The sequence below is a fragment of the Colletotrichum truncatum genome (genome assembly GCF_014235925.2).
Source record: "Colletotrichum truncatum strain CMES1059 chromosome Unknown Contig_0002, whole genome shotgun sequence".
In the NCBI taxonomy this organism is placed as follows: domain Eukaryota; kingdom Fungi; phylum Ascomycota; class Sordariomycetes; order Glomerellales; family Glomerellaceae; genus Colletotrichum; species Colletotrichum truncatum.
Genome location: NW_027222399.1, coordinates 2,065,166 through 2,197,831, shown reverse-complemented (window position 1 = coordinate 2,197,831; position 132,666 = coordinate 2,065,166). Strand labels below are relative to the sequence as shown.

Here is a 132,666-nt window from a genome sequence, read left to right as displayed (position 1 = left end):
TTTCCATCCAGTCCCTAACAACCTCACTAATGATGCAGCAGCTCACAGATCACAGGATCATCCCATGTTGGATGGACCTTTATTTGAGTTCAAACACCCCTCCTTCATCTTGCCTACCACCATGCTGCCCCCCCATCTCCCACCCAGCTCCGCATTGCTTTTCTCTCTCTCCCATGCATGCCCAGATCTCGCATTCACCCGACGATCAGCAGGCATCCTCTCAACCATTCCCTGGCGTTTTTCGTCCTTTCGAAAGTTCAGCCATTTGTCTAGATTGAGATAGAGAGGGAAGGCGGGGGGCGGAATCTGGCGCAGATGAAGGTGTGGGGTAGGCGAAGAACCGGACGCACATACAGTGAATCTCAAGTCTCGAGTCCCGCTTGGTGGACTCCATGACAAGTTGGTAGACGCCGAAATCTGACGAGAGCGCCCACTTTGTTTGTTTATTTCCTCATTACGGAGCACATGTTACTATACTGGACTGATGCCTAGCCGCTAAGGGTAGCGGAAAGGAAGATGAAGAAGAAAAGAGCACACCTATTGGGGACCTCCCTCGAGCTTGGCAGTGTTGCTTTTCCTTTTCCAGTCTTTCTTCTAATTGCTTCTGCAGGAAGACGCAGGTCCATAAGGAACTCGTTTATTACTCATCTCCCTGGTAGTGGGGGCTGAGATCAGATTTCGTGGCCGTTGCGAGAGCACCCCTCTTGGCGCGCTCCCTCTTGGTTGGACGACCTTGTCTGCCTTCCACCGGTTCTTTTCCATCATTCTTTCGGTCCCCGCCTCCCAGACTCGTGTCGTTCGCAAGGCAGTTTTTTCAATCTCCCTTATTTGTGGGGAGAATACTCCATACTCAAAACGCCCCATCATCTGCCATTCTCCATCTTTGATCTCACCCCCGTCGCGTCAGATGTGCTCACCCCACCCTTCTCTCAGTCTCTCTTTCTCTCGTTCTCGGTATACTTTTCTCCTTGTGACGCCCTCTCCTTCTCCTCTCCTTCTCCGCCTCATCCCTTCGTCCTTAGTGGAAAAAGATCGCTGTCAACTTGTCCTTCATTGAGGGTGGGGTTACAGTCGAAAGGGCCAGTGGGCACGGCAAAGGTGAGCCGGCGCGACGGGAGGCAAACATTGTTTCGCCTTTGGAGGTTAAACCTCCGATGGGCTTGCTTATCCTCTCCCGCCGCCGCGCGACAAGGGCAGGGTTCATGGGCCATCATGGGAGGTGATGAGCAAGACATTCACAGACAGGTATTTTGAAAGCGCTGAGCCACCAGCTGGGCGAGCGACGCGATGGAGCTCCCGGTTCTCTGACCGGTTGGTTATGCGTGTATGCTAAAAATCCCGCAAGTTGATTTACTGGACTGGATGCGGCAACCATGTTGTGTGGTCTTAACCTAGTCGGCCGGAACGGGGACACTACAATACACTTTTAGATACAACCACTGGGATCATTACTGTATCTGGCTCTGGATGGAACGAAGAGACCTCGTCTCGCCGGGGAACGTCCGCTTAACCAGCGTGAAGCGGAGCGACATAACCTTGTCGTCGTCGTCTCAGTAAGCCGTTAGTGCAATGGTGATTTTTGTGTCGGATCTCGTTCTGGCTATGCCGTGTCGTATGGATTCGGCCTCTTCAGATGACATCTTGGGCTAGGATGAGAGCGATGAAAAAACATGGCAGAAAGCGACTGGCCAATTAAGGATCTGGCTCCGAATAGAGATGTGCGGAGCACCTCCCAATTTGGTCGTTTGGTCTAGACTTCGTTGGTGAGCCAGCTCGCAAGAAAATGACCAACTAGTGTTGAGTTTGTCATGGCAGATGAGATGAAACTATGGAAAGGAATACCGTGGGCTTTTGCAAATTGGGTACCACCAAGTTGCCGTCCAGCCCGCATCTGCCAGGAACACTTGCATATCGTCTCCTTGCTGGTGCATCCCCCCCACTTCACGACGAATGTGATCATCAACGAACTGGAAGATCAGGCCTGGACCCGACCTGTGGACACTCATCTGGCTCCCCTGGCTGCCCGCAAGAGAAGCCGGTGGGAACAGGGACTTGCCATGGCGTGCGGGACCATCTCCTCCTCCGAGGATCCGAAGCGTGGCAAGGTGGTATCCATTAACCCTCCTTTATCGTCAACACAAGCCTTTGGGGACGTTATCAAGACGCAGAACGAAGACAATACGGTGTATTCAATGCCTCAAAATGGAATTGCAGAGGAAGGCGGAAGCCATGACCCCAGGCTGACCAAAGCAATACCGCCGACTCCCTAGTCTGCATTGTCAAACTGAATAAATCGGGAGATGAGACGAGGTGGGCAGGATGAAAGGTCGATATGAACAGCCGAATTGGCTTTCCCCACCTAATAAACTTGTGACAAAAGTTGACCTGCTCAATGCCGCAATCAGTCGAGCCCTCACCTCCATGGCTGCCCATATCGAAACTTCTACCCCATGAGCACAGCAGACGATGAGGGGACCCTGGTCTTGTTGTACATTGGTCCATTTCAAAGAGCGGAGTAGTGATCTCTCGTTATTTCCATTGACCCAAAATTCATAGCCATCCGAGGTCGATCTGGGCGTGAGTTGCGAAAGCTTCCCTTGAGAGAATTGGGCTTCACGGCAGCCATGGCTATGGCGGGGACCACAGAAGTGAGACTACGGTGAGATAGATAGATGGGCAGGCTCAAGTGATTGAAGGGCGTCACTGCCGACCACGTCAGCCTCACGAATGATTACTCCTCGTAGCGGTCAGAGGCGGGTCACTGTGGCGTTCCTGTGGAAATCATAATGGCGCGAGGATGTAACAGCCGAAGCAGGCTTCAACGGTCTGGCTTGTGGCTTGTAAAAGCTCTCGCTGTTTCTGTCAAATCAAGGCCTAACTTCAACCTGCGGCTCGCAAGCTACTGTGCAAGTGCACATGGACGGGAATAAGCATCATCAGTCCCTCTGGCTGCAGCCCTCTCCCCCAATGGAGCTCACAAGTGTGCCTCCCAGTCCGGACGATGTCTGGATGGAAATTAATTCTCGTAGCTGATGTTTATCGAAGCTAGCTTTCATCCATTATCGAGACATTCACGACTGTAACGCTGTCCATTTGCAGATCGCTTCGGTCTCCATGGCGTTTAAGACATGTGGTGTACCTCTGCTTAAGGTCCAAGACGTAGGCGGAGTGAAACATGGCGTATCGGGCTTTGAAAGCTGCGCAGGCAGGCAAAGCGCTCACGGGAATATTGATTCGAATAGCTTCGAAAAGGCTGTTGGCGTTTTATGGGCGTCACTTGACCCCATACTATGACAATCATCCCAGCTCATCCATCATGATTTGCTGACACTCAGGGGCTTTCCCCTCACCCCCGACGCAGATCTTTCGGGCAAAGCTTCGCGGAGGATCGGCGTAGCCAAAGCGTGTTCGGTACATGCCAGCAACCAACAAGTGCTCACCACACATGGCCTAGACCACATGCAAAACACATGTTTGCCACGTCTAGTTGGAGTCCTCTTGACGATCATGTCTCAGAAAAGAAATCCGTCAATGGTTTTAGGAACGCTGGCAGGGCTGCTACCTGGTCCTTTACCACTATGGCGCTTTCGATGATGGCGGGAATTTTCTTTCTGAGGAAGGTCGTCGAGCCAAAACTGTCTGCAACCGCTCTCACTGTATGCTATTTGTAGCACTTGTCATGTTGGGCGTATTTCGGTAGCCTGCTCCTAGGAAAAGAAAGAGGAAAAAACAAATAGAAGAGAAAAAGAAAAGTAGCCACCCAGCACCGCCGCTGGCGTATCTCGTTGAAGCTGGTATGCTTGGTGACTCCAAGAGAAGGCCTAAAGGAGCGAACAGCAACGAGCCAGCGTCACGATGGCGGTTCAAATAGCAACGTCGAACCCTGCTGGGAGGGGTAGCTTTGACCACATTGAAAGCTTTTCTGCCAAAGAGTTCTGAAGTGGTATTTTCAACCCCTATAAGATTAGAAGGTGTAGATGGGAGATTCTGTCAGTCAGTAGGCAATATTTCAATGGTATTATCAGCTATCAAACCATGCTCGCGCTTTCTAACCCCCCGCTCTGCCGCTCCGCGGTTTATGTCTTTAGTGGCTCGTACGACGATGACAGATGACCCAATTTGATTTCGCTCTGGCTGTTGGGATGAGCAAGCACATTGAGCACTTATGAGCGTGCCAACAACAGGCTCCAAAAACAGGTGTATAACGGGTGCAAAATCCAAGCATATCGCTTGTGAGCCTCGTCAATTTTGCGGGCAGGCTGAGCAGGTGCGTGAGCTGACTATGACACTGACTCAACCGTGAAAATGGGGTGAGATCGAGCTTCTTAGGCTTAGTTTTGTAGGTAAGCAGAATCGAAAGACAAGAATTGGAACGACGCGCAGGCTTGAGTGTGCAACTAGCAAACACTTTGGCTAAGCCATTCCTTTTGGGCCGCGGGAACCGTGGTGCCGTTCTTGGCAAATGCAGAAGATGAATCCGATGAAGATGGCGTGTTCGGGTCCACACTAGGGTCAGAAAAGACTGGATGGCTCCAGCCTGGAGGTTCGCAGCTTGGGCCACAAACGTGTATCTTGTCTTCTTATTCGATCTCCCCTGTCCCAAAATTACGTCGTTTTACTGAGCTCCAAATTCATGACGGAAGCTTGTTCTGCACGACTAGCCGCTCCGGGCATCAAGATGGAGTGGCCTGTGAGCAAAAAGCACTAGGTTGCCCTGTCGGTGGTGGGAAATTGCAGTTCTGATTGAGCGGCTTGGAGGATTTATGCACGCTGTCGAAGAGGCTCCTACGTCCGTAAAGCAATTAACGCTTGATTTTTACGGTACCGGTACCGGATAGTAAACGGGTTATTTGTCTGCCTGTGCTGTGCCCTATGGATATCTCGATAACAACCGGATTGAATGCATCGGGGATACTTGCTCGGTAAGGGCAGATTTACAGGCCTCAATCATGGAAGAAGTGGACTTGAGCAATGGAAGGGAAATAGAACGTCAGCAGGGAAACCTGGCCCCTTACCAATGTTCTACGAGAGACGCTAAGCCCAAGAGAACACATTTGCTGGATCAACGTGGAGTGTCATTACGAATAGCGTAGGGACGCTGCGCGAGACAAGGTAAGGCAAAGAGCTAGCTCAGGTAAGTCGAAGTTGGATTGCGTTGGATGAGTTTAATGAGCTTCGACATTGTCGATGCAAGCCCCCCAGGAAAATGGGATTGCGCGTGCCGTCAAAGATGATAACGTGATACCGAATGCCAGCATAATTTGGTACGGTGAGAGACTCCAGGTTGCGGTACCTTAACACGGCTTGCGGCATATGAGAAGGGAAAGTACTGCGACGACAACCTCAGTCTAGGTGCTCCGGAGGGGTGAAGTGGAAGGTGGTGTGGGGCAGGCTGTCCCTGTTTCCTCGTCACTCTGTTTCAGATTTCCAGCTGAAGCAGGGCCATGCCTGCCCTGACCGCCATAGCCAGTGCTTCCAAAGTGCTGTTCTTGGCTGCTCATTCCAGCCGGGTGGGTGGACAGGGGTGGGTCTTCCAGGATCCGTCGTGGGTTTGAAGAAGCAGCAAGGCCCCTCCTTAACCTTGCACTGTGTTGTGGCCCCATCACTTATCTGTAATGAGTATAGCGCAATTTGATGACGGGAGCGTAACTGCCACAACTGCTCAGAGGGGAAGGAGCCCTCCTTGCCCATTGGCCAATAATAAATGGAGACGATCTGAGATCGTCCGGGCGCCATCGAATTGCTAGAGATTTGCTGGGTCAAGTCCCCCTCTGCAGCGTACCAACCCACCTACCTACCTTACATAGTAGGCCGAATCCGACGATTTCAGCCTATATCGCCGCCCATTATCTCTTGTGGTACCTGAAATCAACGGCTTCCCGTTCTCACTGCTCTTGCGAGCGTTTCCTGTCACCTACTCATATGTAGCAACCTGGTCGGCATAACTTGCTTACTGTGCGGCGTGCTCCAGCCTGTAATTAGAGCACGCCTCCTTCTCAGCCGCTTGGCGGTTGGTGAGCGCAAGCACTTGCTTACCTTGCGCTAACGGCCACAATTTCGCACGACAAAACACCTGAATAGTGATGGCTTGTTTTGCCAGGTGTCGTTGCAATTTGGAGGTCACGTAACAGCTAGCTCAGAACACACGTGTTTGTCCGACATCGCCTAAATCAACAACATGCATCTACCTGTAGTCAAGCGCGATCCTCAGGACGGCAAACAGATTGGGTGTCTTTTGCTGTCCATTAGTTTGGGGGCTCTGGAAGGCAGCCTGATTTACGGTCACCAAGGACACCTGACAAGGTTTAGCTAGGCACGCGGAATGACGACAATACTACTCTCGACCATCACGGCGGCAATCGCTTGGAATTATCTCCAACTTCGTCGTCAGGCGTAACAAAGTCGCCTCTCTGCGACCGATATTCCTCGTCACATCTCATTTTTTACCGCCATTTTAGAAAACCATGATGTACTTTAGATAGCCACATCCGCATGTTCGCGACACCAGGCCACCAACCAACGCCTAATACCAGTTGACCCTATGAAAGACTCGGCCTGGAATAGCTTGTTGCGTCCAGGGTCAGCGCTCTATGCTTATGTCGCATTTTAGACCCATGTGAACGAGAATTTCAGTTCATTACCTTGCCGTCTAACCGAGCGCTTTCCATATAATTAAATGATGCCATAGTCTGCGGGTAGCCTTGGATACGAACCTCTTGACCTAATCTGCGCACAGTCGAGTCGGTGAACCGCGCTTTCAAAATAGTGGCACTCATCAATCTGTTCTCGGTGTCTTCGAGAACCTTCCCTCTTCCGGTCCGTGGCGTTCTTAACGAGGATCTACCACACCGTACTTTATCCAACACACAGACACTGGAGCTGGCGAGCCTGTTTGCACATTTCCAGCGGTCGTTTTTCTCGGTATTGAGCCTGTAATCAGAAATGCCTGCCTGCCGCTTGAAGACAGCATAATGGGCTAGCGCTTGCCTGGGTTGCCTGCCACAAACGACGAGGACCAGATGAGTGGCACTGCGACGCAGATATGCACTCAAGCACACAGGTACGCAACAGCCCAAGTCAGTGTTGTTAAACGAGTGGAGTTGTCCTGGCCCCGTTTTGTTCCAGAGCGCGCCCTACCAGATCCGTGAAGGTTGAAATTCAGCCCCATTCTAACCTCCATTGAACATTCTGTGAAGTCGGACCCTGTCTTGCAAGGCCAGTTACCAGCCGCCCATGCTCGCAGGCAAACTCGCAGGCCAGAAACAAAATAGCCACAAGGCTACAATGTCCAAATCCGGGCCTCGCCTGTGTTTTAATTCAAATTCGCAGCATCAGTCACTGTGTTGGAATGGCGAGTAGTTCAGATGCTTCCTGCTTAATGGGAAAGGCAAAGATCGACCTGGAACAAAGTCAATCCAATCTAGGCAAGAGATATTTTTCTACCCACCCTGTTACAATATGTTTCAAAGGGGGTCTGACATTAGAAGAATTTTGGTCCTCTTCCACTCATCCTCTAATTTGAAGTCGGCTCGGATCTCAGACAAGCGTATCGGACTCAGCTCACTTTCAACATGCTATGACTGCCGCATTCAACACATGTGAGAAGAAAGCCGTTCTGTGCATATGCACTTGCACATGCCTGCAGGAGTGCAACAGGAGCTGCAAAGACCGCCTTGGGTCTCCAAAACCTACCATATGAGCTGCCCAATGGTCGGCGCAAATGTCAGATTCAACCGCTACGGCAGTGGTCCTTGAACTGTCTCGATAAGCGTGTGGCGACATTCCTCCTTCTACTAAGCCCACGTTGATGACAAAATACGACACGATACTTGTGGTTTCTGGCATGAGTCGCTGGGTTATCTTGGAGCCGGCATAATGCCTTTCCCAGTGTTTCTTTGAAATGGGTTGAGGCTCAAGTGAAGAACACATTATGGTATTTTTTGACCGGCATATTTACTTGATGCGGGTTCCTGCAAAGAATGTCACTCCTGTTCTGAATCAGGAGCGTCTAAAGATCGTTTTTTACTCGTCCCGATGTTTAAGGGAAGCTACATATAAAGGTGCCAGCCAACGCTGGCAGATCTAGATAGAGAACAACATGTGGTTAAAAAAAAAAAAAATACTAATGTATTGAGTAATCCCTAATTTCCCAGCAACGAAGAAAAACAATAAGCCATCGAGGTACGGATGCATTTACTGGTACGTGTGGTTGCCTACCCTTGTTTGGAGGCAGGACTATGCCCTCCTACTCACTGGCAGATTTGGAAATCATGGGTCGGGATGTACGTACCAATGTCACGTACTCACGTATCTCCCGAGCATCCAGAATCCTTCGGACGCACACGCCGCCCCTACCAAGGCAAGCTAGGGTAGGATTGCAAGGACTGTGGGCTCAGATACGTATTTCGGGCCCCCTCTTCTCTTTCGTCTGTTTCCTTCTCTGTAAAACTGTTCCGTCACTCCTCAACCACAGCCGACAGTCTAGCCCAGCCCACCAGCTAAAGAACACCCCTCCAGCTGTTTCTCATTCACACACCCCTCTCCAGCCCGTTGCACCATCCATTGTGGCTGGCCCCGTTTGGCAAGTTGCTGTCACTTGCTTCAATCGAATCCACTTCGACTCGGTAAAATCAATGTGCTTCAAAGCCGCCCTCACTGGGGTTTGCTACAACCCTCAGCTAGAGTTATTAGGTGCAGCACCTCGCTGCTTTCTTTTTCTTCCCCTCATATATTCTATGACACCTTCCTCGCACCGTCACAATTACGGCCCACGCCGAGGTTCGTGGGAAGAGGGAGAGGAGGGGAGTACATCGTAAAGTTCCACAACACCCCTCATCCATGAATAGGAACATGCTCCATCTCACGGCATGGTAAAACTGCACGGTTTGAGCTACCAATGCATAGCACCGAGCAGTACATTGCGAGTTGGTCGCTCAGTGTTTCCTTCACAGTGCCATACCTGATGACTGGTGGACTATCTTGGTCGATGTGCTCTTGCCCCCAAGATCGGGTACACACACTCGCACCATGGACCCTAGCGACCGTTGGTTGAGGTCTGTGTGCAGGAGACCAAAAGAATTTAGGGCTATTGGCTACTCATAGATGGTTTTGAGCTTACATATCTCCGGCTCTGCACGGTGAAAGCAACTGCCGTATTTGGGCCAAAGTTCCTGAGACAAGACGAGGCGAGATGGGGAAAGCCCGAGAAGCGGCCTACATCCAGGGAGGTTGGGTTTCTTCGCTTCGCCTTGGTTCACTAACAAGGCTGTTCGCATTCAAGTCGTCCCAACTCTCAGGCGCAGATCCAGCTACAATAGCAACTGCTGGTAGAAGCTGTTGATAGAGGCATGTGCGAACATGCGAGGGCTCTTGACTGTGAAGCGATCCCGAGTGGCACCCAACCCTTGATGATGCAGCAAAAATCCCCGCCCAACCATATTATGATGGTGAACAGATTCGGGTTGACTCACCAGTCGTTCAACCAGTCATGCACGTCTTACACTCCGAGACCGATGAGCGGTCAAAGTAGACATACAACGCTTTTCTTCTGTTTCCGGTCCAGCCATTTCCCTTTCCTCCTTTGTAAAGGGGGTACAGGTAGCGACAAGCAAGGTACGGATAGCGGACATGCTATTTTCCAGCATTTGGATTTAGCATGGGAACACTGAACATGTCATCTCAGCTCTTTTGTATCGACTTTTGGCCCCTGTATATTTCTTCTTCTCTTCCGAAACTACTCTCTTCTTGCCTATCCTCGTGGTGCTGTCGACTTGCTGTCAGGATCGACCCTGCATTCCTAGGCGAACTCTACCTGCAGACTTCTGAATCTGTACGCTTCATTGATCCAAGGCGCCAGGCCATCCCTGTTGGATCCAAATGTTGACCTACCATACACCATCGATACAGGATATTGCACGCGCACATACATGCCGCATAGCAGTTTCTCAACGACACCCCCTCAACAAGCAGATACCCACCTCGGTGGTCTTGGGCGGCTAAGCTGTCTCCTCTCACGGCCTACAGAAACTCTTAGCGGACTGTGATTCTGTAGTGATCAGGCAATGATGCTGCAAGCCAAGAGAGGAGTTACGGGAAATAATGGACGGATTAGAGATGAGGACGGACTGCAAAGTCTAGCTGAGGTGCGTTGTTTGGGACGTGCCAGGCGACACGGTTACAGCATCATGGATCACGGTTCTAGTAGGATTCCTTATGACCGTTAAGAGATATCGGGAGTAAGATCCAATCCGTCTACCAACCCAGGGTTCCCTAACCATACTTTGGACAGCTTGCCAGCTCACCCTCCTGGCTTTCTCCGGCGTTGTGTTGCTCTGTTCTTTCTGGTGAGCGCTGTATGTATTGTGTCAATAAGCGTGGCTTGCGGCTTGCGGCTTGCCACAATGGTCTCTTCTTGCGGCATCTCCGTTGTCGGCTTGGCGTTCTGAGGATTGGACATGGATGGATCTCAGCCCTCCACTCAGATTCATTGGATTCCCTCCCGCGCAGCTCGTGTCAAGGATCTCCGTATGCATTGTTCTTGCGATCTCCGCATCATGTACGGATAGACGGTGGTTAGGGCAAGACGGACGACGTAGTTGTGAGCCCGGTTGTGGTACAAAGGGAACAGCAACATGATTAGGTGTGGATTTTATAAGATGGATTGCTGCTGCTGCTGCTGCTGCTGCCCTTGGACCATATTTGAGGTTCATTTTTATTTTTCGTTCTATTCAACTCCCCAAAGTCAGTTGTATTGGTGTATAACGAACCGTTCATTCCCTGCCTCGTTGCATTTAGCCCCCAATCTGATTTCTTCCCCCAGTGACGATTGTGTGTCCGCCTTCTCTTTCCCGTCCTGGCCGAAAAAATAAAAGAGGAGCCGGCGTCCCGATAGCGATTAGCGGCCTTCGCCACAGTTACCACATTCACCCTTCCTTTCCGTGGGTATCGGGGAGGCGTCTTGTGGGTGTTCTGCACGCCCAGGTCATGCAAACACGCACCCCCTGTGCTCATCCCCCTCCAAGTGTCATCTCTTCTGATACGCGCTGGTTGTAAATGAAATAAACCAGGCTCAGGCTCACTGTCATTCTCCACTACGGGCAACGCACCTCGACCATCCTGCACCAACCTTTTTGCCTGGACCCTACCGTAAACGACTGTGCCATTGTTATTTCTCTCTCCTCCTAGCCCTTTTTATCTTTTATTCATTGGGGCTTTCCTCGGGTCTTCTACCCGCTGTGCATATCGGTTGGACGAGGTTTCGTCAAGGAGCTTGACATTGGGTGGTTCGTCTCGTTTCCCGTGTCTCCATCCAACACCCGCACCCCTCCCCTTCCTGTCCCATTGATGCCGGGGTTCCTTGGGAAAGGGAAATAACGAGAGAAATAAGTAGAGGGAAGGGAATAGGAAAAAATAAAAACATCACGCCGTGCCTCCCACACCCACATGCACACGCACGCGCACGCGCGCGCACACACACACACACACACATCTGTTCACTGTGCACATATAGCACACACCCCCCGTCGATCCTCTTCCCGCTCCTAGGTTACGGGTCCCAGAAAGAAGAGAAGCCGTGTCAACCCATCCCAAATTTCCTTCGCTGACCCTCCGCTCCTCCTCCTCCTAACAGGCCCCCTAACACCAAGATCACATTTCCGTATACCTACAGAGACACCTCTCTCCGTACCTGGACCAGTGCCCAATCGTCAAGGCCCCAGAAACGTCTGAGAAGCCAAGGAGAGTCTAGAGTGAGGCCCCAGATATCCAGTGCCAGCCGGGTCTGGCCCTGTCCATCCTGGACCTTAGCCCCATCTCCATCGGCCTTCCTTTACCAACCTAGGAAGTCTTGTACTGGTGGTCTACCCGTTCATTCAACTCATTCTCGCTGTCCCTGACGGCATAGGCATTTCACCTACCTGCGTCGACGGCACTAAATTCAAAGTCTCCATGGCTAAATGAGGTTGGGCCCCGTTCGTGGAGAGGTTTCATCACCGTACACCCCGCCCGTCTCTATCACCACTACTTTGCCTTACTTCGTACCTCCCACTTTACCTTACTTGCCTCTTTCTTCCCTAGCTTCGCTCGTCGCCTTCCTTGCCTTACGGATACAGCGCCAGCCTAGGCCAGCCCAGCCCAGATACGTATCTCTCTCTTCTATCCACTTCAGAGAGATGTACCTTCCCTGCACCAGGTAGCTAAGGTAAGCAAGCCGGGCTACGGTTGCCAAGGTACACTCACACCTCAGAGTACCGTTCCATTCCTTAGTTCCCAACCTGGGCCGCCCTCTCCAGCTTGCACCTGTAAAAGGTTATTTCCACCACTTGCACCCCCATATCTCGATTTGTCTTTCTTACTTACCTCACCTCACCTCAACTTACTTTACCTCCTTCTACCTTCAACTCCTCTCTTCCTTCCTCCCATCTGTCTGGCCAGCCAGCATCTTTTGTTTACTTCTCGACCTTCATTACCTCTCCCCTTTGTCATCTTTTTTTTTTTTTTCCCTTCTCCCTTTCCCTTCAGTGGCAAAACACAAACACACACAACACGCCTATCTTCCTTTTCCATCGACATCGGCCTCCCATGCTGCCGGCTTTTGCTCTACTCTAACTCATAGTCATCTGGAGCACTTGAGTATACATGACCATGCTCACAGTCAAGCAGCCAACACACTACGGCTACAAGTCCGTCCATGACCTACCAACTCCGCCTTCAACATCCCGACCTTCGCCTCCTCTGTCTTACCAAGACCATCCTTCTCATAAGCTGCTGCCGTCCATCCCCCGCAGTCACAGTCCACCTGGTCAGCCCATGTCCGCGCATCACCGTGGCCTGCCCCCGCCGGCAGCTATGACTCTACCGCCTCAGCCATCTCATCCAACCCAGGCTCCTCCTCCACCTCCTCCCGCGCCTCAGCCCATCAGTCAGCCGCCTTCCGCCCACAGCCATGTTATGGGTCAGCTGCCGGGCCCCCCACCTCAGTGGCAGGGCGCCGAAGATTCCATGAGAAGTTGGTTGGCCGCAAAGACTGAGGAAGAGCGCAGAAGGCAGGAGGAAGAGAAGACGAGGCAGGAATCTCTGCGCCTCGAGCAACGACGAATAGAGGCTGACATGTTGAGAACATCATTGACCGGCGGAATCCCGCCCCCAATCGTGCCGCTTGTCTTTGCCGGTATGGGCGGTGGTGTCTTGCCTCCAGCAGCTTTGGAATGGGCGCAGCAGTTCCTCAACCCTCACGGTCAAGGTCAACACCCGCAGTTGCTTTCTTCCCAGGGCCCTCTGTCTCCTGATCATCGTCGTGATTCTCAGTCGCATTCTTACGGGCAGTATCCCGGCATTCCCTCGACACCGAGCTCGGCCCCTGGCCCTCATGGCTTTACAGGATACCCATCTTCTCCGGGAACACGGGGTAGGGCAACAACTTTGTCTTCGACAGGCTCAGTATCTCGGCCACTCGGATCATCGAACCTGCCTAGCTTGAATACGAATGTACCCCAGTCTGCTGCACAAGGCGCCTCAACTTTGCAGAGCCACCAATCCCATTCGACTGCGCAGTCTGCATCTACACAGCAGGAGGCTCAACCTAGCCCGTCCATTTACTTCCATCATTGGCATCCGCCAACGTCCCAAGCCGGAGGTGGCTCCACCCAGCCTGCGACCCCCTCCGGTGCGTCCAGCAAGACCAAAAGAAAGCGAGAGTCGCTTTAGGCTAACCTTGGCTGGTGTGGCCTTTAGGGGAGTCTCCTAGGAACAAGCGCAAGGCTACCGGCCCGCAGCTAGCCGCTCCACCCCCTAGTCAGCAACGACTGAGGTCGCCTCCCTTTCATAGTGGATCAACCCTCGGAAATCCTCCACCGGGACGACGAGGGCATTCGCGACAACGAAGCGATCTTTCATCATACCGGCCGGCGGGTCGAGGTCGGGGAGAGAGTTTTGGGACGCCTCGAGGCGTGTCTCCGCAAATCAGCAGCTCCGGTACTGGGCCGGATCATGGTTGTGGCGATGCGACATCTAGCCAACAACAAGCGGCAAGAAGTGTTGGCGGACATTCCGTCTCATCCTTGCTCTCTGAAGAACCATGAAGACCTACACCATGTGGTTCGACTTGCTAGAGATCTATCAAGAGCACGGTGAGCATAACACAGCTTCGAGGCATGGACGCGTGGAGCCGCAGGATCAGGAGCCACACGACAAGGCAACACACTGATTGAGATCTGGTCTGGTCCAATTTTACGACTTGTTTCAGCCATACCATCACGGCGAAATTTCGCGAAACGAGATGCATGAGTACGACAATTTCTTCCGAATTTTCGCTTCTACGGGATCAATTCCGCCTTTCTTTTTTCTTCTTTTTTTTTCCCCCCTTCTTGCCGCGAAACTCTTCCTTCCTGAACCTAAGAACGGGGACAGAGGAGGGCGAGCATTGACGCTTTGAACTCGGTTCGACACTTCGATTTTTTAGAGACTTGGATTTCTCTCAATTCTTTCAACGCCATTCCAGGGGATCTGGAACTGGGGGTGCGCACTTTACCTTCTTCATTTTCTTCTTCATAAGGCATGCACGGGTCACGGCAACTTTATTTCGATTCTTTCCAGCGGGCGGCATGGTCACAAACGACGGGCCCTTAGTTTCTTTTTATCGGGAACTTTTCTTCGCTTCACTTCTTTCTGCACCTGGTGTATTGATGTGTATTGTCAACACGGCATTATGTCGGGGTGTACCTATAGCAGTCGGTGATGGTGAATCATCAACGGCCGATCAAAAAGGACCTGCAGCTGAGGCTTATCAGGGGCTTGGTGAGGCCGTTGAAGCTCAGGTTGGAGTTTTACTTCATGGATCTTTTTATGCTTCTTTTCTACTACTTCTGGTTTTGGGAACTTTGATTGAATTCTTCACTCTTCTTGGTTCTTTCCATTTAGGGCCTGATATATTTTTTTGGGGGCAATCTTACATGTATCATGATACCCTGCAGAAAAAAACAAGACAAGACGCATTTTGCAGATGGACAGACGTGTTTCAACCCCTTGACGATTGATACCTTATCTCGCTTGTTTGATTATCGCCCTATGAGGGGTATTCGTGAGCGGACGGGCTAGGAACTTGAGTAATTAGCGACGTGGAATTACCCCTCCTCCACCCCCCCAAAAAATCCTGGCCAGAAGCGGGAGACTAAGTCCCTCACTCGTGGGCTTGACGAGACTTCTGGTCCTTGGCCGATCTGGGCTAGACAGCGCGGGCAGACCATGAAGATGCCGTATAGCGAGCTGAATTAAGCTCAGCGGTGAAATTAGCATCTCCAGTCTCAGCCTCGGTGATGGCGCGGTGGTAAGGATGCAGTGGAACCGGCTGACTGTCCGTTCCTCCCGCGCCGCCGTCCGTCCGCACGTTGCTCGCCCGTTGCCCGGCGTCCGGACGTTGATGTCCCTGGGTGCGGTAATAAACATCTGCACTACACATTTAGCCAGATGCGGCCGACATTGAGACGTGAATGGGAGGGTGCGGGCCGGTTTGAGGACAGTGCGTTTTGTGTGAGAGGGTGCCGTCGCACTGGGCGCTTAGCCCACCTTCTAGGATAGCTCTGAAAGGGGGGTGACGCGACATTGGGTTGACAAACAGGCCAGGAACGTCGGATAGCGCACGCGGAAAGAGGCAGGAAGCATAAGCAATGTGACTTTTTGCTGATTCAGTCCGAAACGATGGCAGATTCCCTCCTCTGCAACGGCCAGCCGTCGACCCTGACGCAGTTCAATTAATGTCCGTGGTGGATTTTGTTCTTCAATTTTTTTTTTCCCCAACTTGTTTTGACACGCTGAAAACCTTGGCTGATGTGAATGTATGTGTACCATTACTTAATCTTAGGAACTCTTTCCTATTTAGGAATTTCCGTCCAAGATGAATGGGAATCTGTAATCCCGTCCTTGGACCCGGGATGTTCCTCTTAATTCCTTGTTTTTTTTTTTAACGGTGCTTGTCTTGCTGCCCTCTTTTGATTGGTCATTGCCCGACGTGTTTACTGCATGCATGTACGACATGGTGGAGGTCAAGGTATCATCAAGTAAAATAGTTGCAGCCGGCAGTAGCGTAGCGGTAGCAAACAGCCAACAGGAAGACGACCAAATAGGCCAAGAAATAGGGACTCTCTTGGAAGGGGGTCCAATTTTTAGTTTTTTCCTCTTCCCCTCTTACGAATTTGTTGGTGCCACCACCACGCGAAGAGTACGGATTTGGCGAATCAGTAATTAAACGATTGACCCAGAGCGGCTGGTTGGGCATGTCTTAACTGTCAGCCAAATATAGGGCTGGGGCTGGCAGGGACAACGACACGAGAGAAAAGGCAAGAGGACCGGCCGGAGGAAGGAAGAGGGGGGACGCACGGATGGCAGATGCCAACCAAGGACGGACGGGTGGTCGGTCCATTGTAAGCTTTGGGGTTGGTTGAGTTGAGTTTGAGCTGTTTTTTTTCCCTTAATTGTAGTTATTTCTGTTTTGGCAGTGGGGATGTGGGGGTGGGGTGGATGATGGGTGTGCCAAAACAGGATGAGAAACTGGGAAGCAGCAGCCAGAGAAGCATGGGCCAGCCTAGCTAGCCAGATGAGAATAACAAGCCCCCCTAACTAACTAACTGCTCGGGGGGTAAGAGAGGTCGTCGTGAATGAGAGCGCTTGGGGCGTCTGTGCGCGAGGCGCTTAAGGTGGCGTGTAACAAACGGTATAAGCCATCCAATCCCTCCCTGTGGACTTAATTTTCTTTTCGATTTGATGCCATTTTGGCTTTTATGATTTATCGGTTCATTTTCTGTCGAGGTTGAAAGGGCTTCTTGGCGTTCGAAAGGGGCTTGTCATGGCTGAAGACATTAGGAGCTCACAAGCGAATGAGGACGGGATGGGGATGGTTGTACCGAGAATAGAGCCCAGCTTACGATTCAACGGCACGTCATCCTAGCAGCAGTTGCTATTCTTACCTAACTAGCAACTACCGTCCCCCCCGCTCTTTCTCCTCCTCTCACCTCCAAACGCCCCTCCCCTTCTTCTGGTGCTCGTAGGTGGCTTATTGGCGACGATGCTAGATGCCTTCGGGGCCGGGGCCGTAGACTCAAACCCGCTGACGTGGCTGACAGGCTTGTCGCTGTGCACGGTGCATAGCGCCGGCTGGCACCTTTCGTGTCTGTGGCGCTTCCTGAACTTATGGCCGGTTCCATGAGAAGAGTATCGGAGATTGTAATACAATCCCGGATTGAAAACTTCTGGCCTGCATGGGGCCCTTGGCGTACATATCCTCGTTGGGGGAGGGGGGGTTCGGACAAAAAGGTCGATTTGGGGAGTATGAACTGCAGCAGACCAAGATTAGCACGCGCCAAATCCATCCCTGTTCGCGCTGTTCCCATGATATCCAAGGGAGTTTGAGCCGTGTACCAGTCAGAAACCGTTGGGGCTTCTCTCCGACTGCTGTCCTTGTGGGTGTGGTTTGAAAATAAAAGGGGCAACCTAAGCACTCGGCATACTGAATGTAGCTTACGATTGAGGAACAGGCGATGTCACCATCGTCTCCGGCCGCGTGTGGTGTGCCGAGTCTCACAGGACGCCCAGCGTTGGAACTGAGACGGTTTGGCATGCCTCCATTGTCTGTCTGTCTTTCTTGCTCTCGATGGAGACGTTGGCTACTTTCACTCCCATTTCAACAAGTAGACTCTCGACCGTGACTCCCAGTGGTTGCAGCTTGGCAGTTGGCTTTTTGTACTTGCAATGCAGGCCGATGCCGTCTCGGCGGTCATTGTCGTAAGACGCCCGCCGTTGTGGCTTGTATTACCTATGCAAGATCTGACGGGGAAGTCCGCACGTCAGAACGTAAGAGGACTAAAACAGCATTCATTCAGTCGGCCAAAGGAGAGGGCAAAAATAAGGCTACATCAAGGAAATGGAGCTGGTACGTTAGCGGTTCACTCAGATAGATATTTGTCAAAAGCAGTTCCATCAGCGGCACTCTGTCCCAGTTACGCTATCACTGATAGGTACCCCTTTAACCACTCGCCATTTGCCGGAATATGAGTATCGTGCTGAAAGCTAAGCGAAAGCATTTCTTCGGCCCGAGTAATCCACTAACAAACTAGATAACAAGGTCTGTTTGATCACAATCAATGTCACTTACACCCGCCTGCGACCTGACGGAGAAAAAGCAAAACACGGCAGACACAAGGAGATTCACAAGGGAGACAGGAACTCGCGTGTGGTTATGCTCAACAAAGAAAAAAGGAAAGGACTTTAGATCGTTATAAACCCATAGCAGATAAATACCTCCAGAGCCGGGGATGCTCCTGGGTTACCGTGCCGGTGTTTTGACTGGAGCTATACTTCCGGCTACGCGTGTGAATCAGCATACGGGCCCTTTCAAACTTGCAGCTTTGATGTCTGGCACTAGCGTTAGATATCATAGATTCCCACCCGGCGGTTCTTCTCCGCCCAAGTAGGTGTAACGTTGTAATGCAGAACGATGTATCGTGTCACGGGTTGCCAACTTTTGACGAAAATATTTAGAAATATTCCACCATGTTACACGTGAATTCCAAGATTTCCAAAATATAGCGGTGCATAAAATTTGTCCTACTGAAACCCAACATACCTGCTTCTGTCAGAGACGCATAGGCTAGCCTCATAATCTAACAATCACTACCGCGAACATTGCAGCAATACCCCGGACTGCGTGCGTCGGTCTCCCTACTTGTATTTATGGCATCTCGGTCTTTTGACCACTAAGCTCCCCAGGTACGCCCAACCCTCGTCGGCCTCCCTCCATATGAAAACACCTCCAAGTAAGAACCCAAGATCCGAAGTCAAGTTGATGAGATATCCCACGAGGAAAAAGGCTTATCACGAGTACCAAGAACCTTTTTACCTGGCGCGAGACACCTTTCCTCAGGATTAGGAAACTCACAGCTACTTACACACAAGTGGTGGGTCTGATAAGGCCGACGGCGACGTGGGCCTCATGGCGACAGACCAAGACAAGTTGCAACCATCCGAAGCTGGCACTGCCCTAGCAGGAACAGATTCATTTCCATTATATTCAACATGGCTGGAGAATCGTACCAACCTTGAGTTTGGTGGCATCAGTTTGTTTGTATCACTCCCAGTACCCGCAATTGAACAGCACATGGACGAACAATATTCAAAGGTACAGCCGCTTGGGCTTCCAATTTAGGGACTTCGCTTCCCGAATACATGGGCAATTGGCTAGAACTGCGATATTAAACTCTAGATTGGTTGAATAAGACATTATACATTGTTGTAAACACTTCTGGAGAATGCACCAAAAAAAGCATACTAATCGCATAGGGGTATATGAAAAGTCGTGCTGTAGCCCACTTCCTGCTAATCGCTTTTGATCCTGCGTTCCGCTGCCAATGCCTCCAAGGCAAAATTCCAGTCCGTCGTATGGGATACAAATGAGATCCTCCATGTCTGAAGAGACCAAGGGCTCTCAACTTCCTAGGGTATTGGTCGACCAGTGTGTCGATGTCAACATTTATCAACTCCACAAACTCCTTGCATGTCGTTGAAACAGGAATGAAAGACAAAGGAAATGAATACTGAACACCAACACATATCTTTTTTTTTTTAAGACGTGGGTGGCAGATGCAAACCTTGCTAAAACTTCTTCTTCTGCCGGGACTTCCACTCCGCCCGCGTAACCTTCATCAGAAGGTCCTCATCCTTCACAGGAATCCAGGAGGTCAGCGCCTTCATGGCGTTCTCAAAATCAGAATCCAAAAGGATTTCTCGCAGCGCATGAATTAGGGCTGCGCTGGTGGCATGCAAGACGTCGATGCCATTCATTGTGATTGGCGAGTCGGTTGCTTTTGTGGCTACCGTCTGGGAGTTGTCGCTGAGAAGGAGGAATATGTCCCATACTCGAAGCTGGGCAGCAAATGGTATGGATAAATTGAAAAGTGTCAAGTACCATCGAGTACCATATGCGGTTGGGTCGATGCAGAGCTCGATCTGAAGTAAGTCAGCACCGCGTGCGCGAGTGATTAGTGCATAGTCATATCTTACCAGCTTTTTGGCAACATCTTTTCCATCCAGCCACTTTGTCTGCAAGTCGTTCAGAGCCGCCATCAACCCGTCAAAGCCGGGGCTGTACAGCTTTTCTAGTCCACGCAGCTGCCACATGCGCACTAACATCACAAAGCACTTCTCCTCGTCGAAGTAGCAAAGCAAAGTCGCCGCCAATGAGGCCATACCCTGAACATAGCCGGTATTCGGGAAATAGAGCGAAAGTGCATGCAAAACCCGGAAGAGCAGTCGTTGACCACCTTGGTAGCGTTTTCTGAACATGACATGCCTGCTGATGGTGCGAGGAACGTCCAGGTCGATTTGTACGTCATCTGGCGAGCCTCTGCTTTGGAGTCTGTGAAAGTCGGTGATGATGGAGTCTTCTGACGGAGAATCTTTGTGAGCTCTTGCGGCTGATGCCATGAATGAATACCAGGCGGAGGCCCTCCAACAGTCGGGAATGCCCTTCCACGTTCTGTCAATAAGTTTTTGGTTCTTGACATCGAATTCAAACTCCATGCCTTCTCCATCCTTCCCCTTCTTGATGACCTTGGCCATCTTCCGCCACTTCTCGGACCTTTCCCACTCTTTTCGTTTGATGGCCTCCGATATCTTTTCAATCTTCTCTTCTTCACCAATAGCTAGGGAGAGCATCTCTCCCGCATCGTCCATCCATCGTCGATCACGATTGTGGGGGAGCAGGTTACCCGCTTGCCGGATTGCTGAGCGGGTCGACCGACGAGATGCGACCGATGCTTTTGAGGTCTGGGTATTCAGAGATCTGGCGGACAAGTTTCTACCTGATCCTCTGAGCGGCAGTCCCAGAGCGAAGGAATCTCTCTTCAAAGCGAGGTTCCTCTTCCTAGGAGCAAACTGTGCCGATTTTAGGTCGGCGTGGGTCCCCACGTTCGACTCCAGTTTGCGTGGGTTTATAAAACCGTACCGATCGACATCGTACCCGTTGAGATCCTCCCAGTCTTCGAAACCGCCTGCCACCTCATACTCGCTTCTTGTTTCGGGACGCTGGGAATAGGAGCTTCCAGATCTTGGGGTGGCCCATGCAGGACGTTGGAGTTCGGCGACGCTACAAGGAGAAGACCGACGTTAGTACATTGATTCAGATATATGAAAATGGGCGAAAAGGAAACCATACGGATCATTCTCGGCCTCATCTGTCAGGTTTTCGGAAGTTGGTTCCAAACGTTCACCGACGTCCGATGGCCTTCCTCCGTCTTCCCAATTGATGCTATCGCCAGATGCATAGAGCGATCTCACCTTTCGAGATTCCATCTCAACGTCCGCAGATAGGACGCGAATACTGGGTGTGGCCATTGCGGTTTGTGACGCAGACTCTGCGACGGTCTCTGCTGCGCTTGCTTCGGTTGTGACCGACTTGGTTGTTGTCTTGGGTGCACTCTCATCGGTTGCACTTTCAATGGTCGCACTAACCCTGGTCGCGCTGGGCTCCGTTGTTGGGCCCCCGTTCGAAGTGGCCTCGCTCATGCTGGCGGCGGTGCTCTGGAGTGGCTCCTCGTATTGAATGTGGAGGATAGGAGGCGCAGGCTTTGATGCAGGAGTCGGGGCTGATGCAGGCGCGGGCGCCTCAGCATCATTCGTTTGCGACTGATCTTCCATTGTTCCGTCGGTTGTTTGTGCGGGGAAAGCGCGACGGCCGCCAAACATAAGACTGCCACGATTGGAGAAAGTGAGAGTCGTCAGGAAATCATCGTCAAGGAGACTGACGGTGGGGATGGAGATTGATATGGGGGAGAAGTCGGCGACATCCTTGCTCAGGAGGTCGTCTTCGAGGATGTTGACAGGGGAGAGATTAGGCGACTTATCGAAGGCTGTAAAGGAGCCCCGCGCTGGGGTTACCATTGGCCCCGCTGCAGGTGCCAGGTCGCTTAAACGCTTGTCCCGCAACTCAACCGGCGAATCCACCGATAAGGTGCTGCTGAAGCTGCCAGACGACTTGCCGTCGGCGAGTTGAAGCTGTGCAATGTGATAATGGTCCATGGCAATGGACTGCTGACCAGTTTCTGGCGTGCATAGACCAGAGGCTTGTTCTCTCGTGGCCGGCTCGTTGGTGGAATATACGGACTCGCTGTCACAGATAAATGGTGTCACCAGCTGCTGCGATTGTTGCACAACGTCGCCGACAACGATCACGGTCTCGACCTTGTCGTATCTGTAGTCCTCGCCCTCGCACTCCTCTACTATTGTGGTAGATGACGAAGTAGTAGGCGCGAGTCCAGAGTCCCTTTTCCAATCGTTTGCTGCGCTGTCGCCGGCGTGCACACGGGAGCGAAAGGCAGGGTGTTGTTCAATGGCGGGAGGAGGAATAACGACCACAGGACTGGAGGGCTGACTTGTAAAAGATGAAGTTGCAGAAGTAGAAGTGCGACGCGTCGAGACTGAGGGGGATCTCGGGGGAAGGCGCGTAAGAATAGGGATAGGAGGCTCTGCCTGGACCGTCTTCTCATAGCGGAGAGCGACGAAGCTAGTGTCGTCCCTGAAGGGCACGAGCGTTGGCCGGGACTTCAGGCGTCCGCTGGAGAATTTTTGGGGCGCCATGGCTTGGTATTCAGGGCGCTTCGGCTGGGCGTAAGAAGCCAGAATGGTTAGATCGGCAGACGGAGCCAGGGTCTAAGGGTACCGGTGTAAGGTGAAGCAACCTCAGCGGTCGGTGGCACACCAGCGGAAGCACAACAGGTCTAGAGACGGACTGGAGAGCGATCGGGGCGGGGCGTTGTAAATGTGTAAGTGGAGGTGAGTGGCTCACCGTCCAAAGTGCCGTGAGCGCGGGATTCAGGTGTGCCAATTTCAAGGCCTTGATGCTAGACAGACGCTAGCTAGACGTGGGAGAACGGGGCCCCCTAAAGGAGACTGAATAGGGATGGGGAATGGGATGCCACAGATAGCAAGACCTATTCGGACTGAGATCTGAGAAAGATGAAGGTGGCGAAATAGACGCAGTGTGATTCAGATGGCAGGCAACAAGGTTGCGATGTCGCCTCGTGGCGTTTGTTGGCGTTGTGTAAGTTGGAGTGCGATTGTAGGAAGAAGTCAGGTATGTAAGTGGCTGCAAACCTGTGCAGAAACGACAGAACAAGACGACAGGAGCACCAGACTGAGGCTGTGGTGCAATATATTGCCTCGAAGGCAGGGAAACAGTGGCTGAGGTAGGATAGAAGGCGGGGCAACGGGATGGTAGAGTAAAAGGGTGCGGTGAACACCAGTATTGTGGTGCAGCAAGTCTTGGTCTGTGGGGGTGACTGAGAGAGAGAGAGAGAGTAGCTCGAGGGCTGAAATGGTCGGTTGAGAGCGAGTTGCAAAATGAGATGAGGTGAGGAGAGGAGGAGGAGGAGGGTAAAGCTCTGCTTTCAGTGTGATGAGGAGGAAAATCCAAGGGGATAATTTAATATCTTTGTGTGATTGTCGTCCTTAGTTGTGGTTGAGATGTGCGCAGTGGTGAATGTTAAGATCCAATTCCGTGGGAAGGAAGCAAGGAAGGCAGAAAGGACCAGGTCATGAACCGGGACGCTGGGCCAAGGTTACCTTTACTATTCTGCCTTTTCTTTTCTTCCTCGCAACCTTTACCTGCCCCTCAGTTTGTGTTCACCGTTTCCTATTCGCCCTTGTCACATCTGCCGCAAAGGAGAAGAAAGAAACGGCATGAGTAACACATGGTTTCCATCCAACCTAGCAGGCCCAGGTTGCAGAGCAGGAGGCGGTGGCAGCAGAAGCGGCAGTAGCCCGGCACCACAATCTGCACACACTTACAGCATTCGAGGAGGAGGCGGTCGGGGATCCCCAGCACATAACTGTAGGGTAGGATACGTACCCGTAAGGCCTTCCAAGATTGGCTGGGGATCGACGATCCGTTACGATCCTATTGGCCAAGCACCGTTAGGGCTGTCTGGCTTTTGGCAAGTGGGTGTTGTCGTCTGAACCTCACATCTAGCCCAGCGCCGCGTTTGCGGCTTGCTCTCCCGTCTAGCGGTGCAGTTGTAGTCAGGCACAGATGGGGGAAAAGGAAAAGAGCTCAGCACCAAACATCCGCGGAGGAGGAAAGGAAAGGAGCATAAAAAATAAAAACAAAAAATAAGGACGCCTGGAAGATGACCCCCAAAAGAAACTGTAATCCACCCACGGCCCGCCACATCGCCCACCGTTCCAATGCGACGCTTCCTCATTGGCTTATTTAAACCGGGTGGTAGGAGGGACTGGTCCACCTCCCGCCATCTGGCCATGCATCAATACCCGAAGAAGGGTCTTCTTTTGCTTTGGCAGAGTGACCCTGGCTGGCCTGTCCACCATCGTCATCGCATAGCATTAAGTCGGTGAAGGGCTCCTTGCAGCGGATACCGCTACTCGGGGTCACTCAACCTTGAGCCCACCTCACTGCATGATGAGCTCCGCATGGCCAGTTCTTCATGACCGCCAACTTGACAATGACAAGCTAGCTAGCCGTAACCCAAGCAATGGGTCTGGGGGTTGGTCAATCCATCGTGAACCCGCCTCTGTGAACAGCCACGAGTATCTGTACCCTACGTCGCCTTACACAGAAACGGCCGGCCGAGGCAGCCGCGAAATTACGGTGACACACATGTCTGGGGAAAAGAAGCAACTTGACCTTCCCGTCCTCCCATGCCTCCTTTCTTCTGCTTAACCGCCGTGGTTTGTGATTTTCTTCCGTGGCTGGTTCTTCTTCTTCTTTTTTCTTTGTCCCATAGGGTTAAGATGTCTAACTTTAAACCTAAGTCATTCAGCCATATGCCTGCTGATTCGATATGTCGATAATTGTTAGTTGGGAATGCCACCCCGGCTTTCAGCCGTTCGTCAAGCAAACCAACCCCTGGTCAAAAGAATTTTGGGTCATTCAGCTCCAGCAGTTCGTGTATTACCAGAAGACCCCCGGAGATCGACCGAAGCGAACCAAAATCCGTTTTAGCCAACCTAGTTTATCCATCATCCCGCATCTGGGCAGCTTAAAAAAAAAAAAAAAGACATGCTATCAACCAAAGAATAAGAACAAAAATGAGACAGAACAAACAAAGTGAAAAAAAAAACACATGGGAAAAGGAACACTGCTACAACAGGTCTAAGATAAATTCAAGTCCTCCTGTATGTAGGAGAGAATCTCACTCTCCCACCTACCTTACTTACCTTCGACCATGATACTGCTGTGGAAGGACGACAAACAACGAGCAAACGGAAAGCTTCATGTTCGTTTCCGAAAGCTCTAAGGCCACCTGAACAGCGGGCAATCATCGTCGGGCGCGTACGCCTGTATTTTGCGATGATGCCCGTTTTCTTAGGTTCTAGGAGCAACGATCTGACGTGGCAACCCGTTTGCCAAGATCCAGTTGCGGCTTCAACCGGAAGGGCCCCGACAGTCGAAAAGAACATCCATATTGGGGGTTGCGTTGGCTGAACCACACTCTTTTGGATTTTACCCCCCCACCTCACCTCCCCTCCTCTCTCTTCCCGTGCCACCGGGTCGGCCCACCTGCTTAGGAATGTGCTCTGAGACCCTTTCTATGCTATCACGTTTTGTCACTGGCGGCCCGTCCCATAGCAGACTTGAAGGCAGGGATACAACGAAGAAGTGCAAAGACAGATGGTCACAATCCCGTCACATAATAACATACGCCGCAACTCACCATGTTGTGTGACTGTCACGCTCAATTGATATGGTTACTAACAACGACCCGGAGGAGGAGGAGGAGGAGGTGAGAGATTTTTTTTTTAAAAAAAAAACATGCCCACGTCTTCCTCCTAGTCCGTCTCCTCCCTTCTCCGCTACGTCCCAGAACAAACCGTTGCGGGCAAACTGGAGCGTGATGAGCCGCAGGGCCACATTCCACTGTGAGTCAAAACATGTCGCGGATTATCAATAAAGCTGGGGGAAATGATAGCGTATCGGCCTTTTTTGGTACAGAATGGATTCGTCCCCCTCTTTTGGTCTCGTGGCCCAGCCCAGGCCATCCCGCTCATTTCGACGCGGACTAAACAACAAATAACCCCTCTCTGCATCGCTGGCTTTGCCCCTCTTGTGATTCCCGCCCGGACTGAGACAGGTTTTGAATGCAATCATAACGTGTGCGTCCGTCTATACCAGTCCGCTTACTCGAGGAGCGAGAAATAAAAACTAGAAAAAAAAATTGCAATGGTGTGATGCTTTGTGCCTTATGCCCGTTTGCCCCTTGCAGGCCATGCCATGACCCCTATTTGCGTGTCGCCGAATCAATCGCTATGCTCGTTGGTGGTTTCCCATGCATCATTACCCGCCGCAGGCAAACTTGAAGCATCGTGTCTCTCTTGCACGTTTCTATATTCAAATGGTTTATCCATCAAACAGTGGCTCGTAGCGCGCATTGTCCCCTTGCACGCAAAGGCCGCATATGGCCTTCCATGCACGAAGCAAAGACCATCAGGATCGAACGGCTCGTTCAAACCTCCTCATTCTCCCAATCCTTCTCGCTGAACATTGGTCCCTTGCGTGCGCCGCTGGCCTCGAGCTTCGATAAGAACTCCGGCGGGACAGTGGGAATGTACTTGCGCGCCCGCTCCCTGTTGACACCTCCAAAACCGGCTCCGTACGAGACGAGCATGTCCGTCACCGATGGGAGTGTAAACGGCAGCATCAAAGCTGGATCCAGCAAAAGGTTCTCTGGTGCGTCATCCTCCTCCTCGCTCTCGTCTCCGCCGGGTGTCTTGGCTATCTTGCTACCAGGAGTGTCTGCAATGCCACCGTTCGCGTCTTTGGCTTTTGTGGGCGTCGAAGGAGCGCTCTTGCGGTCCTCCTTCCTACGCACCTGCTCTGCTTGAATCGCATTGAGATACTTCAGCGCGCTCTTGGGCAGTCCTTTCTCGCCGACTTCTGGTCTGTAGTGTGACGCCGCGTGGATGAGCTGCTGCGGGCTGAGTCTCTTAAGCTGTTGTAAGGTGCCAACGAGGGCCTCGAGGTCGTCAGCACCGAGCGATGAGAAGCACTGCAGCCATTGTAGCAATTGAATCACAGGGGCTAGATGCCGTCTCGCTGCGTCCACTGTCGTCTCACCAGACGATCTGGTTTCGCCTCCTTCATAATGCTCGGGCTGTCGATTGTTGGTTCTAGCCCAGTCTTCCAATGTCGAGACGTTCATTCGAATTTGCATCGCTTTCGTCCTCGCAAGGTATTTTCGATTGGACATGATGCGATTAAAAAGTTCCGCCCCGAGCCAGTATAAGAGTTGAGAGATGATTTGCGCCGTAATAACTGAGTGAATGTCATACAAATCAAGCACGAACAAGGTGGATGACAGTAGAGAAGTGACGTTGCGCGGAGCGGGCTTCGCACGCTGTTTTGGGGACGGCGGCCGAAATCGTTTTTCGAGTGGCTCTTCCTTGACTTGCGCCTTTCGCTTGAATATCCTCCATTCGTTCTGGAAGGCAATGTCCTCGAAGCCAGGAATCGTTTCATGATCCAGCATGGCTGCATCGAGCACCTTGTCCAGTCTTCTTTCAGCGTCTCTGACGATAAGGATGAAGATCTCGTTGACCAATTCAGAGAGCTGAGCTTGGAACTCAACTGTAGCTTCCACCAACCCGGCATCCTTCTTGAGATAGTGAAGCAACAAAGTTGCGTTGGATATCCAAAAAGCCAGTATCGTCATGTCCCACTGATACTGCTCGACGACATCGTTGATTTTGTCCATGGCCGAGATCATCAATTTCGCTAGCAGGTCGGGGCTAGAATGGTAGTGCGCGTATCTCGCACTAAGGAATATCATGTTCGCGGGCACTGGCTTTTGTGCAGGTGACCGTTGAGGTGTCATTTTGGTGATTACAATGTCTAGTATGCGGTCGAGCTCGTGTTCTTGGAATACAAACATTTGGTCGTGCAAGCAGCGGGACCAGTCGAACTCGGGCTGCTCTTCCTCGAACTCATCGGTAGGCTACGAACGTCAGTGTTTGGCCTCCCAGAAATATGAGTCTCGTTGACACTCACCTCTGGCTGGTCGTCCATGCCCACGTTGCCCAGATCAACTTCAAGATCACGAGCACTGTCCATCATCATTCGTCTCCGTAGCTCGTTCTCGGCCATTTCCTCCTCGAAACGATCTTGAGAGAATCCAGGGTTGTAAAAGTCGTCGGTTCCTGCATTGCCAATGTTGTAGCCGCTGTCGTGGAGATAGAAAGACATGTCGCTGTCCGGAGGCACAAAATCGAAGGCCGTCCTTCCAGACGATGTCTTTTGTTCCGCCGACGCACCATTGTCGAGGAGGATTTTAGCAATGCTCTTATGCCGGTTTGTCATTGCCCACATAAGAGCGCTCCACTGATTCCGGTCTTGCTTGTCGACGTCTGCGCCAGCATCGATGAGAGCTTGTACTACGGTTTCATGGCCCTGTCCCTAATCAGCAACTGCACTCTTCCACCGATCCGCTCGTTACTCACAAAGCAACTCGCATATATGAGTGGGGGTGTTCCGTCTTCGTCCGGCGCGTTGATGTCGACGTATTCTCTTGCCTTGCCACTCAAAATGCTGCCAATTCTCTCGACGTCGCCGTTGCTCGCAGCCATGTTCAGTGCCTTTTGCAAGAGATCCTTCTTCTCGTCCTCGGATAGCTTTTCGTCTTTTAATATCGTATTCTCGTCATCGAAGCCTGGGCCGACCCGATGGGCCGCCTGGGCAGCTATCATTTCCATTAAGCGTGCGTCGCTGTTCTTTGGGCCTGACGTTATGTCTTCATCGTATGCGGGGTCGTCTAAGCTGAGGTTGCCAAAGTTGAGGGGCTTTGCAAGAACTGGCGAGGTCAGAAACTGTGATTGTCCTAGAAGACGGGCGTCAGTTTCGCAATCCCTACGCGGCAAAGTGCGCCTGGCGGATAGAGGGGGAGGGGGAAAGGCCACGCACCCTGCCAGCCATCATACATCTCCGTCTCCGGTACTAATTCACGGGGACGATGACTGCGATCGTCAAGAGACTTGGGCAAGTCAGCCGGTAGAGGGCGAGGCTTCTTCTCGTCGCCGAATCCACCGTTAACGTCCCCGAAGTCCATGGTGGGAGGAGGGGCACCCAGGAGGCCCGGTAGGCATTAGTTGGACGGGGGTATCGGTTTATGCGATGCGCGGTCCGATGCGGAAATGGTATTTGGCGAAGGACGCGCGGAAAGTTTCGCAACAGAAACAAAACTCGGTTGGGTTTGTTATGGATATGCAGCAAAGGAGGTCTTTCGTCGGGTCCCCTCGGGGTTGACGTTGTTGTGGTTGTGTTCTCAGCGTCGGATATGATAAAATGGCTCGGCGTACCTGAATGTCGTGTGATGTTGAGGTGTCCTGGTAACCCTCTAGGTGAAGTGCGTGTGCGTCTGTGTTATGTGTTCTTGTTCTGTAGCCCGAGTCCCGCAACCGCCACGCCAACTGGGCCCTGCTCTCAGGTAGATGAAGGTCGAGTGATCAGCTTGTTATGTCACTAATCGACTTTGGCGCGCACCCAGAACAAGCGCTGTAAAATGGACTGTTGCATGCGAAATGCACTGGGAAGACTCAGTGGGCTCGGAACTACTGCGGCACTGGAAGCATGTGGGCCGTGCGTCACCACAGCATTTAGCTGCCCCGCCAAGCTTCCCTGACGGAACTTTGTACTATCCGGCAGCGGGTTCTTCAGAGCAAGAGGCCAGGTACGGATACCTGCTTAGACCAAACCAGGAACCCACTGCACGCATCAATCTTATCGCTGTACGGATAAGACCAGGCCAACCATCCAAAATGAAAGCAAGGTTGGCCCCAGAGGAGGGGTGTCATCTTCCTGTTCATTTCTCATAGATTTGAATCATTTCTTTTATTTGTTTTTTTTAATCCCCTGAATTGGTGCAACAGCCTCATATTGATATGTTGGGCTCCTTCACTAACAACGACGTGGGGGTCCAAGGCCAGGTTTGTTTCCTGCAAATAACTCCAAATGCGACACCATTTGGCATTTATGCTCTCTTACCAAACACACGGAGCCTCTTCACACCTCCGTCTGGAATGATAGTGATCTTGACGTGCGTTACTTCTGTGTCCTTCACGGCGCTGGGGAAGTCATGTTCTTGGTCCGGGCCACACTTGCTCGGAGCCACGATCTCAATCCAGCCGCTAGCATCTGGTCCGGGCTCCCCGCTCTCCTTCCATGCAAGTGCATCGATCTTGGCCTTCTGCGGGAAGTTTCCACGGAAATGGGCCGTGTCAACAACGACGTTCTGAATGTATCCAGGGGCTCCGAGGCGCACAATAGTCCAGTCCACGTGGCCCTTGGTGCGTGATCTCGCCGTCTCCCATCCATCTCCCATGTCCTTACCCCGGCCGGGCAAGAGAAGGTTGTCCTTGGTACCAAAGTGCTGGTCACTGCAAGACACGGCAACACCGCCGTTCTGTGCCGCTGCAAGGTCAAAGATGGCCTCCTTATCATCAGGAAAGACCGGCACAGCATGCCCGAAGAGGCGGAATCTGGCAATACCACCGTCTGGGTACATGTTCAGACGGACGTGAGTGTACTGCTTCTGCTTAGGCTCAGTCAACTTCCACCCGAAGCGCTGAGAAGGGCCACACTCCTCGTTGCCCAAGATAGTCTCCCACTGTCCCCTTCCTCCCTTCCAGGAGACCACCTCATCATCGTTCAGGTTGAAGCAGCCCTCGACCGAAATTGAAGGAGCATGGTTGCCAGAGAAAAAGGCTGTGTCAACCTCAACGCCTTCAACGGTTCCAGACGCAACACCAAGACGAACTATGACCCAGTCAAAGGGCTCAGTGTTGTGACGTCTCGTCTCCCAGCCGTCGTACCAGGCGCCAGTGTAGACCATCTTACCCGGCTGTCTGATGGGAGGAGTGGGAGTCAGCAAGTTGGTGGCCTCTGCGAACCATTCGTCTGAGAAGGCCAAAATCTTTCCACCCAAAGCAGCGGAGATAAGATCTGGAACGCATCAGTTTCAACTTGCAACCCAATCATGATTACGTGCCAGGTGGGGATCTGAAGTTCATTTTATGAGGGGCAAGGAGGAAACCCACCGATGCTGCTGGAACGGAAAGTCTTGTCAATGTCATCGGAGGCGACTCGGGTCGTCTTGACCTGCTCAAGCATGTATTCCTGCTCGCTTGCCATGGTGTTGAATGAAGGTTGCGGGTGATGTATAGATATGGAGGAAGCTAGATGAGAGTCAAGCAGGGTGGTGGGGTGTTTTCTGTTCTCGAGTTGAAGAAATTCAGGACAATAGTTTCAAGTTTAAGGAACTAGAAGGTTGCAGGAACCCAAGCTATTTGAAGGGTTAGAATAGTGCAAAGGCCTTTGACGGGAAGACAAGGAAAAGCCGCGGAAGAGCCACGGCTTCTCTAGTTGCCCTCCTGTTTGCCTCCCCTTTGGCGGCCATTTCCGACGTCGGGCGGCTACAGTTGTCGGCCGCATTAAGGTCTTAAGCTTCGCCGGCGGCCAGAGGCGATAAGGCAAGGCGTAATGATTCGAGCGAATTAGCTAACATTGGGCGGACCGACCAATCTGCGGCGCTTCCCCGCATGACAACGGTCTCCGCTGTTGGGTCGGCGTGGGACTTGGAACTCCTGTCTCCGAAATCTGCTCAGGGCCGAGCAGAGGCTTTTGGTTGATGCCATTCGGAAGATGCTCCGTCTTTTCCCTTTGCCTTCATTTCTTTTTTCGGGAATCAGAAAGCGTCTACAATTTGACCTTGGCCGAGAGTCAAGTTTTGTGCTTGCTAGCAGCCTGCATCGTGAGGCGCAAAGCCCCCTCATGAAATTAATGACTCGATTTTCTGCAGATTGATAAGGCACCGTAAAGTACTCTTCCATAAGGTGATTCCTTCACCTTATAGTTTCCAAATCCAGTCTTCATAAGGTGAATGAATCACCTTATGGTTTCGTAAGCTCCACCGTCATGGGGGTGACATCGGCTGCACGTCGTGTAACGCGGCTCTCGCGGTCCACTACCATCACGTGCAGTGATTGGGCCTTAGCTTTGTTCTTATTGTGTAATTGAACTTGCGAGGTTCCATCAGGAGTCCTCCCTAAATGGTCTGGACAACATGCACACGGTTGTGTAGTGTAGTGGTTATCACTGTAGGCCTACCCATTTCCTGCTGAATTCCGCATTCCGTCGCTAACAATAATCCCCAGCCGGATTTTGATCACTCAATTGTCAAAAATCTTCCGGCAACCCCGGTTCGAGCCCGGGCACGACCTCATATTTTTTTCATCGCTTTTATTCTACTTTTTATTCTGTTCATTGGTTTTTAAACTTTCATAGATGGAACAGGCACTGGATAAACCCGAGCACGCCATACCATGCATAAGGTCCTAACGCCGTATTCGAGTTTGGGGAAAAAGCAAAGTGGAAAGCAAACCAAGCTCGGTTGATTGCAGATTCGCATGAGATCCAGATTCTGCAGCGCACAGTGACGACACTGGAACTCACTGGCAAAGAGCTGCAGTGACCGTTTCTCATTCCCTGTACTTAACCCCCCCAACTCCAACTACCCCACCATTCCGTGCGGTGGTACCCCCTGCAGGTCCTCGCTCTATCAGAAATACACTGGCTCCGATAGGTCACAGCTCGAGACGAGTTCTCGTCATCGATGCCGCCATCGATGACCTCCTACACTATCCACCGACCACCAAAATACCGTTTGTCCCTCCTTCCAAACTCGGGCGCTGCGTCGCACACGGCTAAGAATAAATTGCACAAACCTCTGCGCTGTTTCGTTTCGTCCAACCGCCTCCACATCCGCCATCCATCACCATATTTTATGAGGGAACGCAAGGAGAAGGAAAACTAATCCACTGCAACTCGCACCGTGATAGATAAGAGCAGGCTAGGTTAGGAAAAAGTGCAACAAACCGACCAACAATGGCTTCCGCAACAGGCCTCCCCGAACCCCCTCCCACTCAGGACCAGGAACGCAACCACGATCATGGTGAGCTGGAGCCACTCCTTGGGCGACCAGGCGACGCTCAGCAGCCTCCTGATCAATTCATCGCGAAGAATCTCATTCTTGGTATGTTATCGCTACCGCATTGACCTGGACTCTAATTGTTGTTACTGACCCCCGACTTCATCAGGCACTGGCGTCATCGCCCAATTCGGCGCCGTCATTCTCCTCGCGATGATATGGGCGTCAGTCTTAACTAAGGACCTGATCCTCTTCTCCGGCCACCCATTGGCCCAGAGTCTTGCGATCTTCACCCTTATTCAGTCCATTCTCTCGCTCCAGCCGACACACACGCCCGACCAGAAGCGCGTGGGACAGCGTGTGCACGCTGTACTAAACCTCCTCGCCTTTCTGTTCCTCGTTACCGGTGTTACCATTATTGAGTACAACAAATATCTGCAGGGTCCGGGCTCTCACTTTCACTCCGTCCACGGCTACCTCGGCGTCATTCTCTCCATCATCCTGCTGCTGCAGTACCTTGTCGGCTTTACCATGTGGGCAACCCCCAAGCTCTACGGAGGCGAGGATCGTGCGAAATCAATTTGGAAGTACCACCGGATGAGCGGCTACGCTGTCCTCGTCCTGCTGCTGATTACCGTTGCGACCGCCACCGACACTCCGTATAACGCCAACGTTCTCAAGTTGAAGCTTTGGGCTGTTGTTGTTACCTCGCTACTTGTTCTCATCGGCATCATTCCTCGAGTACAGAAGCAAAAACTAGGCTTTTCTTCCTAGAGTTTGGAATATTGAAGAGCGAAATGAAGAAGCAGTACAACAGTCTTTTCTCCTTCAGAACGGGAGCATGCGTGGTCAACTGCTTTGAGAGATACACTTTGAACGTCATTGCATGAAGGTTCGGTTGAATTTTTTTACTTGCTTCATTCTTGGAGGTTTGGCCTGCTTTTTCTCCTTCAAATGAAACCGCTATCAGGCGTTCAAGATATGGTGGGCTTGGATTTATGTAACGGGCAGGAAATCAACGCCAAAACGTGGAAAGTAGATGCCATTCACTCCACGAGTGGCTTTCAGTCAATACTATGAAACTATTAAACTATTTTTGATTATCATCAAATCGTACATGAAGCTCTTCGGACTCGCCACTGATATTTGGGTTGGTTGGGTTGGTTTCATGGAAGGGTTGCCGTGCCCTGGCTATTTTTTTAATTGGAACACATATACAACCGCTTCTATAAAATAATATTAGAAGATATGCCTACTAGGCGGGACATATACTATTTGATCCTTTGCGTCGTACATGGGACCAACTGCAGTTCGGACCATAAGAGACCTTGAGTCATGGTTCCGGCAATCTGTATGCGGTGCACTCACGTATCGCAAGGTTCCAGCGGCCGCATGTCGTCCCGGTCCGGTGTTGCATCGTTTGTCATTTTCCGTTCTGATGTCTACACGACAAATCGAAGTCGCCCAGCTAAGTGCTGCCGTCGTCTCTGTACTCAAGTCAACTTGCAACATGCAATGCCCAAGACTCGGGCAGGGAAAGGGGGGTCGCTGTGTAAGCCAGCAACAACAACGAGCAGCCGTTAGATCTTTCTCTTCCTGCACTGGCCCCTGCAAAATCTTCAATATCATCTCTCGTCGATGTAATTGCAGCAGGGTACATCCGTTTAACACTCCTGCTAAGGGCAAAGAAGTAAATGCAACTTGCGTATCTACGTTCTCGTGACAGTCTGGAGCGAACTATATCAATACTTGTTACCATGGACAGCCAGCGCGTCAGCGAGTACATGTATGATGACATGGGTCTGCTCATTTACTACACTGCCAGCATGATCCGTGGATCTTGCTTTCAGGGGCTTCGTCTCAATCCCAAGCCCTTACTGCCCGTGTGTCGATGTAGTCAATAATTTTGGGCAATAAATGCATCGCGTGCCCGCCAAACCACGCGAGGTTGTAAAACTGCGAAGAAATAAGTAACATCTTGTAAGTATAGTAGCCTGCTGACAACATCTAGTGATCAGCCTGTAGGCTAGGACGAGGGAGTTTCGCTGTGTTGTTCTCCAGGCATGCTGCCAAGGGGAGCCATGGCAATTAGAATATAACTATGACTTGCTCATTGGAGTAGTTCCGATGCAAAAACCCAGGCAAATACTCAAGTGGCTCAACCTGTGAGAATATACAGGAGAATCTAGCGAGTCAGGCCGAAATTGACTTTTGGACGTTTCATGGCATAGTCTCTTCGCAAGAAAGACCCAATAAGGTGATATCATAGCAGTGTATCGTTGATGATTCTACGGAGACTATATTCAGAGAAACGGTATCCTACGGAAGCCTCTATGAACGGATGGTTTGCATTTGTCGTCTACTAAGTGGGGGTTTGTCTCTCATGGACCACACGTCTATTGCGTCCAGCAGAGAGCAGACTCTGATTTGGCAACAGTGGAACAATGAAGCCCGTGAATCTGCTGCTGCCGTACTATGGACTTGGTAGACTGTGATAAGAAAGAACTCGAAGGGTGTCGCAATGTAATGACTCTGTATTTGATATCCTGTATTCCCGTTGAAAAACTCGCGAAACTTCAACCGGATGGAGCAAGTATGCCAATCCATCAAAGCACAGGTCCAATGTGGCAGTTTTCATGGAATGTGACAAGTTGCAGCAAACACAACAGGGATATTACGCAATGCGCTATCCCGCACAGTATTTCCCAAGCGAAAACGAGCAGTGCTGGTGGTAGCAAGGTAAACTTGATACAAAGGTAGAACCTGCTCTTGAGAGACCAGCTAGGTCATCGAGCTTCGAGGTATAATAACGGAAAGACTTGACTGCTGTGTCGGAATAACAACCCTCTATACTCCAATTACAGCAAGGCTCGGGCAAGGCGAAACATGCACGGATGATATAATGGGGTTGTGAAGCATTATTTGTTAATTGCACGCGATATAGGTTTTACTTAATCTCAAGCAGGACCAATATTCAACACCCATTGATATACACTGTAACTGGAGCTCTTCAATTTCGTTTTTAGCACGTTATTCACTGCAGCTCCAATGCAATTGTCCTAATGGGATAGCGTTAAACGGTCAGAAAGAAGGAAGTGATTCAGAGCAGGACTGTTCAGTAATCAAGACAGGTCCATCGGAACCAAATATTCGTTCGCCTTGCCTGAGATGAGCTGCCTATCGCAGAGTGAAAGGTTACGAGCCGAATTTACAGCCCAGGGTATCTGCCTGATGCCCGTAGCAACGTAAATCAAGCTCAAAGATCTAAATTGTGCCCTACAGCCATACGTCTTACTTGGTTCGTTCGAATGGCCTACCACTTCATGTTGCTGAAGCCATCATGAACCGACGATGTCTGCTCCATGTAACTTAAAGCTATGTTATGCTCCGGTCGCTGGGATTCTGAGTGGTATAGGTCGATAGTGCCGGATGTCAAGTGCGAGAGAACAACAAAGCAAGCCATGAGCATATGCAGGTCGTGATTGACCCAAATCCGGTGTTGCTATTCTCTATTTCACTGTCAATGCTGTCAATGTAACTGCATATTTTTACTATCTGGCTTTGTGATGCATTATGCCCAAGTTAGAGAAGTCAAGCACACCTCTGGCCATGTAAAAGTACAGTATATCTGATGTGTCTGTTTTGGCCTGTTATCAAGCTACGTCAAAATCCTGCAGTTGCCGACTCCGGTTTGAATCCCGACATGCTAACCATAGCCTTAACGGCATGCACAGGTAGGGAGCGAGCAAAGTGTAGATTCGAAAAGACAGCGTGCCTCGATGATCAAGCCGGTGCAAGTGTTTCTCTCGGACCTAGTGCCGTCGACTAACGGGATTGCCGCACCGAGCTAGACATAAGTAAACAAGCTGCAGCACCCCTTTCTCAGCCATTGCCCTCTTTGGGAATTCTCCGAAAGACGCTGTGACGCCTTGTGCCAAGTCAAGGTGCGTGTTGCGTTCTATCAGCTCGACGCTAGGTTTGGGCCTACCTCGAAAATCAAACGCCCATATGTGGAGGCAGTCGCAAGTGACGGCATACGGGCTTCACTAATTGCGAGGCCAGGTGAACAGTGGCGTCAGATACGTCAGAGGCGTCGAGCCTCCCCCTCCTCCTCATCTAAATTATCTAGCCCAGGAGACATAGTCTTCCATAGAGGGATCGCAATGTGAAATAAATGCAATTTCGATCAGGCCGATAATGCAGAAGTTATCGAGCCCATGAAACGGCATCAAATTTGAATACTGATGGCACACGGGCGTTCTGCTCGGGGTCAAGAGGACAACCCTCATGTTATGACAGCCCCCCCGCTGATCACAAGAGCTGTCAACTAGCAGATGGGATATCGAAAGAACATCAATCATGTTGTCACTGTAACCTCTAGTGAAAATGCAAATGTTTCTTCCCTTTACCGAAGGACTGGAAACTTCCTTCCCTGCCGTCGACCGCTAGATTTAGCCTAAAGGGCACTAAGCCAGTCCGGAATAGAAGGGTTAACACAAGCTCAACTGGTACCTTAGGACACGCTTGAGGCCATGGTCGGGGGTATTTCACCGACGACAGGCCTGATTGGCCGAAATATCACCCGTAGGGAGTTCCCCCCTCTCGGCCGCCGAGCCCAAAGCGGTGAAGTGTATGTCAGCCCGGAAAAGCCCCCTGCCCTTTTCAACTGTAACTTGTGCGGACATCTTCTTGACGGGTTATGTCTTGCCAGTGGGGGGGCGGAACCGCGTATCAAGGCCGGAAATTCCGATCTGTTCTGAGGATATCGTGCGTTGTTTCATTGCAGGGAGTGGATTCCGATGCGATGTGATGTCCGTCGAATCTCGCGATCGGCGATGGGGCTGTGTACGCGTAAAGCCACAATATATGAGCCACAGCTGGAGAGAGACATGACTTCACAAAGACAAGCTTACCCGAGATTCCATGATGCTACCTAAAAGACGGGAAGCCTTTGACAAGTCGACCTGCAGGGCTTGGCAAGCTGTGAGGAGCAGGCATTTTCCAGCGATGATCAAGGTAAGGCTGCGAGACCTGTGACGGCGATCAACCGTATACTCTGGTGTTGCTGTTTGTTGTAACACAAAGAAGTCGCTGAATCCGGATGTTGGAGAGGGTTTGTTACATGGTGTACGCGTGCAACCTTTCCTTTGCGCTTAACCAAATCGCCTTTGTTTTTTCTCTTTTGATATGTTGGCGAAGGGTTTGCCTTAACCGCTTTCCATCTAGTTCATCCAATGTCAAAATCCAAATTGTCGAGGTTCCCACCCCCAATCCTGTGTTTTCTATATATGCTTTGGATTTTACTTCAGCCAGTCACATAGAGCCGGCAACATAATGACAGACCATTAATCATCTCACCTTAGCTGGCAGCTTGGGTACTGGTTGAGGAGGTATACTAGTTTGATGGCTGTCATGCCAATTGCGGCCCGTGCGTGCCTGCCGCGGCTTCCAACGTTGAAATACGACGTGTGCCGAATCGCTGTGGGTGATATCAAATTGCTGCAAGCCGACTAATATGGCCAGGAGAAGGGGATGCATATTGACACGCTATCTCGGTGATTGGTTTGAGCGTTTGAGAGGACGTGCATATTAGAGCCAATAGCGGCGACAAGGCGCATGATGGGCATGGATAGCGAAAGACGGAAGAGGAAGGCTTCGAGAGTGCTGTCAGGCTGTAGCAGAGAAGAGCCTAACAAGGGGTGCTGCAAGCGCCAGGCGGAAACAAGGAAAACGACCGAAGATCCTCATGGGACTATGCCAGGCGGGGGGTGTTGGGCCTTTCTTTTTCGTAGTAAACAGTGTGTCCGGAAACCGAACCCAAACAGTTGTGATTGCCCATCAGCAGAGCCGGCCGCGGGGAACGACCGAACAGGACGACTCAGAGGAAGCAAAAAAGTACGACATTAGGGAAAAGAGGGACGATGCAGGCCAAAAGCGAGACACAAAAGCACATGTCGTTTCTTGAGTTGAGAGAAAAAGAGGGGCAAGGCTCTGTTTCTCATTTGATTGGGCCAAAATGCCCATTGGAACAAAGCCGCCTAGCAATGATGTGTTTTGACGTCATTTGATACTTACATAGCGTGGCAGGAACATGCTTCAGGGGTCTACAAGGTCATGCGTTGGCGAAAAAAAGGGAAGGGATAAAGAAAATAAAAATTCAATCTGAGTGTGATTGGGATGTGACTGTGAGAGCACACGTTGTGTTCTGGTGCAGGGGTCTTACTCTGTACCAGTAGTAAGTTCATACCTGCCCAGGCAAGCATCGGGCAATCGAAAGCCAAAGCTCTGCTGGGGGCTTTTTTTTTCTTCCTTCGGAGCAGCGTCCGTTAGCTTGAAATATGTATCTTTTGTTGGCCGCAAAACGCCTAGAGGAACGAGTCGACCCGTCGCTGGAAGGGCTGAATCGTACCATTGCTTCTGCAAAAGAGTGTTTGAGAACGCAGCACAGACTGACGACATTCTGCATTCGCATGTGAGCAAGTGTCTTGAATCGGAGGTGCCTGCCTTGAACTGCAGCTCTGTGTCGCAAAGCCTCGCCCCCCTTCGCCACGGTTACACGTCAAGTCCTCCCGTAGATTTGTCGCGTATTTCTCGTCTGTTAGGCGGGCAAAAGAATAAACGTGGAGGTGGCGGGGGGGCAAGGGCAAGTAAGGGAAAGATGGAAGTGCACACATAGAGACTGGCATGGTATTCAGGATGGGATGCGAAAAAGGCTTCAACACCGCCCAGCCACAAGCCAATTTCAGATACGGCGCCATTGACATTTCCTGCGATAGGTACATCCGACGAGCAGGTACCGAAGCTTGGCCTCCTGCGTCCCAGCCACTTGCGAAAGGCCATAGGGCCTCCTTGTTAATGGACAATGAACGAGTACGTAGTACAGACGCTACCCCCAATTCCCAGCCCGGCTGCGAAGCTAGAGGAAAAAGGCAGGTTCTCATTCGAGACAGTTGCATCTTAGTAAGTCGCCTAGGGGTTGTGGCCCCGTTGCAAGCGTGGTTCTGACACGTCCTGACCTGGCTTGTCGAGCTCGTATGCTCAGTCAAAGCGGTTGGGTGACGTACCCTATCTGGTCGGCCGCTCCTCGTCTTGTCGTGTCGCATTGCTTCCGTGAAGGTAGATACTTGACTGTCTCGGCTACGACGTGCGAGCTTGAAACAATGTGCAACATTTTGACGACGGCGGGTGTGCAAATGTGACGAAAATAAAAATATAACAAAAGGGGGACAAGGGCGAACGCGAAGTAGCCTAGTAGTAACTGGCCGGAAAAGGCTGCAAAGTGCCGCCGCCATTCTCACGATGCTCTCTCCGAGTCCCAACTCAGCAACTTCCCAGGGCATATCCCAATGTCATGCCCTGGCGCGGTGGGGTTTTTCCAACGGCGTCCCCCACAAATTAGGATGTGTTCAATAGTTAGTTGTCACTGAGGCGTTAGAGCGTGACCGAGTTGTGTCGTCCGAAAAATCACCGAGTCCACCGTTGGCGGGGGTGGGAGCCTTGTCACTTGACCACCGTCATCTTGATTTCGCCTGGAAAGCCTTGCTATCCAGCGTATTCGCAAGGCAGCCCGTCGCGAGCTGACCTGCAAAAAGCGGAACGACAGCATATAGGGAGGGGGAAACCCTCCGACTAGCCGCGTGCCGATGTGAGATGGAACACGTGAGTCCCGAAACGACCACGTTCGTCCAAAGTTTGCGCGTGTATTCATGGGCAATAGAGCAGACGTGTCTGATAGTACGTATTGTACGCCTCCTCAATTGCCGTCGCGTTCGGAGGCGGCAATAGGGACGAATAAGGGGACGGAGTTGTGACGTCGATGCGACTCACTCGAGCCTCTTGCTTAGAGATTCACAACGCCATGCACAAGCATTGAACGTCCAACACACCCTCCCAGCTGCCTGGGTTCAAGATGTGCGGGTAACAAGGCACACACATTGTGGGCGCACCTTGATTGTAACGATGCCTGTTCGGCATCACAGTTGGTCTTGTCCGTTGATCTGCTGGAGCAGGCCAGCCGGTAGTACACGTGTATCTACCTTTTAACGTTACAGCGCGTTTTGGGATTTTAGTGGGCAACTGGGATAGAGTTCATCAAAAACCAATGTAATGGAGGCTCTCTTTCCTGCTTTGAGTGTCTCCAAATACGGGGGCATGCCATGGACAGGAGGGCCGATCCGGACATTGTACAACGTAGTCGCGCGAGATACGGAACCTGGAAGCTAGAAGTACTCTGTAAGGTGGTGACTGGAACCGTAACGTGGTGTGTCCACTCGCAGCTGTGTCGTGGCTGAAGTCGGGCCGGGTACATGAACGAGTCCGTCTGATTGCTGCTAGCTTGAGGTGTTTGGTGTTCCGTTTTCTGTCTAGGGCTTTTCATAAACATACGGCACGGCGACGAATGTCGTTTTGATGAGGTTGGGAGAGTCATGAACTTGCCCCTGCCTTGGAGGTTGGACAGAGACATCATGGTCCGGGGAGAGTTCGAACGAGCCAACCAAGGCCAACTAGTGGTTGATTTCTGGCGGCTCATAAGTGCAGGGCGAAGGCAAAAAGTTGTCTAGGTATGGGATTCCTAGCCATTGGGGGTGTGACCAGGTGGGCACCTTTACTAGTACGGGGGGATCTTGATGTGGGAATTGAAACGGCGGACAGCGTCCGATGGAGGTTGTAAAAAGATGGCACCAAGTTTTTTTATTTTTTTATTTCCCAGTTGCCGTCAGGCAATATATGTGCCATGGGATTTGAGGTAAGATCAACGTGAAGATGGGAATGCCGTAGTGTCGGATCCGGGAAACCTGCACCTGTGTGTGGCATCTCCGCATGGTCTTCAAGGCTCAAACTCTTCACACCTTGTTGTTACCTGCCGTTATTGAGAACACGGACCAGAATATGGCCTGGAAGAAAACGGAAAAGGGCAAGGAGCCGTGTGACCGTGGGCGGGACGAAAGTAGGTAATTGAGAAAATGGAGGCGATTCCTAGTAGCGGGCAGGGAGACAGGTTCAACTAGAACGGAGTATCAGCGACTGGGAGTGCCCGTTGGTGGGTACCGTACATGGAGCTTTGGGACCAGCGGCGGTATTGATGTAATGCGCTCCACATAAGACCAGGGTGAGTACACGTGAGGCGCTACTGGAGGTATATGTACAAGGCCCGGCGTAAACCTCCGCTACACAAGATGGGAAAGCCAGGTAAGGAAGACATCCGTATCGCGGACGGTTTCTAGAGCCCTCCTATAGGGCCCGCCCTGGGACACTCGCTGGGAGGGGGAATTATCAGACCTTATCCCATCTGGGCCTGAATACCGCGCATTTGCTGCTCTACTCACTGTTCAGAGTGGAAAGCCGCTGCCAAGAATGCAGATACGGAAACTAATACAGCAGCAGCAAAATTGAGGGGGAAGAGGGAGCGACTATCGGTAAGATACCTCCTATTGTGAGAGAGAAAGGGGGCCTTCCGCACCTTTAAACCTGACTGAATGCTTGAGCCGAGACGCACAATTTCTTTCCCCAGTATCCGTGAAGTACCGCATCCATCTCAGCGCCCATACACTATTCCAGCGGTAAGGAGGCACATGCGCATGCGCTGTACCGGTACCTGCACGCAAATGAGGCACTTATTTGGTAGGCGTTGTGCCAGGGCCACCAGGCCAGTCATCTTCCAAGGAAGCACCCGTTGGCGGTATTTGTTTTTTCTGGGCTTGGCTTGGATGCCCGTAATGAAGTGTTTTTTTTTTTTTTTCATGTCCCACGAGCCAGCCTCTTAGGAGAAAAGAGCTTGATTTGATCAACAAGGAGAAGACGAGCAACAATAGAAACGACCGGAAAACAAAATTGAAGGCATACAGAGAGCCAACTTCTACATTGATGTGTTGAGGTAGGGCTCGCGACACTGTATTGTAAGTACAATTGTGTGTTCCTTCCAGTCCTTGAAATGCAGTGAGGTACATCGCCCGCCTTCCCACTGGGGGGTTCCATGTCTTCAGCTCCATCTCCCAACTACGTCATCAAGCAGGAACACTTTGACTGAACGGGGCTGCCCACCCTTTCCTTTCTTGTTCCTCCGTCTGTCTCTACTTGTTTGCCTGCCTCTCTGCCTCTTGGTTTGTTACCCGCGCCTGCACTTCGACCTGCTGCAGCAGTTTCTCTCGCTTCGCCTCGCTTCGCTTCGTTTTTTTTCTGCTTTTCTGCCCCGTTCTTCCGCCCCCCCGTTCACCGTCACCGTCAGGCCCGACGTAGACTGAGATGAACCCCCAGTCCTGGTCCTAGTCCCATACTCACTGTTTAGCCCATTCCAATTCAGTCCAAACGCACATCCTATCCATACCTCGCCCGCCTACCTTGCCTTGCCACCACGAGGTACCAAAACCAAATCCAACCAGCCCAAACCACCACTGTTCAACACCACACCGTACTCCCCGTCCACGGTATTTCCCCTCGACGGCTTGACCTGAATCTTCCTTTCTCCTCACCGCAACCTCGCCGACCGATTGTCCCAAAACGCTCACCTTCCGCTTTCAACGCCCCTCCCCGCCCCCGAACCCCTCGTGGTCCTCCCTGTTCGATCCTACTCTCCTCGACACTCGACGAAGACGTTCGAAACCAGCCTTGGTTTACCTGCGAAGCGAAAATCACCACCTCCTCCACCTAAAAAAGCCTTGCGACTCTCTGTATATGGGGCGACCTTCTTCGTGAGGAATGCCAAGCACGAGCCTTCCAGCAGACAAGAAAGACACGTCCTCTGCGCGTCGGCTTAGCCTTCCACGACGATCGACCCCCGAATCGAAAAGGTCGCCTACCAAAGAACCCACGTTAGCTTTGCCAAGTCCTCGTCATGGACTGACCCTCGACTCCCCTACGTCTGGAGGAAATGCGCGCGTCGCAATGTCGAATGCGTCCAAGGAGCAGTCTCAACAGTCTCTGACTGACCGCTCCGCAGCGCAACTCAATCGTTCTGCCGCAACCGTTGCGATTTCTGGTGTTGTTAGTTCAGATACTAACCAAAGGCGCATTGAGAGCGCGTCTCACGTCAACGATGACGTTACAGGAGGGACAGGCGACCAGGAAGAAAAAAGCAAAAATGACGAGAGTGCGGGGACCAACAACACGCCGCCTCCCCTTTCCGAATCCCAGATACAGCTAAATAGGTACCGAGAGCGATTGGCACGCGACTTGGAGCGTCGCGAGATGGCGACCAGAGGCCTCATGGCAACGCCTCCCGAGAAGGTCCGCGTGTCTCCAATACTAGAGGAGAGCGGCAACTCACCTCAGACGACCCACGCTTCGGTCCCCCCAATGGCAACGACATCATCCGGCCTGACAACGACGTCCACCGAGTCGGGCAACACCATTCGCGGTGGAATAACGCCCGGTTTTATGGCGGGCACTCCATCCTACCCTTTTCCACGGATGGCTACGCCCAGATATGGACCCACGTCACTGAGCCAACCGTTCGGGAACATGTCACCCACCGCCGCCGCCTTCATGTCGCAAACCATGTCGTTCGAGGGCTTCGGGGCCGCCCAAGACAAGGTACTCTCCGGCTCGTCAACTCCCGCTTCAGCGCTTACTTTTCTTCCTGCTGGGGCCACCGGTCAATTGGATGGCGATTTTCCCAGCCCTAACTTGTATGACTTATCACTAATGCTCAGCGCCGAGCCGGGACTGGATGCGTGGTGGAACACAGTGGTTCAAATCATGAGAGACGTGTATAAGGCCGAAAGAGTGACACTTGCAGTGCCGGCTGATTCAACTGACATTGAGAATGTGCCGTGGGGTCAGAAGGCAACTTACAACGAACACCAGGAGGATGACCTAAGTCTTGGTTACATGGCTCGGGGTAGCAGCCTCATCCCAAGCAGTGCAGGTGATGTTGGTGCTGAGGAAACCTCACTACCTGAGGACACCCACCGGCCTAGATTGCTTCCACGTCCTAGCCTCCAAACCCGGCATTCCTTCACCACGTATGAGGACAACAGAGAACGAAAAGTAGCCAGCGAAAGGCTCTTGCCGTCGCGCCGCCCGACTCAGCTTGGCAGGAGTAAGAGCTACTTCCCACCTGGTCAGGCTTCGGAAGAGGAAGGCCATGAGCCACCGTGCCCGCCGTTAAACAAGTCAGCATTGGCTGAGCATGATGCTGAAGAGCAAAATGTACCGAGCTGGGAAGTTCCTCTCGTTGCAAACCCCGACATTGAAGGTCGGGTACTCCCTGTACTACAGGCGTTGGATTACGAAGCCGATCCTCTTATCGACCACAGTGGTGTGATGCGTGTTCTTGAACGTGGCAAAGTAATTGCGTTGACAAGAAGTTACCCATACCTACAAAACTTACCAGAAGAGCCGGCTAGCAAGTCTAAAACGGCAAGCAAACCGAGCTCGACAGAAACGGCGAAGAAGAAGTTGAAAAAATCAAGGGTTGAGTCTAGCTCCAAACTGTCGACTATCCTTGGAGGATCGAATCCTCCTCGGAGCTTAGACAGGCCTAAGCCTTCCAGTATGATCTCGCGACTTGACGATGACGAGCCACGACCACCGACACCCAAGTACGAAGAGTTCGAGCAAGCTCCGCCTTCGCCATGGTCTCAGTCCCCTGCCCCGTCCCCGGCTGTCCGAGCCGACCCCACAGAGAATCCCTTTTTCACGGATGCCATGGTTGACGAAGACTCCTTTAACCCTGGGTCCGCCCCTGCTGACTATGCTGGAATGCGACCACCGGAGGCCATCGGTGTCGACAACTCGTGGACCGTCCTCCATATCCCATTGACTCATTTGCTCCTGTCAAAGCCCGTTCACCCTTTTAAACTTGACACTACAATATTGGAGCAGAAGACTCACAATCGCAACAAGAGTGAAGCTCAAGAGCCTTCAGCTGAAAATGATGGATCTGGTTCATCGTGGCAGCGGAAGGATAAGCCGGCGCCCATCGCTATCCTCTCGATACTAAGCCCCATCATTCCTTACCCCTCAAATCTTCGCCATTCATTGGAATATCTCGCCCCGCACCTGGCAACCTCTTTCTCTCTCTGCCGTCACTACACGAACCTGGAGACAGAGCTTGCTGGACTTAATCGCCGTAGACCTCAAACTGCTGGGTTTGGCGCCATTGCAGCTGATGGACGCCCCCTGGCCGACCCTGCTAGTATCGGCAACCTAAGCTACATTCCGTCTGATGATGTAGCTGCTCAACGTTCGCTGGCAGGCAGCATCACAAGCCCGAGTGATTATTCTGGCGTTTCCAAGAGTGCCACTGGTTCCCCAATCGGCACACCCAGTTGGGATCAGAGCTCTTTACAGCAGATTTTGGACAAGAGAGGCCCAGTGTCCAGCCCAGCCCAGACTGGAGGTGACAGTTACTTCAGTACCAAGCAAAAGACGGCTTCATCAAAAGCAGAGGCTTCTGTGCCAAGTTCTCAGAAGATAAGACGCAGTTCAAAGGAAAACTCCCCTGCTGAGAAGAGACAAGCCCGTCTTTCTGTTGGATATAGAACCCCAGCACCGGAGCCTTCTCCAACTCCTGGGCCAGAGGAAAGTGATGAACTTGTAGAGAGGGCCGCAGACAGCCGAGTCTCGACGCCAGGTGGTGTCAAGCGAGTACTCTCCAACGAGCTCAAGAACTATCTCGATGAGATCGCAGTGCTCGAACCTCGAATGAAACCCGTCGAGCACAAGGGCTCAGATTATAACCACCATACACTCCTGCACTCATACGGCGCTGACTTCGCCACGAGCTTTCAGTCGCTGCCGCCGAGTTCAAGTGTCGTCAGCAAGCCGGTGCCCTATACAGCATCATCTAGAGCTGGCTCCATTGCCGTCGGCCCAGTCGACATGCCACCCCCTTCCGACCGCTTAAAGGGACTCATTCTCGACTCACTTCCTGCACATGTCTTCGTCTCTCTGCCTCAGACTGGGGAGATAGTCTGGGTCAACAGTCGCTACTTGACGTACCGTGGGCAGACAGTGGCCGACCTTGCCGCTGACCCATGGGGCAGTATCCACCCCGATGACAGGGACGAGTATCTTAAGGCATGGAGCCACTCTCTGCGGACAGGCGAGCAGTTCTCGAGAACAGTTCGTATAAAGCGATTCGATGGAGCCTATCGATGGTTTTACGCCCGCGCTGTCGCATCTCGTGATAAACGAGGGGTCATGATGCAATTCCTCGGTTCGTACATGGACATCCATGATCAGCATATAGCAGAGCTCAAAGCTGCCCGACAAGAGGAAATTGAGGCATCCGAGGCGAAGCACAGACTACTGGCCAACCTTATCCCTCAAATTATATTCACCGCTACCGAAGATGAAGGCATCACTTTTGCCAACGAACAATGGTTGTCCTATACTGGTCAGAGCTTCGAGGATTCACTCGGCCTTGGATTTATGGACTTTGTACATCCCGATGATCTGGCAAAATGTCACATACCTACAGACAGACCGCCAACTCCTCTACCTGCCAGATTTGATCGAAAGGCACACATGGATTCTTCATTGTTCGAGGCTGCCGCGACCAACACGGCTCAGTCAAAGGCTCAGAGTCTTCTAGAAACCAACCTAAGGGGCATACATCAAGCTCTATCACGAAATAACAGTTCAAGCAGCAGCTCAGTCTACGAGATGCCCACGGCGGACCTTACGGAGTTGGCAAGGAAGGGCATCATCAAAGTTACTACCGATAGCAACGGTCGACTTTCCTACACGACGGAAGTCCGCTTAAGGTCTAAGAACGGTGAATATAGGTGGCACTTGATCCGGTGCGTTGAGATTGACAACATCGACTTCGGTAACGGAGCCAGTTCATACTTCGGCTCTGCAACGGATATCAATGACCACAAGCTATTGGAAGCGAAGTTGAAAGAAGCCATGGAGTCGAAGAGCAGGTTCCTGAGTAACATGTCTCATGAGATTCGAACACCACTCATCGGCATTTCTGGCATGGTCAGTTTCCTGCAAGACACTACGTTGAACGAAGAGCAGCGTGACTACACGAACACTATCCAAACAAGCGCCAACAGTCTTCTCATGATCATCAACGACATCCTCGACTTGTCTAAGGTTGATGCGGGCATGATGAAATTAAAGTATGAATGGTTCCACACGCGCTCTCTGATCGAAGACGTCAATGAGCTGGTGTCCACTATGGCGATCGCCAAGAGACTTGAGTTGAACTATATTGTGGAAGAGGATGTACCTGCCTGGGTCAAGGGCGACAGAGTTCGAATCCGTCAAGTCCTCCTTAATGTCATCGGCAACGCGATCAAGTTTACCGCCGAGGGTGAGGTATTCAGCCGTTGTAGGATTTTCACTGCTGATAAATCTGCAACTGATCAACACGAGATCATGCTCGAGTTTGCCGTCATTGACACTGGCCGCGGTTTCACAAAGGAAGAGGCTGACCTGATCTTCAAGCCATTCAGTCAGATTGACGGAAGCAGCACTAGGCAACATGGAGGAAGCGGCCTTGGCTTAGTGATTTCAAGGCAGTTGGTAGAGCTTCATGGAGGCAAGATGGAGGGTACCGCAGTTCCTGGCAAAGGCTCAACCTTCACTTTCACTGCAAAGTTTGCTCTACCAACCCAGTCCGACCATCCCGATCTCCCTATCAGCCCAAAGGCCCTTCAGCCCAACCTTCCATCTCCTGAGGAGGTTGCGGTGCTTCGGCCCGGTGGAAAAACTCAACAATTAACAAAGGCTGTATCAACAACGAGCCCCAGCACTGATCCTGAGTTTGTTTCGCCTGCTCTGGCTTCTAGCGGCAGTTCAGATCCTTCGGTACACTCCAGTGTTTCCCATGTCACTGAGCGTACCTCGGTCTCCTCGGTAAATGTTGGTCTTGTCCACTTTAGCGAAGCCGCCAGAGCTAGCGGTCAGGACTTGTCACAGATGAAGCTGGAGCTACCTTCCAGCGAGTCATCTCCCGACACGACTCCCACACCGGAGGCGTCCAAACCTGGACAAGTTGAGGATTTCAGGCCTCCGATGTACTCGATTCTAATTATTTGCCCGCAAACTCACAGTCGCGAGGCCACTGCGCAACATATCGAGATGACATTACCAAAGGACGTGCCTCATCAAATTACAGCTCTTGATTCAGTTGATAAAGCACAAAGATTGCTAGGAGGAGACGATTCTGTCAACTTCACCCATATCGTACTGAATCTTCCTTCGCCCGAGGAAATTATCGGCTTAATGGAACGTATAACCAAATCAGCGACGATCAGCAATACTACAATTCTTATTCTCACCGATTCGGTTCAGCGGCAGGCTGTATTGAAATTGGCCACCGACACAAAATACGAGCAACTAGTTTCTGACAACCTGGTCACGTTCATCTACAAGCCGGTCAAGCCGTCGAGGTTTGCCGTCATCTTCGATCCCGAGAAGGTTCGCGACCTGAGCATAGATCGGAATCGCTCTACAGCCCAGAGGATGGTGGAAACTCAAAAGGCCAGCTACCAAGAAATCGAAAAGCGCATGGGCAATAAAGGGTATAAGGTACTTTTGGTTGAAGACAATCCGGTCAACCAAAAGGTTCTGAAAAAGTACTTGAAGAAGGTTGGCGTGGAGGTTGAGGTGGCGACAGACGGCGCTGAGTGCACTGATATGGTCTTCTCCCGCTCTCACAGCTACTACTCCCTGATACTGGTAAGTCTTTAAGTCCAATCATTGCCTGATTTTGAGGCTAATTAGATGACCAGTGCGACTTGCATATGCCGCGCAAGGACGGTTATCAAGCCTGCCGTGAAATTCGACAATGGGAGAAGGAAAACGGGTTCAAAAAGATGCCAATCATTGCACTTTCCGCCAACGTCATGTCTGATGTTCAGGACAAGTGTATCTCAGCCGGATTCAGTGACTACGTTACGAAACCCGTTGATTTCATCGACCTCAGCAGGGCTATGTCCAAGTTCTTCTGAGATACATAAACAAAAGCAAACCAGAATAAACAACAAAAGAAGAGTCTCTTAAGAGACTTCGATCTGGCACCTACTGTGCAAAAGCATGGGTATGCATATGATATGCTACACAACAAAAAACGGCTCATGTTGGCAAGGCATACGTCATAGGGACGGGTTTGGCGTTCACGGGATACGATTGAATTGGGTTTAACATGACTAATTTGTGGTGTTTCTTTTGCCCACTATGTACTACTGCTTCGAGGCGGATACCATCATAGAGACGCGCCCTTAGAAGGAGGGTTTATGTTTCGGCGGTAGGGGACTACTCAGGATTATACATTAGTTTCTCTTCTCATGGACCATGATACAGGAGGAAGAGCAGAGCTGCCTGACGGTTAGCTTAGAGGATGATGAATGTACATGGTTTTTAAACAAGGTTACAAGTCCGCGCGGAGTGCAGAGGTTGAAACTTGGAGGCCGTATTGGGCCCATCATAAACTAGTAGGGAACTTGCTAGTATAAATTTTTGCTTTCGCCAGGGCTGAATTGGGCTCGGAATGTTTTTCATGTTTTTGGGGTTGGAAAGACAATCAAAGAACACGGCAGTTCTCTCTTTGTGACAAGATGAGTTGGAGTTTCAGGGTAACGAAATGAGATATCATGAATGGAAAGCTCGTTCCAGGTCACTCAAAACACTTTTAAATCAACTTGTTGTGTACACTTGATCATGCATTGATGTACATGTGAAAACCATCAGTGTAGGGCAAGCGGCCGACTGGTCTTGAGACGTGCTGATGGATCCGACTCCTGAGCTCCCTCCCCGTTTCTTAGCTGCTGTGATTTGTCTTACTCCACGGACTTCGTTGGAGGCAATTTTCATTGTTGATTTGATGGTAGATTTTCATTAAGTGACCCTGTTTCTAGAAATTCTGAAAGACGAGAACGGCGGGACAACCGGGACTACCTGAGCTACAACAGCGAAGGGCCTCCTCGCATGTTACTTGGCCTATTTAGTTTAACATACTCTGTTTGGAAAATTTTTAAATGGTACTTGATGAGGTGAGTTGAAAATGCCCATGTAGTAGGTAGGCATCCGAAACCCTGTCGCTTTCTCGTCGCCTCGAGAAGGCACTCCAAGGGAGTTTCTTTCTTTGCTAAACGTCATTCCAACTTCCTCGACACATCTTTGTCGTGGTTAATTTCCAGATGTTTTCATCTTTGGCGAACTTGTAGCCATTTTCTAGGGCATTCGAGGCTCAAAATGCCCCCTTTAAACGTATCTAGGCGTCCTTTATCAAACCTTCCATGTTTCCTTTTCATAATAGCTACGGCACAGCAGTCTCTCTTTCCCTGGCGTGGCCTTGTCAAACTATTTCTTCACCACCAACTGATTGTACACAGAATCCAACTTATCATGGCCTAGCAGGAATCCATAGTTGCCTCCACTATCAACTTTCGGCGAAGCTCTCAATTCACTCTACAGGAAGATCCCACGTCCAAGGCCAACCTTCTTGATCAAATTGTGGAAGACTGATTTTCTTTACTAATTCCGGATCTTACCTGCGTATCTTAGCTTTGCTTTCACTTACACTCTTCTCGATCGCCTATGAGGGTATCGCACGCTCAAGTATCTACCGTCGACTACTGGACTATCCAAGACCACAAAAGATATACCAAGGAGTAGTCCCAGAGGACAAGAGAGAGGTGAACAAAGTTAGCCAGCAGTTGACGTCCCGTTAGACTCTCACTGAATGTAGTATTGCATGAAGTCGACCACCGACAAAGATACGCCACTGATCTCGGAAAGACGCATAGCCATGGATTTAGCAAGCCCGGACTCAGGTATGATTCAAAGCCAAAGGGTTTCTCAAGCCATACTTCGTCAATTATTTATTGTATCAGTGTGAGTTGGGCGTCATAGGCGAATATAAGTACTAATACTTTCCCCAAACCCATCAGATCTTAGCGCCTTTGGCCATCCAGGCCATAACCTCACGAAAACTTCCGGCTTTCACTCGCATATGAGTGTGCGGGAAAAGCTTCTCACAGGTGTAAACCTAAGCTTTCAGAAGAAAGAAGAACACGACGCACTCCATCGTGGAAAAGTAGTCCGTCGTCATGAAGATCTTATCAGTGACGCCATGGGAGTCGGTGGCATCCATCTGACTGACATCATTCTCGACTTGCCTCATAATTTCCGACAAGATGAGACTCAGAGAGTTGCTGAGCAAGAGGTCTTGATGAAAGGAATGAGACCCCAACCCACGACTTACGAGGAAAAGGCCGAAGCAGACACAACCCGTTCACAGAGATATGCTAAGCGGGCTTACCATTATAGAGCAAGGCTTCCATATGTGTAAGCTCAGGGCAGGCGCGGACAATAAAGTCAATTTCACTGACGGAGGCCAGCTACCGAAGTGGACGCCGGTTGAATATAGTGACCAGTACACAGAACGAAAGCCCGCACAAAATCAAGGGCATGGAACATCGACAGCGGGCCGATCAGATCATGAACGTCGAGTGGCGACAAGAACAAAAAAGTCGCCGAGTGAGCATGGATTTTAGTTCGTTCCAAGAGAAATCCATGAGAATTAACGGGTACCGAGAGCGAACCATACAATCCATTCACTTTCAACTACAAGGACACAATTCTCATCATGAAATTTTCGGTCCACCGCTGGGCAAGGAAGTCTTTGATGGCCGTTGGGATGATCTCAGAACGGGGAAATCTTTTTTACATCAGGGTGACCAGTCAATATCTATGACTGATCTTGACATGTGAGCCCGCACAAGCTCATTTTATTTGTCCTGGTCAGCAGTTAACTTCAGCTTTTAGCATTGATGTCGATGGGGTAAAGCGCAGCTGGCTTTGTATCGAGATATGCGGGCCCTTGATAAACACCAATGGTCCGGTTCCTCTTGTACTCGACCCGATGCCAAGATCCTCTATTAAGATTGCTGTACCCGCTGGCAAAGTCAGCTTGGCGTCGACCATATGGCAACCGCAGATGATCTGCAAAGTTTCTCAGAACCCAACAGAAGCGCAGAACGTGGATGGATTACCTGAGATTTCTCTCAGCCCGCTCGGTGAAATTGTAGAGCCGAACAATGTGCGGCTGAGAATGAGCAGACATGGAATCCCGATTTTCGTGACCCAGTCCAAATTAGACCATGTTCCGGGTCATTACATCATAGAGGACTTCTTTTCTGCCCAGAACGTATTCGGACTTCCATGGAAGGAAACAGACCGGCGAGTGAAGCTGGAGAACAAGATGAGACGGAAATCCGAGTTCTGGGAAGACGTGCACCAACAAGCGCGCGAGGACAGAAAGCAGTGGTGCGAGATCCAACAGGCCATGGCCCGCGACAGCTGTGTTGTGGACATTGTTTTCCAGGGGGATTGGGTTCACGTTCCCCCAAATGCACAAGAGCAACACTTGAACCTTTGGTCAAGACCGATACCCCGGCAGATTTCCGCACCCTCTCGGCAGAACACCCGACATGACAAAAACCTCACAGGTCATGCCATCCGCCACTCAAACAGTTCAGGTCTCCGAAATGAAATCAAGTGGTAGAGGTGTAACAGGGCGGTTTTCCGGGATGATACACTTAGCTGATAGGTACTCGACGAGGCTTGGGGTGATGAGAAGTATGAGAGGGCGAGGACAACATGGGATATAGAACTTAAATGACAACACCAGCAAGCGATTTCAAACGAGTTTCTCAGCTTCTGAACGATTCAAGAGAAGAAAAAAATTCGATTAAAAAAGATTACATATAACCAAGGAGACTGTGTGTCTGCACACATATAAGCTTCAATAGGGTGATTGATGACAAAGGAATAGAGGCAGGACGTTTAACGAAGCTTCCACCGCCAGGGTGGAGCCGTCTCGGTGTGGCTGATAAGAACCCAGGTGAATCTCGGTGAATCGGGAAATAGGTTCCGCCGTGCTCCTGCTACATCCCGCCAAAAAACAAACCCGCCCAGCGAACTTTTTAGAAGCCCGGTGCCTTGAGGAGCAGTAGCAACACCCCCGCCATCTCCACGATTCCCCTTGCACCGGTGAAGCTCCTCGTCGAAACAACTCTTATAGACGAACCGATTTTTCATCAAAACTCCGAATTCGTCGTTGCCCACCATGCAGGCCCCTGTGCTGGTTATGAGTATGTTAGCCCCTCCTTGCTGGAGCTTGATGAGCTACCCCCCCATGTTACGCAGCAATGCTGACTATATCTCTTTGTAGACACCCAGAGCGGTGAGCGGCAGACTGGTCGCAAGGCTCAACTCTCCAATATTGCAGCTGCTAAGACGTACGATTTTCCCTCGACTGCAGTTCTGTGTGAATCAACTGACCCCACATCAACAGTGTCGCCGACATTATTCGATCATGCTTGGGACCCAAGGCTATGTTGAAGATGCTTCTAGACCCCATGGGAGGTATCGTCCTTACCAACGACGGTCACGCTATTCTCAGAGAGATCGAGGTTTCGCACCCCGCAGCAAAGAGCATGATCGAGCTCAGCCGGACACAAGACGAGGAAGTTGGCGATGGAACCACGACGGTCATTATCCTAGGTGAGCTTCCGGCGCGCGCAAGACATGCTGCTTATAAAGCACACAAATACTGACATGGTGCAGCTGGTGAGATGCTTGCCCAGTCTTTGCCCCAGCTCGAGCGCAACATCCACCCCGTCCAGATCATCGCCGCCTTCCGCCGGGCGCTCAAGGACGCCCTCGAGATCGTGGACGACATTTCCCTCCCTATCGATGTGAATGATGACAAGGCTATGCAAGGCCTCATCTCCTCCTCTATCGGCACCAAGTTTGTCTCGAGGTGGTCGGACCTGATGTGCGACCTTGCCCTTAGAGCCGTCCGCACCGTCACGTGGGAGGTCGGTAACGGCAAGACAGAGGTTGATATTAAGCGCTACGCGCGTGTGGAGAAGGTTCCTGGTGGCGAGATTGAAGACAGCAGAGTTTTGGATGGTGTTATGCTCAACAAGGACATCACCCACCCCAAGATGCGTCGGAGAATAGAGAACCCCAGAATCGTCCTTCTCGACTGCCCCCTGGAGTACAAGAAGGGCGAGTCGCAAACCAACATTGAAATTTCCAAGGAGGAGGACTGGAACCGCATTCTACAGATTGAGGAAGAGCAGGTTAAGGCCATGTGCGAGTCTGTCCTCGCCCTCAAGCCTGATCTGGTCATCACCGAGAAGGGCGTCTCAGGTAAGCGGCGCCTTTGGAACAGACTTTTTCTAGATGGCAAAACTAATGCACGTTGCAGATCTTGCCCAACACTATCTGATGAAGGCTAACGTTACTGCTCTCCGCCGTGTCCGCAAGACGGACAACAACAGAATAGCAAGAGCCACGGGCGCCACTATCGTCAACCGTGTTGATGACATTCAGGACTCGGACGTCGGCACGCTCTGCGGTCTCTTTGAGATTGAGAAGATTGGCGACGAGTACTTCACCTTCCTCACCAAGTGCAAGAATCCCAAGGCTTGCACAGTGCTTCTCAGAGGCCCATCCAAGGATGTGCTCAACGAGATTGAGCGTAACCTCCAGGATGCCATGGGTGTCGCCCGGAACGTCATGTTCAACCCCAGACTCGCCCCTGGCGGTGGCGCTACCGAGATGGCTGTCTCGGTGCGGTTGAGCCAGCTCGCAAAGAGTGTCGAGGGTGTTCAGCAGTGGCCTTACAAGGCCGTTGCAGACGCACTCGAGGTTATCCCCCGCACTTTGGTTCAGAACGCTGGTGCCAGCCCCGTCAGAGTCCTGACGGATCTGCGCGCCAAGCACGCCGAGGGCAAGCACTCTTGGGGTATCAACGGAGACAGCGGTGTGATTGCAGACATGAAGGAGTACGGCGTTTGGGAGCCGGAGGCTATCAAGCTGCAGAGCATCAAGACGGCTATCGAGGTATGTGGTTTACATCTACAAAGCTTACAATTTTTTACAGCACATCCACTGACACATGTATAACTAGTCCGCCTGCTTGCTCCTCAGAGTTGACGATATCTGCAGCGCGAGAAAGGCTGCGCAAGTAGGCAATGGCCTGCACGGCGGCGGTGACGAATAAGATGCCTGATGAAGTTAGTCGGCTGGGTATTTGGAAGGCAGGGAGGTGTAGGTGCGCTGCGAGAGAGATGATGATGAAAAAAAAAGTCATACCCTGTACAAGGCATAGACATGGGATTAGAAATACCTAGACGACAACGTTCTCGGGACTTCAAAAAGCTTTGATGCTTTTTTAAATGGCTCTCTCGGGGGCCCTGCTTGTTTGTGTCTCCTGTGGCACAGTCTGCCAATCCTGGACCCACCCGTTTGATCTGAAGTTATTTTTGGTACTGCCAAGGTCGAAGCTCAAGCTCATGGCCCCTGGGAGCTCACAAGATGAATCAATCATCGTCATGGATGACCAAACCAGCAGGCTGAACTGAGGCGGCACCTGTTGCTTCAGATTCCTTGCTTCCATTATCGCCCTTGCTGTTCTTGGCGTCGCCATCTTCCTTGCCTGTAGATGTTTCCGTCGCGGTCGACTTAGTAGCCGTCCCCTTTGTGGTTGCATTGCCATTTGCTGACGCTGGCGTTGCAGGACCCTTCTTCGCCTTTTGCTTCTTCTTCTTCTCCCTCTTCTCCCTGTTCTTGCGCGTGCGCTCCTCGTCCTTGGCCTCCCGCTCGGCCTTCTGGCGCTCAAATTCCTCGTTATCTTTCTCCTGCTTTACCTCTTCGTCCATAGCGCGCAGGCGGTCGTACTCGCGGCGACGACTAGCCTTGTAGACGTGGAACTCGCCTGACCCAGCTCCGGCGCTGGAGCCCTGGACATTGGTGACGATCTCGGGAGGTGCGGCTACTGCGCGCTTGGCTACTGCACCCGGAGGAGGAGGCATGCGGATCTCCTGGTCGGGCTTGGAGAAGAGGGCATCGAGCTGCTTCGCATGTTCGGAGACGGGAGTCAGGGCGCGCTTCTTCATCGGGCGCCGGCTGCGCGGGTCGGCGGAGGTGGGGATGGACTCGGGGCCTTCGCCGGACATGGTTGTTGAGGGCCGCCTTATCGACGTTGCAGAAACAGCGTGCAAGGTGTCTTTGGTTTTGCGGGGTATTCGGGGTGTTGGAGAAAGCTCGTTGGTAGCTCGGGTGCTCGCGTTGAGATTGGATCGTATGATTATGGGATGACGCCAAATCTGGAATGGGCTGATTCGGGATTGGGAACGCTGCGGGCGAGTGATCTACTCTGGAGTGGGCTGGGTACGAGATTCCCTAGCTTGCTTGTTTGTTTGCCTCGTCGTGTTGGTTTGGCTGGCGGTTGGAAATTCCACAGGCAGTAAATAGTTTCGCGACGCAAGTGAACAAACAGAAGGGTGGAAGGGATTGTCAGCCGTGGTTCGTTGCTGTGAGTGGCTCGGCTAGAGTGGGGTGGCGGTTAGGAGAGCTCCGAGGCGGCGGCGGCTGTTGTTCGTATGTTTCCTCGCGTCAGTGGAGGGTGGGAAAGGCTAACAAAGGTGTGGAATGGTGTGGGCGAAGTGGAGAATGTCATTAAGTGACGGAAAGGCGACGCAGAAATGGGCGGTTCCAGGCACGCGTTTACCACGCCAGAAAGGTGCAACCAAAATGCGGAATTGCGGTAGGTTAGTCCTAAGTATGGGGTTGCAGCGACGGGTCGTCTAGCTGCAGGTCGACGAAAAAGTTGACAGGAGGCCAAAGGGTGGGAATGGTAACAGACCAGAAAAAGAGAAAGGCAAAAAATGGGACCACGAAAGCAAGCCAATCCCCTGTAGTCTTTCTTTCGCTTGTGCACCTTTTCGCTTCGACTTGACTGGAGCAAGACTTGTAGGGCCCAAAAAAAAAAAAAAAAAAAAAAAAAAAAAAAAAAAAGGAAGAAAAAACCCCCAAGCTAGGAAGGCATTTGCATGCGTACAAGTGCCGCCATGCCGCAGTTGAGGGTTGGGGGCAAGGACAGCCTCGCCGCTTATCGGAGGGCCAGTGCGCCAATCAGGGGCTGCAGACTCCCTGTCTCAAGCCGCCGGTTGGGCGCTGCCTCAAGCATTTGATTGGCCATGGACCCTGTTGAGATTCTCCGATGTACCCCGCTGGAGGAGGGGAGCCAGGGGGCCTTGGTAAAGGGGATACGCCCTTTCCCCGGGAAGGACAAGGCTTGAAAATTAAAGGTAAGGCCTGCCAAAAAAATGATGGCCCTCAGTGGGACGAGGGGTCATTTCTACGTATGAAAACCATACCATCAGGCGGCGGACAAGCACCAAAAATACCTGTCACACGAGGGGGGCAAACACGCCAATGATTGATGTACAGTGAAGAAGCAATTAGTGCCTGACAGAAAACCCCCCGACAGCTACCCATGCACTGTCATAGAAGAGTCAAAAAAAGGGCCACACCGTCACAACCAACATCTGCACGCTCACACACACACTTTCCATCTTGTGACTCTTAGCTACTCCTTGCTACGCCTTACGTATCTTGTACCTACACTAAACTCATCCCATCTCAACCCCGAGAACCTGTTGGTCGGAAGACGTCAACGCATTATTAGGGCAGTGACCGTCCTCCTCTCAAGCACTGCCCGTAAGGTTAAGGTTGGCATAACGCGATACAAATACACCGGCAGCCCCTCCCAAGGTTAGGCCTGCCCCGCCGCATTCCTCTCCATACACTTCCCGGTCAACAAGGTTCTCAACGCTACTGTTTTGTGACCTGCCGTTGAATTCTATTGTTGGTCAACCCGACCTTGATCAAAATACTCCTGGCTACAATAATTTTGATTTTGCCACAATCACATTCCCTCCCACCAACGTTGTCCACCGTTCGAGCAACTCTGGACAACTGACTTCAAGTTCTCGAAACAACTCCAACAACAAAAAACCATTCACCATGGCGAAGCCAAGGCTCATTATCCTCATCAGACATGCCCAGTCTGAGGGCAACAGTACGCAGACTCCCTTGTTCCGAACCCCGAATATGTCCGTCCTTACCAGACTGCTAACCATCACACCCCGTCACTGCACAGAGAACCGCGAAATCCACCAGACGATCCCCGATCACCGCGTGAAACTGACCCAAGATGGCTGGCAACAAGCATACGACGCCGGTCGGCGCCTGCGCAAGCTGCTGCGCGCCGACGACACACTGCACTTCTTCACCTCCCCGTACAGGCGCACCCGCGAGACGACCGAAGGCATCCTCTCAACACTGACGTCGGATGACGAAGATCCCTCGCCCTTCAAGCGCTCTAACATTAAGGTCTACGAAGAACCACGCTTGCGTGAGCAGGATTTTGGTAATTTCCAGCCCTGCTCTGCTGAGATGGAGCGGATGTGGCAGGAGCGCGCTGACTACGGCCACTTTTTCTACCGTATCCCCAATGGCGAGAGTGCCGCAGATGCCTATGACAGAGTTAGTGGCTTCAACGAGAGTCTATGGCGCCAGTTTGGGGAAGACGATTTCGCTAGCGTTTGCGTGCTTGGTAAGTATATCAAGTATCACAGTTGTGTTTCAGTGTTGACTAGTGCTGTGCAGTCACCCACGGTCTTATGTCCCGTGTCTTCCTGATGAAGTGGTATCACTTCACCGTGGAGTACTTCGAAGACCTCCGTAACGTTAACCACTGCGAGTTCCTCATCATGCGCAAGCAAGAAGAAAGCAGCAAATACCTCCTTGAGAACAAACTCCGCACGTGGTCTGAATTGCGTAAGGAACGAGCCCAACTCAAGGACAAGGATGAGAAAGGAAAGTCCGAAGTGGAGGGGAATCAAGAGAGGCCGACGAAGGATGTTAAGGCGTCTAGCCTACTGGAGCGCAGTAAGACCTTCATTGTGACGCGTCGATGGGGTGGCTGTCCTAACGGATGCAACCACAAAAGCCACTATCAGAAACGCGAAGATTTAGAGGCTCTCCGCCAGCGAGACGAGTCCGCTGCCAACGGTAACGGGATTACCAATGGCCACTCCCGCCATCAATCACCGGCGCCGGGCCGGAGACCGAAGCGATGCGACCAGAGTTACAGCTCCGATGAGGACAATGGCAATCGACCGCCCCAGATCGACGTTACCCGATCACGCCAAGAGGTGGTATCATCTCCCGACGGGACCCCTTCCTTTATCTCCGCCGAAGACCGTCTCCGCAGCATGATCTCACCTCATCTCTACGTTGGTCGGGATTTTGGAGGCACGTTCTCTGGACAGACGTCGATTGCAGGTAGCGATACCGACTCATCTGAGGAGGAAGGCCACAGACCACAGATCGCATCCATTACGACCAAAGTGAAGATCGCAACTATTACCGCCATGGACAGCAACGGCATCAATGGCACTAACGGAAGCATTAACGGCGTTGTCAACGCTAATACGAACGGGGGCACAGCACCGTCGAACAATGGAAACGAATCGTTAGACAAAGATGGCATGCGGCGAGGAGCGCGCGCGAACCGCCTTGGTGACGCCCACAGTAGTGACTTAGGCTCTGAGGTGGACGAGGATGACTTAGCGCGCGCCGAAAAGGCGGACAAGAGCATTGAGGGAAGTGTTTATTAGGTTGGTGAAGGCTTGGTTGAGGTTTCTTGGGATGGGTGGCCGGGTCGATAATTCGACGTCAAGCACCAAGCACCAGCGTGTTTTCTTTGGTTTGGCGCATTTCGGTTCAAACTATGCGTGGAAAGTGTCTTACCTTCGGCTCACGAATGGCCTGCATGCACGGGAAGGGAGCTTACGCATTAGAGGGCATAGGTATTTTCATCGATGGTGCTTTTGGCTTCTTTCTGATGACGCAAGGAGGATATACCTAGATCGTATGACGCACATAGAGAAAAGGCAGATACGAACGTGCCGTAAATTGATTTTTTACTTCATTCAAACAGCTTGACTGCAGACATGTAGGAGTCTGTTTATAGGTCATCGCAGCCTGCTGGCACTTCCAATAACGGCGTTTTAAATCAATGCCAGTCTCATAATGACTGACGAAATGACTTTATGAATCTGGCTGCTTGTTGTCCCTGTCACTAATAAGGAAGCCGCAATATCCAGAGGCACTTGCACTACAGCACCATACCAGATTTGGCTTATGCAGGTAGTATTTTATTGCTCCCTTTGTAAACAAGCCAAACGGGATACACACAAGCAGCGTCCTGGACGACCAGGAGCATCATCTGGGAAAGCTTGGGGTGTGCGGGAGAGTCACTATGAGAAATCATACAAGGGCAGAGTCTAGAATTACTCTAATGTCGCTTTGGTCAGTCATTGCAGTGCCTTTGTGATCGCTCATCTGTACATATTCCTTGGAGCACAGAGGCTTACTTGGCTTGGCTAATATACCGGAGAAAGCCAGAATTTTCAATAACTTTGGGCTGGGTTGAGTCATAAACATATCCTCCTTCCCTCGATGTCCATAACGCTCGAGAACTTCGAGGTATATCCCGATATATAATGCATGAACAACTGCCACAGAGCTGGGCCATCTGTCAAACTTGCGGCGGTGGTTTGACACAAATGAGCGTGACATATTTTGCGCCTCTTGTGGCCCCTTCATACCCAGGAGTAGTTCAATTTGGCTGTTTGGATTGCGACTTTTGTTTCACGATTTCCCTATGATAATAAAATGGGTGGCGCAAAGGTGCTGACCACTGCAACAGACGCCGATGAATAGACTTGGCTTAGACAGAGTACCTGTATAATGAGGCAAAGATATGGGAAGTTTCGAACGTGGCTGTGTCTGTATTTCCGAAGGAGACCGAGTCAGTATAATCCTGCGAGGACGATCGCAGGCCAGAAGAGTGATATCTCTGTATGAACTGCGATAGAGTTTCTTCGTGACCGAATAACTGTGCTCATCCCCGTATCATGACGTGACCCTTCCATTGTTCATAGGGTCCATAAGTTTTGGTACACACTGACAACGAATGTATAGACGTCAGGCTTGTGGATCGCCTAGACAAACTACCGATAGATTGTTGTCCGTTGAAGGCAAGAGTAGGCTTGGAAGATGAGAAAAACAGTATGCCTGCAAGCATCATAGATGTTTGGGGCACCTCCGCATCTAAGCCAACTGTTTCCTCGGATAACTTCGGGAAATACGCACAATTGACATGATATATTGGAGTTACAGGGAGCCGTAGGGTGACGTTCGCGGACTATGAGTACATTTTGTGTCTTCCTCGCCCCTATGATCACATGATTACCAGTCCTGATGGAATCCGTTAGCAGATGACTAGGTCGGAGGACTCCTTTGGTGCATATCTCCTGCTCCAATTTCACCATGTATAAGTGGAACTAGTTCTGTTCTCATGCTATGGATGGCTTGCTTGGCCTTAGTATACATCCTAGGCCAGAAGAGCGAAGTGAGCTTTTAGATGCCTGGAACGATTGAGAATCGCTACGTCCTGTTACTTTGTCAAGTTGACGCTTCAGAAAGCCAGCAAGCCTTTATCGGCAATACGGTACGTTATAAGACCAACAATATTTTGCAAAAGGAGTGAGAATAGTCGAACGTTTTCACGGCTATGAAGGAGGTAGAATGTACACGAAGCCCATAATACCAGTATCTTAGAAATCTCAAGGACGCATTGAATGATCAAACGCCTCGCAAAGGATGTTTGCGACTGCCTATGTTCCCACTTGTAATGTCGTTCGATCTCACCAGGCTATATCAACCCATTCGCGAGTTACAAGGATAAGATGTATAACGTGTTGTCCTACCGGTTGATTTGCTTAGACTTACACTTTTATTCGTTACCTTCCAATCCCAACCACAAATGAAAATGGCCGCTTGCTCCAACTTGAAGCGTCTAAGTAACTCGTCAAATATTCCTTCAAAAGTCTATCCGTTGTTCCGGACCTTATGAAGATCTAAATCTTAGCTGAGGAGATATACATCCACAAGACGACATCAAAATGCGCCGTCACACACCAGGCCCTTACACAATTGCGTGTAGCGTACCACGCAAAGGCCACAGAGAATCCAAGAAGCTGGAAATTGAGCGGGGACCAATAGTGAGAACCATGAAATTTGTACCAGCATAATATGGGCGAACCTTCTTGACGTTATGAGGGCGTCTCTACTTTCGCTCTTTGCACTTCTTCACCAATGCTAATCCATCCGAATCGTTCGCCTTTGAGGAAACAAATGGCACAGGCCATGCCTATGCGCTATGCATGGTTGCATTTATATAGACTGTACGTCGGCATTATCGTACTAGGCAAACATTTGGATTTAATTATACTTGCAGATACACCGTTTGGAAGTCTCTGGATTGAAAAAGGTGTGGTAGTTCGAAGGAAGTAGGGTCCTCCGGACGCTTCGTACATTATTGGCCAGCTGATCCTCATTTCGGTATCTGGCTCCAGAGAAAATGGCTTGGAGATGAGCAGCCTCCGAGGAGCGGGGATACCCGTTCACGTACACTGGCGCAACAGGTGATTGCAATGTATTGGAAACAATGAGCATCAGGCTTACATTTCAAATGTGCTGGAAGGGTTTGCCCCCAACGTGATACTGGCACAACTCAGCTCGGGCAGGCCGGGATACAACGACAAACAAACCTCGAAATGACTCTGAACTAAACTATAGCAACGTTAGTCATATTTGCCGACAACCTGCGGAAGGAAAAGCAAGCGCACCAGTACCACAACGTGTTCGAACAGTTAACTACACCTGGCTCGCGAAGAACAGTCCTGATTAAAAACATGCCCGGTTTCGTACAATCAATGCTTTCAAAGACTTAGCAACCAACAACTCAGCAGCACAGAGGCAACGTGATCGGTTATCTCGGCCCTGCAGGGCTGATCAGAATGGTAAAGAATCCTGAAGAGGCCCTGCAAACATTATCCAAACTGCTCCATACGATGATTCAGTAACGGACAAATAGAGCTCACCACACGGATCCAAGCTTACTGTTGGCCATCCTACAAGTCTTTCTTTCCCGGTATGACTTTACAGCTCGTGCAGTGGCGGCCGGTGATCAACTTTACTACCATCCACGGCCAGAACCCAACGTCATCGGCTAATATCAAGTTCGGGACAACGGTGTAGCTAAGGTTTTCCTTGCAAAGCTGGGAGAGAAACCTCAGTCCTAGTTGAATAAAGAGGGGGTTCATGTATTCTTCATGGTGTATCTCAGTCAATCAACATAACAATGCGTGGAATAAGCGCATTTTGCTATTACAACACAAAAAGAATCCGGCCCTTGACTTCTCATTCCCTTGCATGAGCAAGTTTAATGCTTCTGCATTGCTGTCCAACCCTTTTCCCAAGGCACTACTGTAAGTAAACATGTAGCTGAACGCAAGGATGCGAAAATGGGAAGGCTACAAGAGCATAAAGGAGTAGGAATGGCTTATCACTAGAACCACCCACCCCCAATGCAGCTAGCCATGCTTCTCTTAGTTGTCGCCCGTCTGAGCTGTAACTAGATGTTGGGATCATTCACACAAAACTCCACAGCCACACGAGCGATTTTGTCCATGGAACCAGCATCGTCAGGGTGGGCTCCCCCCCACTGGCAATGACATGAGCCCTTCATTGCTTTAGACCACAGCATGCGTCTTCCACCACCCACCAATCTGAGGCCTCTCTGGCAGGAGACAGTGTCGAGAAGCTGTGACAAGACGAACGCAGACCCAAAGGAAAGCATCCACACCGATGCCAACACCAGTGCGTGGTTGAACAATCAAGACCCGATGTCTTATTACGTTCATATGTACTTCAATCACCGGGCCTCTTGGGGACACCGCCTTTTTCTATGTCACAGTCGACAGCCACAGCGCACCCAGTATGTCGAGCCTTGATTCACGTAAGAACTCATGATGTAACTTCCTCCATACTATACGTTCGGTGCCTAAAATTTGCGTTGTCTGCTTATCAATTTGCTCGAAAACGACTCTGTAAGTAATCTGTTTATGAGACGAAACAATGAAATCTTATCCCAGCTACGTAGAATACAATAGGCTATTTATCCTTGTCTTATGACTGGAACATTAAATGAGGCTTTATAAGTGCTTGTTACTGTCATATGCCGTCACAAATATCGTCACAACGTCACGGAGTACGCAAACCTGACCCAGCGACCTTACCACTTCCTTCAGATCACTGTCTAAATTGCATAACTATTGCAGCTTCCCTTCTTTAATCTCTGTATGTTCGGTGTCACCAGAAAACCTTCCCCACACTTTCAAACTATATGTTAAATCACAAAAATGGTAAACATTCGCATTCAAAAGCTGAGCATGTACTCCAGCGGAAGGCCGGGCAGCGGCCCGAATGTGGGCCCACTATCTTTGACGTCCGCACCGGGCTCCGACCGGAGCCTGAGCGCATCGGCATGGCAATATTAACAACACGCTGCACTCACCCGACTTCCACCCGGACAGTGCCCTTTTGGTCGTATTCGCAAACGGCACAGACCTACAGCTCGCTTTCCTTTGGCCCCTTGCCCCCGTCTGACGGGTTCGGCAATTCACCGCAGTCCTGGCATGCAGCGCCGCCTGGACCTCCCGACCGAAACCGCCCGATCGGTGCACCGTGCTCTCTCAACCCCCCGAAAAAAAAAAACTGCTCGGCGCCGCAGGGCAACGGAGCAAGCTCCAGCTTCGACCACGCTTCTGAGACAGACGTTTCCCAGCAAACGCAAACCATGACAGCAGAGTTTCCCACTGCTTATACTCCCGCAGACGGGCGTTCAAATAAAAATAAAAATAAAAATACAGACATCCGAGTCCTCCGATAATAACGGACTGAAAACACTTTTTCACCTACCCGAAAGTCAAACCTTCAAACGCTTTAGTGCTTGCATAATAATTTTTTTCACCATTTGGCGTTGGATGGGAACGATGACACAAAGCGCCGATGAGTTTTGTTGAGGGTTTCGGTATTCAAACAGGTCTCCAGATATGGCAGTTATCGTCGCCCAGGCGGCGACTCTGGACGAAGAAACAAACCCCCAAAACCCCCCAAAAAAGTAAACACGCACATGCAAGAAAAAGTATCATCAGTTACCAACATTCCCGCAATGTCGACTTTCCCATTACCCACATACCCGGAAGCAAAGAAAAGTCTAAATGACCCATTTCTCGTCCCAACTCAATCAGCCATGCCACTGCCGCCCGGAAATCGTCAGCCCAGAGAGGCTATTCCTTTACGGTTCACGTCCGAGACGCACGTCTTTCTTTCCTGCAGCAACAAAGTTTGCTATCGCTACACTGTTGTTACACAGTAACTGTGGCGGGCTGCCCGGAGCAGGACCAAAATAGGGATGTGAAAATTTTTGTCAGACACTCTTGAGTTTACAGGTTCTGTCTTTCAGAGTTGCATTGAAGGCATTCCACGTCCCTTAGAAGGTATCCCATCTCCGCACGCTCATATCCGTCTAGCCCACATGCCGCACTGCAGATCAATGAGCCTGAAAGGCCTGAAAGGGCCTGAAAGGAACAGGAGGAATTAAAAAAAAAAAAAAAAGAATCTCCAAAAAACTAGGTTTGATGGTAACATTCGGCGACGGGGATTTGCAGCTGCAAGTGGGCAAGGCCCGTCTACGGTGGCATTCCCCCAGACGGCCAACGCCGTGGATCGGGTGGGCTATTGGACCGGCCCGCCAATCATTTGAATAACCATGGATTACGTTTGTGGCGCCCCGTTCCGTTCTACAGACTCCGGCCTTGGATGATCGCGATCGAGTTGGGCAGTGATGAGCAAGGTTTTCCTCCCTCTGCCGCCGGGCGCGCCGAAGTTCCAACACAATAGAAGAGGGGAAAAAAAAAAAAACTGCGACACTGAAGGATTCCTTGCGGTTCGGTGCCGGCTGATGCTGCGAGAATTTGAGTCGAGTAACTCGTAAAAAAAAAAAAAAAACCTATGCTATTTGTGTTCAGCTGCTTTTGCCAGTCGTTCTCACAGCGAATTGGGTTGCAAGGGGCAGAATAATAAGTCCTGACAAGGCATCATTATGCAACCAACCGACTTATTTTCTCGTCAACACGCAATCGCGCGCCAGGGAGTCCCAGCACCCAAGGCGACAATATGTTGAGGAATTAGTCTGACAGTACTCCGTAAGCTTGAGGATATCTGCAAGTTTGCATGCTCCCTTGATCATGATCATCTGTTCTATCTTTTGGTGATGACACCAAAAAAAGGACTCACACCTTCACAAGCCCGACACCCCCCATCCTCTTCCAGAGTCAGGTTTTTCTTTTTGCGTGTGGTCATCGATGATCGCTACGCTATGTGCCTTGGGCATAACCGGCGCCGCTGACGAAGCCGTTCGCGCCCGTCAAGAGAGGGGCGCGGCGGCGGACCCAGGGATACGGACGGCGCGAGATGGGCACCAACAGTCCGATCTAAAGCATGCGCGCCCGACAGGAGGATTAAGAAAAAAAAATCAAACGGGCGGGCGCCGGTCACCTGCCAACCCAAGCGGCGCCGGTCCCCTTAGCCAACCTTACACTGCACCACTTACCAACATGATTAACAGCAAGATCCTTTTGTTTGAGGCCTGCTTAGCATGCTAAGCAGCCTGAATCCTGGGGGGGGATACGAGCGCTAGAGGAGAGCTAGCGAGAAGGATCAAACTTGCGAACAATGCAACTAAGTGGACGAAGCATTACTGAACAAGTTTCTTGTTTAGTGGATTGACACTTTTCTATCAAGGCGGACCCTGTGCACTAGACATAGTTTATGCAAAATGCACAAGTTTTTGAACGCAAAGGTGTGTGTTTATAAGTTGGCGGGATGGGGGTGGCTGTGATGGAGGGGCCCCCTCCTCTTGATGTTTCCGACGTGGGGACACATTTAAACACACACCCTCTTCCACCCGGATTGGGTTGCTTAGCTAAGTTCACTCCACGGAGCTACGGCCGGGGAGGCTGGGAGGGCCGCAGCGCTTCCCACTCGCCGGTGGTGGCCGGCTCTCCCCGGTCTGCGACGGCGATCCAAGACAACGCATCGTGAATTCTCCACTGGGTCCTTTCTCACTCGGCAGACACGGGGGGAAGGGAAGAGAGCGAGCGAGACACAGAGACGTGCATGGAAAGAGGGAGACCGGCCAGTGGAAACCCCCCCCTCCCCAAAAGCTGAACTTGCAAACAGTCCACCTCAAAGATACCCATAATTATTGCCAAACTTGTTTCTCTTGTCAGTCAATGTGATGTACTCTCCGATCGATTTGATTGAAATTGATTGAAAAAAAAGGGCACCTACTGCTCCCCAGTTGCACTAGTCTAGTGCCTTCCAGCCCTGTGAAGCATCTAGACTCTTCATCGACCATTCATGAAGGTACATAGTACGTATGCAGTCGTCGGAGCTGGGAAGCGTTGCTTCACAGTCACGTAGTTTCTCCACGTCCATCAAAGTCTTTCAGTCTCCCAAAAGGTCTCGACTCTTCTTTCGTTCCCACAGAAGAAGCTATCCCGTGACGAAACCAATGCATCAAGAGTGACCCTCCCCCTTCCCACCCCTTTGGTGGAAACGATGCGGGCAGGTGATGGTGAAGAGACTGGCGTATCCATCCGCTTCAGCAAAGAATGGAGACCTCTCTGACAGAAGCGAGAAGGCATACGGACGATAGTGGTCACCTAATGGCACGACTGTGGAATGGAGACCATGTATCTTGTCTTTCTTCCCTCCGCGCCCCCCGTCGTACCCGAATGTAGGGAACCGCGGCCACTAATGCTACCCAGGTACGGAGACCAGATTACTGCATTGCTTCGTTGCGTGTGCCAACCGGAAGTCATGACAGTAAGCACCGCAATGTTTCAACCGCGCCATAGTTATTTTCCTTTTTTTTTTTTTTTTTTTGTGCAAAGGGCGAGAAGGACAAGATGAATCCTTTTTGCAACAGGAGACGCCCACGCCCCCCACATCGTATGTTTGCAACGGAAACCTCATCGTAACACAATACACATGTCACACTCGACAGGACGAGAATGTGAATAGCACGCACAACAGTCAGCACAACGCGAATCGGGGACGTCGGGGACCATCACCGCCCGCGGTAATGAAACAAGAAAGTCTCGGTCTGTTGAACAGCAGCAACATGTGCGCGGTTACCAACGGATTCGGCAGAGGGTTGAGAAACATGCCAAACCCAGGAAACCCATGGAAAAATTTGCGTGTTTTTTTCCCCCTCTCCCATGTCTTCGACTTTTTTCTTTCTTCTTCTATCATGCCAATTCTGTTTCTGCTCTTTATTTTGTTGTTGTCAAGAATTTGCATAACAATGTAAATTGTTTGCATGCCGAGCTCGCATTATCGGTTTGGCCTTATGCGTCATAGCAGACAAGAAGAAAGTTGCACGCAGCTCGGTTAAGACACATGACATGTACACGACGGGCCCCTAGCAGGAGACTGACTGGGAGGGATCAGGAGTCGAAAGCTGGAAGAAGAAAAAAAAAAACCGCTAGCTTTTTCGATGAGTCAAGCTCAAACGGGAGAGAGAAAGAGAGGACCTACAGGGCACTTGCACAAAATCCAAGAGCGTACGCATATCACGGGGAACCTAGCCGGTGAGCAGAATAGTGGAACTGTTGTCTCCGGAAATAAAGGGTCAGAAACAATACCAGGGAAAAGTGAAATGTATAGTTTTGACTAGGTTCCGGGGGGAGAAGGGAGCCCCATTGAGAAGAAGCTAGAAACGAGGTTCTCGGGCTGTGCCTAGAAGGCAGAAAAAAAATAAAATAAACAAAAGAGGTAGGATAAGTGGATAAGGTTGGAAGAGTCATTGGAATGGAAGGAAAATTTCATTAGGGAGAGGGGGAGGGAAGCCCAAAAAAAAAAAGGGTCCTCCTCAGCCCAGCTTCGCGGGATCCCGCGTTGACAGCTCCGAGAACCCTGTCTCTAATCCCCCCCTAGCAGGACAGACTTGGGTACCACTTTGGCCTTTTTTTTTTTTTTTTTTTCCTTTCTTTTTTGGTGCTCGGTGCCTGTCTCGAATTCCGAAGGATCAAGCCCGTCATCGGCAGCTCGTCGAAATCGGTAGCGGGGAAACCCAAGGCTTGCAGGGCCCAGTAAGCAGAGCCTCCTCCTTCCAAGGGAGGAACGAGATCGTCATCCAATGCAAGGCAATTGCACTTCACCTCGTCATATGGAGGAAGGAAGGGAGGGAGGCTTGTTGTATTGTTTGAAAAAAAAAAGATTTTCATTGTCTTCATATTTCGGAAAGATATTTGACCTCGTTTCTTTTTCTTCAAAATCATGTCTCTCGATGACCATTGTCACTGACTTCGTAGAATTCCTCCACGAGCATCGCGCGAGCAAGCCGACGCCTCCCCCACGCCATTCTTAATTGTGTATTTTCTATAGAAAAAAGTTTTCATGGCTTGTCTCGGTCCAGCTTTTCGGACCCCATCCCATCCCCTTCCCCTCCTTTATCCCGCTTCGCAAGATTCCATTCCTTCGATCGTGTCTTTAATTGAGATTCTCTGTCAAGCCATCATTCAACACATGTTCTGCGCGACCCGCCCCCTTACCTGTTCCCGACTGTCTCTCCGTGGAACAAACCCTCTTTCATAAATAACCCTTATCCCATCGGACCGGGGCTGGCTGAGTGAGGGTGAGAGCAAAACCGGTTCGCGAACCCGCCACTCTGGATACCCAATGTCGCACTTGCACAAAGTATACGCCACGGGAGGAGGAACCCGCGTTACACCCACGTACACGGACAGAAATGTTGAAATGAAAGTACTCTCGTCTCCTTGAAATTTGACGCAGAACCTTGGCTGGCTGCCGACCAAGTTTTTTCCATGATCCTCGTTACACAGCGAGCAAAGGGGTAAAGTAAAGGGGCTTACATAAAAAACAAAAAAACGTTTCCCACCTTGCCTCATTACCTTGATGCCCTGGGGTGAGGCCTTCTGAGCTTGTTGCTATTACGGGTATGCTTCTAGGCCCTGTATTTTCACCCCATACCCGGAACTGAAAAAAAGGCTGAAATTGTATGAGGGACCCGCCTTCCTGTCGCCGGGAGATCTTCCCCGTGATCCACTCACACCTTCTCAGCGACTGGGACATCTCCCGCCCCGGCCCAACAATTTTCTCTCATTCGCAGAGCTTGGGGCGTGTATATTCGAGCTACGGAAACCATCATCACCACCACCACCACCACCACCACCACCACACCCCCCTTTTCACCACTTATACGTGTACTACAGACACGTACAATCTTCATCCATTGGGGGGAAATTGGACGTGGAAAAAACTTGACGACTCTTGTTTGCTGTGATGTGGATTTAGGGCGGGGGCAGGGTGTACGTGTAGGTACCTATTCAGGCGTGTCCAAGAACTGGAACAAACTCACTTTTCCCCCCCTTTCACTAGGGATACGCACACGCAGTGCAGAATCCCTAACAATTTGCTCCTGCTGCTCCTCCTCCTACTGCTACTACCACTACTATGGAGTGTATGTACGATTAACCGATGCTGCACTTTGCTCTGCGCACACCTACCCGAGAGCTAGCTAGCTTTGATCTACCGCAGCCGGCCCGCTCGTTGATGTGGCCCTGCCCGACACGGCGGGATCAGGCCATAACGCGACGTCCCCCTCGTCTCGAAATTGTTGTTTTCCCTTGGATTAAAGGACACCACATATGTGTCTCTCGGGGGAGCGGGAGCTTTGCACATTGAGGGGTAGCTACAAGCCGACTGGAGGAATCATCGCCTCAATCCAGCTACAGGTATAGCTACAGCTACTCACACTGTTACGGCAGTGGCAGTAGCTGTGGCTGTAGCTAAACTGCCAAATATCTGCATTTTTCTTTTCTTTTTCACACACGCGAGAAAGAAAAAAGGTCCACATCTTCACCGGCGAGCTGACGATCCCTTCAACGCCTCGTCCCCCGATAGGGCGGACAATTTTTCTTCGGGGCTCGGGGACAGGTCCCGAGAAATGCAATGTCAAGAATGGACACGTCGTCGACAGGGCATGAATCGAGTGAATGACGGGCAGCATAAGCATAAGCGACGGAAGGAAAATAAATAAAATGAAAAAAAAAAAAAAAAATGAAGGGAAAAATTCTGCCCTCTCTCCCTTGGCCTTTGATCCACCAGGACATGAGCTGGCTGGCTGGCTGGCTGGCTTGCTGGCATCGCTGGGACGCTTTGCCAGGCCCCCAGTAAGAGCGGCAAAGCCCAGCACAAATATCGTATCATACACGGTCCGCCGGGGGTACGAGAACAGCAAGAGGAAGGACAACCGGGAAATTCTTTTTGTGTTGTTGCTGTTGTTGTTCCCCTTTCCCTGTGGCCCTGCGGTGCTCTGGTGTACGCATAGAGAAGGAAAAACCACCCCTTCCACCCCACCCCATCAAGAGCGGGCCGCCATATAGAAGCACGGTGGTTCGGGTAAGATCTTGCTATACTTTGCCTGTTGTGGAAAGAAACAGAGAGGGGGGAGAAAAAAAAAAAGGCCAAGCTTACCACCGTTCCATTACACAGGGCGTGGTACAGCCCCCCGTCATCGAACCATCAGTGACCGATTCGCTCCGACGGGAACTGCCACAACATTCGACGATCCAAGGACGTTCCGGAAACGGGGCGGTGGTGGGGGACGTGCAACTGTAGGAGTTTGGGTACAAGCGAGATGGTCAATGTCAAATGTCTAGAGAATCCCCAACAAAAAAAAAAGACCAAAAAAGAATCAAAATGGTGATTTGGCCAGGCCGGAAGTGAGAGAGAGAGAGAGAGAGTACGTGAGCCGTGGGTCGACTTTGTCTCCGCCCCCTTTGAAAAAAGTTATGTGATTATGACAATGCGGATCGAGAAATGAGGACTCCGGGCCATCAAACATGTCACACTTGCAAGAAAACATAAAAATCCAGGCGAACCTTTGCAGAACTAATGCGAGGTTCATCCTAAACGGCCGTGGCTCCAACCACGAGGATTGTGCAAGGAATTAGTGCGACGGTCTGGACCGCAGATCTGCTGGGCCGGTTTCCTATAACCCTCACCCTGGGCCAAAACCACAAAAACCTCTTGATTGGACGGTCCAGACCTGTTTTGCGGTAGGAACCAGAGAAAAAAAAAAGATGTCAATCGCCCCAGCCTGATGTTGACAACTATGCCAGCCCTTGGGATGATGAAACGGGAACCCGTCCAAGATTCGACGATGACTGGCACGATAACCACGTACCTTGGTGTGTGTATATGTGAGTGTGTGTGTGTGATGGAGGTCGTGTCGAGCCGTGACTGGCACTCTCCTCCTCCTCCTCCTCCTCCTCCTCCCCCGGACCCAATCACTATCTACCGGCAGCCAGCCCGTCATGCTCGAAATGGCACCCGCTTCTCTGGGCTCGAGTGGGAAGACGAGAGGGCATAAACATCGAACCCAAGCATTGGGAGGAATGAGAGTCCCCTTTGACAGATTAGAACCCTGACTTTGCTCACCGAAGAGGGTCCGGCTGTTTGATGTTGTTTGCAGGGCAGGGAAAACAAGGTTTGATTCGCCCGCCTTGCATATCACCCCTGTCCATCTCGTCCCGGGACTTGAGAAGTATCAAGGCAGAGAGAGATGCAGATATAGCAACCAGCCAAAGCACCGTTGGCCGCCTTGAATAGTGTAGACCCCCCCTTTAGCAGTTTCGACTTAACGAGCTCGGCTCCAAAAAACTGTGTTCTTGCGGGTAAACCCATTTGTCCCCTTCCTTGTTCTTTTTTGGCTGTCTTTCAGAGGATGTTCCTTGCAGCATAGACGGACGGCCTTACGAGGGGTCCACGAAAGGCCACGGCATGAGCTTGTCTCAGGGAGCCCTCTTTTTTTTCGGTCGTTACCACTTAGTAAGCCCGTCCCGGTACGGGTACGGACCGAACAAGTTTTTTGAAAAAAAAAAAAAGAGAGAGAAAAAAATTAAAACTGTGACAAAAGGAGCTGGTGCCGCGGCTTGGTTCCTGTCAGCGTTTCTGCTGAAAAGGTTTAATCTTCAGAGCATCCGACCGCCGTGCCGTGCCCACGGGCCCGCGTCAGGCTTCTCTCTGTTTCTTTCCCAGGGAACCGGGATGCCGTGCGCCGCGAGCGCTGGATCAGCCCAGATGGAAAAGATGAAACCCGTGTCCCGTACGGCCCCCAGTGGAGTACAGTATGTGCGCGTGTGTGCGTGTATGTGGTTTGCGGTCTCGACGTCATACTGCCGGCTGGAGCTGGCATAAGGGAGCCCAATGGGTCATCAACACGCGAGGGTCTGGGCTGACGATGGGGGCGTGCGTCCAAGTATGTAAGTATGTATGTGTGTGTTTGTGTGTGTGACAGAGTGAGAACGATCAAGACAGAGCCGAGAGGTACCGTACTCCTCCTCTCCCTCAGACTTCAGGCTTGTGTCTATCCGATTACGCAGAGCCCATCTGTACATACGAGCAGCGGCGGCGACGGCATGAGTTGAGAGGGCTCCTTCGTCTCATCTGAAGTTGAGCCATTTTTTGATTGAACGAGGCTTGCACGCGGGTGAGACGGCCCCTGCTTGGAAGGCAGGACGTGAGTTGAGCTGCTGTCAACACCCCCCGAATCCTCTGTGGCGGTTGCGCGGGAAAAACATGCCTAGTGCTGATGTTACAAGTCGGCGTAACCCAGTTACAATGAAGAGGATGGCTTTTGTGGCATCACGACTTTTTGAGATATGTGGTGTGGTTCCCGGAAAGGAGGCGTTGCGTTGTCCCCATCGCTTTCCGTATGCGTCCAGGTGCAGACTTGATCGGACAGCCCAGCACAGCCAGCCCATTGGAGAGAGAGGGTGAAAAAAAGAGAGAGAGGCATATTTACCTCGTAAATGTGTAAAAACAACGCACAACAACGAGGCAAAAAGTGCGTGACAAGAGGGGATGGGCTGAAACCAATGGCTCTACAGGGCTTATCACCAAAAAGGGAGGAACGAGGCGGCAGCCCGGAATGGTTGTAGCACAATGGTCCGACCCAGAAGCTTGTTCTCGAACGATTTCGGCACTCTAAGATGTCCCAACGACGACGCAGGCGTCAGGCCAATGGAAGTCTCCCAGGGAGTGAAGTGAAATGGTGGTACAATTGTGTGTAGGTGGTTGTGCCTTGTCTACCCGTTGTTGTTGGGGAGCGAGCCGTACCTTTTCGTAGCGGAAAAAAAAAAACCCCTCCTAAGACGGGCCGCCGTGAGAGAAAAGTTTGTTTTTTTTGTTGTTGTTATTGTCTCTTGATACATGTCTGCGAAACGGACTCACCCAAGTAAAACAGGAACGACAGACAGCAGAGAAAAGCAACCTAGAGCCCAGAGCGGAACATTGGCAATTGGGAACAGACGACCCAGTAGCAACAAACCCCCCCAAGACCAAGACCGGGCGCACAGAGGCCGGCTCATAGATCGATCGATGCGTTGCAGCGTACCACGTTCCTTGTAGGGACGACGAGACACGAAAGTAGATTGACCCAAGCGACATGAGAGAGAGTAACAGAAAAAATTTTCATCTCCATTTCTTTCTCAATGTCCTAAACAGCCATGCCTTAAGCCGAGAAGGAAGGGATCAAAACGCAACCTGGCTTGTTTGACGAAACTTGACTGTGGAGGGAAATTGAACGCCCCGAAAGTGAGGTTTCTCCTCATTTTTTTTGGCCCTTCCTAATTGCTGTGAACACACCCCCCTCTACTCCGAATACGTGCTTCCATCCATGTTATACTAAGAAAAATGGAAAAGTTGTAGTGTGTTTTACAGGTCCGAGGAGAACTCTGGTCGTATCAAATGCTGCCAACACCGTTGTCAAAGCCGATGCCAATGCATTCGGTCCAAAGAGGAAAGCAACTCATCATTGGTTGCTGTGTAATGTAGGGGCGGGAACATAAACACAACTCCGCAGAATTGGGGTATAATACGTTTGCATGACTTCCTAACTCGTTGGCGTGGCAAATAAGTGAGGCATTATTGGCTTGTTCGGCAAGATTATGTTCTCTACCCAAAAAGAGAAAAACATGCAAGCAGTGAAAAACGGAAAAGTATAAAAAAAAAAAATAACATGTAGCGTTGGTAGCGAGTGCATAGGGAGGCAACCTGTGAGGCGAGGCCAAGAGGCTCGGCGCTGACTGTGAGGCTCTTGTCACAACGTGAGCATGACAAAAGTTGTGGAACGGCATCTCGGTTGCTGAAAATCAGAGGTGCGGGCTTTTCCGAGTGATGGCACACCTGTAGCGAACTGAGGTGGTTTTTGGGGCTGGGGGTGATTTGGGGGAGACGAAAAGGCGCCATGCTCTCTCTTCTCCTCCGCGCTTCCGTATCGAGGCGTCCTTTAGGCGTCCCCAATCCGGCCAGCTACAGCAGGCGAGACGCCTGAAAGGCCACTGTGCCACAGGGCACACCTCACAAACCAGGAGGGGGCTGCGACACCACCGATACCACCACCACCACAGTCACTTCCACCGGGCCGCCACGCCCCTCCATGAAGCATCTGAGGGGCACACACCCACCCATCGTCCCATTGGAAAGGGGAAAAAATTACCTACCAGCGCTTGCCAGTAGCGGCTGCCTCGAACCGCTGTGGATGCTATGTGTCAAAAAGGTCGAGCATAAGTTGAATGTGTGAATTGGGGTGCAAATGTCGTGATTACCTTAGCGTTCTCGGGCCGCCATCGACGCCCATGGATTTCGGTCCAGATCCAAATTCAGACCCCAAAACCCTGTCACGAATCAATAACTCAGACAGCTGAGGCCAGAAGAGACCCAGACCGAGCTCCTTTGGCCCTCCCACAAAATCAATCGTTCTCGTCCCCAACCCAAGGAGACGACGCCGGGCATCGGAGGCGTCGTCGAGGGTGTGGAGAGGCAAGAGAGGGGGCAGTGCGAGTGCGGCCGTACGAGGCCATCGTTGAAGCGTAGGCCGAGATGAGGAGCCCGTCGACGATGATCTGCTCATCTTCCGTTTTAGCGCCTGGCCGTAGCCAATTTACAGATTGCCCAATGCTTCTCCTTTCTTTCCCCCTCCCTCTTCCCTGGGAGTCACCTTAGCAGACGTCTCGTACCGCAAGTGGTAGCTTATCGCTCCATTCATTCATTTATTGATTGGTAGGCTACTTGTGAGAAAGAAGAGGTGGGGAGCACATTGTTCGATAATGTGCAGTTTAAGTCAGGCTGAGAAAAGGGCAAAAAACAACAATAAAAAATCAGTGGGAAAAAAAAAAAGGGAGGCTCTCAGGCCGCTTGGCGGAGTCCAGTCCGTACACGCCCTCATTCGGAAGGGTCCTGTTACTCGTTACCATTAATCTCGTTCCCTGGTGGATCGTCCATCTCAAAGGGTTCCCGAAATCTGTGTCCCTTAGAATAGTCGTCATAGGGTCGATGGGGACAGAAATGGCATGTTTTCTCTCGCGGCTCACGTCATGGCGGTCATGTGGGCGGCAAAGCGACTAAGGAAAGCGCAAGTTTACGGGTCCTCGACTCCTCGTCTGTCCGCCCGCCCACTCTCGTTAGCTTGGCCGTGCGCTGGCTTGTATCGGACTTGTCGGGGCTCGGGTAGCTGGGCGACTCCGGCCGAAGATCCGAGAAGAGAGAGAGATCCAAATGCAGATGGGGAAGAGGTGTCATGGAGATGGAGACCCAATTGAGAAAGCGAGAGCATCTCATCTTGTCTGCCCTGCTTGCTCAATTTTGCTGCGAGATTGCGAAACTGTACGCCATACGTCGGCCTCCACCAAAGAAGGTATCAGGAAGCGAGAAACCGACGCTGGAAGTGGGCAAGTAAGAGAGTTTCACCCCTTAACCATCTTGCCAGAGTGCCAGAATATGACTAACATTACCTGGCTTACCTTAGCACACCAGCTCGGGGCAGGGGCCAGCCAATTACGGACACCTGTAGCAGGGTGGGGGGGGGGGAGCAAGGCAACGGACAAGGCGACTGACAGCAAGGGAATTGGGGGACGGAAAAAAAAAAAAAAAAAGGGCCAAAAAATATCATCGCTAATGTCCGGAATCCAAAGTGCACGATAATGATGGCATCGCCTTTGCCAGTGGTACCATGAACCTGCAGATCCGTCATCTCTCACTTTTTTCGTTTTTATTCTCCTTTCCTCCTTTTTTTCCAATCTGTCAATTTTTTCTTCTTGCCCCCTTGTAATTCCTTGATTGGGACCCTTGGTTGATTTCTTGCCTTTCTAGGGGCTGCACGTTGGCAACGTGGGCAAAAGAGCCGTTGTCAAAGTCTGCAACAAGGAATTCGTGTCCATCAGCCGCCCCCAAAGCCCCCATTGTTTGTTCCCGACTTGTGCGTTGTGTCCGTCCCCGTCCGGCCCTGTGGCATGTTTGGCTGCTTCCGAAAATATTAGTGGGCCCAATCCTGGGGATGGGCCTCTATGCTATTTTCTTTTTTTTTCTTCCCCCCTCTGGCTGTTCTCCCTGAACCCCCGTGCCCTCCCCCCCCTGGCTGGCTTGTCCGCAGGGGCCTTGAAGCATGGAGAATATCGACTTCCCGGCACTATGACGCCTTTTCCCGTGGATCCACGGCTCCGTCGTGAAGGCTCCAGAAAGTGGATGCGAATTGCGCTGGCGTTAGAGTCATTGTCGCCCAAAAAAAAAAAAAAATATCACAGGCAGCAAAAATTTCATCAGATAGTGTTTGAGCTGGTATTGTGTAATTTTTTTTTTCTCAATCTGACGTGTTCCTGTGCTAGTTTCCCATTCCCTTGGAACCTATGCCTCCTTAGTGCCCAGTAATTCCGTCAAATTGTTGATGCCTTGTATGATTCACCCATCCCTTGTGCCAGTCCAAGCCCCCTCGGGAGGGCCATGTCCCTGAATGTTCCATCTGAAAGTCAGGGTCTTTTCCCCAACGCCGTCATCTTTCCTTCAAGTCCAAGCCATTCCACTGAATGATGACCAGCTCCTTGTGAAAAGTCAAATAAGATTTCCCCATTTCGTAAATGCGGTGAAGCCTCAGGGGATTCTCTTGGTTCCCCCGTTTCCATGCTTGTGAGCAGCATTGATGTGAAATAAGCCCCGTGTCGTAGTACAATCCCAATAGCCCATATTGTTGCGCCGTCATGCGGTTGAAGCAGCTGTTCTGCGAAAGCCAAGTTACTCCCCGTAATTGACCCTAACTTTTTTTTATAATGCAGTACTCCGATGTAATGCCCATTTTTGTTACAACAGTTGAATCAATAAAAGAGAAAAGAGGTAAGAGTCGGTGTGTTAATGGTGTATCGAGTTGAAAAATGAGTTGCGTGCTATGTTGAAAACGTGTCGTTGAACGACTAAGGGTATATTGGACAGTGTATCGAGCCAAAGAAAAGTAAATGTTGCGTGTTTTTTGTGTTTGTGTGGTTTAGTAAGAGCGGCGGCGCTGAAGGCGGACTTGTTCGAAAGAGACGGCGTAAGCCTGGAGTTCCCTCCTTGCCTTTTCCGACAGCTGGCTAGCATCCGAGTTTGAAGAGGTGGTGCTCTGCATCGAGCAAAGACTGGTGTTGGAACTCGAAGTTGCGAGGGTACGACGGGTTGATGATGTCCTCGGGGCAGAGAGGTAGGATTGTCTGAGGGGGGTAGACCCGTAGGGCTGAGCGTTGGTGAAGTCGTAGGCAGGAGCGAGGTAGAGCTTGTTCGACGGTTGTTGCCTCGGGCTAGTCCAAGGGTACGAAGGAGCGTTCAAGCCGGGGGAGCTCGCAACAGAGCTGGGTGAAGAAGTCTTTTCGAAGTCGGCCAGGCGGCAGGACTCGGAGCAGTAGGCAGTACCGTCGGTCTGCTTGTCGCAGCCGAGGCAGAACTCGGGAGTCCAGAGATCAAAGGCAGACATGATTGCTGGATGTGTGTAGTTGAGAGTTGGTTTGGAAGTGTAGATTGGTTGTTGAATCGAAGCGAGTCGAGTCAACTGTTGTGTGTTGGTGTAGACGAGTCGAGTCAACTGTTGTGTGTTGGTGTAGACGAGGCAGGTAGTTGGTGGATGGTGGACGAGATCAAAGAGTAGTAGTGGGTGATGGCAGGTGTTTAAAGAGTTGGACGGGTTTGCAGTCGTTAAGTAGAGAGTATGACTGGTAGCCACAGACAAGAGAGTGAGCCACGAACAAGTGCCGGAGAAGAAGTTGAGTGAAGTCGAATGATGGGAGAACGAGAGGTGGATCGAGGAGTGGAAGAGGTCGGCTCATATGTATCTATCCTCGAAGCACAGCCTGCCCACCAGTGGATGAGCACGCCCAAGACAAGGCCTCTAGCGCTACACACCTCCCAGGTGGGCACTTGGGAAGTAACGGGCCTCACAATTTGTGGAGGAGGCTACCTGGGAGAGAGTGTGCACTAAGAGAAACCAGCGTCCACCACACAAACATGCACACACAAGCACAAGGGCAGGAAGTGGCCGCTGGTGTGCAGGCTTTTGGGGTGGGGATGGCTAGATGGAGATGGGGCAGAAAGGCAGCAGCAAGGATGGCTCTAGGACTGCTGGATGGGCTGAGCAAGGGCCCCACCCCAGTTCTCATGCCCTGCAGTAGATAGCGCCGACCGAAGGGGGGTGAAGCAAAGGTTGGAGGGTGTGTGTGTTTATGTGTGAATACTGGAGGGGGTGTGACTGGAAATGAGGAAAATGTTCAGGGAAAGAGGAGGGGTGGAAGACGGGCGTGGGAGGCAGCGAGATGGACTGGGCGAGATGGCATATGAGAGATTTGGGGGGCAGTAGAGGGGGAGGAGGGAAGGCCAACCAGCCTGAGTGAGTGTGGAAAGCCTAGACAGAGGCGGCAGGGGATCATTCAGCAGTTTCTCTGAAAATTTTCTGCGTCAAAGGCAGCTGTTGTGTGCAAGTGTGGAGGGGAAAAGGGGGGGCAGGTGCAGTAGGGGAACGCTGGGCAGGAATTTGCACAAAGGGCGTGACTGTACTAGCTACGGGGTGTTCATGTAAATGTATGGCTGTGAAGAAGCGGGGTGAACAAAGTAGTACTCACTGAGCAAACTTGGCTGCAGAGTTACATAGTCGAGGGTCCATGCTTGCTAGAGGAGGGTGGTCTGTGCTTTCTGCTGTGTTGCGTTATCTGCTGAGGTCCTGATGCAACAAGCCCAAGCCAGACAGACAGCAGCCCAAGATGGCAACAGTCGACAATGACGCGGGAGGGTGTGAGAGGTTTACAGTCGGCTGATTGGGTAGCACCTTTCAAGCAGCACAGAGTGGATACTGATGGCGTGTGGGCTCAAGACTGGAGCTGGGTACTTTCTCCCCTGGTATCTCCAGGCACAGCTCTCTCCCCCCAGCATAGTGATGCAATGAATTATGCAGCTGAAGAATACCTCAGGCAAGAGTACAGGTAGTAGGTCCCTGCTGCAGACCGAAATGGGGCTTTGAGCCAGTAAGAGCAAGTAGGTCTCTAAAAAGTGGAGGTGTACTCACGCAAAAGAGCTAGCTGATTTCGAAAGCACTAGGGTTGTTTCGGCTTAGTGTGCCATGCCGCCATTGGCCCTTACTCTTTGTCAATTTTGCTGTAGGCTTCTCGCGGCTTTCCCACCCCCCTCTACTTTTCCTCCATACCGGAATCTCCACTTTCTCCTTCTTTTCCCTGCTCCGTTCAAACCCATGATCGACATCCACGCCGAACGATGCTAGCGTGCCTGACCCTGGCCTCCCTTCAAAAACAGTCATGTGTTTTTTTTTTTTTAACTAGTAGATTCAGAGCATGCACATCTTTCTGTTCGCTTTGCGTGGTTGCTGGTAGTACACCACCATCATCAATCCCACTCACTCTCAACCGTTGGTTCTGGCCACCATCGGATGAGGGCGACTTTGACCTGCAGCAGGTGGCAGGTTTGCGAAATAGCAGCTGCAGCTGCAATTGCAACTGCATTTCAATGACACAACTGCCCCAAGGGAAACATGATAGCTCAGAGTTGCTCAAACGCCACCCTCCCTCCGACGGACCACCCTTCCTTGGGTTGCTCTTCGCCTTAGGGTGATCTGGCCCAGGCCCCTCTGGACGACGGTTGCTTCCTTCTCGCTTGATCGACCCTTAGATATGAAAGAATATTTTTCCCCCGGTCGAATCAATAGATGGACGGACAAGGAAGGACGTATGATTGCAAGAAAAGGGGGGAAAAAAAAAACCATCATTCTCCTTACCATGCTCAGCATTCCTCGTCTCCCTACATCTTCCGCGTCATCTCCTCCCCGCTCCTTAGAATTCTCGTTGTCTGGCACGATGGCCGCTGGTGACAATGGAGACTCGGCAGGTATCGGTCTCTGATCATGAAATCAAGTTAGCCTTTGGTCGAATGATGTGAGGCATGGAACCGCGTGGGGGTTGGCGTCGTCCGCGAAAATAGCCACAGCGGCCGTCCCCTTCTCCGCGCTCCACTCACTTCTTGGAAGGTAGACTGGGGCATCTCCTTTGAGGACAGGAGGGTCAGTCGTGCCAGTTCGGAAAAGAGGCGACCATCGAATGCTACGGCGGCGGTAACCGGTGGAGACGGTCTTGGGGACGTTCAACGCACTTCGAGCAGACAGATGTTGTGTGCGACCAATCAAACACCCTCAGCCTTTCACGTACACTCTTGCCTCATCCCCCCTCTCTTGGTAACTACAGACACACAATCACAATGACAAGTGATCGTCTCTGTTGCATTAGTGAACGAGGGTTGGGGGCGAGATGCAGGTGAAAGCAATTGTCTTTCTTATTGGTCTCCCTCCCCCAGACTGTACAGATATCGCCAATTCAACACCACCCCAGCAGTGGCGTCAAAAAAGGAAATCTGGTATCCGTTATTACTCTCCATCTTTCCCTTTGGCCAATCTTAGCATGCAAATGCTGTCGTCGTCAGGGCTCGAAGAATTGCCAGAGACTCTAACACCTTTGAGCATATCTTACATCATATCCGCCCACAGTAAAGACTACTAGTATGTCCTACTGACTAGTTTGGACGGGTTTCGACATAGCCCTCATGACCGCTCCGACCCAGGTGTACCTGGCATGACAACCAAAGTTATTTGGCAATGGACAACTCCAATCCCCGCCTCGGTACTCTATTGCGCCGCGGGTCGACCTAAGCATCACAAAACCCTTTAGAGCAATGATACCCTCGATCGATCAACCTGCGGCCTTTCATCATTGTCTCTTCTTCTTGCCAACTTGTCTCTATTGCAGCAAAGCGGCTCATGTAGGTGGTCAGTAATTCGTGTACCCTCAATTGCACACATCCTCTTCAAGCTACAAGCATGGGGCCATCAGACAGGGATGGCGAAGATCTCGTGCTTCACACTATCTAGTGGTTCCATTTCCGGTCGGCAGCAGCGACAGTGTTAGCGGCTATTACGGAGTCAATCGCATCAGAATACGCGGCAGAATTGCAGAGGCTGATCCTTTGCTTCATGCACGACTCCCATGAGCATTCCCTTGACGACTTAAGGGTTTTGGAGAAATTGCACATTGCAGCTTCTCTCTGTCTTCACTTTTCGACCAGTTGGTGGCTGCCATTCGATGTCTGTCTGCAGCTCGTAATTCGCTGTCGATACACTCCTTGAGCCTGTCGTCCATTGGGCCAAGAGTTGCTAAACCAGTTTGGCTTTCACCTGCATGGGCTCTGTGGCGGGGGGGGGGAACAAGCCAAAGCTGCTGAACAAATCGGCATCACGAGATGTCACCCCACACCAAAAGAGACGCTTAACTTCCATCCAAATGAACTTAAGGACTCCTCCTGGCTTGCCCGCCTGACCACTCCTAACAATGCCCCCGCCTGCATCTGCGCTTCGCGTTTCTTGCCAGTACAGATGCTGCATCATAGGCTGTTGCAGGAGCCAACCCTGATGATGCCTTTCCCAGAAACTACAGTATTTCATGGCCATTACTAGGATTGCAATCACCGCCCACCCTTGAAGCACATGATGTCCATGCATACGTTGTGGTTGTTACAAAAACCTCTTTTTTTTTTTTTTTTTTTGACAATTCTCAGGGCTTCCTTGATTGGCCGGATGATGGAACATTGTAAGCGCAAGCAAAGAGATATTTTATGGTTGAATCTACCATGCTTTCGACACTGCTAGCCAATCACGACGGGCTCATCAAGGTTGATCTACCTCGCCATTATCGCGATTATCACTGCGATCTTCTCCCAAGTGCCGGCCATCCTTTTGACGGGGATGTCGCGGGTATCGTGGAAAAGAAGGGGCGCAGATGGGAGCAGCGGTTGGCATGGTGGATAGCAATGTTGTCTCCGATGATTGAAGAGAGACAAGAACCCCATGACTCCAGCTAGCTTGGTTTCAACCCGGCGGCACCCCCTTCAGATACGCCATCAGTCTGTAGGAGCCCAACCAATCATGCCATTATCTCGACTGAACCTCGTCGATACGTTGCGTCGGGAACTGGCACGCTACCTACAAGGAAGATGATTTAATCCGTCGCTCGCTGGTATCAAGCGTATAGGAGCCCGCACCTTGCTAACCCACTCATATCCGAGTTCCTGTGGGGCCGATCCACCTGACCTTGCATCTTCAGGAGGCCCACAACTACGCAGTACAATCGGCGTGGGATGTAGAGGATAAGATCACAAACTATCAGTGAAAGTAGGCGTGTGGCGTAGGCTACGTGTGCTCAGCGCCCGCACGCTCTTGTTCTACTCCCCACTTGGCATACTAGAGTCGCAGCCCCAGTGTTGTGCCGAAGTTGTAAATCGAAACCACGGTTCTTGCCATCATGCAAACGGTGGCAGTTGTTCTGGGACAATTCCCTGGTCGGCGAGAGGTCAATCAAATTAATGACGGCTAAATCATGCTGAGCGACACTTTAAATGCACATTGCGCGAGATTAACCAAAAAACTATGATGTGTAAGCCAACAAAGACTACCACCAATTCCCGCCGGACCTCTCGGCTTCGGTTCTCTGTGGCGACGCCCCCATGATGACGAAGCTAGTCTCCTTCCAGTGTCAACTCTATTTTCCTTTTGAAGGCGGGAGGCTTGGACTGGGCATGGACGAGCGAGTGTCATTAGAGTTTGATCAGATTGCGACGAAAAGGGGGACTAAGGGTCCAGCAAGCACAATAGTACAGTAGCACGTCAATCTAGCATCGCCCAGTGCCTTTGAAGCAGGAACCAGAGCTCTCCGAATCGGACATAGAGAAAGTCGATCAGTTATCAAAACCTTCCGAGCTTGCCTGCATACACGGCGACCCATTCCAGTTCAAAATTGGCTGGCCGAGATAACACAGAACAGAAACCCCCACTCAAAGGAACACGTCGGATAAGCGGTAGTTGCTCAGAAACCTGGGTTGCAAACAACTGCGGTCCCAAAAATATGCTAGCCATGGGTCCTAGGGCTTCAACGGGGCAATGATTTTAACCAAGTGTGCCCGCTCAAGCGATGGCATCTTATCTATCATTCAGACCCAAAGGTGCAAAGGGAGGGTGCAGTTGGGGGTTCTGCAGTCGCTTTGACATTGTCCTAATGGCAGACTGCGCCCTCAAATTGGACAACAAAAATGGCGCTCATCAAGCGCCGTCTTTCGCAACGCCAGTTGCTATCTCAAACCAAACAATGATTATCTAAGCTTGTCTATGGCTGGGGAACCAGTAGGTCTCGGGTCCTGCAATACTAGCGGCACAAACCACTCCGTCCAGCACGGGCCATGCGGTCGAGCAGGGGCCAGCCTGGGGACAAAGTGGAACTGCAGGCGCAAGCCTGTCTGTCTGAGAGTCCTTCTCCAGACTTGTCACTACTGCTGCTTATCGTTCGTGCATCTGGTATGAGATGTCGACATGACACTGCGGTCAAGAAAATGGAACCAGTGAAGTAAATCTTGACTGGGCTACAGATGCGTCTGGTCAATCTCTGCAGGAATCGTCATTGGCTTTTAGGAGAGCCCGAGCTGCATTTCAACCATCGACAGCCCCCAAGTCAGCCTCCATGCATCATCACAAGCGGATTATGGAGGTGTCTACTTCTTGGGCATATCCAGAAAGTATGGCAGAATTCTTAATCTTTTTGACAGGAAAAAGATCATCAACTCGTGGCCAATAGAAGCGGGATGTCGAACGATATAGACCGTTAGCGTCCGCTGCAAGACCACTGTTGGACCCTTGGAAGACTCCAGAACGACCACAGTGTCTTACCAAAAAACCCTCATGATCCCATTTCTTTCTGACCTGAGATGTTTTCCATGTAGCAAGGGTTTGGTGATGCCTTATTGGTCAGCGACTACAGTCCGGCTATCCCAGCTTGACTGAGAACGCCAGGACTAGCCTTGTTGGGCAAGCCGGGGACGGAGAAACGTAGAGAACGACGGACTCCCGAGCCATCGAAAACCCCGCTGGTAACGACGGATGCGCCGCTACCCCGTACGGACAAAAAAAAGGCTGAGACAGAGCACCTGGACCTAGCTGATCCCTTAGTGCGGGCGCTTCTCAAAGGCCAATACGGCGTCAGCCGAGAGTTGTGTGATGGCGGTGCACACGCAATTACTGGAATTACCAGCGCTGGCCCCTGATTTGGGACGCTGGTAGAGCACCCCAGACGAGTTGGGGGTCACGGCACGATCGAACCATGCTGGACGGCGTCTAGGACGTTGCCATATGACTGTTGCTTTCGAGGCCGGATCTGGTTTCATGTCGACGACGACGACGACTGTGGCCGCCGCGGATTTGGCCACGTACCTTGCAGGACAAACCCTCGCGGACGACATCAATACAAAGCCACAAAAAAAAAAAAAAAAAAAAAAAAAACCCCGCGACATCTGATGTTAGCGAGGTCTTGATCGAATCAACTTGACAGCCAAATCGAAAATGTCGGGCGGACTCAAATCACCGTCCACCGAGGCGAGAAGCAAAATTGCAGGCCCGACAGACATGTAAAGACCCCCAGCATACTTTTGGCACCAAAAATAAAGAAATAGTCCCCCCTGCCCAATAGTCATTGACATTGAAAAGTTTGAGTTGAATCAGCCCCTTTCGCCACTTGAAAATGTCGATAGTAGTCAAAGTTTCTTCTGTCTTTATTTTCTTCTCTCCTTCTCCGGCCTTTCCTCAGCAATATTTGATCCCGTCAGCATTAGCAAAATTGAACCTAACCCAGATAGCAATGGTCTCCGGGAGCACAGAGCACATAATTTGCACACAGACGCAACTCTCGCCTTTTGGTTCGATCTTTACTACCATGTAAGCGCGATCGCTGCCCACAGCCCCTGTCCTCCTTTCCTTATATCGATGTCAGGGTGGTTTTTTTAGCTTATAGACACCCCCTATGTGGCCCAAGCGTCCCACAACCCCTACACTCCTTGGTGCATCCCGTTCTTTCTTTTTCGTCCCTCACTCAGCGAGTGGTCTGTCCAATTTGGCCCTTATCCCATCTTGATCCCCTGATGCTGCGGTGTAACGCAGCCAGAGTCAGGAGCTGTGCGAAGAAAATGACCGACTGGCGTGAACAACGGGCCAGGCGAAGGCAAGCAGCCGGGGACGCCTGGCCCAGCTCTGCTTCAACCCTTGTTGGGACAACAGCCGTATCAACTCGCCATGATGAAGGCGAGCTGGTGTATCTCGCTTCATCACGCTCGCCCACCAGGGCCTCATGTGAAGCACAGACCTGGAGCCCACTGCGGTGACGACATTGCAGCTTCGTGTCTCCATTTGGCAACGAACCCATAACGGAGTGAGATTATTTTTTCTGTTTAATTTTTTTTTCATAGATACCTAGATGACGACCGGATGGGGCTCAGGTAAGAAGAAGTTGGGTCATCGGGGCAACCAAGTATTGACGTCCGGTTAAAGAAGCACGGCGGATCTTATGCTGATGTGAGCCTTCCGCCGTCCAAGGTGAGATTGTGCCACATCCACCAAAGCGTGTGTCCATTGCTGACCTGTCAATGAACAATTCCCAGGAACGAGGAACCTCGAGCGGGAAAGCCCTCAGTGCAAAGGGCCGCTCTGGTGTCCGTTGTCTAACCACCCGGCTGGAATCAAAGGCAAGTGGATGAGGCCACTGGCAAACAACACCTGCGCCAATGGAAATAGGAGCGCGCAAGGAGGTCTTGGGGGGCAGGCATGTTTGCGCCATGCCAATGCCGATGGGCATCAATTTGCCCGGTTCGCTTGCTCGTCAACCATGACCACTAGCACGCCTCAGCCTTGCAGCCGGGTTACCTTACCTTTCTTGTCCTCGCTATTTCTTTCCTGTTTGTATATCTCCTCATCCTGCTGACGTCAAGTGAATCACCTAGCGAGCAGGTGAGGGTTGAAGTTGGATCATGATTACCAGCGATGGATATCCATATCATGGGGGTTGGACCCGGTGCCGCAGGTCGCAGATGACCCCTAGGCACTCTCATTCTCCTGTCTCACTGTGTGTGTGTGTGTGTGTGTTTCTTTCTTTTTTCTGCATGTTCTAATTGTCTCCCATGCTCGTTTATCTCTGGCGCGGCGCAGGTCGTGGAGAAAATGGGTTAGCTCATCAAAGACTGGGGATGCTAAGCCTCGTTTGGAGTCTTAGTATGAGAAGTGATCTGGTGATGGCCCACTATTCGTGTCAATGGTGTTGTATTCAAACACTTCTCCGCATTTTCTGATGGCCTCTCCTTTACCTTAAACCGCCCTTTAAACAGTCACACTCTGGCGCACAACGAGACATCTCAAGACATGATGGGGTCACGCTCGCCGCACCACTAGTCGAGGTATGGGGCAAAAGTGGCAGCATGGATGCAGGATATTGAGAATGTTTGCCAACCTCTCGGACGGCATCTCTCTGCATCACCTTAGTGGCCCTTCCCCGCATTCCTGGCGAAATTGATGTGGACGGGGCCTAAAACATGGCTTGCTGGTCCTCGTTCTCAATTTTTTTCATCATTTTTTTTTTATTTTTCAAAACACACTACTCCTCCTCTCCCATGTTTGTTTTTCTCCATGCCGTCCAAGCCGCCCATGTTTCCTCCCCCCAGCTCCGCTTCATTTCAACAGAAAGTATTCTGTCTCTGAGGCTTCAGGTAACCAAGGGTATTTCGGATACGGCAGTGTTGGATCAAAAGGACTGACAAGGGCCGTCTTGGATTCCGCATGCCGTGCTTGGTCTTGGCTCTTGGTATTATTATTGATACTATTATGTTATTTTTCTGCATTTTCTCAACAGGGTCAACCGCTTTCCAGCATTGCTCGTAGCCAAAACGGATACCTATGACGCGCGCCTCCAGCCAATTTTTTTTTTTTTTTTTTTTTTTTTTGGCTGAGGCCTGTGTGCCATCCCGTCACTCCAATCTATCCCATTCTCTAACGAGGTGCGGATAAAGACTACCATGTAGTTGATAAAGTACTCCAGCGTAAAAAGATCACCATCCAGGAATAGCATCACGTCGGGCGTAACGCCACACTATTGGAGGCCCATCCACTATTGATTTCAGGGCCATGAACATGCCCGTCTTTCCACCGTTTCCATATTTTGTTACCCCAACATGTCAGGGGTGGGCTGCAGTTACGGCTGCATCGGTGATGTTGGCTTGCTCCTGCAACGCCTTGTCCGAAGTCAACGGCCGGGGTACAACATGACGAAATTGGCAGCGTGCATATCGGAACATGTCAGGGCCATTGCGCCATGAGGATGCGTTTCTGGTTGATGGTGGTTGCCTACCGTGACCTGCCGCAACCTGTTCTGCCCATGAACTTATGGAAACCTGAACTCTCGCCAGGCTGGATGGCGATCATGCACACTGCTTATTTAGCGCCGTCCGACAAAATGGCCAGGGCTTTCCTCCTCCGACCCAAAGTCTGACGGGGTCGGTTTTGGAATGGCAAATGCCCTCTTGCGCATGTCTTTCCCTTTCCCTGCTCCTGAAAGAGGTATATCGCTCGCTCCCTTCCAACGGGCACTACAAGGTACACGTGGCTTGGTGTTCTGGTTCATGGGATTGGATTCCACGCCAGCCGCCCCCGACTGGGACCCTGTGGCTATACGGCGCCGCCGTTCTAGCGCTTCCATGGGCTTACGACAATCCCCGACGGACAGGGCGGAAGAGATCACTATGAAAATTGCAGATATTCGGGGCTCAACGAAACGCCCTCGGTGACGACGCAGTATTGCCGGGGTGGAAGGCCGGGGGCTGTCGCTGTTGTAAACAAGTCGTCTCAATCATGGCAACTGCTGATTTCTCTCATCTCCGCACTTTAGGACTCGAAACCTGGCCATAGACAAGGCCTCATAACCATGCGATTGTAGCTGCATCCGCATCCGCACGGCAGTGCAGCACCCGAGAGATGTGTCGACCGAAGGAATGGGCGCGCGGCGGTCGTCGGTGCTATCAACGGTAGGCTAGACCAGTCAACAATATCGGCAAGTGTTTTACCCTCCCCTTGTCATGTTACACAACGACCGCAGTCCTCCTGTCTCCGGGGTCTGTAAGAAAAGCTCACGCCCCTTTGGGTGTACGGTTCGGTTTATGAGGTGTCGATCAATATGACATTCACATTGCACCTATACCTCGCACTTTTGATGACAAAAAACGTGCTCGGCCCTCTCCGCAAGGACGTCTGCCGACTTGGAAGGTGGTCATGATAGAAATGGCCAGTCAAACGGTAGCTGATGGCGGGAACAAGAGAATGACAGCGGCGGCCATTGCCCAATCATGCCATTTCGTCCGGCAGGGAGGTTCAAAATGGTCCACGACAACCTCTGCCCGCATGCATAGTGCATCGCCGTGTTGGCGGCCAATCTAACTGTCATCTACCACAAGTCTGCTGCAATTGGATGCCCCCACTGCCAACCTCTGAAGAGGAATTGAGGCATCTCATCGCAGGTCAACCGACGTCTAAGGACTAGCTAGAGACGACGTCCCCCCCTCCCCCTTGGCAGGTCATGTTTCCTTTTCTTGATTTGACTCTCTTCGAGACAAAACCCACACTCTCTATATGCAAAGGAGAGAGAGGGGGAAAGTAACGTAGTCAACACATGCTCTGCAACGGCTACTGGTGTGAAGCTAGGCCTAGTGTCTTGTTACTATTGCTCCTATAATCCATTTACTACCAACTCACTACCTGAGACTGTCCGAATTTCAAGGTGCCGCGCCACCGGATGACATGGACTAGCGGCCATGTTACCAGTTTTTTCTGAGACCATGGCGGTTGGAATGCACACGCACGCGTGCACACCTCTTGGCCACCGTTGGTCTCGTAAGTCTCACTTCCTCTTTTCTTTCTTTTTTTTTTTTTTTTTTTTTTTTACTTGTTTGCGGGTGTGTTTTCTCTTACATTCTGCTACTCTACGCGTGGCAAAAGGGTCTAAGTTGCCTAGTGCCGGTGTTTATTGGTATTCACTCCCCCTCCAATTCCCCCCCTTGCTTCAAAACCACGACGATGTGCAGATAACGAGTGTTCACTAGAAGGCTTCGCCAGGCAAGCGAAAAGCCACTTTCTCAATTCACTACGCAGTCGTGCGCAGGTCAGCGGCGAGCCACGCTTTCGTGACCTTTCTATTTTGTTCCTCACATCTTATGGGCTGTTCCTCCTCCTCCCCCTCTCTCTCACACTCTTTTTCTCTTACTAGTGTCTGCATTCCGCCCCCCCCCCCCATTCTGTCCCAAAGGAGAGGGACGCATCTGTGACGGGATGCACGAGAGTGCAGATTCCCGGCCACCAACAGTAGCAAACACCCTCCTCTACATGATAATATCACCTCATCATTGGGTGAGGGTGCGAGAGACGACGTTTACCCACACCCTCACGCACCAAAGGTCTAGTCCTACGCCGCCCGCTAAGCCCGGCCATGTGGTTGCGACCCCCCTCTCTCTCTCTATCTGCCTCTCTCTCTCTCTCTATACAGGCCTCATGGGCCAGTCACTCCACGCCAATCCCTCACATGTATCCGACCTACAAGGCTAGGTCATTTCGTCCACCCATCTCCTCTTTTGCTCGCCACAAGCTTACCTACTACGGATATGGACGCTCAGCTCGTAGTCGTCTCTTGCAACCCCCCCTCCTACCCTGTCCGCATCCGTAGACACCACTTCCCAATACGGAACTGAAAGGTCTGAACTGCATCTGACCAGGCTGACCGGACACACCGTGGATTTGGAGGCGCAGAGGGCTGGCTGAAGGTGGGCGGCGCTGAATGTGTCTTTCTGCCTGCCTGCCCACTCGCCTCTATTGGGAAGAGGACAAATACCTATCTCGTTCACCTGGCACATTTGCCCCCCCCCCCACCATCACCATAAACTGGAACAACCAATGAATGGCATTCATCTCGGTCTGGTGCTGATCGCTTCGGCATTTTTTTCTTTTCGCCGCCTATCCTGCCGAATCTGCCAGGGACATAACCCTCCAGTTGGGATGAGCAAGGGGGGGTGGGGAGGGTATGGAAGCTCAGCGGGATGGGGGGGATATTTGCTTCTTGGCTGACTGGGCTGAGTGATCCAGTGATCCATCTGCTACTGGCTGGTCGATCATGGGCCGTTAAAAAGTTTTTATTTTATTTTTTTCGTTAATCTTAGCCCTGGGGGAACAAGTGACGCGAACATCCAACAAGGAGTGTTGTTTGCCTCTTTAACGATTGACGAAATCGCCCATGATCCTTCCACAAGGGCCTAGGCCAAGGGGCGGAGAGATAGAGCGGCCGCCGTCCAGGGCCAATCGACGACACGTCCCATCTCCCGAACCGCCGGGCCTAGAACAGTTCGGACTTTTGTTTTATTTTATTTTATTTTCTTCGTCTGGTTCCCTCACTTCAGCTTTGGTTAGAGAATTTGTATGACCATGGATGACAATCCTTGGCGGTTTACGAATGATCGAGTCGGCAATTGATTCTCTGCCTCTTGCTGATCTTGTCCGTATGGGTACACGCGGGTTTAGCATTCTTTTTCCTTTCTTTTTTTTTTTTTTTTTTTTCCCAGGACCTGAAAGTTATTCGCTGGCAGAGGGAGAAACATGGTAGATAACCTGTGCCGGAGATTCTGCTCCCTAAAGAATTTCGTGTTGATTCACACAACGGTTTCTTGAGGAGTATGGGGGTATGGCTGAGGAAAAGAAACATTCCATGCGGTTTTCCAGCCCCGAGAAGAGGGGGTTCAGCGCAGCACATTTGACCGGTGAGGGTCGGCGTTTCTTTTTCCAAGCTGTCGCTAACCGGCAAGGCGAGCACCCGGCGCGGAGACGGTCCCACCTCGGTGGGCGATGGAGAAACCAACCTTACGGGAGACGACAGCTCTCGGTCGTGAGAAATTGAGCCATGAACCCCCCCCCCCCCCCCTATCTCCCCCTTACCTGTCGTCGTGGGGGCCTGGCTGGTCGCAGCGGGCGCGGGAAGCCCTGCGTGAAAGCTATCGGTATGAAGCACCCAGCTGGCTAACGCACTACATATCGAGCCCCCCTTGTTTTTTCCTTGAATGGAGTCATCATCGACATGCGAGGAGTCGGCTGGAGTGAGGTGATTCCGTCCGGGTATGGCGTGGGGTGCGATGCAGGCGAGGTGATGGTTTAGGAGACACTTCTCCGGTCAGAAGGGAAAGGGGAGTTTGTGGATTCCCCAAGGAACAAAGCTGGATCGTACATCCTGCAAGAACCCCTTCGATGAAGCGGAGCAAGGGGACAGGGGGCATCTCGGCTGGAGATAGATCGGTCAGCGTCCCGAAGACCCTTTTGAGACCACGCGGGGTGGAGTTGATGAAGAGATCGAAGTTGATGCAGCTCCAAAGTCCGCTCAGGGGCGATAACCTCTTGCGCATACGGCGCGATTGCGATGGACGATCTACTGCACACGTGGGTATGCGGGCTCCGATCGTAGGAATCATAGATTGCTTCCTCGCCGAGATTCACGATATCTCGATTTTGCAATGCTTGCGAGCTTTCCCCCTGTCTGTTGTGGGGAAAATGGGCGTCGAGGCATCACGGTGACGAAACAATGTCGAATTCGACTTCGGTCGTATGACTGCTTTCGTCCACCAAGCGAGATTTTACTTATTCAAAATAGAAAGAGTATTCAAAATCAATAGAAGTAAGGCACCAAGATCCACAAGATCCATGTTGCCTGAGTCGATTCTAATGGTGTGAATAACCATGTTGCTGTGATGTTTGTAGATAGAGTATGATGTTGGATGACGGGACATATTGATCCTGCTATGCGACCACGCCGTTGCCAGGTCTGAGTAGATTTTGTACTTCTGTGTTTCATTTACGGCCATCTGAAGCCTATCGCGCCACGGTCAATCAGTATTCGATGTTTGGCCTTTCTATCGTCATCATTTGTCCTTTTGCAAAGTCATCTAACCCTTTTCTTCCTCGTCGTAATGGGTGGCAACAAAAGTTCATGGTGTACACGTATAGAGAGATCCTCTTCGTCAAAAGTTCCACAGTACCAAGAGTTTCTCAGGTGCTTCAAGGTTGCGGTGTGATTGTAGAAATCCCAAAAAGTTTCTGTGGGCGGAGGAGTGAGAGTAGAATGTCCCTGGAAATCTTGAAATGGAGATGAATCCTTTAGAAATCATGCATTGGCAGGGAACGGAAGTTATCAGTTGGATGAGAGGATCTTGCGAGTCAGGCCTCATTTGTTTTTCAGATTGTGATTATCGGAATACAATGTCCTTAGTAAAATCAAGGGGGGGGGGGGGGGGGGGCACTATGCTGGATAGATTTGGTTAAACCCGCAATAGCGGTGACGAAGGTTTGAAACTTGCATGGTGATTCTTGCCTCGCGATTACTCGGGCTCATTGACGTTGGTGCCTTGGAATTATTCACTGTTTGGAGAGCTACCTTGGAAGGTGCCCGGTATATCGAATTTGGGCGTGTAGAAAGTGCCCAGCAAGCTATGTCGATACACCAACTGTAGCTTGGGCTTCGAGAAGACTTTGCTATCTGCATTCAGGGCAACAAAAGCCAGCATCAAGAAACAAAGACGTTTGGCAATGTGAAATCCTAAGATTTGGCAGGAGTAGCCTGGGCACAGTAGACTATTGTAAACGTTAGGGGTGCCTTGAAGCCTAATTGGGCGCTCTTCGGGGTCTTCAGCTTAAAATGAATAGAAACTGACTACTCCTGGATGAGTAGTATTTACTTTGTATAAATCGAAGTATATTATACTTGCAACATCTGGTGCACCTTCGGGCCCTCGTGTACTAAGCCATATAAGCGGCTGGATATTGACGCTATTCACGAGTAGGCATTGCGTTGGCGGCCATTTGATGTCCAGCACACCAGAGGTACTGAAATTGGAGTGAATGGTCCATACGCGTCTCAAACGATGAGCATATACGAAGGATACATAGGTTCAAATCACCAAGTAGATATCTTATGAGAAGCCACGGTAAGATGCCAAGACAATTTCAAGTGGTACCAACGGCAGATCAGACACCTGGGAAGATAATAAATCAACACTGAATTTAACAACCTTTTGTCTCGTCTTATGTTGGTCCTTCTGGCAATGTTCTATGAAGTCACCCAAACATCTAGCCATTGACTCTGGTTTGCTTTCCCAGTCTTTCTCTCTACCGGGCTCCAACTCCGGGACATCCATCTCCATATCCTCAATGCGCACAGATTAATTCATGAGGGATGTCAGATGTCTTGTTTCTGAACCCAGGCCTCATTACACATGTATGGGTAACACTAGCACATCTTCGCTGGCGAAATGGCAATATCATGGCGGTTACATTCGCTCATGCAGTACCACTATGGCTTCTTATCATATACTTGACAATATTAGTTCTGTCTTTACAGCTAAACATCTGGAAGAAAAAAAAAACAGAGAGGGCCAAAACAACCATCGGGAAGGGTTCTCGTCGAAGGGACATTAGCAACATGTTTAGCTCGACAATTTCAGCTCTTGTTAGAAGATCGTTATCTAACTATTCATGAGACAGCAGGCTGGGTTGAGCCTCGAAGTATATTGATAAAGATAGTTCTTCTTGTTCACACTATTCACACATTTTTCGTACCCTTAACCTACAGGCATCAGCTCGTGGTATATGGTACAGCAAAAGACACGGAAACACAATACCTCACTCGTCTGAGGCCACTCCTAATAATTATCCTTCAGCACTCAACCAAAATATCTAGAGTTTATCTAAATACTACTAGTGGTGGACACAGATCGCCTATTTTTGCATCAACGGAGCACGTTGGAGACGTTGACAGGCCAATTGCTTTGGTAACTCGCAGCCAAGAGTAACAATGCCCACATAGTCACATAACGGATTAACAGACGACTTATCACCGTAACAGCAATAAGGCTCTTGAGCAATTGAAGCCATGTCCTGCAGTGGTATATGTTATTATGGGCCAAAGCTGACTCTCCCGAGTGTGTGTTGATACATACGAGATGTGGTATGACTTGCTCAACTCTTCTATCAAAAGCTAAGGCTTAAAGAGCCAAAGATAACTGCTCTCGGCTTACCTATATGATCATTGAACAGGTGACTGATGGTTTGGCAAGTTTGAATGTATTTGATCCGAGTATCACCAACCGTACGAGTTGACGCACTGTGTTTTTATGGCATCCCTCATGAAGGAAACTCATTACCCTACCACGACCACTCGAATGATTGTAGAATATGGCGCCCATAGAACAATTAAAGATCTTTCTAATACCTACAGCGAAAGCAACCCCTCGGAATTTCGTTGAACTGAGCAGAATCCAAAGATAAAATGAAGATCCATGGTTCCAGGGACACCGCCATGAAAGGAGGCACCGGTGCGGTCTAATAGTACGGCAGTAGAAGTATATGGAGAGAAGAATTTTTAGGAGACAGAGAGTTAATGCCATTCATTTGGAACTCTTTGGAAATAACGCAGGTCGATTTGAAAGCGAGCTGCCATATATGTCTCCTGTGATGCGTTAAATGAGCTGAAATAGTTTCCTCGATACGACAGCTTTGTCGGCTGTTCCTATAAGAGGTAGACTAAAAGTATAGCTAGTGAGCACCTATTGATTGTTTATACCCATATAATAGACTCGGTTGATCATGGCCGCCATACACAGTGATGACTCGGAACCGTCTCCGAGTATTTATGTGCGACAGGTATGTTTTATCGATGGGCGTTTTATCTCGTCAGCAGATGGAAGTTGAGGTCATTGAAAATGATGGATATGGTACTACTGATATTTCTGTGGTAATTATATAAAAGCTCAAAATATTCAGCCCACCCCATTCGGACCAGAGCGGACTTTACTCCAATTGCACGTTTCACACAGACTGTTGTTGGCACATCCGTTTCAACACTCACTTCCGGGATCTTTGGTCATACATGGAAGACCTGACCTATATAAAAGTCAGTTTGTTCCCCTTCAGGTTCCTATATATGTCTTATTACTACCTGGTACAGCTTTACATGTCCTTCGCAAGCCCAAGGACTCCAATTGACCACAATCACATGCTAGCAAGACTTGTTACTTCAGCTTTTGACGACCATTGCTCTAGAAATCGAATCTTACCTATGAAAAAACTCGATTTAACGTGTTCAGAGGTTCTTTGTGTTTTATCAGTTGTGCGATAAGTATTGTACATTTTGGCCAGTTGTCGGGTCGTTGCATTCGCTGCGAACTAACACGACCGACCCAGTCAGTGTGTCGGTTTAGATAACACTCGAAGGGTTCCACAATCATTAAACAATTTCCACTCGAGAAAGAACAATATCAGAGCTACAGATAGTTGCATAAAACAAACTTGCAGAGCTTAAAGGCCTGCCTGGTCTTTGGTAACAAGGCATGTGGCCGTAACTTCAACATGGCAAGACATTGAGTTTGTTTAGCCCCTCGACATGTACCTCGGTACTCACTAACCCGTCTTGCTCCTAATTCCAATGTCCTTATCTTATCGATAGCGCAATGCCCCACCTGGCACACGGGGCAATGACGAACATTCCCATTCCTCAGCGGTCGGTCCCCCCAATTCCCCAGTAAGCCATCCCGCCGCCGCTCTTCGCACGCCCGTCGCAGCATTGCGCCTCGAAACCGGCACGAGACCACCACCATCATCCACCGACCGCCGCCCGACCACTGACTACATCCGTCCCCCTGACACATCAACAAACACCTTCTTTTCTGCCGACCTTGCCCGTCATCGTACATAGAACTCCATAGAAAAATCGCAAAAGTCCCACCATTTCAACACTTCCCCCTTTGGAATCCCTCAACATGGGCGGCAATGCCAGTAAAGTCACCGCCCAGGACAAGTGAGTCTTCTTTGTCCCTCACGGCCAATACCGACCACATTTCAACACCCGCCGCGCAAGGTCGCATACCCGCTGCGGATCTCCATCTGCTCTATCTCGTCCGCTGGTTCAAGATTCCATCCCGCTAACGCGCATCCTCGCAGGGCCATCCTCGACTTGAAGCTCCAACGCGACAAGCTCCACCAGTACCAGCGCCGGATCACCGTCCTCACCGATAAGGAGACCGCTGTCGCAAAGCAGATGCTCGCAAAGGGCGACAAGCCCCGCGCACTTCTCGCTCTCCGCCGGAAAAAATATCAAGAATCGTTGCTACAAAAAACCGATGCGCAGCTCGAGCAGCTCGAAAAGCTCACCTCCTCGGTCGAGTTTGCCATGATCCAGAAGGATGTCGTGTTCGGCCTGCAGCAGGGTACCAAGGTCTTGAAGGAGATACACGCCGAGATGGGCGGAATCGAGCACGTTGAGAAGCTTATGGGCGAGACGGCTGATGCAATCGCTTACCAAAAGGTACAGTGCGCCTTTGGCCCCTGAGGAAATGGGGCGAATATTGCCAAGTGACACTGACCGCTAATGCTTGTTTCCCATGCGCAGGAAGTTAGTGATATGCTTGGTGGCCGCATTTCGAATCAGGATGAGGAGGAAGTCGAGGATGAGCTGGCAGCTCTCGAGGCCAGCGTCGCCGCGGAGGAAGCGATCCGCAACCCGCCGAAGCAACACAAGCTGCCCACTGTGCCAGACACGGAACCGGTGTTGCCCGAAGAGCCAGAAGCCCAGCAGCCTGTTAGGACGAGACAGGCGATGCTGGCATCATGACGACATTTTTCCGCTTCTTTTATTTGTCCAATGACGAGGCGCCTTTGTTTTGAGGAGTTTCAAGCATTCATCGGCCGGTTGCATTTCCATGGAGTTCGAGCACGCTCATGTTTACCTACCTATCATTACGCGCAGCGATATGACACTAGAAAAGGCGGTTAGGATATTTTCTTTTTTACTTTGTCACGTCATCTTCTGTACTGTTGCCTTGTGCAAAGCGCCGCATTGTTGGTGGTGGCGGCTAGTAGTTGATTTTGAGGGCATAATGGGTACTAGCCAAAACACAATTATGAAACGTTTGACACACAGTTATTGGTATTTCTGAGCATCAGTGGGTTTGATTGGTATTTTGAAGTTATCAATGGGCCCGGTAACTCGGCAGCGACCTCTTAATGATGCTTGTCCTCCGCTCGACACTGCTTGCGAGCAGTCCTAATTGTCCTTCCATGTGGGTATCAAAACATAATCCAACTCTACGTCTTCCGGCTGGCTCTAGTACCACTACAAAACTAGGCTCTATAATATGAAACTCAACCTTCAATGCCCCAACCCATGTGAAGGTTGAAAAAAAAAAAGCTTCATCAGAAGACAACTTGTAATTCCTGTGAACGCCTCGGATGCTATTGGTTCCTGGTTGAACCATGAAGTTTCCGCCATATCTCTTTGAATATGTACAGTATTGCGATAAAAAATGCAGTCGTAATCATTATTACTCATTCAAGGACAATAATGTCGTCGCTTGCACGCGGCCAGCGTGGCTGGCTGGGCGGAGGTGGTGGGTATCTGTCGAGCCTCTGGGGTTCTTCAACCCGTACTGCCGGTCTGGCATGTCGATATACGGGGACACCATATGCTCCCTGCGGTTGATGGGATGGATAGGGCTCGTGGGGCCTAAAGCGGTATTGTAATCAGTACGTGACGAAGGAAATCTAGTTACCAAATAACTTACGCTCCGCCATACACAGGCGGCGGGACATCGCGTTGAATAAGCCTTTCGCCCATCACTCTCTCCGCACGGCGGGCGCCAGGTGCTGGATATGTAAAATCAGACAAAGGCTCCGGTTCGGCACGCCTCACGTAGATGGCTTGTTCAGATCCCGGGGCCGGCTGGTACCGGAACGGGTCTAAGGTGGACCGGAAGTCATCATATGACGTCCTCTCAATTGCCACAGGAATTGAACGCCGAGGTATGCTGTCAGGATGCTCTCTAATTCTAAGGAAACCCTCTTCTCGCAGACCGTCTCGCGGTTCTGGGGGGCGATCCTCTCTCAAGCGGATGAACCCCTCATCGAGGGCGAAGGGCTGACGTTCTGGAGTTGGGCCAACGTCACGGGCAGGACGACGAACAGGAAGGATCTCCACGTCGGGACCAAACCTATCCCTAACAATCTCTCCAGAACCGAGAACAACAGCTTGGGGGTGAACACGCTGCTCCTCAATCATAATGGGGTTGCCTCTCGCCCCCAAATGGGCCTCGTTTCTGCGCAACAAAGGATCACTCTGAGGTGGAACCTGGTAAGCTGGCTGCCGAATTGTGTCCTGTGGAGCATTGTAGTATGAAGCGGCAGGTGCTCTCGACAGTTCATGACCAATAGGAAAAGAACGGGTGTGATTTGAATAGCCTTGGCTTATCTGACGGGGCAAATACCGGTCTTCCTCTCGTGCAATTGGGCCACGAGGTTGTGACTGCACTTGAGAACAAGGCTCGTCATCTGCGAGGTCCGAATACTCCACCAGTGGGCGACGATAGCGCGATGGGGGCCGACCAGCTTCAGGGGACTTAGATTCAATGGAGGGGTGCAAGAAGTCCTGCAAATGGTGACTTGGGCGTCCCTTTGGAACCATGGTGCTAGGGCGCGGAGCACTGCTAGATTCAATTACCTTTTGCATTGTAGAACCAGAAGAAAAATTATGAGAACGCAATGGCGGCGCAGCAAAGGAACGATCCCCGCGCGTCCTGGCCTCATGGAGGTTGTTGCTAACGAATGGCCCAGGGGCAGGCCTCTGTGGATGTGAAGGGCCAAGGTCAGTCACGGGGGCTCTACCCTCCATAAACACGACGGGCTGGCTTTGTGGGTATGTTCCGTGACTGACGGAATCACCTGCCGCACCTGGCTGATTGGGTACCTGATGCTGGCGCTTCATGGCACTGTCCCATGCAGCGTTGCGGGCAGCCTCATATCGGCTGAAGTTGCGCTCACGGTGCTTGGCACGTTTCCGCTGCTTCTTGCTAACCTTCTTCTGGTTTCCAGGAGTTGCAAGCGGCTTCGGGGATCCAGGGCGGGACGGCACCGCTGTCGAGAAACGACTACCGTCAGTCCGGTCTTGACGTACGGCTGGCGCCTGCACTCTGGCTGCATTGGTAGACCTGTCAGTGAGCACAGCCGATGAGTCAGAATCAGGTTCCTCGCCCGAATCTTCATCGTCAGAATCATCGGAAAGAACAACGACCTCACGAAGAATTTCGTCAAGCTGGTTCCGACCATTTTCGTCATCGCCTCGCCACTTGACGAGGATGTCTAGGCAAAGCTGCTCTGTTGCTCTTCTGGCATTGTGCCAGGACGTCTCTCTAAGGAGCTCATCGTATCTCGTGTGGTTGTGTCGAATATGGGCAAGGACGGCAAGTTGTACACGGCGAGATAGGGACAACTCCTGCTGCAATCCCACAACCAGCTCGCCATTGAACTGTTTCCCCTGTAGTCATTCATAAGCATCGCAAGCATTCGCGCAGTTGGCAAGCTTCCACAAACCTTCTTAAAAGCATGATCGATGATCTGTTGTCTATCCGTATTTGGAATACGAGGAAAGAGCTCTCGCAAAGCAGCGTCTGCCTGTCTATTAATTTCTGTCTGCGAGCGGGGAATTTCCTCGACTTCGTTCGGTCCTGTGGTCGTAGGTTCGTAAAAGGTATCCTGTCCTAGTTCATGCATCGCCTGTTCTACGATGTATTCGCGGATGTGGTGGCCAACCCGATGTATTTGTTGGGACAACTCGGAGGCGTCCTTCTTCGCAAACGTCTGTGTACCACCTTGTAAGCCTGTGTTTGTTTGTTTTTGGATGTGAATGAAGCAGCCTCACCACAATGTAGACAGATGCGCCTAGTTCTCTTGAAATCTCTTTGCACCTCTCCGTCAGTTCAGGATTTCCTATTGGAATATATTTCATTCCTGGTGGCGGCGTTCGGTTTGGCGTAATCTACAATCACACCAAGTCAGTGAAACGGTGACCGTCAAGAGAGGTCTCCAACATCTAGCGTACCTCGAATAGCAAGGGTTTCTTTTTGTCTTTGTTCTCAATGAACTCGAAATACGACTGGTGTTTCGATTTCGTAACCGTGTTCATGGGCTTTGCGGCAACGAGTCCTGGCGGCAGGGGTTCGCTGCGATCTATCGCTTTGCTGACCTTGGCAGCACGTTTGTGGCGGTCCTTTGCCGTGGCAGCGCCAGGCAGGTTTCTCTTCTCTCTCCCCATGTCTGATTATCTCTCTTGCTATCAGCTTACCATGGTGTTCGAGGATCAAACCTCTAAAACTGCCCGAAACGGGAAAGAAAAAAGATGAACAGGATCGACAGTTAGTGAGGGCGACGATCGATAGCTTGCACTAGAGCCAGAGAGCGAAGGTCAAGTCCAAAACGTCAACGCTGAGTGAGAGCGAGCGCAAGCGCAAGCGCCTCTGAATGGCAAGCACCTTGTCCCAGAGGTGACGACGTTAGCAAGTGGCACTCGCTGCGTCAAAGAAACAACAGTAAATCACGTAGAGAAGAAAGGAATCAAACGTCCGGGTTGCGGAGATTTGAATGTACGATTCGTCAACCAAGTCCGGCAAGAGCTGCGTGCACTTGAAGGAGGAAGGTGCAGTGCAGGCGATGCAATGCTTGGATGTTCGAAGTGCATAAGACACGAGGCCAGGGCTGCGAGATCAGTTGTTCCGGAAGGACGAAAACGCCCAACGAGGTCGGGTCGCAACTTTGGGAGTTCGCTTCGAAATCGTCGTATCACCACGTGACGATAGTGGCGGGGCGGTGTGCACGGGGCTCATCGGGCGAATGACGTGGGATGCAGGTGCCAACATTTGGTTGCAACGTACACCGACCAAAGAGCGTAAGCAGCCAAGGGAACTTTCCTCATCAAATTCCAGGTGTAGTCCGAACTCCTTCATGTTTGGGACTGGGGTAACCCGAGGTTGTTTCAACTGCAAACCTTAAAGGGCTTCAAGACGTAATGATCACTGCCTTACAGACTGTCTGCTTCCATAAGACCATTATGGCAAAAAGCATGAACAAGTAGTCACTTGCTAAGTGCGTCATGTTGAGAATTACTGTTTGTTTGCATTCAAAGTCCAATCTACGAACTAAGTTTTGTTCGTACATTTGTTCCATAGTTTCTTACAAGTTAGGTATGCCAGGATTTTGGAATCCTATGCATTGAGCCAAAAAACGCCGCCGTCCATGTTTCCGATACGTTTGTTGGCATCTGTTTCGTAAATTACATAACTCCTTAGTTGTCATCCAGCGAATTGACGTGCTTCTTCATGAATTCAAAAGCAGAGAAAAAGAGCGCATTTACAGCGCATGACCGTCCCATGGAAACTCCCAAGCCGCGATACATCTGTTTCTTGAAGAACTCAATCTTCGGAGGCGGCTCGACTGTTTGTCCCTTTGAGTACAAGAGAGAGTTACGTTGGTAGATACTCTTCGCCGAGTCGATTGGATCTGATAGAGTATTAGTACCATGTGAACAAGAAAGACGTCATGAGCCCTTACATATCATTGCCCAGGACACTATCCCGCATAGTCCTCCTGAAACGACAACCGCCAGTTTGTTAGTAGTGGGATGATCGCCGCCAAACGTGGTTCCGAGCTGCTTGCCGCTCTCATACACCATGAAATAAATGGCAGTTCCCAGAGTATCTCGTACTAAATTGGTTAGCTAAGGGATGGGCGGGGTTGTACGCCTGGGCAGACTTACACAAGTGCAAGTTGAAGCCAGTGTAGAGCCCCAAAGCACCCCGATGACGAATGATGTTGGACATTGTTTTGAAGGTGCCTTTGTTTTGATAACTGGCCGCAACCTGGTGACCATTGGTTGCCTGGCAATTGGCCTCGGCAAGCTTTTTCTGGTCAGACAGTAAAACAGACACCTGGGCGCTAAGTTTGGTCAATTCGAAGGGACAGGCAAGAAGCGTGATACAAGAGCCAGCAGTGGCCCCGGCGGCTCCAAAGCAGGCGACGGAGTATAGGTTTGGATAAGTGCCCTTTTTGCCAACGTGTTGCAGAACGTCGAACCCGCAGGTTTGCTTAATCCAGCCAGAGTACGTGTACTTGGCGCGTTGATAGATCGAAAAGGAAATGGTTCGCACAAGAGTGACGCTGGCCATTGGAGCGAAGACGCCTAATGAGAGGGGGAGGAAAGGTCAGAACTGAGTCAAGATGAGGGGGGTAGGAGTTGCATTGTGGTGCAAGGGAGCGCATACCCCGAAAGAAGCCTCTCAGCTTCTCGGTGCGGTAGGTGTGCCTCACGCAGTCGAGGAACCCTTCATATCTGTAGGTTTGCATTCGCGTTTTCACGCTATCGAGGGGAAAGGCGACAACGGTTGAGAACATGCTAGAGGTGCTAGCGGCGATCTCTGTGCGGTATCGCTTGACCAGCCTCTGCGGACGCTCTTCTTGAGCTCGAGGCATGATCGCAGTCGGTTGGCGGGCCGGAACATGGTGTCTTGGATGATATTCGACTTCTGTCGCGGGCATGCTTTCCAGCAATGGCGGTGTGACAGCGCCTTTAGACAGTGATCTCGAAAGAGATCAGGGTCCTCGGCGCGGTCGCGATACAGCACGGTGCCAGCTGGGGTAGGTCCATCCAGACCGCAGTCAGTGGAAGCGGCCGTCGACGAGGATTAAGAATTAGAAAGTTGTTGGATGAGAAACGAGGTCGTGGTTGGAGAGTAGAAAGCAAGATCTTTTCAGGTGACCTGGGGAATCGAAGGCTGAACCCCCGGAAAATGCTGTTGTTGTGCTCGCTACCATGCGATCTTTGTGGGTTAAGTTGAAAGCAAAGAAGAAGGGAAAGACGAGTGACGGCGTGAACTACCTTCTATCCTTAAGCACCTTGGACTGCGGGGTCGGCAGTGGAATGAATCCACGACGTGGGAAGGCAAGGTTCATGTACCTAGCACCAGCGGCTTCCCGTGCCTTAGCTGCGAGGCCCTCGTGGAGTGCGAGGTACCGATACCGCGCTGGGACAGTTGGAGGTACTAAACTCCACTGAGGGCGCCGCGAGGTAAGGTGCGAAGCGTCCAGCCCCAAGGACCAGGCGTTTTTCGTTGTGCGGAAAGATGCACCTGGGAGGCCCCCTTGGGACCCCGCCTATCGTCCAGTAAACAGCACCTGATTGGTATCTCTAATTGTAACTGGTGGTGACGATGGGCATACATTGTACACTGTACCGCAGGAGAGCACGTACAGTAATGGCAGGGTAGAGAGTACCCACCACAAACGGAGTTCAGGGCCCCATTGGATCTCCAACAAATGCTGTGCCTGTCATTCGCTATCCCGATTGCGGCCGCTAGCATGAGAGAGGTTAGCCCCCCTCACTGGACTGTGACACAGCTGGCGGCCCACCATCACAAGCTAGGGCAGCATAGAGACTACGACGAGAGGAATGGTACGGTACATTCTAAGTGGGCTCATTGACGCTGTTTTGAGGACATGCATCGCACATCTTCAAACGGAGGCTCGGCCGACTACCTTACGACAGCAAAACAGGCCGGCGGTTTCACGGAGCCATTGTGTTTTGGTTTCGCTCCCGGAATAACAGCTGACGAGGGTCTTTATTTTAGTATGTATCCGTGTTTTCTGGCAAAACTCGTAACAGAGACAGAACCACTTCAGCACCACTTCAGCTTCAGCATCTCGTCTCCGGCCAGAGGTTCCGACACGGCACGACGGCCGAGATTCTTGGCTCCGACACGGGGGTTCGCCTCAATTCCTCAGCTCCAGTTCTATTTGTATGTTTGTAGTATTAGCATATACATGCTGTGATTATACTCATCATCAAAGTCACTCTCTTCCCAACCTTTGGGGACGCAATACTCCTATGTGAGATAACGTCATAGTCTCCAACAGCGAACCGCAGCCCTGATTACATGTGCTTTGCCAATCTCGTGCATCCCTCCTCACACCCAAAATATGCCGTCTTTGGCCTCCGGGTGACTCCCACCAGGAACTCATGCAATGATACGAGATAGGATCAAGTCAGTAACAGCGATAATCAGCACTTGACTGGCGCCAGCAGCGGTTCGGCAACAAATTATACAGCTACAATGCAACCACCAAAAAGTTTGCCTCGTTGCGCCAAATTTTCACCACCCCAATCCCAACCTTAACCGTCCATCCCTTTCTTGCCCTTACATTACCCTCCATGACGAAGAAAGCCTGTCGATGGCTCCAAAAGGGCAGCCGCCGCCATCTCGCAGACATGGCTGACCAACCATATGCGGGCCGTTTGGCTTGCTGACCCCACGCGCCTGCAGATCGCCCGAGCTGTAAAGTCACACCAGCGATCTCTTCGCGAGGGAGGCGGTCCCTCCAATAGGTTACTTCCGGATATTGAAAGTTGCTGCATCTCCGCCCAACGCCTCGTGTTCTCGTTTGTCTCGCCGTCTCTGGGACCTAGCACAGCAACAAGATCACTACAAGCCTTGTTTCTTGATAGCCTGGTCTGGTGATCCTTCCTGGGCGATGCATTGAAATTTCATCAATGCCACCGTGCCAAAAGACTCCATTTTGCAGTGACAACTCAATCTGGCTGGCTGCCCGGCAGCATTCTTCCAGAACCTCAGAGACAACTAGAACTGAGGAGGATATCCCCTTTGCTGTGATGAGGAGTAAATAAGAAGACCACGTAAATCTTCTAGGATTCAAAGGTGAAGCTTCAATCCGAAGTATTCACCTTTTACCAGAAGTTGGACCGCACCGCAAGCCCAGCCCCATTGACTTGTTCAACATGGCCAACGTCATGTCAAAATGATGGTGAGCGGTAGCGTCAAAGTCCTTGGTTGCTTGAGCTCTAAAAGTCGACCAGTTAGCAATGGATCACCTCGTAGCACCGGAGGATAAAGCCAGAAAGACACTCACAGCGGCTTCCCCTGCAGCTCAATCCCTTTGCGATAGTCGGTCTTCCAGGATTTCTTCTGGTTCCGCTGCTTCGCTGCTTGGACAAGATTCTTGAGAATCTTGTGCTCGAGTCCTCTCTCTTTTGCCGCCGACTGAAGAAACCAATTCGTCCTCTGTGCCACATGTTTGTCCAGGACTTCGCTTTCCGAGCGGAATGCCGCCCTCAGTTGGTCACGAACAATGTAGCGCGCCGGCACCGAAAACTGAACGGCCCGAAGAGCACTGCGGTACAGACATCTGTACCAAAGTAAGATGTCGGCTTTTGACATTTGACCCATACTGTGGCTTTTGAATTGAAATCTTATTTATAAAGGAACAAATTGCGAAGAGCGAGTTGCCCAGCAGGTAGTCAAGTGAAAAGAAAGACCTTGGTTGAAGCTCCCGAGAGCTCACCCCATTGATAGATCCCTATGTGCACGGACCACTTCAAGATTTCCACCTCCCATGCACTCTGGTCCGACCTCACCCAAAAAATTCCATCTCACGAACAGCAGAGCGTCAACACCTCAACCCACGCCTCCCACCGTCCACACCACCGCCATCACCATGGCACCCCGACTACCCCCGAGCTGTCTTCAGCTCCTCCGCACCGGACCGACGACGATACCCAATGCCTCCGCAGTCCTCGCCGGCCCGCGTCTCCATCTACTCCCTTTCACCGCGAAGCGAGGTGTAAAGTATGGCTGGTCGACCGCGCCTCCTCGCAGCAAGCCCGGCCGCTTCAATCAGCCTACATCCGGCCTTCCCGCCCTCACGACCGGCCCCGCTGCCGCCCTTGCCCGCCGCGAGGCCACCACCCCCCTCCGCACTGGCGTCCTCGCCCTCAAGAAGGGCATGACGGCCATCTACTACGGCAAGAAGCGCGTCCCCTGCACCGTCCTTCAGCTCGATCAGGTCCAGGTTGTCGCCACCAAAACGCGCAAGAACAACGGCTACTGGGCTGTTCAGGTTGGGCTGGGATCCAAGGAACCACGCAACGTCGAGAGGCCGCTGCTGGGCTACTACGAGGCCAAGGGCATCGCGCCCAAGCGCCACCTTGCCGAGTTCAAGGTCCGCTCTGAGGAGGGTCTTTTGCCTGTCGGTGTGCAGCTGTTCCCAGACTGGTTCCAGACGGGCCAATATGTCGATGTTCGCTCCAACAGCCGTGGTATGGGCTTCGCCGGTGGTATGAAGCGCCACGGCTTCGCGGGTCAGGAGGCGTCGCACGGTAACTCCAAGAACCATCGTACCATCGGTACCACCGGTCCCTCGCAGGGCTCCGGTTCTAGAGTTTTGCCCGGCAAGAAGATGCCCGGGCGAATGGGCAACGAGCGGGTTACGGTCCAGAACCTGACGGTCCTGAAGGTGGACAACGAGCTCGGTGTCGTGCTCGTCAAGGGCGCTGTTGCAGGCCCCAAGGGGTGTGTCGTACAGCTGCAGGACGCGAAGAAGAGGAAGGCGCCTGCGCTCCCGTACCGCCAGGAGAAGTTAAAGGAGCTGTTGGAATCCAACCAGGACGCTGAGGCGAGATTGCAGGAGGCTAGGGAGAGGCACTTGGAGCTGAAGAAGCAGAGGAGAGAAGCGGCGGGGCTTGTATAGAATATCTTTCCCTTTTGCCGTTGTTGTTTACGAGTCCGTGTACTATACATGTTGTACATTTACAGCCCTACGAGAGGCGCATAACTAAAGGGCTCTAGTCGCCCAAATCCCAACCGATGACTACCACCTATGCACGCAACATATGCTTTTGAAATCGTCTGACCCAGCCCCCTTTGCTGCTTGCATCTTTCTGTTGATTTAACCACCATGCTGTGAATACCAAGACGTTCCCTTATTTAAAGCTCGTCTGTCTGAAACCTCTCGTAGCCGCCGACGCAGGCTGCTCATCAAAGTCATCGTCGAAGTCATCAGCGCCACCACCCACAATGCCACGGAAGGGATCCGCGCCATCGAGCAGGTCGATCTTGCGGCCGTCGGGCGTCTCCAAGCTCCACTCGGTGGTCTCGAACAGTCCCTTGTGCGAGGTTCGGAAGCTCGTGAACTTCATCACCGCCTCGCCCTTGGTGCCCTTGACACTGAAGCTAACGTCAATGCGGCCGTGCAGCTGGTTCATCTCTCCCGAGATCCAAGGGATCTGGTGTTTGAAGTAAACCTCGTCTCCCAGCACCTCGCGGGCCTTGGGTGAGGTACGTAGGGCGTACATCGTCGAGGCAATGACGGGCGACGATGATTTTTGGTAGTTGAAGATTGCGACGCTCGAGATGACGATGGCGGCCGCAAAGATGGGGAGAGAGCGGTACCAGCGGAAGGTGATTTGGTTGATGTCTGATGTTTGCAGCGCGCATGTCAGCCAATTGCCTCCTACATACCATATAAGGGAAGAGAGGAGGAAAAGTTTACCCGGAAGTTCTCGGTCAGCTCGGCGCTCCATTAACGGCCCTGAGCCCGGCTTCGGCGCCGCAGTCGCCCATCTCCGTTGTGTCTGGTTTCTCAGTTGTGGCTGTTGGCGAGCAACGGTGTTCCTCAGTGAGGAGGCGAGCCTCCTGGTGACTGTCCTCGAGAGCATACTCAGCAAGCAATCACAGACAGACTTCCAGTCTGAAAAAAGTGTCGTTATTGGTGTGTGGTGAGAGGCTCGTAGTTGTTCGTGACGAAAACTCGGAATACTCCGATCAGGTCATGAAGTTCAGTCGGCCTCGGCGGGCGGGCCAAGCTCCAAAAAATCCCGGGAGGATCCTGTGGTGCACAGGGCCCTTCCAAAAATTATTACAGCGGAAGCCCAAAGCCTCGCTGAGCTCTGGCCAATCATTTTGCAATCGCAGCCCGTGCCACCATGCTCACATGCACCTGGCGTCATAAGGCTGGGTTGTCATTGCGCTCTCCCACCTAGTCCTATTTGCTTAACGCTTCATGCCCATTAGAGCTCCGTATTTGTATAACGTTTCCCACACCCCTCCAAGCTCTATCTACCTTGTCGCCTAAAATCCCACCATATCAACTCTTGTACCAAAATACAACACAATCAACCCGCGCAACGCACCAGTAGTTTTATATCGGCTCTCTGATTCTATGTCATAATTCGCTGCACTGTCGCAAATAGGATAGCCATGGCAGAACCAAGAGGCGCGGCCGCCCGCCTGCGACGCACATTCCATTATCCCACAGACGAAGATTCGGCCGATTCGCAACCCGAAGCGATAGACGAAGAAGGTAACATGCCACATGCCACTCTTCAACGACTAGTTTTACTTCACTATGGGAGCCTCCGTCACTGACGTTCATCCCTCGTAGAACAAGATAATCTCATCCAACAGCTGGCCGAAGAAAACGCCGCCCGAAATGCTCAATTTCGCACCTTCCTCCTCGCCCTTCCCATCTTCACGACGATTCCCTACCTAATCTCCCTCCTCCGCCTGACGTCGCTGATGACGTCTCTCCTTTCCATCACCTCGCTCCTATCGACGGCCTACCTTCTTCACACCCTACCTCCGGGACAGACGGGTATCGCCTTCATCGACACTTGGTCGCGCCCCAAGACGCCGTACACCAGCCCGTCATCCTCTCTCGAGTCTTCTGTCTCCTCCGTCTCTGGAGCTTCCTCACAGTACCACACCGTGGCTGGCCCCTCGTCGTCACAACGCCGTCCTAGGCGGAGTTCCTTCTCCTTCAACCAAGAGCACAAGTCACCCTTGGAACTTTACCTTCCTTACCTCAACTTGGGGTTGTGCGTGATGCTTGTATTGACGGGTATGGTGACAAAGTCTGGGGTGAGAGACACCTTTGGACATGTGGGGTTGGGAAACCTCCCTGCAATGGTGTACGTTGTAATCCTCATCGCAAAAGTGGTCATGGGCAGTGTGGATCCCGAAAAGGAGTTGGGCGCTCTCAAGTACGATTACAAGGGTGCATGATCAGACTACGATGCGATGAAAGATGATGGATCTTTACGACTAATGCCAGAATGATGACCTGTATGTACTTGGCGAAAAAGGATCGGGCAGCTGGAATTGGACTGGGAATTGTGGTTCAGGGCAAAGTCCGCAAGTTTATTCACTAAAACGGCACGTAATTACAACTTTCTACACGTCTATGGATTCGTTAAAACGCAAAACACCATGACTTTTGAGCACGCCGTCTACACCCTTGGGCAACCTCGGGAAAGGATCCGTCAGGGAGTGACTCGTTGAGGGCTCTAGCGACTTGTCTGTAACAAGCGCTAAGCTGTGTGATTTGATTGCATCGACTAGGGCAGGCACCATTTCCTATGATACGGTCAGCATATTCTAAGTAATAAATGATGAGTCAAAAAGGAAAACATACCAATAATCTTGAGCAGCAAATCAAACCCATGAAGTTGTTACTCTGCGCAATCCTAACAACCTCTTTAATAGACGCAGACCTCCTTCCGTGGCTCTGGATGACGTCCGGCGCCGCCATGACATCCTCACGGCCAAGATCATTGCACAAAAAGACGGGGAAGTTGGGTTGTTTCCAGTTGAGTGCAGTGCATAAGCTTGGGTTGTATGAGCTAAACACCACGGAACGAACCGACTCAAGAGATTGTGCTCTCTGAGCGCGCGCGTGATCGAACACGATGGTAAGCAGTGAGTCGACGAAGGTATTAAGATCTAGCGATGGACCAAGACCCAGTGCTCTTTCCTCTTCTGGTGTCGGGTAGAGGATCTGAATATTGACATGCATTCCATGAGGGAGGAGGGCCAAGGCCTCATTGAGAGGAATGCCGGCCGTAGCCAAGACGCGATGGACGTCTGCGATCGCATCCAAAGGTTTCGACGGCAGGGACGACAGTTCGGCTCGACTTGGGCTCTTGGAGGTTATGGTGTTGAATTGCTCCATTGTTAACCTCGAGATTGGCAAATCAATGCCGCCGCATGGTATCGTCCATCTTGGCCACAACACAGGCACACCATCGCTAGTATGTTGAACAAACAACCGCACAAAGTCGCCAGACAGGCTTGAACCCGTAACGAACGTGCTAGGGCTGCGGTCGAATTGACTGGTTGCCTTCCAGTATGTCTCAAAGTCGGTGATCTCCAGAGGCTTGCCGTTGAAGGGCTTGATGACTTGAGTATGGAAGCTGATCTGGCCAATGGCACGGAGTCTGGGATCAAAGAGGGGCAAACAGCACTTGCCAGAGCTGCTGAGCAACGCCTTGAATGTGTTGGGGAGGGCAACCGTCTTGGCAATAATCTTTGCGCCGTAGGTGGGAAAGACGTCGAAATCCAGAGTAAAAGACTCCAGATTATCAATTTGAAAGGAAACAAGTCGGGTATCTTCTTGGAAAGGCAGCATAATGTTCTTGGGAATGAGATCGGAGACCTTGGACGAGATTGTGAGGCGGGCGGCCGGGTATTTGCCATCGTGGAAGAACACCAGGGGTTGATCTCCATTCTCCTCAAAACTAATTTGGATGACAGTCTTCGTGTCCAGAAAGTTGTGGCCGTAGCGACGCAGCGGAATAATGGGCGGTGGAAGCTCTAGTTCAGGTATGGCATCTGGATCGAGTGCCATCGGTTCGGGTCCGCTGCTGGTCAACATCGGGCCCAATGAGCCTCCAGATTGAATGATCATCGGGCTCGCTCTCGTCCTCGTGTTGTAAGGGGCCAGAAGCCTCATACACTCCAAGTGACCTTCCCATGCCGCGTAATACATTGCTGGTAAGTCTTTCTCGTCGACAATGTTTGGGTCGGCTCCAACCTCTAACAAGGCTTGCAAACAGGGTACATTGCCTTCGCTTGCAGCATGAACCAAGGGCGTCCATCCGTACAACTTATCGATTTGGTCCAGGTTGGCACCGTAATTCTTCAGCAGAAGCAAAAGTTCCGGGCGTTGTCCGGACCGAGCAACAAGGTGTTGGGGAAAGAGGCCTTCGGCATCAGGAAGGATTTGTGCGCCGTGTTTAAGCAACAATTCCACGATTGCCAGCGAACCATGCTCGCATGCAAGATTCAGCGGTACATGATCAGCCTCGGATACAGGGTCAATACGAGCGGACTTCGCCAGTAGTTGCTCTACACATTTAAGATGGCCGTGAATGATAGAGTGTACCAGCGGAGTGAAATTATCATGGTCGATCAGGTCTATCGTTTGGGCATTTGCTGTAGTTGTATGTCAGTAACGTCGCCCTAAAAGCCCAGGGTAGTTTTTATCTCACCGCTTGTAAGAGCGTCAAGCATGTCTAAGCGTCCATGCATGCTGGCATAGTGCAGAGGGACTCTGCCGTACACATCGGTACGGTCAACAGCAACGCCTTTGGAGAGACCATATTCGAGAACAAAGTTATTTCCGTAGATGGCGGCTTGGTGCAGGCAATTACGTTCGTTGATGTCATCTTCTGACTGAATGTCAACCAAACCCGTGTCGAGAAGGACCTGAAGGGTCTCTTTGGGTGCCTCGTGAATTGCTGCAAGGAAAGTCCGGGTGATCCTTTCCATCAAAGAGAGGTCAGAGCCCATAGACGAGCCGGCAGCGGCGGTCCTCATGCGAACGAGCAGATCCCTGAGCGCCTCAAGGTTCCCGGAGATGACAGTGTCAAGCAGGAGAGTATCGGCGTCGCCTTCATCGGTTCCAAGCAAATGTTGGCTGCTCACGATGTGATCGGTACGGGGCTCAAAGGTGACATGATCGCCTTCAGCCCATGCCCCGAGCTCCTGTAGACTAGTGGTTGCCTGGTCGGAGAGCTCACTGATGACGGTGGCGTTAAAGAAGGGCTGAACCTCTACGGCTCTAGAGAGGTAGAGTTCTTTCGTCTTCGACTTTGACGTCTTGTCCCACTTTTTGAGGATTTTGGAGAAGGCAGTTCCGTTAATCTCGACAAACTGTTGGAGTTTGTTCAGATCGCTGGCGAACTGCTGGAATCCCTCTTCGAGGGTTGTAAATTTGGCGGATCGTCTTGAAACGCCATGCCGTGACTGCAAGACTTTCTTCTTGTCGAGGAGGGTCTTCAACCGGACTTTGAGCTGTGAAAGGGTTAAGTCAAGTCAGACCAAGCATCATACGAACAGGGAGAAAAACAAATGCATACCTCTGCTTCTTTCTGCAGATAGAAGGCATTAACCTTCTCGAGCTCTCGTTCCTGTTCGAGAGTTAGCAGGTACGGTGGGATATTCATTGCACCGACCCATGGCTAGATACTTACTAATTGGAAGAAGAAGGTGGCCTTGTTGGCCTGGAGAGCAGCCTGGGAATCTATAGATATTGCGGAGCGGAGAGGATCATTTTGTGCGCTCAGCGTGGGAGTAGCCGACAGTTTCTTGATCAGCTAGAAGACGGCCCGGTGTCAGTGGTAAAGCCGCATATTGTTTGGTTACTGTCATGGGGCTGCTCCATCCCCTAGCCCCTGAAGGGGCCGTATTGGGTACCGAGTGACTAAAGCCTAGGGAGTGTGGTTTTTTTTTTTCTTTTTGTGGTTTACTTCACCGAACGCCCACCCAAAACGGACGAGAAGCGAGGGGGCCTGAGGCGAGGATGGGTCTGGGGCTATTGAACACATAGACATACCTTTTTAAGAGCCTTGTAATTGACGAAACTTGCGGCATACTCGGGAACCTCAAGCTGGCGCTTCTGGATCTGCTTGCCGAACTTCCTATTGAGATGTTAGCGCAAGCCTGCGCGCCCCGTGCCGTGGGCACTCATGAGGGAGAGGGGCCGTAAGGTTTGAGAATGAAGCTCACATGGTGGGTGGACGCCCGTGAAATCACGGCGCCCAAGAGCGGCAGAACACGTCTCAACGGCAGTAATATGCAAGCTCTCCAGGTCTGGCAAGCTGGAGGTGGGAGTCTGCAGGTGGATGAGCGCAGTATGACAGAAGGAAGCTCTGCCGGCTTGCGTATCTGTCGGCAGCAGTCAAAGTGGATGACTAGCACAAGGATGTTTTGAGTGACGTCGACAAGCGGCAAAAGCGTCTTGGACACGGCTGTCAGATGGTGAAGAGAGTCGCACGTGGGGGCTAATGGTGGTGTGAGTTGCTTTTGAGGAAAAGAAAAGTAGGATTAAGACGCCCAAGTCTGGAGTCAGACAGTTCCAAGGTGACCCGGAGGGTGAAACCTACGGAGCAGCAGAATCGAGTAAGGATTGAAGAGGTATAAGCTCAACCCAGGCTGGAAAGCTTGAGACTATTGATTTGAGTCAGAAAGGAAAGTTGTTTCGATTGAAGAACAGAACATGAACATTCGGGGGGGTGTACAGTCCCACAACGGGTTAGTTGCTTGGTCGGCACAGATATGAAGTAGTTGGGGCTCTGGGCCTTCGGAACAGGCACGGGAAGAAAAGCACCCCTGGATCGGTACCCATAGAGAGAGAACAACGAAGTGCTGCGTAAGGTACTACCAGGAAGCGAGAACGGGGAGTAGGGTGGGGGCAGGCTGAAGCTATCCCGAACATGCCTCGGTGACAACCATTTGGTGGTGGAAGAGGGGGGTTGCTTGCCCGGCGCATATGACACTTGCAACATGGCATGGGCATGGCCAGACGCAATGCTTGAGGGCAGTACAACAAGTAAGTGGCAGTAACCAAAATAGGAGGCTGCGTGGGGGGATATCGACAGGTGAATGGACGCGCATACTCGCTGGCGGTGGATGACAAGATACCATGTCAGCGCCAGTTGGGGTTTTTCCGGGCGACACTGTCGGCTCTGGTTTGGCGCATACAGGTTTTGCCCCCAACTAGCAGGGCACGATCTGGCCCGGAACCCGTGATATGTTGATCGCGGCAGGGGTGCTCAGGTAACGTACACAGGGTCAAGACGACCTGGGCCTATTGGAGCGGGTCGGGGTGTGTTTTTTTTCTGTCTCCTCCTCGTTTGAGAGAACAAGCATAGGAACGGAGACGCCGTTGACAAGAATAGCAGCTAGACATGGAAAATCAAAGATGACGTTTGGACGGAGAAGGGATAAGAAGGCAGACCGAAGCCAGGCGAGCAACGAACCAACGACAAGGAGACCTACTTGCAGCAAATGGAACTAGATCACGGGGGGTGCTGGGGGAGTGGTCAGGCTTACCGGGCAGAGGCAAGTTCAGGCGAACGAAGCGCTTGGCTTCAGTCTCTTGCGGCTAGATGGCAGTGGGCGGCTCCGGATGCCAATAAGATGCTGTTGCTCCGACGCAGGTTGGGTGGTGAGGTAATGAATGTGTGAGAATGAAGTGAGGTAAGTCAAGACAACGACAAAACAGAGTCGAGGTAAGGTAAGGTAGGAACAGCAAAGTCTGTTCTGCAACTTTACCGCTCGCGCAGGAGCAAGTAAGGCAAGGTAGATAGCGCAAGGTAGAGCGACAAGCCCAGATCTGGCGTTGGGATGGGATGCGACTAAGGTAGTAGAGTGACGGGGGACTGTGACGGGGACTGGCAACAACCTCCACGGGCCACGGGCAGTTAGCTCAAAGTCGAACCTGGAGCTGGAGCCCGTGAAATACAATGGGTGCCGGCCGGGGCTTGGCCAACCACTGTGTCGGTCTATCCAATGAGAGGGGCCTAATCGTCCAGAGACGGGCCAATTATGGGCCACACTGTTGACCTGTTCTTGCCCGTCCCGATCAACCCCCCTGTCTAGTGACTGGTGCGGGGTACCTGTAACCCTTGCAGGTTACAATGCAACAGCAGCGACAGTAGAATGAAGAAAGAGAAGAGCAGCAGCTCACCAGTTACCAATAAGACCTGACAAATTGAGAGACGCTAAAACATGTATCTACTGGGTAGTAGTGGCTCTTTCTATTCTAATGCACAAAGTCGCTCATCGTTGCGTTTGGTGCTGGATTGGGCAAGCATTCCAACACGGTAACTGCGGCCAATGCTCTTACCGAGGCTTGCATCACCAACGTCTTTCGTAAACTTCATCGCAAGCCTATGTCTACCTGCCTTCCCGGGAAATTTCGTACGATAATCGCCAAATATAAGGGGGAAACAAAGAGAAAAAAAAGAAAAGCTGAAGCAGTCGGGGGACTAGACCCCGAGGCTGTCTCCGCCTGCAACTGTCCATTCGCCCATCCGGCTACAGTTCCATGACACTGCCTGCCGCGCAGGAAACTCCACGAATAGCACAACCAACGATGCTCGTGCGCTTCTACCTCACGTCAATAGATGAGACACGTGGGTTCGCTAGTTTTCTCTCGTGGGAAAAAGCGACAGTATCAATAAAGTTGATCTTGCAATCAGGTCACTACTTACGTACGTAGTACGTCTCCAGCCGCAGGGTGCACCCGAGGTATCTAACGCACCTCTGCACTGGAACCGTACGACCGACAGCTGCCAGCGTGTACTTGCCTTCTTGAGTGGGTTAGCCAGGCAATTTGAGGCATGGTACCTACAGACAGGCAACGTTGGCTCAAGGAAGAACCGTGGACCCCTTCCCCTCCGCTCGCCGCTCGGCCACCCCTCAAAGCCAAGTCTTCAGATTGCCGGCCAATGACGGCTCACAATTCAACCACGTTTTTTGCTCGACATGCCAAGTGCGAGGCTGAAGAGTGACCAACAGAAAACGGGAGCATAGGAACCACAAAAAAAAGAAGAAAAAACGTGACATGCGCCATTCAAACCTTGGTTTATTTGGTTTGTCTTTGCTTCCCCTCTTCCTTCAGCATCATCCTCAACCCCAGCATTCAACTACCTCTGTGTATGTCGCTAGTACTCTCGGGTCCAAAAAATGGAAAAGGAAGATCTTGCGTCCGCTTTTTTTTTTTTTTTTTTTTTTTTTTTTGGGTGGTATAATGCCTTTCGGTAAAGGTCCGTAGTCACTACAGAGGGACCAGCAGAAGCACGGCCGACGGAGTATGATGCTTCAAAGTCCACCGCAAGAAGCCTGAATAGACCCTCAGCTTCCACCGCATTTGAGCCTTCACTCAGCATTTCCGATGGAAGCCACCTTACTCCGGCGGGAAGCCCATAATACTGGAGACCATTTACATGAACAGCCTACCTAAGCCGCCTCAAATCACCCCATCCACCTGAAAACAACCGATCTCGTAGTTCTCAAACAACCTGGCCCTCTTGCGATAGTCAACGACTAGACCTGCAGGAAATGGCAACAAGCATCTCGTACCTCGCGTCGAGACGCTGCATCGTAACACCGGAAGTAGCCGGGAAGATGGGCAGAAAAAAGATAATACTAATATGATGCGGGGCACATTCCTCCAAAAAAGTGTGAGGGGCACCACACAACACACATCACCTCAACTTGGGGCTAGCCACGTCTGGATCTACTTGCCCCTGCTCTAATTCTCCCCCCTCGCTCGCTCCTTCGCTACAGAAACCTTTGTGCGAAGTTTGATGAAGAACCCCTCAGTAGCAATGTTGCTGGGTCGTATCGAGTGTCATGCAGTCGGGCCGGGAATAAAACCCGACTGCCTACCTGAACTGCGTAGCGGGGCTCTTGTCTTCCAACTGCGACGTTACTCAGCTTCTATCCAGTTCGGCTCAACATAGCATCTCCCAGCAGTCTAATTCTCCGGGTCTGGCCACGCCGACGCCCTCGCCCCTCCTGCATCCGCGTATTGCCGTTTCAATCCACAGAACCAAGTCCACTTCTGATGAGTCGCGTCTGCCGTTGCCGAGACGCTTTCCTACGTCAGGCGCAGATCTACTGCCACGATGTAGACGTGATAGGCGTCGTCATATTAAGCCCTCTTGAACTACACAGCGTAAATGTCTTACTGACTAAACAACACCAACTGTTGCGATAGCACTCAATTTGGTTTTCTCCTGACTGCGCTACCTATGAAATGAATTGGGGTACCCCAAATCCCCATGCCTCCCGAGGCCCCTTTTGCCAGGCTCTTGTATTATTGCTGAAGCCAGCGGGGTGGATATCTGGAAATGAAAGTGACGTAGGAACAGAGCGAAAACCACCAGTCCCCCCAACTCACGATGCCTCCACCAATTGATACGCCGATTAGTTCTTCTTGACCGCCGCATCTGCCGACTCTCCTCCCTTGGACTCGACGAGACTGTCCGCCATCGCCTCAGCTGCGGCCTTCTTCAGTCTCTCGCTGTCCTCCGATTTGACATCCTTAGACGCAGCCTTCTCCTTGGCCTCTCTTTCGTCCTCGCTATCTCCCAAGCTGAAAGGGTCATTGTCGTTGATGGGACTAGGCTCGACCGTTGACAGAGGCTGCCACTTGCTGGACTTGGCCTTGGACCCCGTAGCATCTTCAGCTGAAACCCTAGGTGACGAGCCATACACGTCAATCTCCTCAGCTCCCTCTCGGAACGCAACCTTTCGCCCATCGCTTGGCTTGGGCGACTTTGAGGGTGGAGGGGGCTTAAAGAGGTCGGGGTGTGACAACGGCCTGTTGCCGTCACGAACCGGAGCTGATCGGTTGTTAGCGCCGGACTAGCGGTCATCCAAAAAGGGGCCCGGAGCGGGCGTGCACTTACTTCCATCAGCCGTGAACTTCATGCCTGCGAAATCGTCGCTGAGGACCTGAGGGTCCGCATCATATCTCTCGTAGTCACCACTCCTGCGGCTCGACTCCCCAGGACGTCTACCGCCGTACTGTCCTTGGCCTTGACCGGGTCGCTGGTTGTGGTCATCCTCGTCGGCGAATTCCTCGTCGAACCTCTTCTTCATAGTCGTAATCCAGCTGTTGACTTTGCCCTGGGTCTCGATGAAGCCTTGCCGCAGCCTCTCCTGGATAACCGGCAGCTCATCGTCGAAGAAGTTGTGCTCGCGGTCCTCGGCGTTCACTCTGGGTTCGAGACCGGTCTGCTGGCGTCTGACGCGACCACCGGGACTTCGGTTCGCGGTTCTGGCCTCGTAGTTGCCGACGTTATCGAAGTGTTCCGCTAGCTGGCGCGCGTATAGTTCGTCCGCCTCGAGCTGAGACAGTTGCACAGAGGCGGCAGGGCGGGGAGGCTGGGGAGGAGGGTTCTCTGCTTCGGGCTCGTTACGTGCGGCATCGGGATCCGTCATTTCTGAGATGATATGTTAGCAATAGGCCGGGATCTGGTTGGGCACGCGACATACCAAGCAGAGCATTGAAGGCAGGGTCAATGCGCCCGCCGCTGGCTCTCAAAACAGCCTTGATGACAGAGATGTCGATGCTGGGGAAGGCTTCTTTCAAGATGTCCTCATTCTTCTGTGTCTCGGTAGAGGGTCTAGGGGGCTTCGCCGGGGGGGCAGGTTCGGCGGCCGCTGTCGAGGATGCCATGTTGGCCGAGGTATTCGTGTTCTGGTTGGAGCTTTCACCGCCGAGTATTCCTGTCTCCTGAATATCTTCGTCGTCGCTCAAGTCCAAGGGCTTGACTGTGGTGGGAGATTCGGGTCCGCTTGTGGACGTAAGCTTGTTCTATAAATCACGAAAAGGATGAGGTGTCAGTCGCAGGGAACATCGCATAAAGTAAAGTGTTTCGAGGCAGGATGGCGCACTGTTTCGTTGGGGGCGGACATGACTACGTTGCCTACTGTCCTTGCTGGGTCGTGGAAATTGCGGAATATGCTTGATCGAGATGAATCGCAGTATAAAAGCCTCAAGCTTGGATGTCTCAAGAGGCTTAAAAGGGGTGTCTCCCAAGGTTGGTTGTGCAAGATTGCTGTTATTGCGCGCCGAGCGAGGGGTGGCAGAGCTGGCGAGATGACATTAAAGTGGGCTGCAAGCTGATGACGCCGCGCCTCCAGGCGCCAGTCGAGCTTAAGCTCAGCCACAATCCTCGTCGCCACAGGTGTCGTCAGTTTACCAAAGGAACGCAGGTCCCTGGAATGGCAGCTGCATCAGGCCACGTTCGTCTGGTGCCAGCTGGCATCTTCGACCCGTAATTATGCCGGCTTTGGAGACAGTACCTCTGATCCGAAGGGGCACATAGACTAACAACAACGAGACGCAGCTACATGTCATGTGATACGATGCTATTCTGAGGCCAAACAGGTGCAGTGAGGCCAGGCAGACAGTGAGGCCAAGCAGACTCAGTGAGGCCAGAATAAAATTGACAATATATATATAAGTGCAGATGAGTTTTGCTGGTAAACTGGGTAATTTTGTATTTGTAGACCAGGCCACAACACTAAACTTTTTGTTTGTATCTAAATCTGCACAATTAAACGAACATTACTTGTTCCCAATTCTCAACAGCAACCATGGCCGACTTTGATCTCAATTCAGCATTCATTCCCGCACTACATAAGCCAGCCGCACTCCTGCCCGTAGCAAAGCACCGCGATGCCTTGCTCTATCTCATCGAGACGAAGCAGGTCACTATCGTTGTTGGCCAGACTGGTTCCGGCAAGACTACTCAAATCCCCCAATTCCTCGAAGCCGCAGGATGGTGCACAGATGGCAAGGTTATCGGTATCACCCAACCCCGCCGAGTCGCTTCAACGACAGTTGCTATGCGAGTTGCCGAAGAGTTTGGCTGTGAGATAGGCAAGGAGGTGGGCTTCGCGATTCGGTTCGAAGATGCCACCTCCGCCCAAACGCGCATCAAGTACATGACAGATGGACTCCTTATCAGAGAGGCTCTCGTCGACCCTCTACTTACACGGTATTCTGTCATCATGGTGGACGAGGCTCATGAGCGATCTATTAGTACCGACATTCTTCTGGGCCTGCTGAAGAAGATTATGAAGAAGCGGCCGGAGCTGCGTGTCATTATCAGCAGTGCTACGTTGCAGGCCGAGGAGTTCTTCAATTTTTTCACCACGAACCCGGGCGATGAGGTGAAAGAAGCAAAGCAGCCAGTTGACGATGCAGCAAAGGGCGACAACAAGAAGGCTGCAATCATACCCTTGGAAGGGAGAGCGTCCCCCGTTGACATTCTTTACCTGGAATCTCCGGCAGAGGACTACGTCGAGAAAGCTATCTCAACTGTTTTTGATATTCACGAAAATGAGAACGACGGAGACATTCTGGTATTCCTCACAGGCCGCGAGGAAATTGACACTGCTGTTCAGGCCATCGCCGACCGCCTCCTCGACAAGAGAGACCAAGACTACAAGAAGTTGCAAGCACTCCCTCTTTACGCCGGTCTCACTACTGAGCAGCAGATGTATGTCTTTGATAAGCCTCCTGAAGGCACGAGAAAAGTCGTCTTTGCGACCAACATCGCCGAGGCGTCTATCACTATCGACGGAATCGTCTACGTCGTCGACTGCGGCTTCGCGAAGCTCAGAGCGTACAACCCCCGAACAGGCATCGAGGCCCTGACGACTACCGCCATCTCCAAAGCCTCTGCAAACCAGCGCGCCGGTAGAGCGGGAAGGACAAGGCCGGGCAAGTGCTTCCGGCTCTATACGGAAGAATCATTCCTAGGTCTCCCCCAAGTCGCAGTTCCTGAGATTCAGCGTTCTAACCTGGCACCCTTCATTCTGCAACTGAAAGCCTTGGGCATCGACAACGTCCTTCGATTTAACTTCCTCAGCCCGCCGCCCTCGGAACTGATGGCCAAGGCTCTGGAATTGCTCTACGCCCTGGGAGCCCTCGACGAGTACGCCAAGCTTACTAAACCTCTGGGCTACAGAATGGCGGAAATCGCAGTAGAGCCGATGATGGGCAAAACATTGCTGAGTGCCGAGTCGTTCGGGTGCCTCAGTGAGATGCTTACCATCGCAGCCATGACCAGTGCAGGCGGCAACAATGTCTGGTTTTACCATGACGGCGAGCGGAAGCAGATGGAAACCTCCCGGCGCTCGTTCGCCGCCGAGGAGGGCGACCATCTGACACTTCTCAACGTTTACCAGGCCTTCGTCACAACGGGCAAGAAGGAATCGAAGTTCTGTCGCGAGCACAACCTAAACTTTAAAACCTTGACGCGAGCCGTGAGCATACGAGCACAGCTCAAGCGGTATCTTGAGAAATCTGGCGTCGTCATGGACGACTCACTGGGCAACAAAAAAGGGCAGCAGCAGGATAACGTCAAAAAGGCGGAGCAGATCCGGCGGTGCCTCACAGCGGGCTACTTTGCGCACGCAGCGAGGATGCAGCCAGACGGCACGTTCCGCAACGTGTCGGGCCAGACGATGCTCCACGCGCACCCAAGCTCGCTCATGTTCAACCGCAAGGCTGACTGGGTCATTTTCCACGAAGTCATGGAGACGGGCGCAAAAATATTCATAAAAGACATCACCAAGATCGAGAAAGACTGGCTTGTGGAGTATGCTCCGGAGTTCTATCAAGTTGTGGACAAGTCGGCGTCGACGACGACGATGTGAGGCTGAAGCTGAAACCCTGTCAGGAAAGGAAGGGGAAAGGGAAAGGGGGCCCAGGACGAGAGGAGACAGGATCACGCTGTACCGGGCTTGTACGCCGAGGCCTAAGATACCAAAGCAGTGATCGATCTCCAGAAAGAGCATGAGGCAATGGAGGCAACAGAAAGGGATAGGGAGGGACCAGAAGGAGGCTGTCACGAGCCCCGGACCACTGTGCGCGAGGTTCCTTGTTTGTTGGAGCAGAGACATCAGCTCACACGACTCAATGCGCAGCTACATCTTGCGGCAGATATAGTTGTATCAAGACAGGGCCGAATCGCAGCTGTCTGCATTGAGGAGGCGGGCCGAGTGAAATGGTCAGCCTGACTGGTCACTAATGGTCTTTTGGGCAGGGTTCTGAATGGCTCTCTCCTGGCCAAAGCCCCCAGTGGAGATACTCATGAGGAGAGAGGAGTCTGAGAGGATAGCTAAGTTATGTTCTGGAATAATATACATAACCTTTATGAAAGTACATAGGTGAGCATAATACGAGCCTTGCATGTGTGATGCGAGATGTGATTGGCGAAAATGCCAGCCGCCTGAAATGGGGACCAATCAGAGGATCTCGGCCAATGACAAGCTTTGTAGGGTCCGTCGACATTAGCTTAATTAGATGACTGGGGGACAGTGCGAGTAGGCTTTTCACTGGTTAGCACGGCATCGCGATTGACTTTTTCGTCCTTGCGCAAGTCTCAGGCCTGGCCCACCGTCTAAAATGACACAAGGGAGAGAATCGTAAAGAGTGGCTTCATTGTTCTCGGGTGAGGTGGTTATGTCTTAACTTTCTCCATGGCACGTGAGAAATATCCACGATACCTTCATTTTTCATTTCTTTTTTGCTCTTTTTACTGCACGAAGCCTACAGATCCAAGATGTAGGAGGTAATGCCTATGTCTCTCTTCAGATAGAGGAGCCTAGCGGAAGAGTGAGAAGGATTTCACACACACTAGACTCCTTCGTCTAACGCAATTTCTTCCCTGTCGCTTGGCGTCAGCGGCGAGAATCCCGGATGGAGTCATTCAAGCGTCCATTTGTTCGGGCGAACATAAAAACTAGCAAAACTCTACCGCCGACAGACCATGGCAGCAACCTGGCCAACCGTGATTGCATCGTTGTGCAGTGGACCATCACAATGAATTGCAATGATATGCGACTCAGCGATTCCCTTCAGAAATGGCAAATTTGTGTGCATGCAAGGTCAGGTGCTGATCCGGACAACTGCCGCTATCTCTTTTCACCGGCCCCTTAACCCGGTCCTCCGCTGTCGCTATCATGGATCCCCCGTAAAAAGGGAGTGTCAGAAGCTGGGAAAACCTTGGTCAGAAAGGGGGTTTGTTTCCTTGTTTCTTTCTGATTTGAACGGACCTCTTCATCCAGGATGCAATGAACGATCGTCACCCCCCCACTGAAGGCCGAAATGACGGATCGAGGTTCCACGTTCATGTTATTGTTATTCCTCCTTGCCGTGGTTTCATTGCCAGGGAATAAGTAGTATACCGAATGGCATATATTATGCTGTGCATTTCGCAAGCGGCCATCACACACAGAGGGACCTATGCATAAGAAGGAGAAACTGGCCGCGAGCAAGTGAGAGGCTAGAGACGATTCCTGATGGATCATGCGCAAATTGGGGGGCGCCTCGCGCCGTCCAACGCCGCCGGCCGGCTCTGAGACCTAAGAGCCCTATACATTCCTTTCGTGGAATCGTCGTTCAATAGGCGCGTGTGTGGCTTGTGTATTCTTGTTCTCCCAAAATAGACAAGTTGTGCCGTGCTGTGGCAAGCACATTAAGGATAAAAAGCGACATTATCTGGCCGTGGATCGTAAATACAGTTGCGGGGAGCGCAGTGGAGAGCGGAAGAGGAGGCTCAGCCTCCGAGACGATGGGCCACGGACGAAGTTATCAGGAGAGATTCACAATGATGCCTCTGTGTATCCTCCGTATTGCTTGTTGATATCGGTGTCGTCGTCGTCATCACAACCGCCATCGCCGCCAGGCCCCAACAGGCCCAGGTAGTTCCAAGGGAAGAGCAGACCCCCCAGCTCCCAATGACGGCTTCAATTTCGGTAGAAAACTGCATACTATGTATGTCTGGTCGTTTCGCAACGGGAATTGTAGCCAGCATCTCGCTACAAGACACCCGATTGTCATTTTTGGTGCCCCGATACGCTCATTGCGCCTATGCATTCATTGCTGGGGTAAGGCGAGACCAGCCTCAATCCAGAAACAGCGGCCGAGGATCTAGAAGCCAGTGAAGCCACTAGTTCAACGGGCAGATTAGCGCTGTACAAGACAAGACACAAGTGCGGTGCGGTGCGGCGCAGCGTTGCTGGCACGTTGCTTGCACGGTCAGGGATGTGGGAGGCGGGTGTAAAACAAGTGGCGGACGAGAGCTATTGTTGTAAAGCGGTTAGGATCTTTATTCGTTCTAAGTTTCTTTTCCGTAGGCGTTCTCATTGTTCTTTTTGCGTCATTAAATTGAGATGATCACAGTGTGATAGTAATTGAAGCAACGGTGGATGGCTTGTGCGGCGCGCGAAATTTGGAGTGCTGGGGGGCAAACCGGCCATGGGATGCTTACCTGCTGCACGGTGTCCGGCGCTCTTATCGTGGTGCGTCGTGGTAGTGGTCGTGGTACTGCTGCTGCCACTGTTCTTTTTACAACCTGCTGGTCAACATTATCTGGTCCAATCTTATCAACCGTCTCCATTTGGTTGGACATTGGATGGTAAAGGAGGGGCGCGTTCCTGAAGTAAATCCCTGCGCTAAGCGAGGAGAGCCCCTGTAGCACTATGTATATGAATCGGTTTTAGTGCAACGTTGGTAGGGAGGCTCGGGCAGCATTAGCCAGTAAGCAGCTATCTGTTCCTGGCTGATGCAAGGAAGGGGATGATACATAGATGATCGGATGGGTTGGAAGAGAAGCATGTGTATTGGGATTTGGGACTCTTTGCCTGTGTAAAGCCCACCGGCGCAGTTTCTGTGCGAATCGATTCATCAAGGGGTGCAGTTGATGCCTAGAGCGAGGTGCCGACGATATGGGGTGTGATGGGTGCACTCACAAACAGCATGGTCACGATGAGGTGAGAATGAGGGAAGAGCGAGGTGAGTCGAGCCGAGTAGAAGTCCAGCCAGAAAGATTCTATCTCTAGTAGCATGAGTCCTTCTACTCCAGTCCTGCTGAGGGCAACCAGGGGGAAAAGTCGCGCCAGCCCCGGCTCATTTGCTGAAATTGCTTTTCATTCGCCTGTTTCCACTGGGCGGCTCCATGCCCCCGGCCCGCCATCCCAAAGTTGACAGGCACCACCCCCCTTTACCCCCCTCCTAGTGGTTCCCCCCCAATCTTTGCTATTGAACTCCATTCGATGGTGGCAGTTCGCTGGCCCGTTAGGACCACTCGACCCATTGTCACCCCCAGCCCTGGTAAGGCCCAGGCTCCCAGGCCCAAGTCAAGGTCCAGGTCCAGGGTCAATGTCAATGTCAAGGCCCCCTGTGGCTAGGTCTCGTTAGGTAGGGGGTCCAGGGTCAAAGTCAGGCCAACAAACGGGACGAGCGACTGTTGCTGCTGTTCAACCGGCTCAATCTCCTCCCAAAACGCTCGCTGGTTCGTTTCGCTTCACTTCGCTTGACGAGGCCCGCAGGCTTGACCGTTTTCGCTTTCTGCGCGGAAGCTCCTCTTGACCCTCTCGGTCCCATCCTCACGCTCTTTTGCCTTTGTCACCCCCAAAAGGGACTGACTCTCACTTTCCCTTTCCCTCACGTCCTTTCCACATCGTCGGTCGTTACTCTGCTTCAAGTTGGCCAGTGACATTCACCGGCTTTCCACATCCAAACAACTGCCTGCCAGCGGGCGAGTCACTCATTTATCATTGTTTGGATCGTGTGAATGCATTGTTGGAGTTAGTCAACTGTCCAACTCGCAAGTCGTTCTTTACCAACAAACATACTATCGTCGCTCATTCTACCGATATCACTCTCTCGTATACACCTGTGTTCGCTTCTAGGAGGCATATACGATTTTGGATCCGCAAACATCGATCATTTGTTCTGGTGCCGCTCACTCTACCGTCCTGTCCCGCCCCGATCCCCGCCCCGATTCAACAACGCGACCTCTCGTTAGGCTATGGTGCTATAAACGCGATAGCGTTTCAGCGAAGGAAGGAGAAAAGCCCCTCTCGAGACGACCAGCTGCTAGCAGAGAGCTGTGTGACGAAATCATTCTTTAAGTTGTCGAGCGCATAATATTTCCCAATGGCATCAACTTCCTTTAACGCCAATGGCTACGTAATGGGCTCCCGGATTCCCATCCGGGACGTTAATCCTATTGTGCCGGTGCCTAGTCCAGCCCAGCCTCTGCGAGTTGCCTCTCGTATCATCGGAGCGAGAGCTTCAGAGTGTACCGGCCCTGCCAATCAGTGCGAGAAGCCAGTCGATCCAAGCTCCATGACCTTGCCCATCGCTTTGGGTGTTTCGTAGGTTTTGTATTGGTTCACATTGCGAATATAGGCTGACGGCTTCTAGAATCCCAATCGTTGGTGCACTCTGCCTCCTCTTTTACTTCCACCGAAGGAACATAAAGAAGCAGCGACTGGAGGAAGCCAACGACCCAAACCGAGGCTTGGATTTCGGACTGGGTGAGACCAGCTCTGACAAGGGTGGAAATGGCAAGAGCAAGCGGAAGAGTTTGATGTTCCGTGAGAAGGGGATGGGTCTCGACACAAAGAAGCGTCAACTGTCCATGGACATGAACCTTTCCAGCCCTTACCTCCTTCCCCCAGGTCTTCAGAACTCACGCGAGTCCCTGAACTCTCTCGCGAAAACTCTCCACAACAACGAGGATCCCTACCGCCCTGTCGCTCAGTATGCCAACAGCGACGTTGGCTCGATCCGATCCTTCAAGCCCGATGGCGCGTCAGTCTATAGCCGCTCGGCGAGCCAGAAACGCGGTTCCAACATGACAAGTCGTACTGCCATGACGAACATCACTCTTCCCCCCAGACAAAATTCTTTGCCTAAGCCGCCTGGTACTCCCGTCGACCCTTTCGCTACGCCTAAGTCCAGGTCTGGATCTCCGGCCCCGGAGATCCTCTCGCCAGCTGTCGCGTCGCCCACCTCACCCGCCATTAGAAGCCCTCTTATCGCCGAGCCTATCATCCCTCAAATCGAGACCGTGCCTTACCCCGACGACAGGAACAGAGGGGCTCTTCCTCAGATTCCCGATCTGCCGGAACCCGCTCCTGTTGCCTTTAAAGGCCTTCCCGCCAACCCGCGGCCTCCTGCAGCCAACCCTCCTGTCCCCGAAGCCCGGGCGGCGGACACCGCTCCTTCTGTGGCTGAACTCCCTGCCACCGAAAAGGCGGAGCAGGCCCAGGCCCCGGCCCCTCCGGCTATTGGCCTTGGTCTTGACGATATGAGCTTCCCCACTCACTCTCACCGCTTGTCACCCCCTGCTGGTGGTACCCTTCCCTCAAGCCCCCGGCCCCAAAAGGAGGGAGCTCCATCGACTCTTCCAGCCATCGTACCCGAGGAGACGTATGCTTATAATGACCCTTACGACCAAAACGACTATGAGGATGAGGAACGAGGTCGGTCTCAACGTCGTTCTGTGGAAGTGAACGACTACCGCGAATCTCGCCAACTCGGCATCCCGGCTCAAGACAACAAGAGACTTTCAGTCGGCTTCCGCCCGCTTCCACCGGACGAGGTTATGGAGTCTGAAGACCCCGAAGAGCGCGCCAACAGAATCAGATCCTTCTATAAGGAGTACTTCGATCCTGACAACCCAGGGGCAGGTGGTCATCAACCCCCACCTCCGATGCCTCCCATGGGTCCTCCCCGAGGCCGAGGCCCTCCTCCGGGTCAACCTCAGTACTATGAGGACGTCGATCCGAGCTTTATGGGTGGTCCGGGAGGCGATCCCTACTTTGACCCCGAGACGAACTCGTTCGTTATGCCATACGCTCAGCCTGTTACTCGTCGTGCGATGACACCGCCGCCTAGCGGCGCCCGTTTCCGCGGCCCTCCCCCTCCAAGAGTCATGTACGGCTCAATGGGTGGTCGTATGGCCAGCCCCGGTCCCAGAGGAAGAGGACCACCCCCGCCACGCGCGGGATCGGCCATGTCTAGCCGTCTTGGGCCTTCTCGACGAGGCTCCGATATGTCCAGCCAATACACCACTAGACCCGGCTCGTCGGTGTCGAACCGAATGGGACCTCCGAGACAGAAGCCCAAGGGACCTCCACCTGCAGATCTTACCACCTTGCCTAACCCGTCGAAGCTCAAGGATGACGCTTTTGCCATTATGAACCCCCTCGACTTTGCTCCTCCCGAGAGCTTTGCCAGCCGTGCTCGTGGTCGCTCTCAGAGTCCTGCAGGAGAGCGGCGACCTTACGTGCAACCGAAGGTTGCTCACACGCCGTTGGTCAGCAGCTTCGAGGAGATGGCTGCTATGCCTAGCCCGTAAGTTAACCCCCCCAGAAACCCCAGCGTACGATCACCCATTAACAACAACCAGGCACATGTTGCGCAAATCAGGAACCTTTACGGCTCTTGACTTCGCTCCTCCTCGCAAGTTCAAGGACGCGGACAACATGAGCGATGCCGGCAGCATCCGCAGCAACCGCAGTGGCATCTCGGCGGTCAACCAAGCCGCTATCCGAAGCGGTGCCGGCAGAGTCAGCCGACTGCCCGGCGACACGGTCTTCCAGACGGCCGCCCTTCAGGACCAGCTGAAGCCGCAATGGGGCATGCGCCAGTAAATGAAGAAAAAAAGCAAATGGCGTTTTGTTGTTGATATCATTACATTGTTTGCCGCGTTTTGATACGGCAGCGCCGAATCACGGTCACGACTTTCCGTATGCATATTCGCACATAGAGTTCATATACTATCATCCATGTACATGAATTCCGACAACCAAGAGGAGCCCTTCCCAGCTTCTCATTGGGGTGTAGCATCAGGGTGTTATTCTTCTCGCATTTAGTAGCGACGTACTGCTAATGTCTTTTGTGTTTGAAAAAAAACCACACCTTATTTCTGTTTCGCTGCGTGGAGTACTAGGGTCACGACAAATATTTATATTCTCCCCCGTTCCGTCTCCGGAGGGCTTGCATATAGAAAACGGATTGGAAAAATTCTATCCGAACATCAGTTAGATGATGAATACTACAGAAAGTATACAGAGCATAGTGTCCGTGAACTGCAATAAGTGAAATGAGTCTAGGTCCGACGTGCCAGGTGATGCTACCTCTGTAGATGTTCAAACTAAGGAACAGTTTCCCATCAACCTACCCAGATAATCCGCCAACAAACTCAACCCAGTCTCAGAGAAGACATCGTCAACCTCGACAGTGGCAAAAGCAACCTGCTCTTCCCTCCTTGTACGCCCAAGGCCAGAGGCAAAGGTCTGCAAACTATCAAGGCGAGAGCAAGCCATGGGTAGACAGACTTTCATCGAGAGATGATCATCTGTACCTCGTTCGAAAATGAAGAGGCCAAGTCAAGTGGAGTGCTTCCATTTTCGGGGAAATGCTCAGTGCTAGTAAACCCCCCCCCCCCCCCCCCAACGCCGGGTTATTCTCGTGGCCTCCCAAGCGTGTAAAGAAGGACGTTTGCCGCTTGTCATTTCGCATACCCTCTCTCTCTCTCTCCTTCTTTATCTTCCCTTCCATCTTTGGCCCCATCACTTAACCCCCTCCTGTCCGCGACGAAACTTCTGAGCTCAAAACAAATCCTTACGTATGGAGAGAGACGTTCATGTATATCTTGCCTCGAGAACGCATACTTACGTCAGACGGTAGTTTAACATGCAAGTTACGCTGCTGCCACACGGTTGAGACAGTCGGTGGATGTTATTTGGACTACGCTCTCGCATGTCATCCTAGGAGCTGTTGTGCTCCATACGTTGTTCTTCTGCCCCAGCCCCATAAATTCACATCGGCCTTCCTTCGACTGTAGACGATCCGGATCATGCCGTCGTTCTTCCATCGTCTGCTTGGCCGGCACATCTTGGCATGGCCTCAGCCTAACACCCTGTGTCACCCATCGTTCCCCATCAGTGTAATTTTATAGATACCCTCATTCACAGTCAAAGGCCGGTAACATCAACGTACTGCGCTGCCGGAAAAATGGATACCGTTTGGTGGACTCTGGAATATCATGATTCAAGAACCGAGAGAGCCTTTGTGGCTAATTGCCCTTCCACAGTGGCTAGTAGACTAAGACCTCTCAGGTGACTAATGACCGGGCAACGTCCAAGGGCTTGCAGAGAGCTTTAGCGGATTCTCCAAGCTAGATACTGTCTCGACCGGCAGGAATTGAAGGAATTGTGCCCGGCGCAGCCGCGACTATCTGTCGTCAAACCATACTTGGATACAGACTTCATAGCCCTCACAAAATAGCGACGGATCATTTCCAGCATAGCGGCGGCGATCTCTACAAGACTTAAACGACTGAAAGGTAATTGTCCCGTGTTTGTCTCGCAGCTCTGTTTGACTGGATCCGTGGATTTTGTCACGAAAGAGGGCCACGGCAAAGTTTCCGTTGACCAGTCCTTGGCGGGAACATCATCTCTCGTAATGAGGGATCTAGTACGGGCCTTTTCCAGCACCAACGAGGGGCAACTGGAAAGTTATTTTTACACCAGACACTTGCGAGCTTCTGTGGAGCGACGTGGTTTGTGCTTGCGATAGGTGGCGTTTTCACTGGCGAGGAGCATGCGCCGGGTCCAATGGGAGCGTGGCTGAGAAGGAATTAGGATGGAATACGGTTTGTGGGTGGGCATAGCCAGGCGTGTATGTGTGTGTGGCGTTTGGGAAACTGAGTAAGAAGCCTGGGTACTTTGGTTTTGCAGTATGCTAGTTACGGGACGTTTCGCCAAAGTTCCTAATAACTATTGGGGAATTAGTAGATTGGCTCGGAAAGAAGGGATACCGAGGGAGATAAACAACTGGCGACGCATTCGTATTCGAATTTTACGCCGCTGAGGGACCGGCGAGTCGACACTTGCATCCTGTATTTGCACGAATTTGGCAGGTAGGTTAGTAATGTTCGGAACCTTTCCCTGAGCTTATGCACGAGTATTGTGTGCTATGTTGCCCTCGTGCCGCATGTATGCTTATGGCGTGGTGGTGTGAAGACCAGATTGAGCCTGGTCTGGAAGAAAATTGGGTTCAAGATTTGACGTCCAATCCAAACAAAGTTGTTGTATTTGCTTGCCAGGGAATGCAGAACTATCCGCATACTTTAGAAAGCTGATTCGGGGTGTCGGCACTGTCGTCACCATTCTTTGTTTGGAGAAAGGACTGCTGAGTAGCGATTGGGTTTTGGATCTAGGGACGGATGTCTTTTTTATCGGATTGTGGAAAGATGGGACGAAGTCTAGCCAGCGAGAACATTCAGCCCAAAGGGTTTCCTAGAACAACGCAAACGGTGAAGAATCTAAGTCAGAGCTATGAGGATGTAAAGGTGGGTTGAGGGGACATGACGTTTGGAAAGTGGATTGCTGCTGATCCTTCGTTTGGAAAAAGGTAAGACCAACATGAAGATATTTTGGATTTTATCATTTCCTGATGACACCTCATGAAATCCTGGCTGATCAAGGCTACCCTAGCCCTCTTGCCCGGTTGTGGTTT

The 132,666-nt window shown here is 51.6% G+C and overlaps 24 protein-coding genes across 24 annotated transcripts; 12 read left to right on the top strand and 12 right to left on the bottom strand.

Annotated features, from left to right (window-relative positions):
- Positions 1–12,636: 12,636 nt before the first annotated feature.
- CTRU02_203544 (uncharacterized protein) lies at positions 12,637–14,078 on the top strand (the record flags this gene model as incomplete). The annotated part of the gene is made up of 2 exons (XM_036724170.1): positions 12,637–13,663; positions 13,732–14,078. The coding sequence occupies 2 exons, from the start codon at positions 12,637–12,639 to the stop codon at positions 14,076–14,078; spliced, it is 1,374 nt and encodes a 457-aa protein (XP_036584284.1).
- Positions 14,079–19,638: 5,560 nt separating this feature from the next.
- Positions 19,639–22,620, bottom strand: CTRU02_203543 (tbc domain protein; the record flags this gene model as incomplete). Its single annotated transcript, XM_036724169.1, has 3 exons — positions 19,639–19,992; positions 20,047–21,130; positions 21,200–22,620. The coding sequence occupies 3 exons, from the start codon at positions 22,618–22,620 to the stop codon at positions 19,639–19,641; spliced, it is 2,859 nt and encodes a 952-aa protein (XP_036584283.1).
- A 3,881-nt stretch (positions 22,621–26,501) lies between these two features.
- CTRU02_203542 (dil and ankyrin domain containing protein) lies at positions 26,502–29,096 on the bottom strand (the record flags this gene model as incomplete). The annotated part of the gene is made up of 4 exons (XM_036724168.1): positions 26,502–27,989; positions 28,043–28,441; positions 28,492–28,868; positions 28,952–29,096. The coding sequence occupies 4 exons, from the start codon at positions 29,094–29,096 to the stop codon at positions 26,502–26,504; spliced, it is 2,409 nt and encodes an 802-aa protein (XP_036584282.1).
- A 921-nt stretch (positions 29,097–30,017) lies between these two features.
- On the bottom strand, positions 30,018–31,177 carry CTRU02_203541 (allantoicase; the record flags this gene model as incomplete). The annotated part of the gene is made up of 2 exons (XM_036724167.1): positions 30,018–30,988; positions 31,084–31,177. The coding sequence occupies 2 exons, from the start codon at positions 31,175–31,177 to the stop codon at positions 30,018–30,020; spliced, it is 1,065 nt and encodes a 354-aa protein (XP_036584281.1).
- Positions 31,178–32,929: 1,752 nt separating this feature from the next.
- Positions 32,930–33,746, top strand: CTRU02_203540 (cytochrome b561; the record flags this gene model as incomplete). Its single annotated transcript, XM_036724166.1, has 2 exons — positions 32,930–33,077; positions 33,142–33,746. The coding sequence occupies 2 exons, from the start codon at positions 32,930–32,932 to the stop codon at positions 33,744–33,746; spliced, it is 753 nt and encodes a 250-aa protein (XP_036584280.1).
- Positions 33,747–43,667: 9,921 nt separating this feature from the next.
- Positions 43,668–49,879, top strand: CTRU02_203539 (histidine kinase hhk2p; the record flags this gene model as incomplete). The annotated part of the gene is made up of 2 exons (XM_036724165.1): positions 43,668–49,607; positions 49,661–49,879. 2 exons carry the CDS (start codon positions 43,668–43,670, stop codon positions 49,877–49,879), a joined length of 6,159 nt encoding a protein of 2,052 aa, XP_036584279.1.
- Positions 49,880–51,882: 2,003 nt separating this feature from the next.
- Positions 51,883–53,436, top strand: CTRU02_203538 (uncharacterized protein; the record flags this gene model as incomplete). The annotated part of the gene is made up of 3 exons (XM_036724164.1): positions 51,883–52,217; positions 52,271–52,639; positions 52,698–53,436. The coding sequence occupies 3 exons, from the start codon at positions 51,883–51,885 to the stop codon at positions 53,434–53,436; spliced, it is 1,443 nt and encodes a 480-aa protein (XP_036584278.1).
- A 564-nt stretch (positions 53,437–54,000) lies between these two features.
- Positions 54,001–55,947, top strand: CTRU02_203537 (t-complex protein 1 subunit gamma; the record flags this gene model as incomplete). The annotated part of the gene is made up of 6 exons (XM_036724162.1): positions 54,001–54,025; positions 54,106–54,172; positions 54,229–54,437; positions 54,501–55,091; positions 55,144–55,787; positions 55,855–55,947. 6 exons carry the CDS (start codon positions 54,001–54,003, stop codon positions 55,945–55,947), a joined length of 1,629 nt encoding a protein of 542 aa, XP_036584277.1.
- Positions 55,948–56,118: 171 nt separating this feature from the next.
- On the bottom strand, positions 56,119–56,241 carry CTRU02_203536 (uncharacterized protein; the record flags this gene model as incomplete). Its single annotated transcript, XM_070204224.1, has 1 exon — positions 56,119–56,241. The coding sequence occupies one exon, from the start codon at positions 56,239–56,241 to the stop codon at positions 56,119–56,121; it is 123 nt and encodes a 40-aa protein (XP_070061987.1).
- A 25-nt stretch (positions 56,242–56,266) lies between these two features.
- On the bottom strand, positions 56,267–56,902 carry CTRU02_203535 (DUF1168 domain protein; the record flags this gene model as incomplete). The annotated part of the gene is made up of 1 exon (XM_036724163.1): positions 56,267–56,902. The coding sequence occupies one exon, from the start codon at positions 56,900–56,902 to the stop codon at positions 56,267–56,269; it is 636 nt and encodes a 211-aa protein (XP_036584276.1).
- A 1,852-nt stretch (positions 56,903–58,754) lies between these two features.
- On the top strand, positions 58,755–60,412 carry CTRU02_203534 (phosphoglycerate mutase family domain protein; the record flags this gene model as incomplete). Its single annotated transcript, XM_036724161.1, has 3 exons — positions 58,755–58,809; positions 58,891–59,346; positions 59,400–60,412. The coding sequence occupies 3 exons, from the start codon at positions 58,755–58,757 to the stop codon at positions 60,410–60,412; spliced, it is 1,524 nt and encodes a 507-aa protein (XP_036584275.1).
- A 17,857-nt stretch (positions 60,413–78,269) lies between these two features.
- Positions 78,270–78,506, top strand: CTRU02_203533 (uncharacterized protein; the record flags this gene model as incomplete). Its single annotated transcript, XM_036724160.2, has 1 exon — positions 78,270–78,506. The coding sequence occupies one exon, from the start codon at positions 78,270–78,272 to the stop codon at positions 78,504–78,506; it is 237 nt and encodes a 78-aa protein (XP_036584274.2).
- A 607-nt stretch (positions 78,507–79,113) lies between these two features.
- CTRU02_203532 (uncharacterized protein) lies at positions 79,114–79,578 on the bottom strand (the record flags this gene model as incomplete). Its single annotated transcript, XM_036724159.1, has 1 exon — positions 79,114–79,578. One exon carries the CDS (start codon positions 79,576–79,578, stop codon positions 79,114–79,116), a length of 465 nt encoding a protein of 154 aa, XP_036584273.1.
- Positions 79,579–97,844: 18,266 nt separating this feature from the next.
- On the top strand, positions 97,845–98,695 carry CTRU02_203531 (snf7 family protein; the record flags this gene model as incomplete). The annotated part of the gene is made up of 3 exons (XM_036724156.1): positions 97,845–97,882; positions 98,026–98,389; positions 98,474–98,695. 3 exons carry the CDS (start codon positions 97,845–97,847, stop codon positions 98,693–98,695), a joined length of 624 nt encoding a protein of 207 aa, XP_036584271.1.
- Positions 98,696–99,408: 713 nt separating this feature from the next.
- Positions 99,409–102,166, bottom strand: CTRU02_203530 (uncharacterized protein; the record flags this gene model as incomplete). The annotated part of the gene is made up of 5 exons (XM_036724157.1): positions 99,409–99,586; positions 99,645–101,389; positions 101,446–101,712; positions 101,774–101,890; positions 101,954–102,166. The coding sequence occupies 5 exons, from the start codon at positions 102,164–102,166 to the stop codon at positions 99,409–99,411; spliced, it is 2,520 nt and encodes an 839-aa protein (XP_036584270.1).
- A 1,026-nt stretch (positions 102,167–103,192) lies between these two features.
- CTRU02_203529 (mitochondrial carrier protein) lies at positions 103,193–104,442 on the bottom strand (the record flags this gene model as incomplete). The annotated part of the gene is made up of 4 exons (XM_036724155.1): positions 103,193–103,407; positions 103,459–103,611; positions 103,664–104,086; positions 104,169–104,442. The coding sequence occupies 4 exons, from the start codon at positions 104,440–104,442 to the stop codon at positions 103,193–103,195; spliced, it is 1,065 nt and encodes a 354-aa protein (XP_036584269.1).
- A 2,196-nt stretch (positions 104,443–106,638) lies between these two features.
- On the bottom strand, positions 106,639–107,144 carry CTRU02_203528 (mitochondrial carrier protein; the record flags this gene model as incomplete). Its single annotated transcript, XM_036724154.1, has 2 exons — positions 106,639–106,759; positions 106,828–107,144. 2 exons carry the CDS (start codon positions 107,142–107,144, stop codon positions 106,639–106,641), a joined length of 438 nt encoding a protein of 145 aa, XP_036584268.1.
- A 268-nt stretch (positions 107,145–107,412) lies between these two features.
- On the top strand, positions 107,413–108,444 carry CTRU02_203527 (mitochondrial 54S ribosomal protein uL3m; the record flags this gene model as incomplete). Its single annotated transcript, XM_036724153.2, has 1 exon — positions 107,413–108,444. The coding sequence occupies one exon, from the start codon at positions 107,413–107,415 to the stop codon at positions 108,442–108,444; it is 1,032 nt and encodes a 343-aa protein (XP_036584267.2).
- A 232-nt stretch (positions 108,445–108,676) lies between these two features.
- Positions 108,677–109,411, bottom strand: CTRU02_203526 (cytochrome oxidase assembly; the record flags this gene model as incomplete). Its single annotated transcript, XM_036724152.1, has 2 exons — positions 108,677–109,170; positions 109,246–109,411. 2 exons carry the CDS (start codon positions 109,409–109,411, stop codon positions 108,677–108,679), a joined length of 660 nt encoding a protein of 219 aa, XP_036584266.1.
- Positions 109,412–109,952: 541 nt separating this feature from the next.
- Positions 109,953–110,756, top strand: CTRU02_203525 (uncharacterized protein; the record flags this gene model as incomplete). The annotated part of the gene is made up of 2 exons (XM_036724151.1): positions 109,953–110,055; positions 110,137–110,756. 2 exons carry the CDS (start codon positions 109,953–109,955, stop codon positions 110,754–110,756), a joined length of 723 nt encoding a protein of 240 aa, XP_036584265.1.
- A 168-nt stretch (positions 110,757–110,924) lies between these two features.
- On the bottom strand, positions 110,925–114,450 carry CTRU02_203524 (Ankyrin repeat protein nuc-2; the record flags this gene model as incomplete). Its single annotated transcript, XM_036724150.2, has 6 exons — positions 110,925–111,107; positions 111,166–112,964; positions 113,021–113,825; positions 113,891–113,941; positions 114,005–114,127; positions 114,367–114,450. Coding segments are annotated over 6 exons (3,045 nt in total), but the record flags the coding sequence as incomplete, so codon positions are not given.
- A 4,298-nt stretch (positions 114,451–118,748) lies between these two features.
- Positions 118,749–120,245, bottom strand: CTRU02_203523 (CUE domain-containing protein; the record flags this gene model as incomplete). Its single annotated transcript, XM_036724149.1, has 4 exons — positions 118,749–119,167; positions 119,234–119,770; positions 119,823–120,144; positions 120,225–120,245. The coding sequence occupies 4 exons, from the start codon at positions 120,243–120,245 to the stop codon at positions 118,749–118,751; spliced, it is 1,299 nt and encodes a 432-aa protein (XP_036584263.1).
- A 684-nt stretch (positions 120,246–120,929) lies between these two features.
- CTRU02_203522 (ATP-dependent RNA helicase DHX35) lies at positions 120,930–122,999 on the top strand (the record flags this gene model as incomplete). Its single annotated transcript, XM_036724148.1, has 1 exon — positions 120,930–122,999. The coding sequence occupies one exon, from the start codon at positions 120,930–120,932 to the stop codon at positions 122,997–122,999; it is 2,070 nt and encodes a 689-aa protein (XP_036584262.1).
- A 4,724-nt stretch (positions 123,000–127,723) lies between these two features.
- On the top strand, positions 127,724–129,794 carry CTRU02_203521 (uncharacterized protein; the record flags this gene model as incomplete). The annotated part of the gene is made up of 2 exons (XM_036724147.1): positions 127,724–129,495; positions 129,551–129,794. 2 exons carry the CDS (start codon positions 127,724–127,726, stop codon positions 129,792–129,794), a joined length of 2,016 nt encoding a protein of 671 aa, XP_036584261.1.
- Between the last annotated feature and the right edge of the window lie 2,872 nt (positions 129,795–132,666).